This window comes from Syngnathus typhle, linkage group LG4, assembly GCF_033458585.1.
Source record: "Syngnathus typhle isolate RoL2023-S1 ecotype Sweden linkage group LG4, RoL_Styp_1.0, whole genome shotgun sequence".
Lineage (NCBI taxonomy): Eukaryota > Metazoa > Chordata > Actinopteri > Syngnathiformes > Syngnathidae > Syngnathus > Syngnathus typhle.
In genome coordinates, this window is record NC_083741.1 from 8,288,855 (window position 1) to 8,419,977 (window position 131,123).

The 131,123-nt window shown below is 40.2% G+C and overlaps 13 protein-coding genes and 1 long non-coding RNA gene across 22 annotated transcripts in view; 9 read left to right on the plus strand and 5 right to left on the minus strand.

Annotated features, from left to right (window-relative positions):
• Nucleotides 1-2,499, minus strand: part of serinc4 (serine incorporator 4) — an 18,688-nt gene extending 16,189 nt beyond the window's left edge. Inside the window, exon 1 of the mRNA XM_061276807.1 lies at nucleotides 2,049-2,499. Coding sequence (XP_061132791.1) covers nucleotides 2,049-2,168 — 120 coding nt within the window. The 5' untranslated portion in view covers nucleotides 2,169-2,499. The remainder of the gene's footprint in view (nucleotides 1-2,048) is intronic.
• Nucleotides 2,500-8,741: 6,242 nt separating this feature from the next.
• hypk (huntingtin interacting protein K) lies at nucleotides 8,742-10,510 on the plus strand. Its single transcript, XM_061276823.1, has 4 exons — nucleotides 8,742-8,939; nucleotides 9,406-9,461; nucleotides 9,751-9,802; nucleotides 10,299-10,510. The coding sequence occupies exons 1-4, from the start codon at nucleotides 8,778-8,780 to the stop codon at nucleotides 10,392-10,394; spliced, it is 366 nt and encodes a 121-aa protein (XP_061132807.1). The 5' UTR covers nucleotides 8,742-8,777; the 3' UTR covers nucleotides 10,395-10,510.
• Nucleotides 10,511-10,550: 40 nt separating this feature from the next.
• mfap1 (microfibril associated protein 1) lies at nucleotides 10,551-14,144 on the minus strand. The gene is made up of 8 exons (XM_061276808.1): nucleotides 13,926-14,144; nucleotides 13,047-13,263; nucleotides 12,808-12,952; nucleotides 12,337-12,524; nucleotides 11,874-12,143; nucleotides 11,543-11,702; nucleotides 11,303-11,392; nucleotides 10,551-11,099 (listed from the first exon to the last, which is right to left on the minus strand). The coding sequence occupies exons 1-8, from the start codon at nucleotides 14,005-14,007 to the stop codon at nucleotides 10,920-10,922; spliced, it is 1,332 nt and encodes a 443-aa protein (XP_061132792.1). The 5' UTR covers nucleotides 14,008-14,144; the 3' UTR covers nucleotides 10,551-10,919.
• Nucleotides 14,145-14,713: 569 nt separating this feature from the next.
• Nucleotides 14,714-16,302, minus strand: hddc3 (HD domain containing 3). The gene is made up of 4 exons (XM_061276820.1): nucleotides 16,091-16,302; nucleotides 15,475-15,530; nucleotides 15,130-15,370; nucleotides 14,714-14,857 (listed from the first exon to the last, which is right to left on the minus strand). The coding sequence occupies exons 1-4, from the start codon at nucleotides 16,200-16,202 to the stop codon at nucleotides 14,730-14,732; spliced, it is 537 nt and encodes a 178-aa protein (XP_061132804.1). The 5' UTR covers nucleotides 16,203-16,302; the 3' UTR covers nucleotides 14,714-14,729.
• Nucleotides 16,303-22,659: 6,357 nt separating this feature from the next.
• On the plus strand, nucleotides 22,660-31,735 carry vps33b (VPS33B late endosome and lysosome associated). 2 transcript variants are annotated; one of them, XM_061276800.1, is made up of 24 exons: nucleotides 22,660-22,913; nucleotides 23,001-23,130; nucleotides 24,384-24,464; nucleotides 24,556-24,617; nucleotides 24,706-24,755; nucleotides 24,999-25,066; nucleotides 25,156-25,201; nucleotides 25,287-25,381; nucleotides 25,982-26,086; nucleotides 26,193-26,283; nucleotides 26,358-26,435; nucleotides 26,618-26,691; nucleotides 26,760-26,846; nucleotides 26,917-27,007; nucleotides 27,092-27,166; nucleotides 27,312-27,376; nucleotides 27,460-27,514; nucleotides 27,895-27,941; nucleotides 29,026-29,158; nucleotides 29,244-29,317; nucleotides 29,419-29,520; nucleotides 29,607-29,682; nucleotides 30,727-30,834; nucleotides 31,512-31,735. In XM_061276800.1, exons 2-24 carry the CDS (start codon nucleotides 23,035-23,037, stop codon nucleotides 31,586-31,588), a joined length of 1,836 nt encoding a protein of 611 aa, XP_061132784.1. In that variant the 5' UTR covers nucleotides 22,660-22,913; nucleotides 23,001-23,034; the 3' UTR covers nucleotides 31,589-31,735. The 2 variants fall into 2 exon arrangements, with proteins under 2 accessions (XP_061132784.1, XP_061132785.1); XM_061276801.1 differs by having other exon boundaries at nucleotides 23,020-23,130.
• Nucleotides 31,736-32,377: 642 nt separating this feature from the next.
• On the plus strand, nucleotides 32,378-40,375 carry prc1b (protein regulator of cytokinesis 1b). Its single transcript, XM_061276802.1, has 14 exons — nucleotides 32,378-32,536; nucleotides 32,708-32,840; nucleotides 33,743-33,865; nucleotides 34,215-34,448; nucleotides 34,674-34,844; nucleotides 35,579-35,728; nucleotides 35,836-35,983; nucleotides 36,095-36,231; nucleotides 36,414-36,509; nucleotides 36,584-36,730; nucleotides 36,809-36,919; nucleotides 37,026-37,142; nucleotides 38,225-38,398; nucleotides 39,299-40,375. The coding sequence occupies exons 1-14, from the start codon at nucleotides 32,526-32,528 to the stop codon at nucleotides 39,368-39,370; spliced, it is 1,824 nt and encodes a 607-aa protein (XP_061132786.1). The 5' UTR covers nucleotides 32,378-32,525; the 3' UTR covers nucleotides 39,371-40,375.
• A 497-nt stretch (nucleotides 40,376-40,872) lies between these two features.
• On the plus strand, nucleotides 40,873-43,497 carry ptpmt1 (protein tyrosine phosphatase mitochondrial 1). Its single transcript, XM_061276819.1, has 4 exons — nucleotides 40,873-41,113; nucleotides 41,327-41,407; nucleotides 42,118-42,309; nucleotides 42,860-43,497. The coding sequence occupies exons 1-4, from the start codon at nucleotides 40,967-40,969 to the stop codon at nucleotides 42,992-42,994; spliced, it is 555 nt and encodes a 184-aa protein (XP_061132803.1). The 5' UTR covers nucleotides 40,873-40,966; the 3' UTR covers nucleotides 42,995-43,497.
• A 220-nt stretch (nucleotides 43,498-43,717) lies between these two features.
• ndufs3 (NADH:ubiquinone oxidoreductase core subunit S3) lies at nucleotides 43,718-47,263 on the plus strand. The gene is made up of 7 exons (XM_061276817.1): nucleotides 43,718-43,848; nucleotides 44,235-44,297; nucleotides 44,701-44,798; nucleotides 45,904-46,053; nucleotides 46,365-46,490; nucleotides 46,569-46,688; nucleotides 46,986-47,263. The coding sequence occupies exons 1-7, from the start codon at nucleotides 43,794-43,796 to the stop codon at nucleotides 47,154-47,156; spliced, it is 783 nt and encodes a 260-aa protein (XP_061132801.1). The 5' UTR covers nucleotides 43,718-43,793; the 3' UTR covers nucleotides 47,157-47,263.
• A 370-nt stretch (nucleotides 47,264-47,633) lies between these two features.
• Nucleotides 47,634-52,223, minus strand: slc22a18 (solute carrier family 22 member 18). 3 transcript variants are annotated; one of them, XM_061276809.1, is made up of 11 exons: nucleotides 51,621-52,223; nucleotides 50,812-50,909; nucleotides 50,590-50,735; nucleotides 50,370-50,502; nucleotides 49,591-49,703; nucleotides 49,315-49,425; nucleotides 49,142-49,242; nucleotides 48,930-49,031; nucleotides 48,546-48,666; nucleotides 48,245-48,483; nucleotides 47,634-48,155 (listed from the first exon to the last, which is right to left on the minus strand). In XM_061276809.1, exons 1-10 carry the CDS (start codon nucleotides 51,774-51,776, stop codon nucleotides 48,296-48,298), a joined length of 1,269 nt encoding a protein of 422 aa, XP_061132793.1. In that variant the 5' UTR covers nucleotides 51,777-52,223; the 3' UTR covers nucleotides 47,634-48,155; nucleotides 48,245-48,295. The 3 variants fall into 3 exon arrangements, with proteins under 3 accessions (XP_061132793.1, XP_061132795.1, XP_061132794.1); XM_061276811.1 differs by having other exon boundaries at nucleotides 50,590-50,649; nucleotides 51,105-51,763; XM_061276810.1 differs by having other exon boundaries at nucleotides 50,590-50,652; nucleotides 51,105-51,763.
• A 285-nt stretch (nucleotides 52,224-52,508) lies between these two features.
• On the plus strand, nucleotides 52,509-60,385 carry LOC133152865 (very-long-chain (3R)-3-hydroxyacyl-CoA dehydratase-like). The gene is made up of 11 exons (XM_061276812.1): nucleotides 52,509-52,719; nucleotides 53,298-53,340; nucleotides 53,522-53,595; nucleotides 54,916-55,080; nucleotides 55,660-55,711; nucleotides 55,811-55,921; nucleotides 56,892-57,019; nucleotides 57,678-57,790; nucleotides 57,877-57,983; nucleotides 58,073-58,204; nucleotides 58,293-60,385. Exons 1-11 carry the CDS (start codon nucleotides 52,618-52,620, stop codon nucleotides 58,367-58,369), a joined length of 1,104 nt encoding a protein of 367 aa, XP_061132796.1. The 5' UTR covers nucleotides 52,509-52,617; the 3' UTR covers nucleotides 58,370-60,385.
• An 848-nt stretch (nucleotides 60,386-61,233) lies between these two features.
• LOC133152850 (sodium/potassium/calcium exchanger 1-like) lies at nucleotides 61,234-76,632 on the plus strand. 3 transcript variants are annotated; one of them, XM_061276790.1, is made up of 12 exons: nucleotides 61,234-61,362; nucleotides 61,453-61,532; nucleotides 61,881-62,977; nucleotides 64,777-64,935; nucleotides 65,112-65,220; nucleotides 66,340-66,393; nucleotides 66,582-66,632; nucleotides 67,707-67,786; nucleotides 68,721-68,933; nucleotides 72,940-73,029; nucleotides 73,125-73,291; nucleotides 73,964-76,632. In XM_061276790.1, the coding sequence occupies exons 3-12, from the start codon at nucleotides 62,012-62,014 to the stop codon at nucleotides 74,211-74,213; spliced, it is 2,139 nt and encodes a 712-aa protein (XP_061132774.1). In that variant the 5' UTR covers nucleotides 61,234-61,362; nucleotides 61,453-61,532; nucleotides 61,881-62,011; the 3' UTR covers nucleotides 74,214-76,632. The 3 variants fall into 3 exon arrangements, with proteins under 3 accessions (XP_061132774.1, XP_061132773.1, XP_061132775.1); XM_061276789.1 differs by having other exon boundaries at nucleotides 61,238-61,362; nucleotides 67,707-67,825; XM_061276791.1 differs by lacking the exons at nucleotides 61,234-61,362; nucleotides 61,453-61,532 and having other exon boundaries at nucleotides 62,043-62,206; nucleotides 62,299-62,977; nucleotides 67,707-67,825.
• Nucleotides 76,633-76,727: 95 nt separating this feature from the next.
• Nucleotides 76,728-115,784, minus strand: LOC133152842 (C-myc promoter-binding protein-like). 4 transcript variants are annotated; one of them, XM_061276755.1, is made up of 35 exons: nucleotides 115,536-115,784; nucleotides 106,315-106,645; nucleotides 103,199-103,445; nucleotides 101,419-101,488; nucleotides 96,925-97,094; nucleotides 95,443-95,726; nucleotides 94,737-94,803; nucleotides 94,363-94,421; nucleotides 94,081-94,225; nucleotides 93,725-93,900; nucleotides 93,247-93,347; nucleotides 92,836-93,051; nucleotides 92,366-92,511; nucleotides 92,069-92,107; nucleotides 91,283-91,416; nucleotides 91,072-91,204; nucleotides 90,725-90,931; nucleotides 90,473-90,601; nucleotides 90,024-90,165; nucleotides 89,691-89,819; nucleotides 89,336-89,419; nucleotides 88,666-88,782; nucleotides 88,403-88,552; nucleotides 86,987-88,146; nucleotides 86,191-86,410; nucleotides 85,610-85,692; nucleotides 85,147-85,322; nucleotides 84,875-85,042; nucleotides 84,594-84,765; nucleotides 83,805-84,059; nucleotides 83,625-83,742; nucleotides 82,339-82,365; nucleotides 81,685-81,847; nucleotides 80,207-80,271; nucleotides 76,728-79,856 (listed from the first exon to the last, which is right to left on the minus strand). In XM_061276755.1, exons 2-35 carry the CDS (start codon nucleotides 106,620-106,622, stop codon nucleotides 79,720-79,722), a joined length of 5,997 nt encoding a protein of 1,998 aa, XP_061132739.1. In that variant the 5' UTR covers nucleotides 106,623-106,645; nucleotides 115,536-115,784; the 3' UTR covers nucleotides 76,728-79,719. The 4 variants fall into 4 exon arrangements, with proteins under 4 accessions (XP_061132739.1, XP_061132741.1, XP_061132740.1 ...); XM_061276757.1 differs by lacking the exon at nucleotides 89,336-89,419; XM_061276756.1 differs by lacking the exon at nucleotides 82,339-82,365.
• LOC133152875 (uncharacterized) lies at nucleotides 109,158-116,916 on the plus strand. Its single transcript, XR_009714198.1, has 2 exons — nucleotides 109,158-109,480; nucleotides 116,524-116,916. It is a non-coding gene; the product is annotated as an uncharacterized LOC133152875 (long non-coding RNA).
• Nucleotides 116,917-123,705: 6,789 nt separating this feature from the next.
• Nucleotides 123,706-126,638, plus strand: socs4 (suppressor of cytokine signaling 4). The gene is made up of 2 exons (XM_061276814.1): nucleotides 123,706-123,910; nucleotides 124,740-126,638. The coding sequence occupies exon 2, from the start codon at nucleotides 124,760-124,762 to the stop codon at nucleotides 125,915-125,917; it is 1,158 nt and encodes a 385-aa protein (XP_061132798.1). The 5' UTR covers nucleotides 123,706-123,910; nucleotides 124,740-124,759; the 3' UTR covers nucleotides 125,918-126,638.
• Nucleotides 126,639-131,123: the final 4,485 nt, after the last annotated feature.

The window sequence follows — 131,123 nt, forward strand, 5'->3', positions numbered from 1 at the left end:
GCATTAAAGAGGAATCAAACTGTTTTGAAGGCAAGAATACATTGTATGGATTATACTATGCACCATACTACCATTTTAATCAATAACAGCATAGTAGAAAGCAATTGTTTTACCATGTTAAATCAGCAATCAAAAATAATTATGGCTAGTGTTATACGGTGTGCAACAATGTATGATACCAATAAAGTACCAATTTAAATGATGCAATGTATGGAAACTCAAACAAGATGGTGTATTTTGAGTTCCTGAAATGTCAGGATTTTGAGGTTAAGAATTTCATCTGACATGTAGCTTGTCTATTCTTAATATTTACAAACTAACTCTGTATGGTCCTTTTAGTAAATAAAGTTGCATAATAAGGCAGAGCTGGAGAATACACATAATATTCTTACATATTTGCACTCCCACAAGTGAAAAAAAACAAACACGATGGCCGCCCAAAGTAAGTGCACAAAAACAGATGATGAATAAATATTCCACACATGTAAAAATATGATGAAGAAAATACGCACATTTGAAATACAAAGTTTGGACATTTTAGGTTGAGCGCCCGGCAAAGGCTGCTTTACGATGATTAACTTCGTCCTAGGCCACACGTTCATCAAGTAACGGAATTAAAATCCAATTGTGCCTAAACCATTCATCATCTCTGACAGACATGAGTACAATAACGGAATCATTACATTTTTATATATTCAACTTGTTCTTCAACAAAGTACCCGTCATTTTCTATGCTGCCTATCTTATTCAGGGTCACAGATAAGCGGCAACCCTTCCCACAAGGATCAAATGTGAGGTACCCATCCTGGACACATAAAGGCCCGACAAACATGATTGCAATCAAGTTATTTGGCCACTGTACTAAAATTTCCATGTAGTCACTTTCAAATGCTTCAATTGACCATAGATTTGCAGATTGACAGAGTTAAATCAGTCACCCGTGTAGTGGTCTGTTATTGGATTTATATGTCCGTCACGGATTGTCAGTGGTTACGTTTACATGGACAAAATTTCTTTAATCCGTTCGGAGTTTGGATTAAATTTATGAACGGATGCACTGTTTTCATCAAAACTAAAATTACTGATCTGGTTAGGACTAGCGTTTTCATGCAGCACATTTTCATTTGGAATAAATCACTTTGACATGCGCAGATATACCGGAAATAGTGAAAGACGAATATGAGATGCGTGTTAAATACGATTTGTTCCAAAATGTCGCAATAAGTGTTTTCATTTGTGCAGTTTGGATAATCAATCCACATAAACGACGAATAAAATCTCGATCAGAATGGGCTTGATCAGGTCTGAATATTCTGAATGGGGTGTGTACATGAAGCATTTTTATTCCAATCAGGATATTAATCCAATTAAATGCGTCCATGTGAACGGAGCCTGATTTGTTGACAGTGAGAGTTGGACTCCTTCATATATGCCCTTTGTCACTCTTTTTTTCCCTAACCTTTATGGACCAAATTTATAGACGCAGCAAAGATGGATTGGAGGTGTCGATATTGCATTCCTGCTTTTTGAAGATGATGTTATACTGACTTCATCAGACTCATATCCTCTTTTCAAATTATTTATTAACTGCATCGCTCATTATTCGCAAAGTGATTGTTGTCTCTTGTCTACAAGTTTCACATTTTTCCTTCACAGCCTCAAACAGGTGTTTTAAAGTGAGTACTGTATACTATTTGAAAAAGATAAGAAATCTAGAAAAGTATTTGTTGAAAGTCTGTCAAATGTAGCCAACTATGATTAATGGTCATGATAATAAACATTTGTAATAATCCCAATGAAACATCGTCACAAAACAGACTGCCTTTAGTGCTATACATTCTTGGAAACATACTGTAGCGTAAAGATGTAGGGTACTGATGGAAAATATTTAAGTCTTTCACGGATAAGGTAATATACTTGTGTACTGTCAATCAATTAAGAATGTAGTGAGACAATATTTTGAGTGCATCACATTCTGTCTTTGATGAAACTTTCACAGACTCCAGCGATACTCCCTGCCAGCATTGCTGCTTCTCACCAGCTCTCACCTGATAGGCCACCATGTTGAGGAAGTAATTGTAGACGCTGCGACGGTTCATGCTCTGGTTGGCAGACATTGTGCCTCCAAATTGCTTTTGGTCACCCACTACGACTCTGCATTTTGCCATGAATCTCCACCAAAACCTGTTTTGCCCAGAGTGTCTCCAAAGTTCGCACTGTCACATCCTTAAAGTAGGCAGCAGTTAAAACAGGCCTGAAGCTCTTGATGAGAAAAAAATAATAATAAAAAAAAGGAAGAAAGAACAAACATGCAGCTCTGTCCTGCAGCAAGTTTTGCCTGCGCTCTCCTTATGATGGATTAGCAATAAATCTAATTGGGCTACATTCTCTGCAAGTGAAAACCTCAGCATGAGTGCCACTTCAGATCACATCAGCAGCTCTCTCAGGACAGCCCCACTTGGGAAGAAGTCCTCTTTTCCCCCCCACATCCTGCGTGCTTTGGCATTACGGCTCTGTTGGGTGTTGCCAGAAAAGAGAGAGAGATGGTGGCAAATGCCCAGTGCCCTCCCCCATCCTCTCACTCGATTCTATCCAGTCAGATTAAACAGAATCTGCGAGGGGAGGGATCTGAGAAAAGGAGGCTGACAGGGACCATGTGTCAGTACCATCTGTCCCTTGCTTCCCTTCCCCCAGTGTCCACTTCCCCTCCCTTTGACAACCAAACTGAAAGGGTGAATGGAAATACTTTTGTCAAAATAAAATGACACAGCCTCGTTTTAAAATGGTACTGAAGGGCAGCTTTCCAGTCTGTGCGTTTGTTCCACAAGAATGAATGTCACTCAGAGAAAGAGGATGCGCCCGTAATCCCACGTTATCAGGTGCATTACGACCCACGACGCTAAAGCGAACAGCATGTCATCGCAAAATGAACAGTGAATGCATGCATTAAGCAGAATGTTGGCCAATGACTATCTGGGACACTTGTTGATTACACTCGTCAACAAATTTTCATCAGAGATGCCAGTAAACTTTCCTGGATACATTTTTTTACATTGATTCTGACCCTGCCCTCATTGGTAGGTTTTATTATCCGCTTATCCTCACAAGGGTAGGGCAGTAGCGGGGGTACACCCTAATCGGGTTGATAGCCAATCTATATTTAGTAAAATTTATGATTTAAAGGTTAGATTCAGTAAGAGGTGGATTTTTTGCAGAAACTAAGTCACTTGACTTGACTTAACTAGAAACTAACTAAGTTACAATGCATGCTAAAATCCATATTGCGGCAAAATCTTTTATTTGGCAAACCTAATAAGAAAAAAAGAAAATATCCTAAAAACCTGATGTGCTTGGAAAAAAGGGTAAAGACATATTTTTTAAAATTACCAACAAAATAGTTTAGGAACACATAAAGCCTCAATTTTTTTAATCAAAATTTGCTTTGACCAACAGTCAGATTTTACATTGACAATTCAATACAGTTTCGCTTGAGCATTATTGACAATTTTGACTGTATTGTCAATTTCATACTGTGTTATTGTTTGCAGCACACTGCCTTTTATGACGCTAAATTTGTGTACTGCTGTCTACAAGCCGACCACAGTTATGATTTTTCTTTTCTTTTTTTTACTGCTGAGTTAATTTAAAAAGGCACTTTTTATTGTATCTAACTTAATGCACACTTTAGTTTTAATATTGTATGTTTTGTTTGGCATAAAGCATGCTGACAGTAATTTAAAAAAAAAGTATGAAATAATTTCAGTTACGTGTTAAGTTACTCAATGTGCTGAACATAACATGTAAATCGAAAGAGTGTTTCCGCTCGCTGTTTAAAAGGCTGAGTGCAAGAAGAGAGTCAGATTAGATTTGGGTTATTGTGCAGGGTAGAGCGTCTGGATAATCCTGTCGTTGTTCAGTCCTCCTTTCATTGAGGATAACCTTCACCATTGCAGACAGGACTCTTTTGCTATGCTGTGCTGCGCTCAATGAAGGCTCAAAGAAGCAGACTGCTCTGTCAAACAGCTGTGTGATGTATTCATCCCCCCAAAAAAACATTCAAAAAACATTAGCAAACATTCAATATAGTAAGCTTTCCCCACAGGATTTTTTTTAAAGACAATCTGTATATTATGATCGTATGATACTAATACTACTAATAATTATAACAATAATAATCATCATCATGATAATAATAATAAAAAATATTATTACTTTTATTATTATCATTATTATATACATGTGTGGGGGTGTGAGTAACCACAAAGACATTAACAGCAGTTTAACACGCTTTGCACTGTGTGACATGTATGTCGTACATAACCTCACTGGTCATGTCCTGGGCGATATGGGTTGGTTACTACTATGTAAATTATCCCCATTGTTAGATAACAGTAAGGCTCGTTGAAAGAGATGTTTTCTGAAATGGGCAAATGAATGATTTATGTATTTGATTAATTTCACACTTGATGGGCTTTGAGACTTGTCGACTTCATACTTAGGCATGGAAGTTCGATGTACGGACATAGAATTACAATTTCAGTGTCTCAAAGGACAACAAAAGGATTTCTAAAACAAGTGAAAAACCCAAGCCTGATATTGCTGTTAAATATCCGATGGCTTTTAGTTTGGTATTAAGCGAGTCAAAAAAGAGGACAAAATTAATGCAAACATTCACTTTCTTGGAATTGCGGAACAAAGGCTGCACTCAGTTAAGAAGATTAGACTAGCAAACACAGGAGGTTAAAACTCCTACATACGTAATTCCATCAAACTGGGTACTGACAAGGAAATGACACCTCCTCGAGCACCTCAAGAACATCCACTAATTCATGTTTAACTTTGTTATAAATGTATCATTGGGTTCGCAAAATGAGGACTTTCAAAGAACCAGAAGAACTACCGTAATTTTCGGACTATAAGTCGCACCGGAGTATAAATCGCACCAGCCATAAAATGCCCAAAAAAGTGAAAAAAAACCATATATATGTATACAAGTCGCTCCTGAGTATAAGTCGCCCCCCCACCCAAACTATGAAAAAAAACGCGACTTATAGTCCGAAAATTACGGTATTCTTCTTGATTGTTTTCAGAGGCATTTAATCTCATTACATTTCTACAATTTACCTCCATGCCACATTCACTGTAGAAGAACAATCTGCCTATACCAGTGGTTCTTAACCTGGGTTGGATCGAACCCTAGGGGTCCGGTGAGTCGGTCTCAGGGGTTCACTGCAGAGGTCCAAACACACCTGATTTATAAATTCGTGATAACGTATATCTGAACTAGTCTCGCAAAGGCAACAGTAGAAGTCACACTGATTTGCAGGGATGTGATTTCTTGTGCGTTCATGCATTGTTTTGGTTTTGTTCTTTACATGTATACACATATTATATATTATAATAATAAATAAAACATTTTATATAGTATTTTATTTATTATAATTTGATTTTTTGTCTGCATACTTCACTTGCATACTTGTGTCATCCCATCATAAGTGGTTGTAAGCTATTTTATCCCAGTGACTAACACATGTTGCTCAGAAAGATCCAATCACCCGGTCATGGTCCAGCATTCCTGGGGGCCTCTTTCACTGTCAGATAATTACTTCTGCCTTGTGGGAGAAGAGCTAGTGCCAGCGACAAACAAAAGCAAATTAGAGGCAGCAAACCATTGTTCAATCTGTGGTTTCAATAGAATTGGGCAATAACTATTGTCTTAAATCCAATCTTTGGCCAGAAAAACATCTTTTCATCAGCCATCTGTCAGCAGAGTATAACGACGTTTTTACTCTGTGGTTTAAGAGTTACTACTTTACTCCATAGTCCTTTTAGAACTGTGTTAATTGTAACGGTTTCATTGGAGCGGAGTGCAGAGAGTTGATTTGACATAGAAACACAATGTACCCATTTATAAGAGTGCCATGACGGAGTGCAAAGGAATTACACTGATGGGATAGGGATTATTCATAGAAGATAGGACAATGGTTAATCTTTGTGACATTCTACCTGTTGAATGCGTCTGCTTGCTAAGTGTGTATCAGTTTATCAACAATATCGATGCTGTAACACATTAGCAAATTGTGGTGTAATCAATAAAGCAACTCCCGAAAGGCAACCTCAGTAATAATGAATAATGGTAGTGTCTTTGATTTACTAGGCCTTTACACTCCTAAAACTGCTATGTCAAAAGTATCCCAAATTAGTCAAAAACACGGCAAGTGCTGGTCATTGGGTTGAGGATTTCATCCATAACATTGGATCAAGATTTTAATTTGTAATAGCTACACATACTAATGAGTTCAACTTTAACGTTAAACTTTAACTGTTACAGCTACCAAGTTCTCGTAAAGTATGTTTTTTTGTTGAGGAGGTTTTGATTGGTTTTAGTTTGATTGTGTTTTCCTTGTATCTTTTATTATTAGGTTTAAATGTCCACATGTTCTCAGTTGGCTCCCTCAACGACTTGTGTCTTCCTCATTGTCTCATCAGTTGGCTTGTATTTTTTTCCCTGTGTCCTTTCAGTCTTTGTCGGATTATTGCTTCTCCTGAGTCCCTGTCAAATTCAGATTTTTATTTTCAATCATGTGTCTTGGTCTTTGAACTTTTCTTACTTTGATTCTATATATCTTGCTTTGCATTTTGTTTCATTGTTGGGGGACAAATATATTATATTTTTTAGTACATCCTTCACTCGTGCCTAAACCGCCCCCCCTTGCTTCCCTGCTTTTGGGACCTTAACCTTCCCAGATCCTGACCCAAGAAATGGGTTACCAGGTTATCAGTACAGCTATTTTTAAAATAACATTAATTTTCTAAAACCACGAATTCGCCAATTTCCATGTCTGGGGTTGCCACAACAAACCACTTGTAGGATATGTTTGGCACACAAAAGTGGCACAAGTGGCGACCCTGAAGCTGGTCAACCAACCCAAATCCAATCTTCAACCGTGTCTTATTTATAAGTAACAATCTGATCAAAATCCACAACTATCTGGTGAGTTAGTTGGGAGAATAACCAAAGTTGTAGTGTATAGAGTTCAAGCATGGGGATACTTTTGAATGAACACCTGTCTTCACAGTGCAAAACACCATCCAGATATTACACAGATGTTCAATCTCTGAGCTTCATGTAACCTTCCACACCTCATCGAATGACCATGCAGAAAACAAGTCTTACCTGTGCTTCTATAATGTGACCAGACATTGCGTGCCTAACGCCTGGCGTGAGACGACCCTTAAAAATCCACTGTTTGACTCAGTCATAAAGAAGAATAAAAGGGTTGGTGTGGTCAAGGCATTGTTTTACTGGCCACAGTGACATCCTTCCAGTTGTAAACCAAGACACACATTGCCCAAGGACAAAGAATCCCAAGAGTACCGATGTGATTTTTAGTCCTCCTCGGAAGCCGTTTTATTCTTCCGTAATCTGATTATGCTCGGTACACTGAAAAGTCTACACCCACAAAACAGCAGGTAATGTCTGGAGAAAGCTAATGTACCACAGTGGTTGAAAGGTTATTTCGATTCAAGGTCAAGTAAACAGGAGACAGGAAAAGAACAACAGCCATGAGGTGACCGAGTAATCCGGACTATTGAAAAGCTGCATAATCCAATTATTGTTTTTTACTCAACAATTTGTCAATTTGGAGTTTGCATTAATCACAATAAGAGCTGCTCATATATTGTAGTCACATTTCACTTTATAGTCAAATTAATCTTAGTTAAGAAGCTACACCAGCACACAATTTATACAGTACAACCCTTTAATCCCAGAAGGATGGACGGATGGAAGGACAGAGGGAGGAAGGAAGGAAGGAAGGAAGGAAGGAAGGAAGGAAGGAAGGAAGGAAGGAAGGAAGGAAGGAAGGAAGGAAGGAAGGAAGGAAGGAAGGAAGGAAGGAAGGAAGGAAGGAAGGAAGGAAGGAAGGAAGGAAGGAAGGAAGGAAGGAAGGAAGGAAGGAAGGAAGGAAGGAAGGAAGGAAGGAAGGAAGGAAGGAAGGAAGGAAGGAAGGAAGGAAGGAAGGAAGGAAGGAAGGACAGATGTAATTTTGTCAAATTTGATTTCACCCTCTGTGTTGCTGTGTAAATCTAATCTGCAAATAAAACTGAAATATCCATCCATTTTCTATGCCGCTTGTCCCCACGGGGGTCACGGGCGTGCTGGAGTCTATCCCAGCAGTCATCGGGCAGTAGGCGGGGGACACCCTGAACACCGGTTCAGCCAATCGCAGGACACACAGAGAAACACAACCATCTGCACTCACGCCTAGGGCCAATTTGGAGTGCTCAATCAGTCTACCATGCTTGTTTGTGGAATGTGGGAGGAAACCGGAGTGCCCGGAGAAAACCCACGCAGGCACGGGGAGAGCATGCAAACTCCACACAGGGAGGGCTGGAGGTGGAATCGAACCCACACCCTCTAAACTGTGAGGCAGTGCGCTACCTATCCACCCTTAAAATAAGAAATAAAATTTAAAAACTAAACTATAATGAAAAATTTTGATGGACAAACTAAGCTCAATAAAACGCGTAATATTTTATTCCTTTAGAAATACAATATAGTACATTTCCGTTGCACTAGCGTTTATCTTTAAAGAAAGATTACCATCTAGAGGCGTAACAAGTTTGTCACAAGTTTGACAGACTAGTAGGGTACCAACAGACGTGTGGTGGGTAAAGTTGCAATTACAAAAGCCACCTGTAGAGGTCGGTAAATCGCAGCATGGCTAATATACCCGGAAAAGAAGAAGAGTTTCCCAGCGTCACTCCTTGCAAACATGGCGACTGAGGGAGATGTCGATTTGGACCTGGAAGCTGACGAAAACTGCACTGGGAAGCCGGCAGAAAAGCCTCGTAAACATGACAGCGGTGCCGCCGATTTGGAGAGGGTCACTGATTATGCGGAGGAGAAGGAAATATCCAGTTCCGATTTACAAACGGTAAAAGAACCTGCTCCTGTTGACGACTCCTAACAAACATGCGGCTTACTGCTGACTGCATCGTGATTGTCGCGGTCCTGGGACTAAAATGAATATGCTGTCTTAACTGTGGGATAAACATGTCATATACATTGAACATGATAAGATTGTACAAATTAGCTAAGGCACCCATTGAAAATGAACAGGAAACGTGTCTGGGTTTCATAACTATATCTTAAAATTGTACTGCAAAATGTGCTGTATTTTTAATATCACGCTCTCCAAATTTGTGTGCGCGTGTGTGTGTGTGTGTGTGTGTGTGTGTGTGTGTGTGTGTGTGTGTGTGTGTGTGTGTGTGTGTGTGTGTGTGTGTGTGTGTGTGTGTGTGTGTGTGTGTGTGTGTGTGTGTGTGTATGTATATATATATATATATATAATACTTTTTTTTTTTTTAGTCTGCGTATTTAAGACGGTGTTTTTCCCCCAGGCCATGACAGTAATTGGAGACAGAAGATCACGAGAACAGAAAGCTAAAATTGAGAGGTAAGTTCTTAGATATAAAAATGTTTGGAACTTTCAAAGTATAATTTCAGGATTTACAGAAACGGCAACTTTATTATTGTGTAGGTACTGATACACCTCGCAGCTTTTCAGATTCATCATATCAGAAGCCACAGTGTAAAGTTAGATCTGCCGTAAAAGTTGCCATTGAAATAAAATGCTAGTTTCTATCAAAGGACTAATATGGCGTAGGAATAAAGTGAATATAAATGTTTTGTTTTTTACCTGAGTAGGTGATTTTATTGTCTTTTTTAAATTATTATTATTTCAGAGAAAAGGAGTTGGCCAAAGTCACTATCAAGAAAGAGGATGTGGAGTTAATTGTAAGTATGTTGGTATTTCCAGTACGTATTCCAAATTGTCTTTGTGTGCTTGTTAAGATTTACGTATGTAAGATTTGAGATCTTATCTAACACACATGAAACTGCCATGAATTACAGCATTTAACCAGTGTTAATAAAAGGAGCCTAACTGACTTCAGCACTGTTTTTGGTATGAAAGAGTTTGGTGACATGTTCCCTGTAAAAGTAAGAGGGTGAAAAGTTCTTCCAAACACCTTCAGGAATATATACAAATTCCAATCAATTGTAAAGCAATGACGCAAAATTGTTAACCTAATGGATATAAAAATTGACATTTCAAACTCCATCTTAGTACTTGGGTATAAACATCTGAAATGTAGAGAGTGTAAAAATAAATGTGATTTCAAAACAATTTTGGATAGGTGATGTTCTGTGCACTCGTATGTTTGAATTTTCCAAATAGTTGATCCCTTGGTACTAAAGCAGTGTGTTTGGCGATGTTTGTGCTTTGACTCAGATGTCAGAGATGGAAATTTCGAGGGTCTCGGCAGAGCGCAGTCTGAGGGTGCACATGGGCAACGTGGTGGAAGCGCTTGTGGCTCTGACCAGCTGAACACGTGCATGCATGCAGAGAACTCTCATCATTGTTGTTCTGACCAATTTCATTAAAATTAATGTTGAGGTGTCATGAGGGGGCAAACTTTTTACAATAAAGTATTTTGAAAACTTTGTGTGCTTGTTAACATTTAGAGAATACCATACTTTTGCGTTCTTAAAATTCTGAAAATACATGTTTTATTATACAAAAAGAAATCAACCTGTCACAAATATGGAAGAGCAAATCATTTAACTCAGTCATACCATGGCGAATATGTACAAAATTACCTTACATCTTGACAATAACTAGCCCCCAAAGAGCTTTGAGAAACATATTACATCTTTTGTTGTCCCACCGTTTATTTCATCTGGGACAATAAACGTATCATTTGTCAAAATACAAGAGAGAGCAAAGATGACATCCAATTTTAAACCTCTCAAATTAGGTCTGCAGTCTTAAGATGGACTGAAACAATCCAAACCGAATCTGTTTTTTTATTTCAAAGTCCTAGCAAGGGTTGAGTGCATTGATGGCACAAATTTATGTCTTCTTCCTCTTTACCGTGGGTCTGTCAAACACATCTCTTACTCCTGCTGCCTTCTGCTTAAAGAACTTGTTGTTCTGAGCACTTTCCTGAGCCCATGCAGAGTCAAACGACGTGGTGTCCTGATCCACCAGGTGAGTATACTTGGTACGTCCAGACCGCCCAAAGTTTTTAACCTTATTGGGATGAAAAATGTGTCAAAAAAAGGAAACGTTTGACTGCACGTGTGATTGTTAACATCAACACAACATAGTTGTACATTTTTCATAGGCCAAATTTGACTTGGGTGGCGTCTTTGTTTTGGATGCTGCAGTAACATGTTCCCTGCATCACAAACACTTTTCAACTTAACTAAGGAAGTGTACATATTGTTTCTGACCTGCATGACTTTGGGCAGGATAGTTTTATTGAAGTGATCCTCCAGCGTGGGTGCACTGAAGTCTCGCTTGTACACTTCATCCTCCTCATTCTGCAACACAAATCATTACATTTACAGTTACGTATATTACCTGTTATTTATGTGACCAACAAAATGTACACAAATCAAGTCAATGCTCCCATACCAGATTGCAGTGACTATAAACAACGTGCCCAACAGTGTACCGGTGTAGCAACTCACCAAGAAAAAGGCGCCTCTATGGTAGTACTTCTGAAGGAACTTGTATTTGCCTTTAGATGCTTTGTTGGTGATGACTTTGCCATTGTTGCGAAGCTCTGCCCTGCGCTCCTCATCCTTCATGTTACGGAATCTCTCGATATCTGACTTTTCCTTCTCCATGCTGCCAACACAAACCATTTCTATTACCAAATTAGTCAAGGCTGTAGTATTGTTCTTCAAGCGATGTTTCAGAAGTTTAAAAAAAAAAAAAAAAAAAACCTTTATGCAACACCCTTACCTAAATTGCCAAATTCAAACATCTTTACAAATAAAAAGGTCAGCTTCTACTCACGCTTCTCGAGCTTCTCTGTCCTTCTTAATTCGTTTCAGTTCCCGAACTTTCCAGGCTTCGTACTCCTCCTCCTCGTTTTCGCCATCTGTGTCGAGGGCTTCCAGTGCGGCCAGGGAGCGCCGATTCTCCTCAAACTCCTTCTTGGCCTCCTCTTCTACTATCTTCAGTGTGTAGCGTCGGCGCTCCTCCTGCTGCTTCTTGGCTTCAGCCTCTAGCTCTTTTTGCTTTTGCTGCTCGGCTTCCCGCTCTGCCACGGTAACTCTGTCTTTTCTGAGATGCAAAAATATTCAGGGCACAACAAATGAATTGTGAGAAGCTAATAAACCTGATAGAATTGCTTAGATGACAAAATACCACACCAACAAACTAAATAACAAACATTTCTGGCTTGTGAGTCAGCTGCAAATGTTTAAGAAGAGAATGTGGCACAAAGTTGTACACGCATGATCAAAGCAGCTCTTACTTGCGAATGAAGACTGGTTTGAGTCTGGGCTCGGCTTCATCTTCACTATCGGTATATTCTTCATACTCAGACTCTGACTCCGATTCCTCCCCTGATTTGCCTTCCTCCTCCACCTCTAGGACCTCCATCTCTTCAGTCTTGCGTTCCAAAGCCCGTTGACGCATCATTCCTCGACGCCTTTCGATTTCCTGCACACAAAAAAATACAGTGAAAAAGTATAATTACAGGTGATACATGCATGACTAAAACACTTTAAGGCCGTAAATATAAAACAATACAATGTAACTCAGTGTGCCTTCTTCCACTTGATAATGTGCTTTTACATTGTTGGTTGGGCAGAATAGTGCAAGGCAAGCAGTTTATAACATTAACACATCATATTACTGCTGTAAAACGAGAACACCACAATGAAAATTATAATGTATTGATAATATGTCATCGAATTGTATAAAATTCAATTTTGATGCAAACCTCATCATCAATTTCTTCCTCTTCCTCTTCTTCATCCTCGCTGCTTTCCTCACGCTCATGTTGTGGATGCCACGTCCCTTCATCAGAGTCTTCGCTGCTCTCAGCAACAACTTCAGGCTCTACAATTTGTCTATGTCTGGCGAGCCTGATCAACAATAGGAACAAAGGGGTCAAACTTTCAGGCGCAAACTGTCATTCTGAGGAGATCAGATTGTCAAAAGCACGGAGATAGTTCATACCTCTCCTCAACATCCTCAGAGACACGGTTGAGCAAACGCTTTAAACGTGGGTCAGACACATCCTCTTCCTCCTGTTCAATCTCGGGCTCAATTTCTTTTCCCTTTTTAACAAATTGAAAATCCTCCTCTTCCTCATCTGATGACTCCATCGGGGCATAGTCTGGACGTTTGCCTGACACGTATCTCTTCACCTTCACTTTTTCCATTGAGAGCTCACCTGAAAATCAACATACAAATGGATTACAAACTGTACAAAGTCTTCCAAATACATTTTTACAGTACTATCAACTGATAGAAAACAAAAAGGTAGCACCACAATGACAATATGCACTGCTGTAAACGCACAACCTAAATCTTCTTAGTGTACACATTAGTTTAATTAAAGAAATTTTCAGATGAGAATTGATGAGATGCTATTCAAAATTAAAATTGCATTGGTCAACAGCAAATTTTTAATAAGAAGTTTTAATTGTCCCTCAAAGTATTATTGATGGCATGGCAAGGCAGATGCAATAGCATTGGAGAAACAACCAAGGCAAATAGCGCAAAACAACAACAACATATTGAAGACTAAACTTGCAACCTTGATTTTTTCTACTTATGTTAATCTGTGTTTTGTTAATTTCATTTATGAAATTATTTTTAAGTTCACTGTCCAGGGAATGCATTGGTGTAACGATGTAATAGGTTCTTAACAATTTATCTAGATTTTTTTTAACACTAAACCGACAATAAGTAAATTTGTTATCAGATTGAACAAAACTGATAAATTGACAATAAGACAATTGACAATCAGAATGAACACGACTGATGTTTTGCCTTGTCGTTAGCGTTACATTGCTAAGCTAGTAAGCTTTTAGCTAGTCATTTACGTCTAACCTTTCTCATTCCGGACCGGTACGGCTCCAGCCGTGGACTGTATAGGTGGAAGCTTCATGTTGGCTGAATCGTGGTTAGACATGACTGCCTCGTGGACTAACCAAACTCAGAGAATTGTAGTTATTCGTTGAAAAAGGAACGCGCTACTACTTCAAATAATGACCACTGGAGTGCGGCTGCACAAAACAGGCGGAGCCAGGCTCTTCTTCTTCGTCTAATGGTTCTTCTTCGTTTGCTTCTTCTTCTTCTGCTGCAGCTTCAAAAGTTGAACCAGGGTCATACAATCATTTTTTCCAGCCAGATAGTCCATTCATATTTCCTCTTAGTCCTTTTTCGGCCAAGCTGTCAAGTAAGCATAGCATTTTAGTTTTCTTGCTGTATCATAATGTTAAGTAAAACTTAACCCTGGAGTCACAACACAATGTGGCCCCCTTGATAAATACATAATCAAAACCAAATATTACAAACACAGTGAAAAATGTGGTGCACTGCAATGCTATGGAAGCACTGATAGTGATTACATAAAAAGCTTATCTGGAGTGCATGTACTTAATAGGCTTTGCTTTTATATTCTCAATTTCAACTACTATCTCTATACTTAAACATTTAATTATCATTCTTTACTGATGTCCAAGGTGACATTCTATTTAACTGTACAAAACATGTCATTGAGGTGACTTTGAAATTGCCCCCCCCCCCCCCCCCCGAGGAACGTGGGCGATGGTAATGGTTCTTGTTCAGTGGCACTTTAACTAAAAAACATTAATAATAAAGACATACTACACGTATAGGAAATAAATCACTTTATTTCAAACATCTCTGTCTGAACAACTCCTCCAGCTTCCCCTCCAAAACTGAGTTGGTACCTTTCAGGCCTTTTACAACATCACAGGCCCACACAAAATACTGCTGGACCCGCTCTGCCGTCCAACCTGAAAAAAAAATTACAAACACGATGATCGGATTGTATCTAGTGGCTTCTTAAATCTTTGTTTTTGCGTGGTAATGTATCTTTTATTCATACAAAGTCAAGCAAAATCAATTTTTTTTTTGGTATCGTTTTGTTGTGAGAAAAACAATCTACCTAAGACATGCTGGTGATGGGAACAAATTGCCTCAGTTCTGATTGAAATTATATTCAATTCAAATCTATCCTAAATTTAAAAAAAGGACATGAAAAATATATGGACATGAAAATGATTACCGATAGGTGTGCAGCGGTTCAAATCCCTGAGGTTGTATAATTTGTCTGCCAGTTTGACCAGTTTGGCTTGGTGGCTACAGTGGGGCGCATGTTCCACCTGTAGACGCTTCCGGTCTTGTTTGGGCAGACTCTTATCGTCTGTCACCTCCTGAACAATGCGAGTAACAGTCGGTCCAAACTTTGTTTCTAGCTCTTCGGGCTTTGTGTCTGTGTCTTCCAACGTGTCATGAAGAAGAGCAGCCTTCCAAGAAAGAAGGGTACAAACAAACACATATACAAAATAAATTGACAAGTGGGCAGAACAGAGGAGATTTACATGAATGCATCAACTTAAAGTGAACATACTTGTAATACCACAATGTCAGTGATGCCACCTTCATGGCTGAGAATCCTTGCTACTCCTTAAGAGTAGAAACACAGAGCAGAGTGAGTACAGTAATGGGGGAGGGATGTATATGTTGGGTTATCTATGTTTTGTTATTCTAATCAATTTTACTTATGATGGATTTTTTATTTCAATCTACGGATGGTAGCATAACATAACATAAAACATAACAAATGTGTTGGAATAGAAAAATAGAGGCATCAACTGGTAACAGTGAAACAGTCGAGTATATGTTCACCAAGGATAATCACAGAATAAATCGGGCATAGGGAATTAACTGTCAAATTACGGAATTCCAATACAGTGTTTTGCGTGATGTATTTGATTGAGTCGGTATTTTTTTCAAGCTCCAACATTAATTTCAAAAGAATTATTCATTAATGCTGATGCACTGGAAATAACAAAACGTATTATAAAAATGACAAGAAAAAACGTTTTCACTCAACTTGGCCTGTAATATTTAGGCTACTTTACTTTGCTTTCACTTGTCATATAAACATGCAAGTGAGGAACCATGTTTGATTGACATTACAGTATTTATTATTTTTCCTGATTGCAGAGCAAAGCGCAACTTACCGATCGGGTGATTAATATAGGGAGTTTGTTCTGGGTCTTTACGACGCTGGTTTTGATGCTTTTCAGCGGCGAAATTAACCGTCTCTACCAACAACACGGCGTCCACATTCATGGCGTACCGTTTACGCAATGCAAGTCAAGCGCGTCTGGGCACTCCTAAATCTTTGAGTTCGCACCTTCTGTTTGAGTTTGTGCAACAGTGCAACTGTTCGTTTTCATCGGTATCCGATGGGAAACACCCACTAGGAGGATGCGTTCCTTCAGGTTGGTACTTGTTTTTCCATCCTCTGTAATAACACGTTGTGTTCAAGTTATGTGCGGTATGATGTGCGCTCAATTGCGGGCACGGGGAGAACATGCAAACTCCACAAAGGGTGGGTCGGAGGTGGAATCGAACCCGTACCCTCCTAACTGTGAGCCGGACGTGCTGACCAGTATAATAATAATAATAATAATAATAATAATAATAATAATAATAATAATAATAATAATAATAATAATAATAATAATAATAATAATAATAATAATAGTTATTTAATATTTGTGGCACATTGTGCACCGCTGGGAATGTCCGTCAGCAGTTCCCTGTCATAATTCACACAAAACACATGTTTACTCTCAACAACTAGTAAATTAATCATTCTAGCTCAGGGGTGGGCAAACTTTTTGACTCGCGGGCCAAACTGGGTTCTAAATTTGGACCGGAGGGCCGGACCAGGAGCAGATGGTATAGGCGTTGTGTGAAGTCATATAAGCGACCTGTAAAGGTCATTGCATAGAAGATCTTGGCCTTTAGTAGGTAGTAAAGCATGGATATTCCAAACAAGTTTTTTGAAAACAAATGCATTTATTAACAGCATTAAAAAAAATAATAATTCACTAAAAAACTGCTATCAGTGATTCTCATAAAACACGACACTGTTATTATGAATAACAATCTCCATCACTTCAGTGCCTGCAGGTCAGATTAATGAAAGATGTTTATCTTATGGGATCACATCAAACGGCAAACATACTGACCAAATATATCATCTTGAAAAATCGGTGAAAGCATACATCCAAATAAAGTAATCAAAACAGCAACACGGTGAGGGGTATCTGAAAATCGGAGCAGAGTTTTAACTCGCAAACACCTGGTAACAGAGGTGAGGAAACGGGAAACACTTGCTTAAAGTAAGCCTTAAGAACTTTACAGGTTAAGATTAGTCGCAAATAGGTGGTGCATCAATGTCCTTGAGCATCCTGCATTGTTTGAAAATGAGAATGGTCGCTAGTTTCAATCCCTGCTATGTGTACAAATCATATTCAAAATGCATTTTTTTACAATAAACTTGAGAGCCTCCCGTTCATTTTCAGTGGGAACAGTGTTGTTGGTGTCCCTTTTTTGCTAGTGCGTCATAGTCTGGAGTAAAATTTGTTGTGGCAATTCTTAGGCGAGATCCGAGGTGTTGGTCCGTTTACCTTGATCTGTGACGGGTTGATGTTGATGTGGCTGAACGTCACGTCGCGTACGTCGAGCCAAATTGGCCACTCTTTTTTAAACACTCGGCACTCACTTCTTTTTTTCGGGCCACTCATTTTAATGGAAGGATTCCAGGGGAAGGTTTGTGGGTGGCTTTAGCGCAAAACTGCATCTGAAAGCTCAGTGCGCGAATTATAAGAACGCTGTCGTCAAAGCCCACGCTCTAAATTCGGGACTGATACGAATAGAGCGAGAGTGCGCCAAGTCCGTACTACTGAGTACGTACACGCACTTGTGAGTGTGCACCGAGCTTTCTGACACGGCTTCCGGTAGTAAATGCGCAGGCGAGCGCTTCGCCATCTACTGGGAAAACGCAGTCATTGCAGGCAAAATGACCAAAAAAAAAAAAGTTTAATAATACAATTTGTTCAGGGTTGGCGGGCCGGATTAAACGGTCCCGTGGGCCGGATGTGGCCCGCGGGCCGTAGTTTGCCCACCCCTCATTGATTCATTGATTCATTGAAAGGTAGAAAGCAGAGGGAAGAGTCCCTTGTCAGCTCCTTCACTTCCCGGACGTTGAAGGGATGCTACCAAGCCGCGGTTGAAATGTCGGAAAAAAGTCGGTACCGATACCGCGGTCGGCAGTTTCACCATTCAGTCTGTAAACACTGCGTCAATACTTCTCTTGAAACTTTCCTCTGACTGGGCTGTGATACATGATTCGGGTAGGCGGTTCCAGCTATTAACTACACGGGTAGAGAGAGTAGCGTCGCCATGGATGCGTAACCTCCTCGGTTTGTATAGCTTCAAACTGTGACCACGTGTCGAAGTATCATTATTTAAGATGAAATACTCCCTCAGGTCTTCACCAAGTTCGCCTCGGAGAATGCGCCGGGTATATATCAAATCTCCTCGGTGACGACGGTAGGCCAGAGAGAAGAGATTCAACTGTTCCAGTCGATCTTCGTAGGAAAGCTGGTGAAGTTTTGCGACTGTTTTCGTACCGCGACGTTGAACACGCTCCAGCATATCGGTTTCGTACTTGGTCAATGGGAATACTGCAGGCAGTCCGTACTCAAGAATGGGACGCACGTGAGAAATAAACAGGGGTCTGAAAATCGCAGGAGTCATACGGGCAAACGACCGTCGGATGGATCCAAACATCCTGGTGGCAGCGGTGACCTTCTTCGTGGTGTCAAGACTAGTCTTTAGGTCTGACGACACTATGACACCAAGGTCCTTCTCACTTGTGGTGTTTTTAAGGAGATATCCTCCAATATGGTACGCCCTGAGTGGATTCTGAGTTCCCATGGAGAGCACTGAACATTTGGCATGGTTTATTGGAAGCAGCCATTTTTCCGTCCAACAATGGAGCCTATCTAACACGTCTTGGAAACGGTCAGCATCCTCGACGCTAGTAACTTCAGCCCAAAGTTTCAAATCATCCGCGTACAGTAAACACTGAATGTTCAGTTCTTGCGGGAGATCGTTGACGTAGAGTTTGAAGAGTTCGGGTCCAAGGACCGATCCTTGTGGCACTCCACTAGACATAAGCACAGGCGCTGAGTATGCGTCGTTGACTTTCACTCGCATATAACGTCCTTCCAAAAAGTCAGCAATCCAGGATAAGATCTTCCCAGTTACGCCAACCCTTTGGAGTTTAAGCAGGAGACGCATGTGAGGTACTCTGTCAAAGGCTTTGCTGAAGTCCACGAAAATGACATCAAGGCATTTACCAGCGTCGACGGCAGCTACCCACTTCTCTCTGGCTACTAGGAGATTCGATACACAGGAACGTCCTTCCTGGAAACCATGCTGAGCAGCAGTTAGCACGTCAAGCTTGTTCAGGTGATTTTGTAGAGCCCGCTTTAGTAGTTTTTCCATGACCTTACAAACAATCGAGGTCAGGCATATGGGTCTGTAATTTGTCGGATCATGGCGAGCTCCTCCCTTGAAGATTGGTTTGACTGTGCCAATTTTCCAATCGACAGGTAGACGTCCGGTTTCCAATGAAAGCTGGAATATGTGTCGGACGGGTTCTGCAATATGCTCGACAATAGTTCTGAGGAAAGCTGGGTGCATCTCATCTGGTCCAGGAGAGGAGTTCTGCCGTAACTCCAGAAGTGCTTTTATAACAGATTCTCGCTCAAATACAAGGTGATGGAAGCCTGAGTCAGGAACTGGAGTTTGGGAATCCAGGATCTGCGGCTCGACGGTATACACAGAGGCGTATTGTGAGCCGAGTGATTCAGCTTTTTCGGCATCCTGGAGAAGGAGATCCTCAGAACCCGGGGAACGAAGGGGAGGTATGCCACTTCCTGCCTTGGTCCTTCTTTTCAAATAAGCGAACAGGAGCTTTGGGGAAGTCTTGGATGACTCCGCCAGATGCAGTTCATATTCGGTTCGTTTTTCCCGCTTCATTTGTGTGCACCGATTTCGAACTATTTTGTAGCGATCATAGTCCACGGGAGATTGAGACAGTTTGAATCGATCCCATAGTTTACGACGACCTTTCAGCAAGAGTCTTAGTTCACCATCAAACCAAGGAGGACCTTTGGTGAAGGCTCGTTTCCGAGAAATTGGCACATGCTCCTCCACAAGAAGTTCAAGTTTGGAACGAAACATGGTCCAGGCATCTTCGAGTTCGAGATGAGACGGGATACTCCAGTCTGTTTGAGCAGCAGCTTCCTGAAGAGTGGGTTGATTTATACGCCAATAATTTCGATGGGGTCTACCAGAATCGTTAATTGGTGCACACCCGCTCCAGTAAAAGGAAATTGTACAGTGATCACTTCTCCCGATTGGCAGCGAACATTGCAATTTGTCGATGTCAGTTGGGGACGCTGTTAAAACAAGATCAAGGATGTTTGAGGTTTGACCAGAAAACATACGGGTTGGAGACATGACATGCTGGGTCAAATTGCAGTCGAGGATTGTATCAAGCAGTTGGGCATCGAAAGTTCCTTGATCTAGGTTACAGTGGAGGCTGTTCCATTCAATAGCGGGCGCATTAAGGTCACCGACAATCAGACAGTCTCTGCCTCTCCCATGACATCGAAGTTGATCTAGCAGCTCAGTTCCTTGAGCAGACGGGCTTCTATAGATGACGCCAACCGTAACTGATTTGCGTCCATTGTTGACGCGGCACCATAGGGTTTCGATTCCGTTGTCAGCATCGCAGTTGGTTTCTATCGAGTGGACACGAAGTTCCGCTTTCCAGTAAAGGATGACACCGCCACCAGTTCGGTGTTCAGGACGATCGGACCGGGTTAGGAGGTAACCTGGCAGCTGGATCTCAGAATCAGCGATCTCTGGGGTTAACCACGTTTCCGTGAAAGCAAGCAGGTCAGGATGTTGTTCCTCTACAAGGAGTTCAATGTCATCTAGTTTGTTACGAATGCTTCTAACGTTGGCCGTGATCACCCTTAATCCCAAAGGCGATGTTAATGCTTCGGGATAAAGGTAATCGGTCTCCAGGTCTCTCTGGTCCTCTTCTGAACAACGCGAAAATCCACAATGCGTAGGTCAGTTTCACCGGCTGCACGGCGAGTACGAAGTTCAGTGACTGCATCTTTCATTTTGATCCGATCCTCCGGCGATAGGTCACGTAGCACATAGAACTTTTCACCTTTCAGGCGAAAGGTTCTTTTGAGAACGCGGTGGCATTCCGCTTCGTTGTTAAGTACGAGTTTCAGCGGGCGCGTTTTTGAGCAGTCCTCCGATTTGCGTCCAAGCCTGTAAGCTGAGATAACGTGTATCCCTTCTTCACCTTCGTCAAACATGAGTGACACCATACGTTGGAGAAATGTTTGATCGTCAACAATTCTCTCGGCCGAAGATTCTTTCGGGGATTCCGGGGCATTCACAATTATCAAACATCTTTCACGAGGTGGAATAGACGGGTTGGCTCTGCAGTTTTCGGCTGCCTGATGCTTGGAGTAATCAGTCACCTGCTTTTGTAGCGCTGAGAGTCTGTCTAAGACAGTTTGCATCTGAGCGCTGACATTCGGAGCTTTTGGTTTATGTTTCTTGTTCCGTACAAGAATAAAATCATCTTTGGGCGCGTCGGGATCTGGGCTTGCAGCAACAGCGGCGTAGGTTGCCTTTGGAGCAGGCTGTTTTAGGACTGTGGGTGCTGTCAGGGTGGAGATATCGGGCTCTGAGTTACACTTTGTCAATGGCGTTGTCGTAGAGCAGGATGAGGTAGGAAAGGTGACCCGAACCGGGGAGCAGTCTGCAGAGCGCAAAACTTGAGTTACGGGAGCGTTTTGGGGAGTGAGTGGTGGAAGTCCTGACTTTACGCGCATATCGCTAAATACACACTGACAGTGGTCACAGAGGAAGTTCACAGCCGAGGAGGTTACCATCCGTAGGCATTCATATTCCGCCTTCTCAATACCGCAGCAGGCGATGTGAATCCATCCGTCGCACAGACTGCACTGGACGGCCTTCGACTTTGTGGTTACTCCACGAGCACAATTAGCACATTTGGTCTTCATGGTTATTGCACCGGTGGTCCGGAGCAGGTGAGCAGCTGGCTGGCTGGTCGGGTTACGTTCGTCGTCCTGTCTGGGCGTCGTCGAACTCGGCGTCGTCGTCGAACTCGGCGCCGTCGTCGAACTCGGCGCCGTCGTCGAACCCGGCGCCGTCGTCGAACTCGGCGTCGTCGTCGTCGAACTCGGCGTCGTCGAACGCGGCGTCGTCGACCGCGGCGGCGTCGTCGTCGAACGCGGCGGGGGCGTTGGAAAATCTTAGCAAGTCTCGCTTTGCTATGCTCGCTTGTAGCTTGCTAAGATAGCAACGAGAGCTCGCCACAATGCTCGATCGAGATGATGATTCCTATGAGATAGTCCTGTGGAGACAAACAGTAAAAACCCTGTTCTAGCTAGATAACACCAAAATGTTTTCCTCAATGGGATAGGTATCTTTTTAGATAGTCTAAGGTAGAAAGAGAAATGTGATGTTAAATTATCTAATCAAAGGGGCAGGAGTCATTACAGACTGGATTTAGGCTGTTTTTGAAATTTCCAAGTTAAAATAACCCTTTCAGGCAGTGTTGGCACACCTTTATGTCAACAGGTGGCGGTATCGAGTAATTTCCAAACGGTCTTGGCAGCAAGCAACTAAAAAGAAGAAAAAGACCCATCCCTGACGGCTGTCAATATTACAAAATGATCACTGTTGTCATTCCAAACTCTCTCAGATTGTGTTTTTTCAATTTATAATCACAACCTCAGTAGTTGAATACTACCGCGTTGATATCATGATCTTATTGCCCAGTTTGTGTACGATCGAAAGACTGTGTTTTTAGCATTAAGCTGATTAAGCTAGCAAAGAGTGGGGTGAAGCCTCTGCTCAGAGGTTAGTCTACTCTGCGTCTTCATTAAAATCAAAAGATGCGCTTTATATTATTGGTGGGTGTAATGTCTACTATATGTGTATACTAAGTGAGTGGATACGGGTGCAGATTTGGTTCGGCAGCATGGCTTACAGTGCCAGGACAGATTGCCCGGAGCTTCCTGACTTCACTCTGCTCAAGAGACTGGCCAGAGATCAGCTCGTCTACTTGCTGGAACAGGTAATAATTCCTGGCACGGAATCATGATCAAACATTTCCACTATATCATCCTAAAAAAAATTTTTAAGCCTACATTAATGGAAATGATCAGCAATGTTAATGGGTTTCCTCCATCATCAAAACAGGGTTGTGTGTTACATTAATTAAATCTTGCAGGACACTATAAAATATATGCATACTAATCCTATTATGTGGCTTTTCAGTTTCGCCTCCATTTCCGGTTTCACTTCCAAGATTCAGTTTACTGTTGACCTTTTAAGTGCTCCAAAGTTGGTTGCTCATTCTGGTAATAGAGCTGTAAAATGATAATTTCACCGAATAACATATATATTCTTTTTACACAAATTCCCTAACCCCCCAAATACTTTCCCTTCCCAACCACTCCACAAGTGCTCATCAGTCACAAGACAGCCTTCATTCATAAACAGCACTGTATATTGGCTACTGAAAAATAACCCACTAAAATCTGCTGGGTGTACTCAATGTAAGAAAATAAAGTGCATAAACAATTATTCAATGTAAATTTAGTGCACTAAAAATAGGTACAAACTGTACTTAAATAGATGTCTAAAAACAAAATGCATGCAAATATTTTGTACTCGAAAGTTAAATATGACATAAGTGTACTTAACAGAAGTACTGGATTGCTTAAAAAAAATAAAGCATCCAATCATTCTCGCAGTAAGGTTGACAGTTGTTTTCCTCCTGTATTTGTGTAATACATGTGTGACTTGTGTGGAGTTTATCCATCCATCTACTATACCACTTGTCCCCACGGGGGTCACGGACGTGCTGGAGCCTATCCCAGCAGTCATCAGGCAGTAGGCGGGGGACACCCTGAACCGGTTGCCAGCCAATCGCAGGGCACATAGAGACGAACAACCATCCGCACTCACACCTAGAGGCAATTTGGAGCGCTCAATTGCCCTACCATGCAATTTTTTGGGATACGGGAGGAAATCGGAATCCCGGAAAAAACCCACGCAGGCACGGGGAGAACATGCAAACTCCACACAGGGAGGGCCGGAGGTGGAATTGAAGCCGCAGCCTCCTAATTCTGAGGCAGACGTGCTTGTTTGGAGCTTATAATAAGTGAAGAAAGTTCAATATTCTGTTGTGGGTGATCAAATCGACTAACTGAATGGTAAATGTTTCCTGCTGTACGGTTTTGTTATATAACTACGTGGCCCAAGTGTAGTTGTTGAAAGATACTTTCATCATGAAGTGCCAATTTATGTTTTTTTTTCATGCAGCTTCCAGGAAAGAAGGACCTTTTCATTGAGGCAGACTTGATGAGCCCGCTGGATCGTATCGCCAATGTTGCCATTCTAAAGGTGAACTTTACCCACTGTTTCAATTTAACATGATCAAAAATGAATCTCAATTAGTATTTTAAAACCTTATTCATCTCTGCTTTTGTAACAGCAACATGACGTTGACAAACTTTACAAAGTAGAGTATAAACCCATCATTAGCACATCAGATCAGTGAGTAGTATTGATACACATGCCTTGAAAAATACTCCAGCACACTTCAACTTGAAGACGTCTGACAATGTGACTTTACTCTCTTCAGGCTTTGTTTTCTGATCCGGCCAAGAATACAAACAGTGAAGTGGATATGTGGTAAGTTTGTCCACATATTCAATATTTATTCAATGTTTAATAATTTTGTATTTAATTAATCATTCACAATTGCCAGCTTTACAAACAATAAACAGCAGTTTGACCCAAATTGGTGACTGCCTTTTGTTTATGACAGCAATTGTTTTTCTAGATATAAATTGAGATAGGTCAGAATAACATACTGTATGTTTCAGTTAAATGCCAATTAAGACTTTATAACATTATGCCGATTTCCACCTCCAGATGTGGCCAAAACAGACAAAGCTGCCGGAAAATGTAGAAGATACAAAATTATATTTACGCCTCAGAAGGTATTTGGTATCCTGGTGTTCAACCCAAAATAAACCTTATTTGCTCTGAAGTTATGGATAATCATGTGTTGTCCATGTCTGTCTTCCAGTTTTATGCATGTGAGACAGTACTGGAGGAGCAGGGCGTCTTTGGAGGTTCGAGCGCTTGCACCTGTTCTATTTGTTGCCGCTCACCTGGGACATTACAAATGGTGCAGTTATTTTGGCTTTTTTGATCCAGATGTGACAATGGATGAATGGGCCTTCTATCTTCTTCCTTTGGACTATGACATCATCAGTCTGGAGCTCCCAGAGTTTTTTCGGGACAATTATCTGGTAATTAATACACTATATGTCTATGCTAAATATCTGTCATTTTGATTAGAACTAATTAAAAAAAGATTCAGAAAAACTATTGAATGGTGTAAATGACAAATGTAAATTCAAAATATGGAATATCAAAGCAACAGAACATTATGTTTTTCTGGGCCTTCTCCAACTCTCCTTCACAAAAATACACCATGCTGGTATTTAATGTCAGTCATGGGTAAATGAGTAAAATACATTTTTTAAATCACATGTTTGTTTGTTTGTTTGTTTGTTTGTTTATTTATTTATTTATTTATTTATTTATTTATTTATTTATTTATTTATTTATTTATTTATTTATTTATTTATTTATTTATTTATTTATTTATTTATTTATTTATTTATTTATTTATTTATTTATTTATTTATTTTCAGCACTATTATCATTGCTCACACGTCCCTCACTGGTTACAGTATTATGTGTAAGCTGTAGTACGCTCATCTGAAATCATACAGTGTGAACTGATGCTCCACCAGTCCGTCTCATTGTATAGACTTTAATTGTGCATTTGATGCATTTTCTTTCTTGTGTGAATCATACTTACATCCTATGTGTGCGTCACCCAGGCTGGAGATCTGCGTTGGGTGAGGACAGCTGGGAGTGCTCTACATCTTCTTAACTCCATTTACGGACCATTTTCAAAGGTTTATGGTATTGGAAGGTGTTCAAAGGTACACTTGGTCCTTTAACGAAAGTTTATCATGATTTGAGTCGTATGTAGTTACCTTTTGATTTGATGGGCAGCTGACATTGTTTTTGATTTTTGTCTTGTATCAGATGACATATGAGTCTTGGAGAGAGCAAGAGGAAGAGGGAGACCAGAAGGCTCGGAACGCTGAAATAGGAACCGTTTTCTTAATTGATAGGGGTGAGTAGCTGTGATTCTGTTTCTCACTTAAAGTTATCACTTTGCTTTACTAATTTTGTCAAATGTCATTATAGATGTGGACTTTGTCACCCCTATGTGCTCTCAAGTAGTTTATGAAGGACTCGTGGATGATATATTCAGAATCAAATGTGGTGGGTAACAAGCTAGTCACTGTAAGCCTCACTAAATAAAAATACTACATGTAAAATTATTAAGGATATGCATCACTGCATTTTTTTTTTTTTTTTTTATTATACACAGCAGCATGTAATTCAGACTTGTCCCCCCCGTAGATGTTTTCAAATGTAATCACAGACCCATTTTTCTTCCATAGGATGTGTGGAATTTGGACCTGATGTCTCTTCCACAGACAAAAGCATCAAAGTCATGCTGAATTCTCAAGATAAGGTAAGACTGGCTTTTGAAGTGTAAAATGCTTTCACTCAAGCATGTATTTAACATTGTTTGTCTCGTAGGTCTTTAATGAAATCAGAAATGAACATTTCTCCAATGTCTTCAGCTTTCTTAGTCAGAAAGCCAAGAATCTCCAGACTGCGTATGATGTAAGTCAATAAAAATGATGTTCTTCTTTGCACATGGAGTGACCAAAATCTTTCATTTTCAATTTGTTAGAAACGCAGAGGGATGGACATAAAGCAGATGAAAACATTTGTCTCAGAAGAACTTAAAGGCTTGAAACAAGAACATCGCCTCCTGAGCCTGCGTGAGTTTTGAAGCAAAGTAATCTATGCCAGATAGACTCAATTTGCTGAATTATGAACAAACTGGGTGGCTGTTGATCTCACAGACATCGCCGCAAGTGAATCAATGATGAAGAAGAAAACAAAACAGGATTTCCAGGAGCTTTTAAAAACAGAACACTGTAAGTTACTGTAAATGCTTTTTGTGTGTGTGTCGGGATGTTGCCACACACTGATGCCATCTAATTTGTGTGTTTGACTATTCAGTTGCTAATTCATCACATTGATGCAAAATTGTGGTCTTATTTTTTTTTTTCTTCCTTACAGCTTTACTAGAAGGTTTTGAAATCCGTGAATGTATTTCTTTCATTGAGGAGCATATCAACAGGCAGGTGGGTTTTCTTTAAAGAGTCAGTATTATATACAGCATTATGCATGTAGTTAAAAACTAACCTCCTGTGATTGTTTTCTTAAGGTCTCCAGGACTGAAAGTCTTAGACTACTATGCCTTTTGTCTTTAACAGAAAATGGTCAGTTGTTTTTTTTTACATTTACGTTCAAAGTGCTTTCAAAAAATAAATCATAAGCCTGTAGCTCACTGAGCAGCAAAGGTTCGCCCACCTTGCAACGTTTCTTTCCCCAGGAAACTGTTTGCAACCATTAAAAGCGTTTAGGAATGTCTGGCAAACGCCTTTCCAACTGTTTGCAACATTCAATTGAAAAAGTTTTTCTCATCACCATCACATTTTTAACTTTGCAGAAGGAAAAACTGTTTACAACCATTTGCAACCGTTTGTAATCTTTTAGACTGACAGACAAAATATAGACATTCCCTACGCGTGCTAACACCTCAGTGAGATACAGACTTTATTTTATTGTACTTTACCGTAATTTGTTTATCATCATGCAGGACTCCTGCCAAAAGACTACCGGTCTTTAAAAACACAATATTTGCAGGTGAGATTTCCCATCTTCTGCCGTTACTGGCTTTTCATTTTTGTCATAGCATAGCATAGGTACCATGACTAAAACAATTCCAAAAAACAACTTTTGCCGCTTCAACAGCAGCTGAAGTGAAATGTTTGAATCCTCTAAGTCAAGGTTTTACCAACTGGTTTTGTCCAAGGGACCGCCATTATAACCAAGAAGCAACTCGGGGACCACTGCTTTGGCGGAATATTATTTTATTTAGCACCGAAGCAAAATAACTATTACAAAAATTTATTTTTTGTTTTGGGGGGAAAAAGATGCAGGCTATTCATTTGCATCTGTATGTCTATTTTGGGAATCTCAGCTACATTTGACATAATTTGAATGGGTAAATGATTCACAAAATTAGCTGGAAAATGAATCAGGTTAAAATAATAAATCTATTTTAGTTTTAAAAATGTTACAATTATTTTCCATTTCTAATTTTGTTGACCACATGCAATACCGTCACATACCACTTAAGGGCCGCGGACCACCGGTTGACAACCGCTGCTCTAGTTGAATATTTTAAGACTACATAGCTGCATCTCAATATGTTAAATACAGTTACCATAGCTTTTCATTTATTTGAGTAGTTAAATTCAAAAGGTGGAAACTTCAATCATATACATTAATCAAACCAATTTGCAAATATTTTTTATGAAGAAAATATTCCTGCCGAATGTTTTATGATGTTTAGGTTTCTCTGAAATGGTGACTTATTGGCTGTTCTTAGCCCTAAACAATATTGATTAAAAATACAAACAAAATGATCAATTATTTTGCTCCGTGTCGTATATCTTTCCAATTATGGGGTTCCATTTTCCAATCAAACTATTGCAATGAATTGAGGCTGAGTGCAAAGAGCAAAAGTTAATTCAATCAGCATTTGCAGCAAAATTGAAAATGCGGAAATCATAATTGTAATGGCTTTAGAGACATTAGTCATTAAAACTGTAATCTCAATCTGGCAAAGATGTTTTCCTTCATCAGTGTTAACTTATTGCCCACAGTCTTGTGAGTAGCAGTTTAATTTTGTGTTGTGAAGTCATCTCTTCTCTTCTCTGCTTAGAGTTATGGAGTGGACCACCTGCTCACATTTGCAAACCTCAAGCAGTCGGGGCTGCTGGTTGAGCAACAGCAAGGTGAAACACTGGCTGTTATGGAGAGCAAAGTGGGTAAACTGGTCAACGATAAGACAGCAGGCAAGTTTTCTGTTGCAAGATTCAGTATGACATGACAACTGGGGTGAGTTCTTTTATTTTGCTGTTTTTTCTATTCTTTTTCTAGGGAAGCTAACAGATGCATTTTCATCCTTGGCAAAGAAAAGCAATTTCAGGGCCCTAAGCAGAAAACTGAATTTGGTATAACATCAAGTTTTATTTGATGTTATCATATTCAATGATATCATGTTGCTTTTCTTTGGTCATGACCCTGCACGTATACGTTGTTGTTTCACACAAAGGTGCCCAAGTCAGATGAAGGGTATGACCTGCACGTCCCGAGGGACATGGCTTACATCTTCAGTGGCGCCTATATCCCACTGAGCTGCAAGCTCATAGAGCAGGTAAATAAGCAGGATTTCTTTTTTTTTCTTTTTTTTAATTCAACTGTATCAAAGTTGATTAAACCAATTTTGTGCATAATTCACAGGTGTTAGAGCGAGATGGTTGGACTGGGCTTGAAGAAGTTACCAGGTTGCTAAATGGAAATGAGTTTGCTGTCACAGGTAAGATATTGATCGGATTTCATAAAGCTGCGTTTGTCGTCAATTGTTTGCTTTTTTAAGTTGTGTGCTATTCATGGCTATTTATTTTGAAGTGAATTCCCTAAGAATAATATACCTTGAATGTACATATACATTACATATTTTTAGACAATATTATACATGTAATTAATATGTGTCAAATATTAGCCTTGGGCATCATAATATTGTATTACAAAAAAAGTCATTGCATGAGTTTGACTGTTGCAAATTATATTTATTGCCATACAAATACAATGAAAGTAACGTCGGAGGTTTGCGATACTTTATAGTCATCTGTAATTCTACAATGCTGATCTTTTCCTCCTTTGCGTATATAGTCATCTGAATATAATTGTGATAATTAGAGATGGGCATTGCGTTTTCGGGACAGAATGGTCAGTCCGTCCAAGATTTTGCAAACAGCATTCATTTTGCGGACGGAGGATGAGACGTTTTGAATAAAACGACAGTGTTTCTGTTTCCGTGTAATCAGTATGTTCTGACGAAATATAAAGGTGGCAAAAGGAGACTCAAGTGAAGTAAAGGGATTTTTCTAAAATCCTATTTATGACAGGTTAAAAATGACAGAAACGAAATTGACTCCAACCAAATCTTGTAATATATTGTCATCTGGTAAGGGTTATTTATTGGACTAAACAAAAATTTGATAGGCTATGCAAGTTGCCACATTGCCCAATTGGCTTGAAATATTGTACTCAGTTTTCAGGTATCGATCTGGCTCTTGCCAGGTCAGTAACAGTAGCTCTTTTCAATGACAAGGATGGGTGGGGACGAAGGGGCGATTATTTTATGAATAAGGATGGAGGGACGGCGATGACGGAAGGGTGTTCAGGTAGAGGGCGGACCCGCAAAAGGTTAATGTGCCCATCTCTGGTGATAATATCGCTTCTGTGATGTTCTTAATGTCCATGACAGGCTTAATAAAAGTCTCTATCAGTTAGAGTGCCAGTGAATGCACCATGGTTTTGAATGGGCTTGTCCTAAAAGTTTTCTGTCTTGTGTCAGGCAAAAATGGAGCAAAAAATGAGGCGCAACGCATCGTTGTCGTCATGTTCCTTGGGGGATGCACCTACTCTGAGATTTCAGCTTTACGTTTTCTTGGTAGAGAAAGAGGTAATCAATTTAATATCAAATAAATGTTAAACAACTGCCATGAATTTCTTATTGCACCACCTTTTTGCTGCTGTTGAATTTTGTTGTCTTTGAAAGATGATTATTGATCATTAAAAATATAATCTTGAAACTTGATCCTGTATACAGAAATAGAGCTTGTACTGCAACAGGCTCGACATCTACTCTAATCTTAACACACGATTATTATCAGGGGCGCAGATGGGATTTTGGAACTGGGGAGATGTGGACCATGTACACTCAGTGCATAAAATTCTGACAGAAGTAAAAATTCCCACATCTTTGGTGGAACTTAAACACATCAGTTAGTTGCACCGTATGCTATGCAGGCTCCCTGCCCGTCCTGATGGAAGAGGAACATTAGTCCTCTGTTTTACTGGCTGTTTGTTTTTTGTCACCTTACGTGGCGAAGGTTGAAGGGGACTGATCGTGAACCTAATGGAACTGTGCGGGACCCATCCCCCCCGTGTCATCTGCGCCCATGATTATGTAAGAACTAAGAAGTAGATTAGTTTATAAATTTGGCGAAAATAATAGAATAGCTACTAATTGATAGATATAGCTCAGAAAGCATCCTGGCAATTTCTGTTTAATAAGTTCTTGCTGTGATGTGCAATATGCACTAACACAATTTAATACTGATTCCTTTTTGTATACAGGATATAAATTTATCGTGGTAACGACTGCCATTACGAGCAGTTCAAGAATGTTGGAGGCCTTGCTGGACAACCGATGATGATGCCTGTCAGGACAACACGATGGACCTCACAAACATTATTGTCACTTGACAACCAACTCTGATAGTCGCTCACTTATCAGAGATGGGCTGACAAGAATTGATTTAAGATGTGCAACATCAAATAAATGCTTTTTTTTTTTTTTATCTACGGTTGTTTTGTCATTTTGAATGTCTCTCTGTGTTTTTGTCACAGTAAAATATGACTGTTGAAAAGTTAATTTATTCATCATCCGAAACGCTTTTTCTCATGAGGGTCGCCGGAGCCTATCCCAGCCGTCTTTGGGTGGTAGGGGTCAGGGGGAACGCCCTGAACTCCTCGCCAGCTAACAAGCAACCATTCACACTCACCACACGCACACTTACAAATAATATGGAGTGCTCAATCAGCCTACTATGCATGTATTTGGAATGTGGAAGGAAACCAACACAGGCACGGTGAGAACATGCAAACTCCATACAGGAAGGCTGGAGCTGGAATCGAACACACAACCTCTGCACAGTGAGGCTCACGTGCTAACATTTTAAAAGTAAAATCTCATAATTCTCATAATCTTACATCCACACTGATGTAAGATTCCTTAACTTTGTCCAAACCTAGAGGAACAAAAAGTATACATACTATTGACATACAATTTTGTGCGGTTTTTTTGTGTTCTGGTCAAGAATGACTGGTCATTAAAAATGTGTTGTGTGCTTGTTTGAAATCCAGATTAACCCGTGGAAATATTTGGGGTGGGCGGTGCAACGCGTAAAGTGCCATGCGCGTCATAGCTGAACGAGCCAATCGGAGAGCAGAACTCTGCACGGTGCGTGTTTTGAACGACGGAGACAAACGGACGATTGAAGGCGAGTCCCAGAGTTGATCAGTATTTTCCTTTTTTGAAGCATTTTCATCTCTTTTATTCGAACGGACGCAGTCGCAACGCCGTTAACAATGAGGAAAAGGTATGGTTTTAATTTTATATTTTTGTACTGGTATCGAACAATCCGTGACATGTTTATAAAATATGTTAAACGGTTTCGGGCCAATGCACCGAACACAGCATTTGTTTGAATCCCCTTTCAGTGATTTAAAGCTATTGTAGTCTTCGTAACTAAATGCTGTCATTTTTGCAGTGAGGTATTAGCAGCGGAGTCTGTGTCATGCCTCACCAAAGCCTTGGTCTACCTGAAGGACATTTGGGAGGAGATTGGCATACCAGAAGACCAAAGGCTACAGAGAACTAATGCTGTCAAGAAACACATTGAGGTGAGACATATTACAGCCTATCGAAACTGCACCTTGAATGTTATTCAAGGTGCGATGCTGACTCTGACTCTGACTCTGATATTACACTTGCCTAAAATTTGAAGTGCACCTGCAATATTCTAATGGGATGAGTAGATTCGTGTCGGTGCCTACACCACACAATATTTCTTTTTGAATGACACTTTGAGCTTTTTGTTTATGTATTATTTATCTTAGCTGGAATTTAAAAGTTGTAACTGCACCAATGTTTCTTTTTAGAATTCATTACTCTTGACCAGGGGTGTCAAACTAATTTTTTTCGCGGGCCGCATTGTAGTCATAGCTTCTTTTGGAGGGCCATTATGACTGTCAACCCAAATAAATGTATGAGCACCTCGTATTATACAGGGTAAAAGCTACAAAACAAGCTGACAAATAACTCGTTTTCAAATCAGACGAGTAGAAACTGGTAAAATATATTTTTTTAAAAAGGTATTATTGAAAGTGAAGACAATTTGCAATTCTAGTAATGACACACGAATTTGATGCACAATTTGTCATCGCGGGCCACATAAAATGATGAGGCGGGCCGTATCTGGCCCCCGGGCCTTGAGTTTGACACCTGTGATTTAGGACTATATATCACTTTCATCATAATTTCATAATTTTGGTGTTCAAGGCCAAGAAATAGACGGGTTTTGAGCCAGCTATTCAAAATGTAAGTATGCTTGTCTAGAATAGGGTGAACTCCCTTATTGGAGTGTCTCACTTTTTTTTTGTTTTTTTTTTTGATCTTACTATGTTTGCAATACAGTGTACATTTTGTCATACTATTGAAAGTTATTCTTTAGCAAATAATTTGTTGTTTGGCTCAAGTGTATTGATTTCAATTCGGTTAACTAAATGATAATTCTGTCCTCCAGGACTTACTCAAGATGATGATCAAAGAAGAAGAATCCCTGAGGAACAGAGTTATAAGCAGCATTCAGAACTGCAAAACTGAAGTGGAGAAGCTCTGTCATGAACTTCAGATTCCAATGTGTCAAGTCGGTGTCAACTGTCAATGTCTTAAAAATGTTCACTAATACATACTGTGTTACAGTCAGCAAATTGTCCATACCAAACTGAAGACATCGCTATGTAATATTTCACTACAGGCGGTTTGTTGTACAGTACAGTACGAACCTTAAGCTCAAACACAATTCATTCCAAGAAGCTGGACCCTAATTTAGAAGATTTACAGTGCTAAGTTAGTTTTGTTTCAGGTTCTATGTAGGTGTGTGTGGTTTAGTCTGAAAACGGAAATCTCTCAAAAAAGTAAACTCACGATAATTTGAGGAAACTTCACATTTTGTACAATGAACATGTTCTTGTGATTTCTCTGTATTGATTCAGGATCAGGCTGGTCTCAGCATGCTCCTTCAGGAGAAGACCCTTCGTACGCGAGTCGAGGACCTGCTAAAGGAGAAGACTCGCCGCATGCAACAGCTGAAGGCTCTGCTTGAGGAGGACCAGGAGCTTTGTGACATCCTGTGCTCCATTCCATTTGATATCTCCCCACATTCTGTTCCAACAATGGACCAACTAGAGAGCTTTCAACAACATATTACGAACCAGAATGCAGAGAAGGTAGGTGCTCTGTTGCACTATTTCCAGCCATCATTTCCTGAAATCTTCAATTAAAGACGGCACGCACACACAGACCTGACAAACCTACTCAGCTTGACAGACAGAGTAGCTTCTGTATAGTATCACGTAATGCTTGAAGAAAACGACGAGAATGAGAATTAAATGAATACACTCACCAAATCAAATGTCATTTCTTCAGCGTTTGCCCCTTTTCTCTATGGACAGACAAACCGGTACGCTGAGTTTGTGGGCCTCAAGAAGCAGATCATCTTGTGCATGAACGATCTGGATCACATTCCAGAGACCAGCTTTGAGAAGGATGTTGTCTGCGAGGATGAGGAAACTTTTTGCCTGTCTCGTGATAATATTACCTCACTCAAACTGCTTCTTTGTCAGGTAAGATGGGTTTTCCTGGTCTCCTTTACACGTGCCTATGCTCAAGACTGAGCCGGAAAATGCAAATCCAATTCCTTCATCAAATTCAAAACACTTGACCTTACTTCAATTGAATCGTGTCAAAAAACACCTGATTACTATTGTGTGTTGTATGGCATTACTACTACACTACCACACAGAGCCCCTATAAAGGCATTTAAATCAATTTACCCTGATCACTTCATTTTAAATTCAAGGACATAAATTCTCATTGAACGTGTCATTGATGGGACTGTTTTATGCCTCGTATAGGCATTGCCTTTAGTTTGAATCTTGCGCAATGTTTTGCAAATGAGCTCCCTGAATGCTGTCCAACCTGTTAATAATAAGCTGCCGCCACCATGTCTGCATTGCAAATTGATGTGGACAATTCACTAAGCCCTTTCAGACGGCACTCACCAAAGCGAGAGCTTGCCCTGTCCAAACTGCTTGTTTGCACATCTGTTGCCCGTTGCAACTTAAATGGCGTCAGATATTTAGGCTCTTGGTGACCTCAGCGCTGACACACTGGCAGTGTCTCGCCACTAATACTGTCGCAGGGGTTGTGAAAACCTTCCTACACCGGACGGGGAGCTGAGAAAAGGTTTGTGAGAATGCCTGCTTCTGGATGGCCCTCAATCACTTCAAAACAGATTGGAATTTAGAAACTACCCAAAACAAGCTGAGCGACGGCTGATGTAACGGATGGGTTGCAGCTGGAGCAGCACAAGGCAGAGAACGAGGCAGCGTGTGAAGCTCTTCGAGAGAAGATCCAGAAGCTGTGGGACAGATTGCAGGTGTCCCAGGAGGAGAGACAACCTTTCGATGAACACATGGTCATGTCCAAGAAGCGCAACCTGAAGGCGGTAAGATGTCATTCTTACTATCCATTTATATTTTTGTTGTCTGATGTTATTACTGCATTAGTTTTTGCCTTTTTCTTTTTTTTTAATGCATTTGTTTGCCATTTCAGTTGCAAGCGGAGATAAATCATCTGGAAGAACTAAAACTACATAACATTCACAGAGTCACAGATGTCATCCGCTCTGAGATTGCTGTGTTTTGGGAGAAGTGCTTCTTAAGTAATGAGCAACGGCAGTCGTTTTCCCCGTATTTCAGCGGTGAGTTGACTTTTTCCCAGTCAGTAAAAAATATTAGTCTTTGGTACAAGTTGTTCTTTGTTGTTGTTGTTGTTGTTTTTTTTGTGCTAAATGTAAAACTTGATACGTTAGAGGATTTCTCTGAGGAGCTTCTGAGTGTGCATGATGCTGAGATTCAGCGTTTGAAGAAGTATTACGAGGATCACAAAGAGCTTTTTGATGGTGTTCAGCAGTGGGAAGAAAGCTGGAGACTCTTCCTGGAGTTAGAAGTGAGTCTTCTTGAATGTTGAAAAATGAGGAAAAAAAGTAATTGTGAGTGCAGCTAAAACTGTTGCTTTGCTCTGAACCACACTAGTTCATTTCAGTTTAAAAATCGTTTTATTTCACTCAAAAGTTGTAGAAACACAATGGTTGCAAGGCATTTACATAAAAAGTTGAATTTTTATTTCAGAAAAAAGCATCAGATCCATCGAGATTTACTAACAGGGGTGGGAATCTGCTCAAAGAGGAGAAACAGAGGGCTGAGTTGCATAAAATGCTGCCAAAGGTAAGAACTACCAGCGCAGAAATTTTGAACACTTGGTGATAATAATAATAACAAACCAAGTTTGTTTTATTAAGTTGGAAAAGAAACTCAAAGCCCAGATTGATGCATGGGAAAGTGAGCAGGGCAGTGAGTTTTTGGTCAATGGCCAAAAGTTTCTTCAGTATGTGGAGGAACAGTGGGAGATGCATCACGCAGAGAAGGAAAGAGAAAAACTAGAAAGGGTAAGCATGTTAACTACTATATGCAAAACTGATTTGCTTCTGCATGATTTGACATTCTTCTTTTCAAATTCGGAACAGCAACTGAAGAAAAGCAAGCAGACTGAGGAGGATATGTTGTATGGAACAGCCGTACAAACCACCAAGCGCAGAATGCTGGGCCACCTTAAACCTTACAAATCACGAGGGATGGTAAAAACAAAAAAGCATAGGTTTTCCTCCAGTGCTTCTGTTGTGGTATTAGCTTAGTGGTCATTTGTTTTTTTAATCAGTAATATTTTTTCCCTCTCATTCTCAGAATGCCACTTCCAGTACTTCTATGGCCACACCCAACAGCACGATGCGTTCTGCCTATGGTGGAACTGTCTGTCGTTCACCAATGGCACGGCCAAGGACGCCTTTAACTCCTAACAAGGTTGGTGGAAAGAATTGAGTTTTTTTTTTCTTTTTTTGTTTTTTTCTTTCTTCAAATACAGGTGCTGGAAAACAATCTGTTCACACTGCACCTCAGTTCTTTTTTTCGCCCAAATGCAACCTGTATCTGATATTTAGTTACAATAACCCCTCGCCACTTTGCGCTTCACCTATAGCGGATTCCATAATTTGCAAATTTATGAGTGATTTTTTAAATTTATTTCCTTTACTGTAAAGGTACAATACATACACAGAACAGTGTGGGAATGGTTATTAAGGCAAAGGTTTATGTAGCGTTAAAGTATTGGGTAGGGTTTACAAAACTTTAGTATTGTGTACTAGACCACAATGCAACAGGAGATTCATGCGCAATTGCGATTAACTTTGGTTTGGCTCGGCATGATCTCCTCCTGGTTAGTATAGTGCATGGTTGTCCAAATCTTTTGCAAGGAGGGGCAGATTTGATAAAGTGAAGGGGCCTCGGGGGCCAATAGTTTTTTCGGACATTTTTTAAGTACAAAAATTTCTATTCTGATTTTTGTTTTGTTTCTAAATCCGAAATGGGCCACTTTTATATTTTTTGCAATGCAAGCGCAGTCTGAGCAGCCAGGTTGGGAGGGAGAGTGACTGCCGTGAAGCTGCAGTTATTTTGAGAAACAGTATTGACAATAATTTAATCGCGCTCGAAACATGAAGCATAAAGTGTGGAAAATATGTTGAACATAATTAAAATCACAGTCTCTACGTCTGAAATGGATGTATTTTTTGCCTATGAGGCACCAATTGGATTTGGCTTTGCTTCCTTTGGGATTTATGCGATATTGACAGTGGTATGAATACTGCTGGGGCCTGGATTTCCCCACCCCTGGGGATCAATAAATATTCAATAACAATAAATAGAATGGCATTGTTGAAAAGAGTTAAAACTACAATTTTCTAAAATGTGATCAGTTTTTCTTTTCTAAAACTAGACTAGAACGGAGAATTCAGTGGTGTGTGTAGTAGTGTTTCAGTGATTGAGATTTAATCCTGACATGCAATATGTCCCAAACGGTGACTGACTGGTGAATGTGTCTCTTTCAGGGTCCTGCACTAAGGATTGGTGGTAAACCTCCCCATCCACTTGTGAAGAACTGTAACAAAGAGAATGACACCCATTTAAGGGGAACCCCTGTAGGTGGTGTGTTGGTGGCTTCTCCTCATCGGCAGTGTGACATCAGCCTTAACTCTGTTGCCAGCACGTATTCGGAGTTTGTGGTAATTGACTGTTGTCTTAATGTTTTTTTTTCTTCTTTCCCCTAACTCTCGTCATTCCTTGAGTGACTCCAACAAATCCCTTTGAGTATGTACATCTCATGTCTGTCAATTAACGCATGCGCTTTTGTCTGAAAAATATCTTTCATCTGGCATCCTGTAGTAATACCATGTCTTGGAAAACGACATACGGTTCTTACACTATACCAAATGATATTGTTAAAATAGTGTTTTATTTTGCGGCAAGTGTATAGAGATTGTGTGAAGCTTTTTAACATTCTCAACAGTCAGTGTAAAAACAATGCAGTAGTTCACTTAACTAGAACAATCAGACATAAAAAAAAAAATAATTCCTAACTTAATTAACCTTAATGCACTGTGATGACATCTCAGTATGCCAGATTGTGGCTGAGTGATATCAGTGACTAGGTGAAAGCAGCTTAAAGGAGGATATTGATTTATTTGTGTTTTGAGGTCAAGAAACTTGGCAAAGGTTGTCTCTCATGGCTTTGCTCAAATGCTCCAACAGGCTATCGAAATGTTTCTTGCCCATTCCGTTAAGTGCCCTGCCTCCAAACCAAGTGCAATGTGTAAAATGTCTCACAAGTGAGGATGTACAATTATAAAGGGTTAGTTTTTAATGTTTGGACTATGAGTCCACTTTAACTTACCCTCCAGTGTTTATTATTCTATCTCACTTTGTTTCGGGATGTGTGGCAATAAATGCTGCCTCCAGATTAACGCATCAGTCATCCAGCAAATACATAAAGACCTTTTTTCCACAAAGAGAAAGTGAATATTTTAAGATCACACTGTACATTCCTTGCAACAGAAAAAGGGGCATGACAAGGGACTTGTTTCTTTCTTGGTTCTAAATATTGTCCTGTTTTGCCTTTTTGACAGCGAGACTTGTCCAAGGCTTCTAACCCAAAGATCCAGCAGCACATCCTGAACTCTACCATCACCAAACTTTGACCTCTCACCTTTGGACACGATACCTCCACTATAAATACCCAATTCTGTTTTACTTTGCTGAGCTCAACCAGTGTTTAGTGTTTTTTCCGTTATACGTTCCACCGATTTTAAAAATGTTTGGTTTTGTTTCGTCTTATTTTTTTTTAATTTTATGCACATTTCTCAATATATTGTGGCACTATTTCATTAAGTGAAGTTAATGTGGTTATTAGTAGCCCTGCTATCATACACGTTTGCCTAGTCTGTCACTGTCAACAGAGAAACATAAGTTATAGTAACGCTACCTTGTCTTTTTACTGTTGGTGTTATTTTCTTTTACAAACTGAAGTTTAAGCAATGAACTTTGAAATTGTGCAATGTAAAGGTTACAAATCAAATGTATAAATATTCGCACTTTTTTGTAAAGAAATTCCCAATTCATTCTGGAGTTGTACACACTGTTCCATTTGAATTTTTCCCAACTGTTTGCAATCTATGAATGAATGTGTGTACATGTATTAATATTTTTTCACCTACTGTTTTGTTTCTTTTCCTAATGTCGTTTTTTGGACAAGCTGAATAGCCTATTTAAATGTAAATATGTCCTATAACAGTGCTTTTACAAAAGACAGAATCGTTAAAGTAACCTGTAAACCATCGTCTAAATATAAAAGACGTGTCTCACTTTGTATACATGAACTAACAGTATTTCACGTCATTCGTTTGTCTTCCATACAGCTTATGCTCACAAGGGTTGTGGGCGTACTGGGGCCTATCCCCACAGTCTTTGCCAGAAGGTAGGGTCACCCTGAACTGGCCGCCAGTCACACCTATGGCCAATTTGAAGTGGGCAACCGGCCAACCATGCATGGTTTGGGAATGTGGGGGGAAACCTGAGTACCCAGAGGAAATCCAAGCAGGGATAGGGAGAACATGCAAACTCCGCACAGGAGGGCCCTAACCCTGCACCTCTGAAATGTGAGGTGGATGTGGTGTAAATAAATTACGGAGCAAATGACAATAGAACACTTCCTCGTGTATGACTATTTATTTTCTCTCTGCTACATCTTTTTTTTTTTTAATCATAAACAAAGTGGGACTCGAGTGCACTTAACTGTACAAGCCTCTGGGGGTGTTTTATTCGTGCTCCATGATAGTTTTTATAATTTAGCTTTGTCAGCAACCAAATGCATGAGCAAAAACAAATTATTTTTCGTAACATTATCTTTACGCCATTTCTTTGTGGTTAAATTCTGTGTCAATTTATCAAGCGTTCTCATCTGACCTAATTTCTTTCTAAATAATGTTAAAACCCATTGCAACTTAAACACTAATGATAACCGGTTTAAAATGTCAGACTTCACTTATAAATCACGAAGTTTCCCTTTTTCTGACAAGCTATCATGAAAAGAATTTTAGATTTTTAATTAAATAGGAAAAATAAGACCAAATGATCTTTATTTTGCGGGGGGTGCCCGGAAGTTCAACTACAACCGGAACAACAAAGTGGGGGCGGGCCACCGTCTCAACTTTAGTGCGTCACTCAAACGTGTCACGTGTGTGCTGCCGAAATACACCGGGTTAAAGGAAATCACGTTCAGACCGAGTAATTTAATCATGTCTGCAGTTTTAGCAAGACTGTTCTTTTACCCTACACTCGCCTACAATGTCATCATGGAGAAGGTGTCTTCACGGAGGTGGTTTGACCGTGTGGATGAAACGGTCCTGCTTGGAGCACTGCCCTTCAGATCCATGACCAAACAGGTATGGCTTCTCTTTTTCTGTAAAGTAATTAATCCTCTATTTTTCTGTAACTGGACCTCACCATATTTCTATTCAACTCTTGGCTTTAAGGGCAAGTATTTAGTCTAAAAGAGTCTGTACGGTTTTAATGTATTTGCATACATTTAGAAGTTATCACAAATTTGCAACAATAGAAATATCTTTCTGAACAAGGGAATTTTCTTTGTCTTTCAGTTGGTGGACTCTGAAAACGTCCGAGGAGTTATAACAATGAATGAAAACTATGAGACCAAATACTTTTGTAACTCTGCGGAGGTGAGTTCATCAAAAAGTCTTATTTGTTAGTTGAAGGAACACAAATGGCACTCAAAAGGACTGTGTTTATCTTGGAGCATGTCGGAGGTTGACACAAGGGCTGTTCTGCCTGAATGCAAAGTTTAACAGTCCCTGTGTTTATTTTGTGAGTTGCGAACCAGAATGCGGGTTATGTGAAAACTCTGAGTAAGTTAACCCTAAAATGAGGGAAATTCTGAGTTATCCATTCCAGGAAGCGAGGCAACTTAGACTCTGGGTCAGTTACTGCGGTAACTTGCTCGCTGGCAGGTTTACTACAAGAGACTCAGAGTTTCTACCCGTCTCCTCCCAGAAATGGATTGGCCCTTCATTCAAAATCCGATCGACATCGAAGCTGTAATAATTCGAAACGCTTTACGTCGTGAGAGAATTTTCCGACCCAGAGACTTCTTTCCCACCTGTATTGTAGCAGCTAAACACTGAAAAGCAAGTCGTCGTTCTTTTTATGCTTTTCATCTATTCAAGCACTCAATCAACCTTCAGCACGGAGGCCAAGGCCTTGTCCTTTGTGACCTCAATGTAGAGTCATTACACAGAATGTGAAATATTTCAACCCATTAGCAGCATAGAATATGTAGTTTCACTATTTGAAATAAGTGATGGTGTAGTATTGAACCATTCCATGATAGTCAAAATAATTGTTTAGATGTAAATGTATACTTGTGTGGCAGGAGTGGCAGGCTGCTGGGGTGGAGCAACTGAGGCTGAGCACGGTGGATCTTATCGGTGTTCCCACTTTAGAGAATCTGCACCGAGGAGTCGAGTTTGCTTTGAGACACAGAGAGAAGGGAAACAGCGTTTATGTTCACTGCAAGGCCGGACGATCCCGCAGTGCCACACTAGCTGCTGCATACCTCATACGGGTCAGTTCAGAATTTCTTATGAATCTGAGAAAACATGAAGTTTACATGTTTGCGTTCATATTTTTCTTTTTGCATTTTTGTTTACAAATTGAAGATTTCTAAGGTAATACATGTTTCTGCTCAAATTACAAAAAAGGGGTAATAGGGACACTCAAAAACAAATAGTTTGTGCCCCCACCAGTATGGATGACTGACTAAACACAGGAATAATGGTGAGGATTTTTTCTCAGTTTTTAATTTGATTATTTTGTGCTTATGGCCTCTATATTTGGACACAAACAATAATCAAAAACACAACTTTGATGTAAACCGCACACTTGAGGATTTCATTTAAAAAGATAACATGAACTTTTTGAAACCTTGTTGAAGACCACAGGCAGCAGACTAGCATCTTACCAACAACTACTGTTGAAAGTATGGTAGTCAAATAGTGACATTTCATTTCCAAAACTCAGGGCGTATGATGGAAGTCTATCTATTCTTGAAGTCTAATTGTTTTTTTTTTTCTTTCTGTTAGCTGTTTGATTTTGATTGTTTTGTTTGCTGACAGCTCCACTGTTGGACCCCTGAGGAAGCATGTCTGAAATTGGCGTCTATCCGGCCCCACATTATGGTGCATACGGCCCAGTTGGAGATGCTGAGGAAATACCATCTGCAGGTGTGTGCGCCTTCCCAACAGAGGTGAAGCACCGACTGCTGGACAGTTTGACTCGGCCATACTTAATATTGGCCTTTTGGTGTTGGTCTCCTCTTGGTACCGTTTTGTACGTTCTGTGGCAAGAGAACATAATTATTTTGAACTTTTTTTTTTTTTTTTTTTTTTAAATTACCATTTTCAAAGTTTTACTGCGTTGGTCATATTTTTAGTTGTTAATCCAATACTGTACAGCAAAAAATGAACATGTATTGAAAGATTCTTATCCTGGTAGTTTTTGCTTGGCAGTCTGAAAAATATATTTTGTTTTGAGGGGTGCAGTAATTCAAGTTATTAAATGGAACATCAATCATATATACCTTTCAAAATGTCTCAAGTGAAAGGGAGTCAAAAGGGATTTTCTTTAATATTTTATACACAACAGTTTTACGCGCAACAGTGCGTTTTTTTTAAAAATGTTTTCACATTTCCTATTGTTTAGTGTGTAGTTTGAAATACTGCCATTGTTTCATGAATAAAATATTGAAATGCTGCCTAATTGTGTTCATTTAACTGCAGTAGTGTTATCAGATACATTAGTATGCCTTTAATGTATCTGATAATGTAATATATCTGATCATGGATGTTTAATGTAGCTTTTTACATGAGTCAGTAGAAGTAGCTTTTAATTTAAAAAGTGTGTGCGTGCGCGTGTGTTTTATTTGTTGTTTTTGTTTTGTTTGACACCACTGTAACTTGGGACTCGCAAGACTATTACTCATTCGTCACCTAGTCCACTAGGTGGCGATAGAGGTTAAACTCACAAGAGAAGAGCGACTACTGAGTCAACATGGCTACGTCCCTGTTTCGCTTTGTCCGTGGAGGTCTCGGACGCAGTTACAACAGTAAGTTAACAGCACACAATGATGGGCTCTTGAAGACGAAACGCCAGTAAAGGATTTTTGTTTGAGTGTGCTACTGGTAAATGTTAGTCAGGTTTTACTGCCACATGTCACGAGATTTGACCTTCGAGCTAGCTAATGCTAGCAACCCAGTTTCATATGGTTTTCGTCTGCACGCTGCATTTTGACTAAACATGACGCGTTAAGTCATCGATTTTGGGGGCGATTTTGAATTCGCTTATGATTCTGTTGTTAGTGTTAGGGCGCTCCTGTCCTATTCAATTCTAGTGAACACAGGATGTCAAAGTTCATTGCGTCTTGCTGGTGCTACAGTCTAGGAGAATAATGTGTACAATACATGTATTTACTTTGCCTTCTAATGTGTCCAGTTGCAAGGTCGTCATGTCAACTGCAGCAGAGTAGATTGCAGAGTTCCACTGCTGAGACGAAACGTAAGTACTGCTGGAACGCACTGTTCTTGACAGCGCGTTAGGAAATCACTTAAAATGCTGTGATTTCGAGATGGGCAGCAGTTTGTGGTTGTCCCAGCATATGACATTTGGAGATTGTTAATGCTGTCATGTAGCAGAAGAAGGCCGGGGCAGTATTTATCTTGCTTCAGTAGAAACAGAACTTGGTTGTAAACAGATAACTGCAGCGTATTGTTAGGGGTTATGCAATTAGTTATATAATACAAACGACGTAAATATTCGTTCAAATTATGCATTTAAAGCAGAACTAATTTGAAATATTCCGTTAGTGTTTAATTAAAAGAGCAAGTTCTGTCTGTGAAGTTGGAGGACGATGTGTGAACCCTTGTGAACATTTTGCAACTTCTTTGCATTTTCTCTACAGCCACTGTCCGGCCTAAGGATGCAGTCACTCATAACCAACTGACAGCGTTTGGGGAGTATGTGGCTGAGATGATGCCCAAATATGTTCAGCAGGTTCAGGTCTGTTCAATGCAACAGTAAATGCACTCTGATCCAAGAGTATGGTTACATGGGACAAAACTGTATGGCAGGGGTGTCCAAACTTTTTGCAAGGAGGGCCAGATTTAGTAACGTGAAGGGGCCCGGGTGCCAAACGCTGCGTGTTCGCTTCTCTTCCGGGGTGGGGTGGGGTTGGGAGGGGGGGGTGCTAATGGGACGTCAAACGCTGCGTGTTCGCTTCTCTTCCGGGGGGCAATGCAGCCATTTCTGGGGACTCGCGGTAAAAGTTTTTCTTCGCTTGATTTCATTTGTGTGGCGGGCTCCATCTAGTGTTGAAACTGAGAAGTGCAACAGAGTTGAGCTCAAGCTTCTTGTGCGGGGCCATATTCAATTATGTTTTCAGAATTTGCTGCGGGCCATTAAAAACTGGACCACGGGCCGTAGTTTGGACACCCCTGCTGTATGGAGACCATATGGGCAAATGTAATGAGACATCGATGAAGTCTTAGTATTTTACACATATGGCCACAATTATTAATGACATCCCTGACCTCCAGAAGAGCAAGGAAAAACTCCAAAAACCCTGACTGGGGAAAGATGAGAACCCTTAAGAAGGGACCGCAGATAGGACCAGGCTGCAACATTGGGTTGCGAGTGGGCAACATTTAGCTCTCAATGTAATACGAAACGATATGGAATAAAGAAGTGTAGAAGTCTATTTAATCAGAAGAAGCGCTCCAGGAAGACGCCGTCAGTCATCATGGCAGCGCTAGCGAGGAACTGGTCCACTTCAGAGCTTCCCGGACAGCAACTTTTAGTTCGGTCATCATCTCACCCCTTCCCCAAGCTGCAAAGGAGAGGGCAGCAGATAGAGTAGAAGCAATAGTAAAATTGTAGTTTAACTAATTGCAAGCGTGTATAAATAAGTATTTAATCCTTTCTTGAATATTTCTGCTGAGCTTGTTGCTCTGATGTCAGTGGGCAGGGCATTCCAGAGCCTGAATAAATAACACTCCCGAACATGCAGACTTCTTTTTGGCTCTCAGATTAAGACATCTGTTCAATTGTACGACTGAACAGCCCAGCCCAGTTCAGTAGTGTTCTGATTGCAAAAGTGTGTGTTTAGGTGACGTCTTTTAATGAGCTGGAGGTGATGATCCATCCTGATGGCGTGATCCCTGTGCTGACATTCCTGAAGGACCACACCAACGCTCAGTTCAGAAACATGATCGACCTAACAGCTGTCGACATTCCTTCAAGGCAGAACCGCTTTGAGGTACAGCAGTTTTTATTTTGCTTTTTGCGTAAAGAACCTTTTTTTTTTTTTCTCCAAACAAAGATCTCATAATAATGTCAGTGATACGGCAAATATTGCAAGGAGTAGGACTGAGCAGTACAATGCATATTGCTGAATATGCTTGACAATTGATTGCTTTGACAATTGTCAATACAAATTGCACTTCGAAAATCAGGAAGCAAGCAAACCACACCCTCCCAATCTGCATGCTGTAGGGCAGGCAGTATGACTTTAGATATGTGCCACAACTAGAAGAAAACACTTTTTTTGTGTTGTGTGTTGGTTTTCAGATTGTGTACAATTTTCTGTCACTGCGCTACAACTCCCGTATTCGAGTTAAAACATACACGGATGAACTCACGCCAGTGGATTCTGCTGTTCCAGTCTTCTTAGCTTCCAACTGGTATGAGCGGGAGGTGAGTCAAAAACTACTCAATGCCAAACGTACTCATCACCGATTTACCAAACTGCACGTTTGTGGTTGTCACGTGAAGGTTTGGGACATGTATGGTGTATTTTTTGCCAACCACCCTGACCTGCGACGCATTCTGACCGACTACGGCTTTGAGGGACATCCTTTCAGGAAAGATTTCCCTCTATCAGGATATGTTGAGGTGACTTCCTTTTAATACAATGGAATCTCCCAAGTACTCAGAGGAAATGATGTGAAGTAAAACTGTTGCCATCATAAAACCTTTGCACGCAAGAGAGAAACAAAATGGTTTGTATTTAAAAAAATAATAATTTTGTAAAATCTTATTCATTTGCATTCTTTATAAGCAGTGGAAGATTGAAATTTAAAAACTAAAATATAGCTACTTTAGCCTCAAAGATCTAGCAGTATAATAGAGAGGACAAAGACACATTTTTATTTCACAATTGTCCAATAATCGATCCTGTCTTTCTGCCAGGTGCGCTACGACGACGAACTGAAGCGTGTAGTAGCGGAGCCGGTGGAGCTCGCACAGGAGTTTAGAAAGTTTGACCTGAACACACCATGGGAGGTGTTTCCCGCTCATCGAGAGGCCAAGGAGGCTCCGCCCACACTGGAAGCTGGAGCTGAGGCTCCTGAGAAGAAGTGATGAACTCACCACCCTCTTTAGTGTATACAAAAAAACAAGAGTTTCTGACTCTTGTCAAAGCAACAGAAATATTTATGTAAATAAAAGTGCTGATACAGAAGAAATAATGCTGTGCTATTTACACGCCACAACAATGTCACCCATTGTGGTTGAAAATTCACAAGGTATCGTTTCAAAAAATAGGTTGGGAAAATGTTTGAGTTTGTGATATCTCCCCTCAAATACCCTCCTTGAGTCATTTCTTTTCTCATCCGCCCACAAGTTAAAATGTTTTGTTTAAATTGCCTTTAGCGAATGCGTTAGCTAATTTGTAGTGATCATATCTTGGGAACCCACAAGATTGCTCTCAAAACTAACCTCAATAAATCTCAAATTCCTTGCCTTTAATGTAATCTCACAAATATTTACATAAATGGACATAGCAACCATTAAGTTGACGATAGGTCCTTCTATATTACAATGAATGCACAAAAACTGTTGAACCATTTAAAGGTTTAATGCAAAACCAAATGCATAAAATATAGGATTGTGTAAATGTTTCTTTTAGGAGTTGAATTCAAAATTATTTGAATAAAACACAAAGGTCCATTTCCTACCATATGTATATATTTAGAAGACAGAAAAGTTGCAAAACTCCACACCAGTCATTTTAAAAAAAGAATGCCGTTGGGAATCAGTATAATTTCCGTATAAGTATATAATGCTAGTTTATACTACATGATCGCTAAAACGCTTATACTGTCAATCAAAAAGAGATTCCGCCTCAGGTCATTCATCATGCAGAAGCCGAGCAGGCCCAGCCCACTGTCCTGAAGACCTCCTGAGACACCGAGCGTCCGATGGAGCCCAGAATTCTTCCAATGAGTGTCCAGTTTTGCGCAGTGGAAGAATCCACTCCATGTTTCCTCATCGAAGCAGTAGATGCTTAGCATCCAAATGTTCAATAAAGCACTTGTTGAGGTGAATGAGAAATTCCCACTAATTTAAAGCTTCTCTGCCCTATGTGGAAAAAGTAGAATATTTAGAAATGTGTATAATAAGCTGACATTATACACTGGAATAGTTCAATTACAGTTGAAACAGCCCACCTGATTTTTTTTATCAGCTAGTTGGGAGATTATAAAAGGTGATAAAAAGTATCATTGTTTGTATTCGGCTTTCCTGTTGAGTCGACGCCGCAGCAGATACAAAAACACAGCACTATTTACAATAAACTGAAGAAATCCTATGGAGAAAATGCCATAGTTCACATAGAGAAAGCCACCAATGGTCGGTCCAACTGTACGAAGTAGAGACTGGACTGATGCACACAGTCCTAGCATTGTGCCTGGAAAAGGAAGCAGAAGAGGTCTCACCTTGCAGAAATAACACATTTGAGCAGGATCTCACCTGTGTCAGAAGAAGGTACACTCTTGGTGAGTAAACTGTCTGTGATGACATTAAACACACTGAGAGAAAACATCATGGGAACCACAGTCAGGCAGAAATGGAACACATTCTGCATGTACGCCTGCAGGAAGAAGACATTTTCAGACGGCATTTATTTGAAGGATGCATTTAGACTGCACTTTTAGTCCGAGGTACAAGATGTGCCTCACATGAATACAAAGTAATTTGTCTTTTTCAATGTGTGATTGTGTATTCATAAAAGAAGATAAAAAAAAAAAACCAGGACAAGTACATCCTGAGACATTTAATGTCAGCAGACCAGTTCAACATGGTACATTATGTGATGTGCTTTGCGTTTTTTCAAAGTGTGAGTACTGTGTGTACCTGAGCAAGGCCAACAAAAGCGGAAATTCCGATAGACAGAAGTAGCAGTGAACGCTCATTGTATCTTGCTGTAAGTCGCCCGATCACTCCTCCCTGAATCACCTGAATAAATGTTTGGGATTTTATGACGCCGCGGTATAGTCAGTGCAGTAAAATAATACTAACTCTACATTCAAAATATTTGTACTTTTTTTTTTTTTTTATTGACTTACCATCTGGGCTATTCCAAAATATGCCATTATATATCCATTTTGCTCAGGTGTCAACTTGAAAAATTCCAATGCAATTATGGAGAACATCACTTGGAAAATGCCTTAACAAAGACAACCACAAACTGTCACTGGAATGTTTACAATTTTGTTAGAAAAAAAAAAAAAATCATCACCTGATGGTAAACCTGTAACAATCTTCACAAGAAAGGTTGCCGTCACGCCTGGAAACTTCATGAGTCTTGTGATCTCGCCCAGGCTGAATATGGACTTCCTTTTGGTTTTGGCTTCATTGGATTAAAAGCATATTATAAATATGAGAGACATAACTAAAAGTGATGAGAAACATTCTCATGGCTGACAACGCTCAAACATATCACCCGACGAACTCTGACATGGTAGTGTGTGTGTGTGTGTGCGTGCGCGTGTGTGCGTGTGTGCGTGAGTCTTACAATCTGTTTTAGTTGCTGGACTTTGAACTTTAGTGCTTTGAGGGATAAAGCTTAATACCAGCAGCAAACTGAATGCGCTGCCTGCAGCACCACCATACGCAGCAAATCTCTCCCTGGGAAATACAAGGAAAACTTAGCGTTAGCCAGACAACATAAAAATCCCCACATCTGCTAAAAAAAAACATTCAAAATCAAATGTAATCACTTCCTATTCATTGAGACACTTTATTCATGGTCTGCTGTTTTTTTGTCCATTCATTCAAGATGAAGAGATACAAATTGATTACTGTATTTTCCGGACTATAAGGCGCACTTAAAAACCTAAAATTTTCTTAAAAGCCGACAGTGCGCCTTATAGTCTGGTGCGCCTTATATATGGACTAAATTCCTAAATCTAAACTGGCCCGAAGCATTGTGTCATGAAATCAATCATAAGTGGCCCGCTGAAGACTATGAATCATGAATCAAAACGACTATAGATCATTATTTTGTGATTATAAATTAATTTGTTGCGTCTGAAGTTGAAATAGAAATGATAAATAGAGAATGATTTGATTTGGATTAAAAATCCGACATGATGCATTAATGGTGCGCCTTATAGTCCGGTGCGCCTTATATAAGGACAAAGTTTGAAAATGGGCCATTCATTGAAGGTGCGCCTTATAGTCCGATGCGCCTTATAGTCGGGAAAATACGGTAATACAATAAATACACTTAGTGGTGGTGCGTGGAGAAACAAACGAGCAACAGTGCGAATTAGGTGACAGCGTGACATTCACCCATAGCTTGTGACGAGATGGCCACCTAAAGTGGAGCCAGCTATCATTCCAATTCCAAAACAAAGACCAAGTTTGGAAAGTGCGTCGGCGCGTTTTTCAGGTTCCGAAAGATCTGCTACAACCATCTGAGAAGCTGCAGACAGAAAATGAGAAAAAATGTAGGCTCGTTTGGTGATGAACACTTATAAAAATAAGTGGATGTTGAGTGTCAGAGGCTCACCTGGTAGGACATGCATGACAACTGTGGGAAGCTTGTGGAGAAAAAGCATGGCCGGAGAATCTGCTATAGCCAGTAGAATGAAGAAAACAATATTTGCAGCGCACGCCAATGAGAGGGCCGCTCGGGCCCCGATAATATCTGCAAACCTAACAAACAATAAATGAAGCACAACAACACATTGATCACGGCATCTAAATGACGCCGGTGTCTGTATTTACGTACCTTCCAAACAAAGGACCCCCAAACAACTGGATGACACCAACTGTGGTTTGTAGATAGCCAAACCACAAAGTGTCAAATCCCAGTTTCTTCGCCAAATACTGTTAGAAGCATAGAACAGACATTTTAACACATCTATGGCCAAAAATGAGAAACACTGTGATTATTTGAGCTAGGATGGAAAGTTTTCAGCTTTTTTCAACTCTGTAGGCCATTATTTAAAACAAATTAAATAATCTGTATGAGATATTCAACCAATGGGGCCGTTTCTTTAACTGATCCAATTTCAAATTCACCTCAGTGGCCTTGCAGGTAGCTGCATTTTTCTATCTTGATGTTCTGTCAGAGCAAGCCAAGTTCAAACAGCAAAACATGCATTTGATAAATGCATAACCTTCTGTATCATCCAAGGTGCCTGAGGATGAGCCTCAGAACTGTGAGACCAGCATTTGGGAGGCTCATTAGTTCACCAAACTAAACCAGCACCTCTAGTGTGATGTATTAATAAAATTAAGAGGTAGATTAAGTCAGGTGCCTCCACTGCATTATTAATCTTTTCCTAACGAGCATAACAGTGATTTAATCTTAGAATGCACAGGGAAATTCGTGAAAATCAACAGTGCTTTATCCACAGATTGAAAATATCACGATAAACTGTCACCGATATTAACTTTGCAGCGTATGGTGGATTCTAGTTTGCTCAAAATGAATGCGGTTATGAAATATGGACGTCGGTCACTTCCGGAAGAGCGTCTACTTTACGGCAATCAGGAAAAAATCACTTTCTTGTCCAACGTTACAGAAACACTCACAGGCGTTATTGAGAACTGTATAAACATCCATGTTATGTCCAGAGCGGCGATTAGATAAACGATGTAAATAGTGGTTTTCTTCTTCAAATGAGTCGCCGCGTCAGCCTTAAAGCTAACTGAAGCAGTTTCGTCGCTGGTTTCAACTCTTGTTGTCATGTTTGCATAAAGCTTAAAAAAAATAAAGAACGTATTGTATTATTATCCCACGGATAGGTTGCTGAGTCAAATTCAACTTCAGACAAGAGTTGCGTTAGTTCGGTCTTTTGCCAGAGACAGCAACCTTAAACTCGTTAATAGCTGAACTTTGGAACGGAAACTGAAAGTATATGGATTTGGATTTGCAAAGGAAATGAACGTGAAGCAAAAGCGCTACGAAAAACATTTCATAAACCGTTAAGTCATCTTTTTATCCGTCAAAACAGCAGCGAAAAAAACAAGAACAGATTTCTCACGGAATCCTAAAACTGGTAGTAATCAAAGATCGAGGATGAGCATCTCCCAAGGACCTGAACGTTTCGGTCAAGACGCATTCAGTTGCTTCTCGAGAAAACGTACACTTGTGTTTCCACCTCAACTATTTTAATTCGGTTTATTTGAGATGTTTAGAAATATTCAAACGCGGGTTCTGAAATAGTCTGAAAAATGAGAATGACCCAGTGTTCTTCCAGGTGTTTATCATAATGATGTTTGGAAACAGAATGATGATACTATCAATCTATACTAATCACGTACATTGCTTATCACCACTGTAAACCACGAACACAATGAGACACATATTACAGGATTTTTTAACGATATAATTGCAGAAATACTTGGAACCTTTTGTGTTTCCGTTTTATTTTTTAAACTCTAACTCTAAACACTGCTTTTATTTTTGAAGTAGATGAGCGGGCCACATCCCGGAAGTACGATCCGTCCTCATGTCTATGTAGCGTTTATTGTGCGGTGTTTTGGTGGGTCAGTATTCGGTTCATATTTTCGGCGATATTGTCGTGGCATGCAAGAGAACTCGGTTGCAATGCAAGTCCTCACGCCTCGAGTTTACTGGGCTCAGCGGCATGCAGAGATTTATCTCCGAGTGGAGCTGAGCGATACCAAGGTAAAGTAGTCCATCTGCTTAGCACCTTCCAACCTTAACTTGTACATACTGTACAGAACATAATGTATAGATCATTATTTTCTTTGATATTTGTTCTCTATACAAATTACATCTTTTAAGGTATCGCGTTAATTGCCCTTGTGCGGGGTAGGGCAAATTAGCTCAAATTACCAGTGCTTATTTGCTTATTAATAATTAATGCTATTCGTATATTTTAATTTAGTGGTCGTTTTAACAATTGCTTACAAATATGTAGACATTTCCAAATGATCACTTTTACAACATTCCTTGGAAATGACAATGTCCACTCGTGACATTCAACACTCATTGTACAGCATCTGTTAAGTCAATGCCTAATAAAAGATGCATGATTTAATTAATGGAAGTGCTTGCTTTTGTTCAAGCTCTTCAGTGAAGACCTGAAACAGAACAGCAGTATTTTTTTTTTATTTGTTCTATTTGTTCAATGCGATGGATTCTTCTTTTTTTTTAAAGACGATACAAGTGTCTTTAATCTTTAATTCTCATTGTATTTTCTTAAGTTTTCATCTTGGTCAATTTTAATACATGTCTTTCAGAATCTTGAAATCAACACGCAAGACAACACAATTCACTTTCGAGGTTTGTATGTGTATTTTCGTACTTTTGCAAATGTCTATCTGAAGAAGGAAAGTGCAGTGTGGCTGGTTAAAGAATGTTACTCTTCATTCAATTTCCTTATTTAGTCAGTTTAGTTGAGCCCAACTGCAGCACAATTTTTTGTCAAATATTGTTCTCTTCATAATGTTCTTATCCTTCACAGCACAAGGTCATGGGGCTAAAGGAGACAATGAATACAAGTTTATTTTGGACCTTTTGGAACCTATCCGACCTGAGGTATTAATTATGTTATTCATTTCATTTTTCAGTTCCACATCATTGTACTTCACAAACTCAGTCTTTCAGTCTACTTGACAATTCTGACGCTCAAATGACGTATCTATCCCTAACATGATATACCTTGTCAGTATCACTAACATGTACGCAATGAACGAAATTTTTATGTGATCTGCACGCCCCACTCGCTGTTTTCTAACGGTGCGGGCAGGAGCGCTGTTTTGCTGTATCAAAGTCAAAAGGCAAGCAGCATTCATGTCAACAGCTTTTTTATAATCATCTAACTTTGACAAATGGTAGGGAATTTCCATACCACTTTTTCCTGACCTTTCTTGAAGTACTCGACTCAAAATATAACTGACAACTCCTTGAGTTTTTATCTTGGTGATCAAAATGATGAAGTGTGTCACTATGAAGTTTAAAGAAAGGGCTGTTTCCCAAAGTATTTTTATGTCAGCTTTTTTTTCTTTTTTTTTTTTTACCATTCAAAGAAAAAGAAAAAAATTAGTACAGGATGTTCCAGAAGTCTTGGGCACATTTCAAATCCTCATTTCAGTCAAAGTATGAACGGTTGTTGGATAAAACTGGTAACATTCTAAAACTAAATTCTTTCAACTTTTTTTGTCATGCCAATGATTTTCTTTCTTTTTCATTTTTGATCCAGTTAGGATGTTTTGCCATTTGCTCAACTAGAAAAAGAGATTGCCTCCATGAATAAGCAAAACCTAAACCTCGAAAAAAGCAGCCAGTGACAAGTTACCGTCACATTTATAACTAGATTCAAAGTCAAAGTCAAAGTCAGCTTTATTGTCAATCTCTCCACATGTCACAACACACAAAGAGACCGAAATTACGTTTTTCTCTATCCCACGGTGACGAGACACATAACACGATAGACGTACATGTACGCGACACAATATAAAAACAAGAAGGCAAAAATTCAAACAATCAATAGTAAGAGTGATGAATAAATAATAAATAAACAGATAACACAATAAATAACGGAGCCAGCAAGCATAGCGCAAAAGTAAAAAACATCATAAACAAAAAGGCACAAACAATAAATAAGAGTAATAACAAATAATAAATAATAAGAGCCAGTGTGCATTCAGACAGTTCAGACAGTAAAAGTACAGGACGCTACGCAGAACGGGGGAGCGAGTTCAGGATCCTAACAGCCTGGAGTATGAAGCTGTTTGAGAGTCTGGAGGTGCGGGAGCGCAGGCTTCTGTACCTCTTCCCAGAGGGCAGAAGCTCGAACAAACTCGCTCGTGTTTTACGCGTGTGTACTACGTTGTTTTATCTCTGTGTACCTTTCAGATTGAATATAAGTCAATCGAGCGTCAGGTCGACATCAAAATCAAGAAGCAAAAAGCGCGCTGGTGGGACCGTCTGACGCTGCAGGAGAAGAAGCCCGTGTTTCTGGCTCATGACTTCAACCGCTGGCTGGATGAATCTGATGCTGAGACAGAGCTTCAGGCAAGGGTATCAAACTCACAGCCGGGCTCTTTTTCAATCTCCAATATAGCTTTAAAAATCCCTCGCTTTCTTTGACAAAGTTGCTATACTCTTCAGTTACTGAAATATTGTTATTTGCGTAGTAAAACCATAAATCAACATCTCTCCACTTCAGCATCCTTGAGTTGTTTGGACAACAAGAGTCTCTCAGAGTAATAAAGATGACGGATTTGCGAAACTATTTGGCAACACCCATTACCTTATTTGGTTTGTCCCGGCCGAACGAATGTGATGTAATACATAAAAATACGTAATAGAAAACAGAGAAAAATGAACAGAGTAAAAAATAGCCCCCCAAACAGATCATAAAAGTATCTCTGCAGCATCCGGAGGGATAGATTACACTCTTCTACACTTTTGGAGACTCCAAATACACAAGAAAATGAAATTAAACAAAAAAAGTGGATTTTCCATGATATGTCTCCACTCAGTTCGGCCTTTATTGCTAGCTTGACAGAAAGACTCTTGTAGTTTGACAGAATTGTGAATTTTGGGAATAATAAAATGGGAACGTGTAACGTTTAATGTTTTTTTTTTTTTTTGGAGGAATTAGCAAAGTTCATTAGGATAACAGTGGATTCAAGAGATCGTAGAGATCGTGAGTTCTGTTTGAATCCTCATCTGCATACAAATCAAAAACGATCAAAGACACTACGTGTCACCATTGCTTTCTTTTGACTTGATTTTTCTTCGATAGCAAACCTGGGTCTGAAGAGAGGCTACTTATTTATGTACAATCTGGTGCAGTTCCTTGGATTCTCCTGGATCTTCGTCAACTTGTCCGTTCGACTCTTCATTCTTGGTCAAGGTTTGTTAGTGTTGCAGGGGTGTGCCACGGCCCCCCACGTTGCACTTACATGTCACACATGTTGGTGACCTTGAGGGAAAAAAAAATGTCTTAGTGTGCCATGCGACTGGCTAGCAATCAGTCTTCACCTTCTGCCTTAAGACAGCAAGAATAAGCTGCAGCACCCCTGCCAATCTCGTGAGGATAAGCAATTCATAAAATGGATGGATATTAAAATTAGAATTCATGTTTATTTAACAGGAATGATTCAACATTGCCTTTAAAACAGATGACAAAATGAGATGCAAGATATGCACGATTCAGCAAATTTGCTGTATTAGTCTTTGGTCAGGCTGTAGATAAAATGAAAGATTACTAAATACAATAAAAATAATATTAAATACTGATATAACTACTAAAGAACATCAATAAATACGTACAGCGAAGTAATGTAGACAATAGAATATGGTCTCCGGTTTGGACTGCTGACTAAAGACAATGGAGAGGAGGACAAAGCCAGCAATATTTAATGTTGATTGCCCTTGGGCCCCCCCCCAAAAAAAATAAAAAATAAAAACTGAGCTGACTTGCAGTCCTGAAAGTAGAGTCTTAGCGTTACAATAAGACTGCTTTCATGTTGCTTTGAACATCTTTTAGTTCACTTGAACCAACCACCAATTTGACCTTTTCCAAACAACTCTCACTTCTGTAACGCTAACTAGTTGAAGCCAATTTCGAATCCGAGACAATAATTTTGGCTGGATTATAATTGTGAGCGTAATTAGCATTAGTGCGTTGTACATGATTAGCACAGCGCGAACAAAAAGGTCAAGGAAACAGTGAAGGGCTGCCGTTTGAGGAGAACCAAATCACCGGGAGACGGCGACAATTTGTTTTGCAAATGCCAATGATTATTAATGATGATTATGCTCAGTGTCGCAAACAATACACTGTTTTATGATAGCATTTTGTTCCCCACCCTTCTCCACAGATTCATTTAAAGATACCTTCCACTCCACAGCTGATGTGATGTACTTTTGCCAGATGATGGCCGTTCTGGAGGTGATCAACCCCTTGTTAGGCCTGGTAAAGACGGGCTTTTTTCCTGCCATGATTCAGGTAAAGAAAACCTGTTCCTATACTCGTGTGTCGATACACCTTTAAAACTGATGGATTAAAAAATTGGCCAACTCTAGAGTTTGGGTCAATTTGAGCTTTAAAAAAAAAAATATTGGGTGTTCTGTACAAAAATGGGTTGTTTGGGGCGTTTTAACCTGCATTGTGTTGTTTTAAACCCACCAATTTTAGAGCTGTAGCATGTTCTTCATATGCTCACTTGGTGAAGTCAACGCAAAATTTTCTTGACAATATGTTTTATGTGCCCCCACTAGTCTAAACACAGCATTTTGAGCCATATTGCGTTTGTGGAATGAGTTAAGCAGCAAAATTGACCCATTCTTATCCGTCTCGGGGCGGCCATTTTGCCACTTACTATTGACTAAAAATGACATCACAGTTGCCAGGTCTCGGGTAACAACCAATCACGACTCACCATTTTCCCGAAGCTGAGCCGTGATTGGTTGTGATGTGAAATGTGATGTAATTTTTAGTCAAAAGCAAGTGGCAAAATGGCCGCCCCCTGAAATGGATAAAACCAGGTGAGTTTTGCCTCTTTATTTTCATCTTCTTAATCAAATCACTGACTCGTTGGGCTGCACAGAACTTATTACAAAGAAAATTTGGGGGTTGACTTCCCCTTTAACGTCTCCTCTCACAGGTCGCAGGGAGGAATGTCATTTTATTTGTCATCTTCGGCTGCTTGGAAGAGATGCAGAGCAAACCTATTGTCTTTTTGGTGTTTTACCTGTGGAGCACCATTGAAGTCTTCAGGTAAGATATCAACACACTTATATGCTGCTGCTGACGATGAAGATGATGACGATGCCTTGCTGGCCGGTGGGGCTTCTCATTCTCAGGTACCTTTTCCACATGCTGGCCTGCATAGGCACTAAGTGGAAGCTGTTGACGTGGCTCAGGTACAGCCTTTGGATCCCACTGTACCCACTTGGGGTTATCGCGGAAGGTAATTGCCCCCTTGTGGCTGTTTTGAGAAAAGCTCATAAACAAATGTCATTTGTTGGTGACAACTTGTATTTTTCTGGATTTGTGCAGCGGTGGCTGTGATCCAGTCACTCCCCATCTTTGAGGAAACACGTTTGTTCAGCCTCCACCTGCCTCCGCTTTTGGGACACTACTTAAGCTTTTCATACACTCTGCAGCTCTACTTGGTTCTCATGTTTCTGGGTAAGGCAGCAGTCACACACTAGCATCCTCACCAGTGTGGATTGTGTATGTGATCTTTAATCCATGGAGTAAATATTGCCTTCCTCAGGACTCTTCATCAATTTCCGATATCTATACAAACAGAGGAGGAGACGCTTTCGATCAAGGAAAAGGAAAGTTCACTAATCGAGCAGGATGCGAGACATACTCTGAGACGCAACGCAATGTTTGTTTTACTCATTGCCTTTTCAGTGGAATTCATACTGGTTCATTTCATCCTTGTTTGCCTGGATTAGATTTCCTTCATTTGCCCTCTCTTAAATTTAGAGTTCCACCCCACAGGTGGTTTGACTGGATCACGTTTTGTTTGTTTTAAGACGGGTAAACACAAATTTAAAGTATTAATACATGTCCTGGTTTTTTTTCCCCCTATATAGTGTACATGCAGTGAGGCAAAATGTATTTAATCAGTCAGTGAATCCAACTCAAAATGATGAGAAATGAAAAAGTTGTCATTTTCAGCAAAGGTAGATTTCAATTGCGAGGGACAGAATTTGGATTAAAAAACCTACTGAAATCACATTTTAAGATTGAAGATTTTTTTTTTTTTAAACTAGGGTGAAAATATGTATTTGGTCAATAACAGAAATTCAATTCAATGCAAATATTTTCTGTGATTTTCCACATTTGCACACACTGTTGGTGGTATTTTGGTTCATTCCTCCATGCGGGTCCTTTCTAGAGCTGTGATATTTTGGGCTTTTGCTAGGCAACGCATGCTTGCAATTCGCTCCACAGAAACTGGCTAGGCCACTCCATGTCTTTGAAATGGAACCACTCCTTCATTGCCCGGATGGGCTTTGTGTTTGGAAACATTGTCATGCTGGAAGACCCGTCCACATTTTGTCTTGAATGCTCTCATTGAAGCAATGAGGTGTTTGCTCAAAATCTCACACTGCATGGCTCAATCATTACTGTCTTGAATACAGATCAATAGTCCCAGTCCCTCTTCTGGGTCATACATATGCTTTGTGGCAAACTTCAAGTGGGCTTGGATATGAACTGGCTTGAGCTTGATTCCCTGTGAATGAAGTGTGTTATTGATGGTAAATTTGAGAACCATAGTTACTTTGGGCTCAGCTCTCTGCAGGTCATTCAGCAGTGTAGTTCTGGAATTTTTCATCACTGTTCCCAAATCAGCCCTTGTGTATCTGTTATTGTTCAAATACTTCATTTCCACCATCATTTACAAATAAATTCTCTAAAAATGTTAATTGTGATTTTCAGGAACTTCTATTTACATCCTGTCCCTCTTACAGTTAGTGTACCTATGGTTTACATTAAAAACCTGTCATCATTTCAAAGGGAAGTCAAGCCCCAAATGTTCTTTGTAATTTGTTCTATACAGCGTAGCTAGTCGGAAACACGTGTGTTTTAAATTGTTTTTTTGTTTTAATCCATCAGTTGCCATGACAACTGTGACGTCATTCTCAATCAACAGCTAGTGGCAAAATGGCCAACCCCCGTGATGGATGAATATGAGTGAATTTTGCAGCTTAACTCGTATTCCACAAACACAATATTGGGGCCACATACAACATATTATTGTAAAGAACATTTTGGGGTTGACTTCCCCTTTAAGTGGCAGAAATTGCACATGCATCAGTGGTTGACTATGTAAATACTTTTTAGCCCCAGTGTATGTGAATAGTTTACATCTGTTCTGTGTTTGAGGGTGAAAAAAAGAATACTTCTGTCGTCTTGCAAAATGTTGCTGGCAGGTTGAACCTGCCATCATTGACAAATCACAGAGATTTTATGTACTGAGATTGGCTGAAAGGCAGTCTGCCTTTTGCCCAACGTCAACTGCATTATGCTTCAGCGTGCAGTGCAGAAGAGAGGATGGGCATATAGATTATAAGTACAGATTCCACCAAATGACAATGTGTTATGTTCTTGCTAAATATTCATACGTTTAAATAGTAAACTTTTGTATTTTTTGTTTGTGGCCTGTTCAGAACGCCTCTAGTTGAGCTAATTGTGTACTCTTGGTGGCAAGATTTCCGTAACAGCTAAATCCAAATGACTGCTGTTTGTCAACACAGCAGTTCCCTGACGACACGCTCAAATCTCATTTGTGAGAAATTTTGAAAGTTGTATGCTTCATATACATTATATATTAAAAAATGTATTCATACTAAAGGAGAGTGTGTGTGTGTGAGAGACACGGATTAACATGACGTCAGTTTTGGTTGTGAATGCTTTCTATATATTATATTTTATTTCATGAAATGTTTTGGAGAAACTAAATTTAGAAAATCTTGTGTTTAGGAAGCAGATGTGTTTTTAGTGTCAAATAGAGTAAACGAGAGGTTAGATGATAGGAAATGGATGTGAATGACACGTCTGTTCTTTCTCATAAGGATGCTCTTATTTTTAATGTTAATGTTTCAAAGTAGGTATACATAATTTGATTCTGTACTTAAGTAGATTTTTCAGGTAACTGTTCAGTACTTGAATATTTCTTTTTCTGATGACTTATTTTTACTCCTTTACATTTGAAAATATATCAGTATTTCTATGCCTTTGTCAAAATAGGCTTGTTACATTTCAATCTATGCGGATGATGATACGGTGTAAAAAGGAGGTAAAGTCAACTGCAATTGAAATCTTGATTAATTGATTGATAGCGCTTTTGGGGATTTCTAAGGCAGGAAAAAAGGGTAGGCAGTAATTACCACTGAACAGATTTGGGCAAGTAAGGCATTCCCCATTGAATGACCTTATTGAATGACAAGTTATTGATGTCAGCTACAAAAATAATTCGTGATGAATGCATTCCCTTGTTCCAGCCAAAGAAACCCATCAAATTCGAAAGCTTTAAAAAAAAAAAAAAATCTTACATGATTACGCACGCACGCACGCACGCAAACAGCTAATTAAATAGGGAAATTAATTTGTGAGTTGCAGATTTCTTACCATTGTTCCGAGGTTGTTTGGGATGATTGATGATTGCTCAAAGAATAAATACTTTAAAATAAGAAGAAAAAGTCTTGGCCACACCCAACACATACCACACCCCTTATTGCAATGAGCGTGACTACCGTCACGATAATTGCCTGCGGTGTCACTGATATGAATGTTGGCTGATTGATACAGCCATATTTCTGGATGGGAAGGTGAGAGGTGGCTCCGAATCCTCTTAGTAGCATTATGCTGAGCCTTGTTCAATCCTTAACATTGTTGCCTCCCCCCAAAAACATACTCAGCGTCTCTGATAGTGGCTCAGGTGGCGTCGAGTGAAGCTCGCTCACGGGAGAAAGAAGCAGGCAGAGCAGCCGACGTGCAGGTAAGAGACCGTTCGCTGTACTACATCTAAGTGGGATATGATTAACTTTATTTATTTTTCGATTATCAGCCATTCTAAACTGCATTTAAAAAGAAGTCGCATTTAAATGTGTGTTTTTTTAATTGTGGGAGTTTGGGGATCTATAGCCGATTAACCTAACATATCGGTATCCTTTCCTGCCGTGCATGATTGTACTTAACATACACGAAATGAAAGATGTTTAATGCGTGCGAAACGGTACCAAATCATCTGTGTAGTCATAGTAACAGGTGGCTGTTGGGATCTACAGCTGTGCACTAAAAATGAGCTACAGTACTTTTTCTCTTGCTGTTTTTCTTTGGTTTGCAGCTCTGCCACAGGTGGAAGTCAAACACTATAAGATGAAACTTTTTGGACTACTGCCATGTGTGTCTTTTGGCCACATAGAAGCAGTACACTAACCATGAAGGACTGCATCTGACACAATTTGCTGTTTTGACATGAGGACAATAAATGCGGCCCCTCGTCAGAGGAGACTCCGACGCAGTCGTGTCTTCTTCTTCATCTCAGGTGTGCTCTTGTGTTTCTTCTACACGCTGACACTGAAAGCCAGGCTGTCAAACCTCAGAGTGTCACTCTCCATCCATACGCGGGACATTGTGGAAAAAAAAGGAGGAGATGAAGCTGTTGAGGAGGTCAGCGTTCCAGAATTAACAGCACCTAATGTAACACAGGAACAAGTCCGGTCACCCAAGAGTACCCAAGCAACTGTGGTTATTGTTAACAGGACAGATATTGAGCAGTGCATCTATGTGGAACCCCAAACTCCCAAACCTCCACCGCCCACCGTAGCAAGCCCCCCTCACCAACCGCCGACCAGGAAGGGCGAGTACCCGGCGGATATCTTCTCGGTGGAACAGCGACGTCAAGGCTGGGTGGTTCTCCATACCGTTGGGATGATTTATATGTTTGTGGCCCTCGCTATCGTTTGCGATGAATTTTTTGTCCCTACTCTGGAGGTCATCACGAACAAGCTGGACATCTCTGATGATGTGGCCGGTGCCACCTTCATGGCAGCCGGTGGCTCAGCTCCGGAGCTTTTCACTTCCCTGATTGGCGTTTTTGTCTCCCACAGCAACGTGGGTATCAGCACAATCGTAGGCTCGGCGGTCTTCAATATCCTCTTCGTGATAGGCATGTGTGCCATCTTCTCTCGGGAGATGTTGCACCTAACCTGGTGGCCGCTCTTCCGGGACGTGTCCTTTTACATTTTGGACCTCATGATGCTCATCATCTTCTTCCTGGATAACACAATTCTGTGGTGGGAGAGCACCATGTTGGTACTGGGCTACTTAAGCTACGTGTGCTGCATGAAATTCAACAGCCAGATTGAGCGCGTGGTAAAGACACAGCTCAACAAACATGTGAGCATCGTACAAGCCTGGACCACTGATGAGCCTGACAAGGTTAGTCACAAAGACAAGAAACCCTTCTTTCTGTGTCTATTGAACTTAATACCATGTGTTCCTAACAGCAGTGCAACTTTAGTCATCTTTGTTTGGGATGGAGATCAATATTTTATCAATAACATCAGATCCAGCAATTTCTCTATTCTCCCGCACTTCTCGTGAAGTTCAAGGGTGAGCTGGAGCCTATCCCAGCAGACTTGGGGTGAGTAGCAGCGTACAGCAGTTGCTAGCCGATCGCAGGGCACAGATAGACGCGCCCATTCGCACTAATGGGCAATTACGAGTCACCCATGGACCCTTTACAATGTAGATATTTCCATGATTCACTAACTGGTTTGGTCTCCGTAACATCATGTAGCCAAAGTTTTCCAGAGTAAAAGCATATGTTTGTTAATGTCTTGTTTTGATTCAACGCAACAATAATACTGGTTAACAAGTTGCAAGTAAATATTTCCAGATTATATTTTTGCACTGAATGGAAATCGTACCTCGGTTTTTCTCCAGCATATCATGTTTTCATAATCATTTTAGATCACGAAACAACAAACTGATTATTACAAATATTTATCGTTGAATTTAGTCGATTAGTTGTTGACAATCGATTAATCGTTGCACCCTTTTTATTCAGAAGAGAACAAAATGGAAGATGTGTGGAATTATCACGATATTAAATTCTGCCAAAAATAGGATTAGGGTAGCAAAAAAAGGGAATGTGGTAGAGACGAGACTAAAAGAAACATGACATGACTCGGGGTCCGGGACAGCAACGTTACCAAGCAATAATCTGACAAAGACAAAAGGGAACCAATAAACGAATTAACAAATCGATGAGACAACAAGGAACAGCAGATAAAACATGAGTGACTGAGGGAACTGATTGGATGACACGATGGAACCGGTTGACAAAAACAGATGGACACAAAAACGGACTGACATGAAAAAAAAGGACACAGGTAAAACTAAACTAAATCCAACCAAACACAAAATCAACAAAAATACACAATTATTATGGGCAGGGCCCATATTATGCAACGCCCATCATCAACACTGGATATCTTTGTTGACCTCATGTTTGCTCTGTCATCATTCTCCCCACATTTCTGTCCCTTTTGGATCCTGTGTAAGAAGGATTTGCAGTATGAGCAGCCTGTGTTTGTGTAAAAGCCTTTGATGCTGAGCAAAAAGGAGTCCAGGTGTCCGGCTGCGTCCGAAAATACCGCTAGTGGACATGGATGCAGCGACCAACGTAAATGCATCATGGATCGTTGCTATGTTTTGATCAAAGGTGTTGTTGGCAAGACAATTGGACGCATTCATAAGCACCCCCACTGCACATTGTGCCATTAGCATCAAGCACATTCACAGATTGCATTTGCTTCTCTACTCAAGTATGCAGGACGCGTGAGCCCACATCAACGGGTCGTCATTTTTGGAATATGGGGTCCTTTTATGCATACTCAAGCCCTCTTATCTTACATCTCCATAAACCAACTTGAGCGTTCAAAACTCCTTTCGTAACAAGTAGGACACAATTTTTTAGTATACATGTTTTTATTTTTGAATTTATTTATTCCAAAGTACAATTGCGCCTTGAATTGATATCCAAAGAGATGCTACCCCTCAACATTTTCTATTGATTGGAAAATGTATGCAGATTTATGTGCACAGTCGAGCTATGCTTCACAACCACTGTCTTTATACGGTTGTAGTGGATTTTACATGCATTGGTGTTCTCCTCGCTTGTTATTGGACTTTCATGTATTTTTCAATATCAATCACAAACTCTGCCCTCACAGGAGGGTGAAACGTTGCCGCCTTCTCCTCGTCCCCCTCCACCTACCGCTCCTGCTGCTATGTCCATCGACGAGGGTAAATCTGGAGAACAACCAGAGCCAACTCAGAGCGCTCTAGTGAGCAAACCGACAGATCTCCAAGGAGACAAAGCCAAACTCAAGGTACAAATAAGACATTTGTCATTTCTATTTATTATAGTATTTTGGTTTCGGTGCTAGTGACTCTTGTTTGGTGTATTGGATGATTGCGTTTTGACGATACAAAACTTTAAAACAGCACATGTTGCAAGTCAGCCAACGTGGTTGAGATGTCATGCCTTTTCTTTTCATGTTTGCAGGTGCGTCCTGCCCTGCAGCGAGGCGGGAGCTCAGCCTCCCTCCACAACACCTCGTTGAGGAGCACCATCTTCCAACTGATGATCCACACCCTGGACCCTCTGGGGGAAGGTAACAACAAACATAATTTTATTTTATACAACACGTGATGTCAGCTTGTTTAAAAATGTTTACGATTGCAACCACCAACTGCCCCTCGCCTCGGTTATGGTTTAACTCCCATAACAGTCCTTTGAGTGAAATTGTGACTACAAAGTGTCCTGCGACAAAATGAATTTGACACCCCGGATAATAAAACAACGATTATGGCTCGATAGCAAATATTTGTGTAATGCTGTACAATAAATGCAGAGAAGTAGTTCTCTGCATTCATCTAACTGGATTTTGATCAAAAAAGAGTTGAAACATAATTAGCGCAGTTAAGTCATACGGTCTACTTTGTCCTACCTGTGGGTCAGTGTATCTTATTGAGGCCCGTCGTCAAAATTGCAACGGGTTCTTTACTCTAGCAGCACTCAGTCACAGTCAATCCTTAATCAGCTTTCCAATACACGCTCATACAAGCTGGATAAAAGCCAGCATGCTAGCACACCAAGCTCTTTATCACTAATGAAATAGTACAGCGATCGCCACGGCAACCTGCATCATCAGCATCTTTTAGATCACACTAAGACTAAGTTAGCTGGTTTGTCAGTTTTACAGTTTATTCAAATAAGAAATTTGAATGTGCAGTACGTCTGTGTGCCTGAGCCTGCCCGATTAATCAGATATTAGCTCTATTAGAACTGGCAATTGTTCCTTTGTTTTGTTTGTCTCTACGCATTACCGTAGTAAAGGATTTAAGTGTTAATAAATTAACCATTAAAGAATAATTAATTGGTTATCGAAATTTGATTCTCCTAAATATCTGAATCGGCCTACAAAATCCATATTGGTTGAGCCTGAGTACACATTCAGGTATGCAGCTCTAAAAAGCATGCTGAAATCGAATCCTGTTGTGTTCTTCCCGGTCCCCAAAAAATGAAAAAGCGAAGGCGTGGTTAGGGTCAGTGTGAATTTGTCTCTGTGGCTATGCTGTGATTGGCAGGCTATCAATCCCGAGCCTAACCGGTCTCTCACCTTTTCCAGGTACAACTGATGCGCACTCTGACCAATTCAGTACATAAACAGAAACATTCTGTGCAAAATATGATAAAGATCCGAAATAGACCATTGTGGTTTCTCTTCTAGACTCAACCCTTGGAGGGGCACACATACCCCCTGGCGCGAGAAGAACTAGGGGAGGTAAGCTTAGGATCAGAACTTTCTTGGTCTGAGTTTGTGCTGCTCTTGAAGTGGCTCGTTAGTGTGTAAGAAATGTTAAAGCGGCATTATTGTTTTAGCTTCTTAAATGAGGAACTAATTAAGGATTATTCTACAAACAGTAGTGGCCTGTGACTGAAGAGTCACATATTGTGGTGTATTTTTCTCAGAGACGTCTTTTAACGGTGACATCAAAGCAGAGGGGTTCATGCAGAAAAAAGGTAACCTGTGCATGTGCTGTTCTTTTTTTACCTGTCTTGCTCCAGAGATGTGTGTTTTCAAAGTGTTTCTAGCAGTACGCATGCACTCTAACTGCATGACCGCCCGCCCATGATCATTTGCTAAAAATAGATGATGATGATGGCTTGACGCTTTCACTGTAAACACAGCAAGTCACATTCTGTTCTGCTCAGCATCCTGCTTGGTACATCTGGGCTGTAATGGTCCCTGCTTGATACTCCCCCCACCCACTTCCACATGTGCTAGTCTGTGTCATGTATTGATGTGTGACTGTTTGCTGATATATATATATATATATTTTTGGAAGGGTTGTCTGTTTCTTTTCATTGCACCTTGCGGCATTGAACCTATTCTAATTGAGATTCAATAATTGTCTTAACTGCGGCAAATAACAAAGTAAAGCCTCAGGATGTTTCTAACACAGGTTTTACAGGGTTTACTCATCTACTAGTTTTGCATAAAAGGGATTGTAAGGACCTAAGTGTCTTTTTTAAGTGACCAGTGTGATCGTCATCATTTGCTTACCTTCACTGAAGAGCCGAGTCATGATTTTTGGTTATCTATTGTGTTTAAGCAGGTTGAACTGATTGAGACAAATATTTGAATCAAAACTGGTCAGGAATTTCTGTTCACCTTTGTTGACAGCTTGCTTTTGTTACAGGTCTGTGCTCCTTGATTTAAAGCCCCTTTTTTTTTTGCCCTCTCAAGGTTTTTACTGAACATTACTGATGGTGTAGGCTTGAAAGAGGTTGATCTCAGCAATCAAACCTGTGTGTGTCCATACATTGCATTTGGACTAATGAGGTGCTTCAGAGTCTGAAGTGTTTTTGCAGGGAACTTGAAGGGGTCTCAATGAGTCCAAATCAGTTCGCCAGAGGACCAGCATGCTGATTGTTGCCCCTGTGTGTGTGCGTGTGTGCGTGTGTGTGTGCATATTTACATTTGAACATTGTGACATCTTCCTTTGTGAATTCATCAAAATGTTACTGAACGTTGGAAACATCTGTGATAATGAAAACATGATTTTTTTTCTATTATCCCTGTTCTACGTCCAGATGACGATCACGAGCCAAAATGTGAGAAGTGTCCGCCTGGTACAGAGGAGCCGTCGACCTCCCAGCCTCCAGCTGAGCAGGTGCCAAAGAACATGACAGACAAACAGGATGGGTCAAAGGTGTGCAGGTTGTTTTTGACCCACATTTAATAATTGCTCACCAAATAATAGATGTACCTTTAGATTGAGCTTTTGTGTGCATTTGCGATATAGATCATTTTCCCCATTTGTTCCATTTGTCCTGTAATATTGTTGCTGATTTTGAGATCTGTCTTTGTCAGTTTCTTTGGCAGGAAAGGCAAAATACGTACAAGAGCTTGTATTATTCTGTACACATTGCGTGTGTACCATAGACCTTTGTATACCGCATGTCCTCATTATAAGCTGAAGCCTCTCCCAGCTGACTTTGCGCTGATTCATGGGGATTATACGGTGCATAGCATTAGCTGAAGTAATGATTACATTAGTCAACACAGTAAACAGGCGAGCATCACATCTGCCTCAAAGTTCGGATAAAAATTAACATTCAAGAATGGCACAAAATGGCTTAACAGCTAACAGACAGTACGCGTAAGAATTCAATTTTTCATTTTTCTCTCTCACAAAAACACCAAAAATTATACAACACCAAAAATTTTATTTAGCGAATTTTACAACGGCTGAAGCCGGGGAAAAAAAGCGTCCACATATAGCAATAGGATAAGGAATAGAACTCGGGTGCCTTGTGAATAAATGTATAAATGTATAGTAAATGACAACGTGCGGTAAAATATGTATTGTGCAAGCTTTTATACTGGAGGCCAAACTTAAAACCAAAAAAATGAAAACACATCAAAAATCTAATGTGGGAGAAGAGAGATTCTCTTTTTTTTAAAGCAGCATAAAAAATCTGCTAAGGGACACATCAGGCCATCTCTGATTTAAAATTTGCTGTTGACCAATGTAATCAGCAACCCTCGATGAATCAATCCCCTTTGCATGAGTCACTGACGGTCACAATGTGTCTTGCTTGCAGGAAAGCTCAGGTGGCGGAAGTGGAGATGAGAGCACTGACGCAGATAGCAATGCATCGAGTGAAAGTGAGGATGATGATGGAGACAAAGAGGAAGAGGAGAACGAGCCCTTGTCTTTAGATTGGCCCGAAAGCAGACGAAAGCAGGTCACTTACCTGCTCCTGCTGCCCATCGTGTTCCCGCTGTGGCTCACGCTGCCTGACGTCCGCAACCCGGTGTGTATATGCACGAGTGATTCGTCACATAAGAAATTCAGGTGTGCTGAGGGAAAATATTATTACTATAATCACTCGTGTAGGCACTAGTTCATACATCAGCTTAAAAACAAGTGAATTTGGAAAAAAACTTTGTATATCACAATTACAAATTGCAACCTACTCACCCATTTCTGTTTTATCACTCCCCCTTTTGACACATTCACCCAATGTGTCATTACGTATCAAAAGGAACCTGCAAGGTGTACCCCTCATCACCACACTCATTGTAGCCAGGCCCGCGGAACCTTTAGCTCCCATCTGGGCCCCGGGACCGTCACCCCAAGTCCCTGAAACTTGACTGTCCACCACACACTCGGCAACACAAACAAAAATCATCACAGTCCTGTCAGTGAGCTTATAGCCCTGCTGACAGCGGACATTTGTACACACAAAAACAGACATCGAGTATCAAAATAAAAACAGTCATAAAATGAATCCTGGCGCTCGCGGATCCTGTCCTCAAAACCATGTACCGTATTTGCCGGACTATAAGGCGCACCTAAAAACCTAAAATTTTCTCAAAAACCAACAGTGCGCCTTATAGTCCGGTGCGCCTTATATATGGACCAAATCCCTAAATTTAAACTGGCCCAAAGCATTGTGTCATGAAATCAATCATAAGTGGCCCGCTGAAGACTATGAATCATGAACCAAAAAGACTATGGATCATTATTTTATGATTATAAAGTCATTTGTTGCGTCTGAAGTTGAAATAAAAAAGATAAAATGGAGAATGATTTGATTTGGATTAAAAATCTGACATGATGCATTAATGGTGCGCCTTATAGTCCGGTGCGCCTTATATAAGGACAAAGTTTTAAAATGGGCCATTCATTGAAGGTGCGCCTTATAGTCCGGAAAATACGGTAATCAACAAGCTCATCATATAAACCAAAACGGCAAGGGTTAACATATTCCTGTAAATTCAACACAAACTTTCTACGAACGCAATCGACAACCTGTAAGAACGAAAACAAGTTACGCAAGCAACGCGCAATCCGCTCCTTGGCTGGTGGCTGTTGCTGCTGCAAAAAAAATCAAGTCACACAGAAAACCAAAGCAGAGCTCGCTCATGTCGCAAGCAAGCTCAAGCGTCAAACATTTGGTCACTGTCCACCTAGTCCGTCACCCCGTCGGGTGAGCTCAAAGTCGTCACACGTCAAATCGTCCAAAGTCTTGATGTTCGATACTAGTTCTGTCTTGTCTGACCATATCACTGAGATGGGCCTTCTCCATCGAACCGTTTTGTTGTCGATGGTGCCCCTGATTGATCATTGAACCACGGTTCCGGTCAGAACTCATCACTTACCAGTTCCAGTCCCTCCGATCTGTACCACCCCTTCAGGTGAGAGGAATTTTATCCTCAAACACATCACCCCAACTTCAGACCTCTCTGGCCAATCATACTGCGCACACACAGTCATAGACGATCACAGGTGCACTCACCCATCCACACACTCACAGACACACGCATCCGTCTCTATCACTCAGCTCTCCCCCCAAACCAAGCAAAGTTAGTATGTTAGTGTGCAGGCAAACATTGACTCCTAATCGTAACTCTTCACATTCGGACATACTCGTCAACATGAGCTATTGTAAAATCTCCAATTCAATTTTCCATAAACTCGCCCATTGGATTCATCGCAAATTGTCATATATGTCTATCTGAGGGGCTAACTGTGAGAACGGCGTTTTGGGGGAGCCTCCGTAACCTCAGATTGCTCCTACAAACTGGATCTCTATTACTTATCCTAATTAAACTAAATAAAGATGGGTCAGACTATTCCCTCCCCCTTTTTCCTGTTGTCTTGCTCAAATATGTTTCTCAGTCTGCTTCTCTTTATTGTCCCTCTTGGCGAGTCTCACTCCCCCCCCCCCTTTTTTTGTTTTTCTTCTTAAAAATCCTGCCTGTCACACCATCCAGCATTTCTCCCTGCTGCCTTAAATCGTCGCCTACTACCACTCCTTTGTTCCACTCACTTGCGCGGTCTGCCCCCCTTCTGCAAAGCTGCAGTTCCACACAGGGAGCGCCAAGCCTTCTTCCTCGAATGAGCAGTTTTAATGTAATTTACGCCATTGCTGTCCAGATCTTCCATCCTCAATCTCCCTTGCTGTCAATCCCTGTTAAAATGCCAAAATACCCCCGTTCTTACTTGCTCTAATCCTATCTTTGACAATGGAGTTTGCCTTTATCAAACCTTCGTATACCGTTTTTTCCCATGTATAATGCGCAAAATTTAACTAATTTATTGTCCTAAAATCTGGGGTGCGCATTATACATGGGTACAATTTATTTTATTTTATTTTTTGAAGAAAATCATGGTACAACAATTCTTGAAGAAAATCTTGTTACGGGTGGAGTGTGGAAAGGAGCGGGGCGACCAAGTGCAGCTTGGACCAGGGTTTATTGGAGGAACTCAAAACACAGACTTGGTAAACTAATTGTGATAAATAACTGGAACATCACTCAAATATTGGTGATCCCGTTGAGAGTCTCACATATCTTCACTATCGAGTTTGCTACTGCATGCGCAGTGATACTGACCGGCAGAATAACATCCGGTTGTTCCCAAAGATGATCTTTTTTCCGAAATAATTTTACGTCTACGGACTTAAGTAACCCGGCCGGGTCATACCAAAGACTATAAAAATGCGACCCATTGCCTCCCTGCTTGGCACTCAGCATTAAGGGTTGGAGTTGGGAGGTTAGATCACCAAATGATTCCCGAGCGCGGCGCCGCTGATGCTCACTGCTCCCCTCTCACCCAGGGGATGGATCAAAATCTGACCTGACCCGAACATGACCCGGTCACACTTAGGCTTACTAGTGAGATATACATTGCATGATACCAGAATAAAAATACACAACACTATATACGTATATATGACGACGTATGAACAATTCTTACATAAAGCCTCTCGGAACACATCGTGTTTGCGTATGTTGGTGACTGGTGAAAGGAAATAGACAGACGTGACTGGGCACTTGACCTACAGGGAGGTTGCTCAATTTTTGCTCTTTTAAATCAGCCACGGAAAGGCAAATAGTTTTTTAAGAGGTTGCAGTGGGAGGTGTCGACATACACTGGTTGATCCTCATTACTTTGACATCTTAAGCAATGTCTGCAATGATTTCCAATGGACAAATGGTGATTCCTCCCTCAAGTGGTTCATGGTGAGTCATGACATGAAGGGTGAGGAGGGAGTGTGGCCATATTCTTCAATAAAAGTGGGTGATTCTGAAGCCATTGTTTTTTTCTCCAAAATGAATGAAAAAAAAATAGAAATTGGAAACTTTTAATCTCCCCAAAATTACATATAAGCTTGTTAATGAAAATTAGCCCATCACAACTGGACTGTCCTTAGAAGCCTTTTTGGGTGGTGGAAAAATAAATAAATATCAGATTATTTCACAGTTTCATTCATGCCTTGGCAATGCCAACTTCACAAAGATCAAGGCATTGCATTTGGACACATTAATATCATCCACCCATTTATCCCACCGTATTCTATACCGCTTGCTCCCACTGGGTTCGCGGGCGTATAAATGATACTAATTATAACTCTGTGACAAAAGTATTAGAATATTTACATTGCACTGGCATTCCGACAATGCACAAGCACAAATGATATATTTGTTGTTTACTTAATTGCCACTATACCCCAAAAATGCTACTGACCGTTAAGACCGTATGCAAAACCTGTATAGAAACTTTTTTTTTTTTTTTTTTTAAATCACTCAATTAGCATCTCCTCAACTTAACTGTACAGAAAAAGTGGAATACCACAAACCTTGACCCGGCCTGTACTCGCAAATTTACTTGGTCTGACAAAAAATGATAAGTTGTTTAATTTTACTCAATGTTGAGGCTGACACATCATCGGCCAAAGGAGCCATTCAAGTCACATTTCAACAAATAATGCTTTTCTTTCTCTGTCAAATGTCCACCTTTGTAATTCCCAGACATCCAAGAAATACTTTGCCTTTACATTTATTGGCACAATCTTGTGGATTGCAGTTTTCTCCTACCTGATGGTGTGGTGGGCACATCAGGTCAGTTCATATTCACTTGTACTCACTTTAGAGTTCCGAAGTCTCAAACCAAATCAAATTCAGCACACAGTATTCGTCTATTTTCTCTGACCCAGGTGGGTGAGACGATAGGTATCTCGGAGGAAATCATGGGTCTCACCATCTTGGCAGCCGGTACGTCCATCCCTGACCTCATTACCAGTGTCATCGTGGCTCGCAAAGGTCTGGGTGACATGGCTGTGTCCAGCTCAGTTGGCAGCAACATCTTTGATATCACTATCGGGTAAGTCTGCTTAGCCTACGGTGTCTTGTGCATGTATTACTTTATTCACGCAGCAATCCACATTTCACAACTATCCATTTTCTATTGAGGTTCAGGCATGCAGATAACTGGTTTTGCCATATTGTCTAGACAGTGGTGTCAATTAAAAAAAAATATATATATATAATTCATTCCCTGATGAGTTTAATGTTATTCTCATTGAAAAAAATAGCCATTTTATTTTAAAAATAAGGACACTTCCAAGTGACACCGAACCTTTGAACAACCATTTACAGATACTTTGGCACCTGAATAACACTTTTTAAAATATTGCTGAATAAATCCTTTATAATAAAATCAAGTAAAAAAAAAAAAAAAAGGAATATTTTGAATTAAGTATTAATGTACTTAAATTACAGTAACGGGGGCTGCAAATTAATACTGCTATCGTTTCTGCTCATAAGATTACATGCTATGTTAACTGATATGCTAGCTGGTCAAAAAGAAAAAAAATATAATGTGAAAAATAAAAATGCAGACTTATTTTTGTTCTACTCATGGTCTGAGAATGAAACAAAGAAACGTGCAATAAAACTACATGTAGTATGTTTTGAAAATTTCATGGGGAAGAGAGAAAATGTCCGCCAATTCTAAACTGAATCCTCTCGTACTAATTTTGCTTTGCACTTGTAGTCTGCCAGTCCCATGGCTCTTGTACTCGCTGATGCACAACGGTCAGCCAGTGACTGTCAGCTCCAACGGCCTGTTCTGCGCCATTGTGCTCCTCTTTCTTATGCTACTCTTCGTCATCATCTCCATCGCCACGTGTCACTGGAAGATGAGCAGAACGCTGGGCCTCACCATGTTCGCCCTCTACTTTGTGTTCCTCGTCCTCAGTGTCCTACTGGAGGACCGCGTCCTTGTTTGCCCCGTCTCCATATAACATGATTATGTCAAAACTGCATTAGGTCCTTTTTCATACTAATTAAGCTACGACCCAATTTAACATTGGGTGCAAAGGTGACTCTGAAGGAAACAAATGTACAGTGGTACCTTGACAATGAGTTTAAAAGTTACAAGGCTAGCCATTTAGGAAGGAGATGAAGGCAGCAAGCTTCACAACATCTGGCCACAATCAGTTCACACTGATTACTTTGCAGTGGAAGTACAAATGCAATTGTGGTTTGTGCCAGCAGTTTCTGATTTTTGTGCAGGTATTTCACAACATTTCTTTCTTCTAACAATGGAATGGAAAAAATATACGTTGGATTAAAGAACAGGTGTCTAACTCACGGCCCCGGGGACAGATCCTGCCCGCCACATCAGGTTTTGGGTCCCTCAAAAGCAAACAGTCAGGTTTCTTGCTAAAAATACAAAAATCGCAAATTGTCTTCAATTTCACAAAGATTTGTCTCTAATTTGTCTTTAAATGAGAGCATGTATGAGATGATAGCCTTCCAAGGGTCTTTTTTCAAAGTCTGAAGATGCAATGGATGGTAGCATTGGGTGCTTTGTTTCCCATGATGCAATCTTACCAATCAGGCTCTTGTAGAAACCTACAAACTGTAGAAGCAGAAGTTCTAGGCAACAGCAGTCCCAAGAAAGAATCCCACGAAGCAGCACTAAAAGAAATAATAATACCAACACCAAAAAAAGAGAATGCTGCAGAATGTGGCTATGATCCTGCTTATACATTATACACGATGTACCAAAATCTACCCCCCCCCCCCCCCCATTCATTGAGAAGCTAGAATGGATTAATACCATTTGTGTTGACTTCTCGTATTCAAGGTACCACTGAACAATGAAAGTAAAATTGCCACACAATCTGTGCATTGATTGTTCAAATATTCAACAATTCCGAGGGGGTAGTTACAAGACTAAAAACCAAAACTTTGGTTTGCCCTAAAGTGAAGAACTTTTTTTTCTCAAGTGATAATTGCACATAATCCAATTGATTCCAATACCCAACGTTATTAAGGCATTCACCTAGTGCAGGGGTGTCAAACTCATTTTTGTCGCAGGCCGCATCATAGCCCTAGTTTCCTTTGGCGGGCCAATATAATTGTAAACTGATACACAGTACAGACGACACAACAAACTAACGAATGAGTAGTTTTGATATCAGACTAATAAAAATGCATCAAATATTTTAAAAAGATTGCTAGCAATATCTATTTTTTTAATTGAGGACCATTTGTACTCGATGCACAATTTGTCTTGGCGGGCCACACCAAACGATGTGGCTGGCCATATCTGGCCCGCGGGCCTTGAGTTTGACACAGATGACCTAGTGAGTATTCTCCAGTGGTTTAATGCAAGCAAAAAAACAACAGAAATAGCTCCACAAAATCATAAGGTTGTACCTCAGCTGAAGTTCACAAAACGTCTCTGCAAAGAAAACAAATATTTTAGCCTTGAACCACTATGAATGAGTCTGCCCGTGGGGTGGTAACGCATTGCTCCCGCCCTGCCAAGCAGTGTCCCCCACCTTGTCCCTCTGAAACATACCCCTTGGGCTGATCAGCAGGTGGTCACCCTAGTTATTTTGGCGAACTTATTGACAAGTATCAGCTTGGTTAAACTAAGTTCCCACTGAGCTATTAGATTTTCTCTGCTGCTCGCGTCCGCCTCCCTCTTAAAATGGGCAGTTAAGGCTTTTTTGTAACTGACCGATACATCTTCTCAAGGTGCAATTTACATATTACATACACGTGGACAAAATTGTTGGTACCCCTTAGTTCATGAAAGAAAAAGTAAAGTAAAAATTCTGTAAAAATTAACCAGTGAAAGTCAGGCATTGTTTTTAAACCATGCTTCCACAGAATTATTTTTAAAAAAGGAACTCATGAAACAGGTCTGGACAAAAATGATGGTACCCCTGAAAATGATATGACCAAAGGGACATGTTAAATCAAGGTTTCCACTAATTACAACACTGGTGTCAATTACAATCAGTCAGTGGGCCTATATATTGGGATACTGGTAGTCACTGTGCTATTGGGTGACATGGTATGTACGACAGTTATTTCTGTGATTATTCTGGGGTTTCATTGTATTAATTGAGGGGTACTAACAATATTTTCCAAATGCAGCATTGTTAGAGTTGACAGCCTAAAGGTATTGTGCTACTGTATATAACTTGTGCCAGTGTGGGAATACAGATGTAGTTTTGTTGATAGAAGCTCACAGTTTTGCTGAAAATTGATTTTTGTGTCTGTCATATGGTGTCTAAAGTATGGTGTCATATTGTCTCGTTAAACAGTTGTTGAACTGAAATGGATGCAAATAGAAAGAAAACATTTTTTTTTTTAAAACATTCTGCAATAAAAATATTTTTAACAGCCTCATCTTTGTTAACTTGTTGTCTTGAACAAATATGGAGATAAAAATACATATATATATTTAAAATGTTTTTAGTCTGATGTTTAAAAAAAAGAGGGGAGGTGGACAAATGTGAGATTATATAACTTTATTTAAATTCAAAGAGCCCTGAACGTGTGGTCCTTCACAGAACCATCACCACACTCGGCACAAGTGTGAATAACTCTTACTTACATACTGTATATATATGTTTTTCAAACAAAACATCAAAATGTAGCTTGTTGAGTCATTCCTTTACACATTTTCCATTTTACAGATGAACAATGTCAGCTTTTCCAAACTGTTGCCATCAGTGAGCTAGTTCAAGTTAAAATCAGCCTACTTTTTTATGGGCAAAAGTGCAGCACTTTAAACAACGTGTTCTTCCATGTGGTTGACTTTCATAAGACCTTCTTGACATAAGGGCTTCCTTCAACCACCACAACACTAAAGACATGCATAATAAGTGGTTACTTTCATTATGCAAGATTTACCAGCTACTTATAATTCATATTGCCAGACTTTAACCGAATGCGAGTCATTTGGTTCTCTGTGAAGTTTTAGGACCACTGGTGGTGGCTCACTGGTGCATTTCTTTTTTTTTTAATTCAGTCATTCCCTTTTTAAAATACATTTTAGAGGGATATGCACATGGGTGTGAAACTAACACTATATACAAAGTCTTGACCAGCTTGGCCTGTTGCGCCAATGCGTCAGCTCATTCACCCTTTCACACAGTAAAAACACATAGACAACATACTAAAGTTGAAGCTGATGATTATTAATGGACATGATAGAAGTCAGCCCCAAACCAACATACCGGTACCATATGTGCGGTAAAAATTTGACAGCTACCAATATATAACACTGTTATGGTGATTACAAATGTTGTAGTATTTTTGCTTTCTCATTTCTTTACCTTTAAGAAAGCCACAGTCTTAGAAACGTTAAGGTAGGTAACTCACAACAGAGCAGTTACCTTGGGGCAATTTCATTTAATAGGCCAGATGTGGGAATTCAGTTTTATTCCTGTAAATGTATTTATTCCGAGTATTAAGTCAGCAAATTGTATTTGTTTTGCCAATACAATCAAAAGTCAGCGTTAACTGTCTAAGTCTAAGATCTTGCTAGGAGTGTAGAACAGTTGGTACATTTCCAAGCAGCAAAACAATATGGCATCTTTACTGCCTGCTCTATTTTGCCCCATCTAATATGGCAGCGACATTTGTGGATACACTGTAAGTTGATTCTTGGGTGTCATGTCATATACTATTGGCTTGCACATGTCAATCAATGTGTGCAAATAACGCCGCTGTGCATAAATGCAGGCAAAATGAGAGGCCATTGGGACAAATTCTGGAACTTTTGAGTGATTGAGAAGGCTGACTTCAGGCCATTCACAAGGAGTCATGCCGTATCACCTATGACAAAAAAAATGAATCTTTCATCAACAACCCCACCCCTTAAAAAGACACGACCGTTACGGAAACCTCTACAAACTATACTACCATGGACCTCACAGTAGGCTCTAGCCAACCTATTGGCAGTATGACCGCCCCTAATGAAAGCCTTTAACAGGAAGTCAGCAGCATGCTAGGCAGCCTACAGGGACCCAAAACTACGATCCACCTGGGTGCATGGAATGTCCGTACCATGTTCTACACATCCAAAACAGCTCAGGTCCCGAGTGGAATGAGAAGAAACAGGTTGGACATCCTGGGAATATGTGAATGCTGATAGACCGGTTCTGGACACCAGGGGATGAGCGATGGCACAGTTATCCTGCACTCTGGGCACTCCGATCAACACATGCGCGGCGTGGCCCTCATAGTCTCAAAGGAGAAGGTCAACACCTTGCTGGACTGGGAACCCCTCAGCGAAAGGCTGATCAGAGCCCGCTTCAACTCCATGCACTGTAAGCTCGCCATCATTGTATGTACCACGGAGTCAACGTAGGAAACATCTTGATGTAGCCAATCTAAGATGCCCTAAGATCAACAAAGAGTTCAGCCTTGAACTGAAGAAGCGTTTCACTGATCTCGCCAAACCTACAGACAAAGAGTTGGACACCCAAGGCAGGTGGGAGAACATCAAAAAGTCTTACGTAGGGGCAGGCACCAAAGTCTTGGGTTATAGAAAGAGAGGGAACAAAGAATGGTTAACACCTGGCAAAGAATTGAAGAAAGATCAAAATCTGCATAGACCAGATCTTCTCTCTGAGGAACATTATCGAACAGTGTGTAGAATGGAACACTCCTCTGCACATCATTGACTTTCATAAAGCCTTTGGCAACCTACACCATTGACACCCTATGGAAGACCGTTAGGGCCTATGGAGTCTCTCCAAAGCTGATCACTCTCATAGGAATGTTCTACTGTCACTTTGAATGCAGCGGCATTGTGAGCTATCTACATGGTTCACTGTGAAGTCAGGTGTGCGGCAAGGTTGTACTATTTCCCCCATTCTCGTGGTCATGCAGAATACAACTGACAGACCCAGGGGTATTCAGTGGACTTTGTTCTCTCAACTTGAAGATCTAGATCTTGATGTCCTTGCACCAAAGCACATCCATCTGCAGGACAAAACTGACAGATTGAACAAATTCACCCAACAGGTAGGGCTGAACATAAATGCGTCCAAAACCCAAGTGATGTGCATTAATCCCACTCCAGATGTACCGATCAACCGAAGCTACAAAAGGTAAACAAATTGTTATCTTGGGTGCTCAGATCAGAATTGTGGCTGAGTGGTCATTTCTATTCAAGTCACACTCCCATCAATATGTCAGAAACTAACTGTAACAAACTTACAACCACAGTAGAATCAACAGATGACTTTAGAATAAATACATCTGACTTTGTATAAATAGAATTCATTTGAAAATATCATTCCTTTTAGATTTGCATGCCATGTTTTCGTGAAAAATATTGCCTTGAAAAATAGTCTTCTGGTGCGTAGTAACAGTCTTTCTTTGAGGAGGCTCAGTGGAGATGATCCCTGTACAAATGAGAGGATGGCTACATGGTGAATATTTTTTTTATTCACAAACAGGACGGCAGGTTTCCTGAGCTCATCTTGATGAACTTTAGAGGTAAGGTTCGCCAAACGTCCTACGACACTCCATGACGCCCGTGCTGGGCGGGCGGTCGCAGTTGCGCGTGAGCTTCACCAGGCTTGGTGACAGGCGGTCGTACGCCAGCTTGTATTCTCGATCGAAGGCATCTGCGTAAAGAGCACCATGTACCGAGTTATCCCACGAAATCCCTTTTGAAACTTTCCCACCACTCAATTCTCCTGATGAACCAGTCTATCTGTTTAGTACATCAAGTAGTGAAAGCATGCAGACCTGATGCACAGTTGCAACACAATTTAGAGAAACATATGACTTCAAGTCTTGACACTATGTCTTAAACCTGAAGATGATTTGGAGTGGACAGGAAAGGTTTTTAGTTATTTTGTAAACTGGAGTTTACTTTTGCTGGCAGGTTGCTTGTCTAGTGTAGTAGTGCCAGTTCAGATGCAGAAGTCACAAACATTTAGCATTTTCTTTCAAACCCAAATTAAGTACTGACCGATATCAATGTTGTCTTTACCCAGAGCCACCAGGGACAGGAAGAGGAGGTCTCTGTACAAACTCCTAAGGAGGAAAAAGTCAAAGGGCAGGTCAACTTCCAAATGTTCCTAACAATACTGTGTTGAATATAACTTAAGCAGCAAACTCCACTAATTTTTATCTATCTCAGGGGGCAGCTATTTTGCCACTTGCTGTCGACAGAAAACATATCAGTTTCCAGGTCTCGGTCACAACCAATCACGGCTCAGCTTAAAAAAACTGATGATTGGTTGTGATGTGAGACCTGGCAACTGTGATGTCATTTTCAGTCAACAGCAAGTGGCCAAATGGCCACCTTATGAGATAAAAATATATATATATATATATATAGGTGAATTTTACCTTTCATACTCCACAAACAAAACATTAAACAGTTTCAAAGAATTGGGCAGAACAGAACATATCACAAAGAACATTTACTTCCTCCTCTTCCTCTTTAAGGTCAACAAGCAACAGTCATAGCAGTCAACTGGTTGAGCATGTTTTAGAGCAATGGTTCTTAACCTGGGTTCGGTCGAACCTTAGGGGTTCGGTGAGTCGGTTTCAGGGGTTCGGCAGAGCCTCCACTGCGGAGGTCCAAACACACCTGATTTATAAATTCGCCTATCTGAACTGGTCTCGCAAAGGCAACAGCAGAAGTCCCACTGATTTGCTGGTATGTCATTTGTTGTGAATTCATGCATTGTGTTGGTTTTATTCTTTGAACAAGGTGATGTTTATGCACGGCTCATTTTGTGCACCAGTAAAAACATCTCTTGTCTTGAATTTGAAAAAAATAAATATATATTCACAAAAGAGGGGTTCGGTGAATGTGCATATGAAACTGGAGGGGTTCAGTGCCTCCAACAAGGTTAAGAATAACTGTTTTAGAGCGACAGCGTGTGGTATTTAATGACATCTAGTGGTAAACTAGTAGAAAGCATGGTTACACTTGGCAAGCTTACAACAATGTCTTCAGCAGAGGTGCAAACAAAATTTCATCACAAATAACTTCTAGTGTTCCCATAAGTGTATTGCATTTGTTTAGATTCATTGATCCAGCAAATATGCAATTCGCTATGTTTGCCCCTTTCAGGAATCCTGAGCAGAATGGCAAGACATGTCAGCTTCCTGCACGTGGAGGACGTCGCGACCCATATAATTACAGATGACTAGACCTTCCATTACATTAAAAAAATGTACATTGACGTGATAGAACATTTTTTTGCTGAAATTGATAGTGGGTTTTTAAAATGAGGTTTAATTTGAGGATATTTACACCCAAATCAGGGGAACAGTTTGAGGAAGTACACGTTTACATATATGCCTCCCGCTTTTCAAGGGACCAAAAGTAAAAGGATAATTGGCTGAACCCCGCAAACTATGCAAGGCTAATGAATTGTATGGTGGCGTTTATTTGCATCGCTGTAGTCCAAACAGAACCATTTCGAGACTAACCTTTGCCTTTTGAGACCGAGAGTGTGGTTCTGTAGCTCAAGTAGATGAGTCATTGGCCGGCTGACATCATTCCTCTGGATGCTCTTTACCACACTGTGCAGCAGCTCCTCTGTGAACACCTTCTCCTCTTTTGGAACGGTCCGGGACACAGCGTAGCCCACATCTACCAAACCACACACAAGCAGGTAAGTACCCCTTTTTTTTCTTAATCATAGATTTATGTCGGGACCGTTTGTTTTTGTGACATTTTGTGAAAACGGCCCAATTATCAGAAGTTAACCACAGTATGCTGCTAGCCTACGTCAGTTTAAATAAAGACAATAGTGGCACAACTGATGGTGGTAGTTACAATACGGAATCAGTTTTAGTACACTGGTTTTGTATTTCTTTGTTTTTTTTTTAATTGAAATTCGAATGGCGTTTAAGTAAACATTCACAGAACTAACACCCACAATCAAATCAAGTGCAGGGATGTACTGTCGTTGGTACAGACGCCCACATACACATCGGGTAATTTCACTCACGAAAACAAAACCCATGATAAGTAAGAAATGACTTTTCACAGACACAGATGTGATCACAGCGAGCACACACAGGAGAGCAAAGACAACCCAAGAAATACGTAGGAGTCTACAGCCAGATGACAACACTCACTTTCTAACAACAGAGTACATTTAAGCCCTGAAAAACAGAGAGCAGACAAAGCCTGTTAGCAAAAGAAGACAGCTGGCTTGACCAGCAGCACGTTCTGTATAAAATCTTCAAAACAGAGCCCATGGCGGCGCTCTATTTACGACTGTCAGTCAAATAACAGGAAATGCAGATTAAAAAAAACGTTGAAACAGAGTCATCGCATATGGACACTTGGGTTTTGTGAAAACTTCCTTCATGAAATAACTCTATATTTTATGTTTCATTTAGAAAACTGAAAAATACGAAAAGCGAGGAAGCAAAACGGTAAATATATTCAATCAATTTGGGTGGTAGCTTGTTCAGGTTTTGACTGAATACTTGCCAACTCTTCTTTGCAAAAGCAAGCTAAATGTGGTCTTCTGATTTATGAGTGGATGACTGACAGTTTTTATGCCTAAACTGAATCGTATTTTGATAATACAGTAATACCTCGCTACATTGGGGTTAATTTATTGCGGCTTCGTGGATACCCCCCCAAAAAAATAAAAAATTCAAATTAAAAGTTCTAAATTGAGGAATTAAGGCACGAAAGTTGCCCGCACGCCAGCAGAAGGCAGGGAGTGCCCACACAATTGCAGTACGTACACTTTGCTATAGTAAGAGTTCTAAAAACATATTTACAGTATTGTACCTTGTTATAATTTTTTTTATATAATAATAAGAGTTCTAAAAACATGTTTACAGTATGTACACCTATACCTTGTTATAAAAAAGCTGTTATAATAAAAGAGTTCTAAATACATATTTACATTATGTATACTTTAGCTACATCGACATGTGTTACACACACATCATATTTATATTATTTATACATTATTTTCTGTATGTTATTTATGCTATTAATATTGTATTTACATGTTTGAAACTATTTTTTACTTGTTCTAATGATAACATATGCACTTATATGGTTTAATATACATTTATTGCCACACAAAAAATTTATGTATGTTAAAAATGAGAGAGTGACTACTTCGCGGATTTTCACTTATTGCGGGTGGTCTTGGAATCAATTATCCGCGCTAAACGAGGGATTACTGCACTGCGATTCTCCCCACATTCACATTTTATCGCATCATGGCCTGCTTTGAGAAGTAGTATAATGCATTACACATTATATTGACAAATGTTTTTTCTGACAAAATGGTTTCAGTTGTTTCTTGTTTAAGCTGTTGTATGATTTATTTGATTTGGATATAACCTGTCTGACAAAGTCCGGATGTCCACTCCAGTAAAGAAGTATGACTTACTGTACGTGTTCCAGAGAATGTAAAAAGGCTGTACGGGGTCCTGCTGCAGCTTCAAGTTATCCCACAGTATCTGGATCAACACATGTTTACTGTCCTCTAACATCCACTGACGAGGGACCTGAAGAAAGACGAGAACTTAACTTCTTGTCTTGGCTTTCCTTGTGAGTAGGAGTTTCTTACCTGGGACCCCTTATTGCAGTGTTCAGAGGTGAGAATGAGTCCTGGCAGGTTGCTGGGCAAGTCCAGCCGCCTAAAGTACCACACGAGGTTCCAAAAGATGATAGGATGATGGTCCACCATGTCAGCCTCTGTAATCACTTGGTCACCCTCATTCTCCAGAAGGCTCTCCAACTCCTTCCACAGCACCAGTGGGCTCAAGTAGGGAACCGTCACTGGCTCAGGGTTGTGGAGACGCCAGTCCATACTCAAAGGGTCCTGGACATAAATGATAGAGATACAATTTTTGGTGGTTCCACTAATATTTCTCACAACTGTGAAGGACCAGATTAGCCTTAGAGGTTTGTGGCTGAGCCTTTGAAAAATGTCAGAAGTGATGTGGGAGGAAGCCAGGTCAATAGAGCGAAAACCCATGCAAGTACGAAAAGAACATGCAAAGAACAGAGGTAGGACCACACCAATACACACCCAAGTAGCACTACAAAGTTAATGAGTATTACTTTATCCGATACCCCGTCTACTTAATTCAGACTCAAACGTTTCAATAATTTGACAAATCTATGCAATTGATAGTGACATATTGTCTGAGGTAAGCACTTTTTTAATAGTTAATGACAGTCGTATTTTTTTTTTCACAATGTGAAAAATACAGAAGCCCTGACAATGACATGGACCAAGTTTATTCGTCTCAACACTATTTTTCATTATGACCTAAGATCAATCAAATAAGAGTACAAATGGTAGGGGCCAAAATAAATTTGACAATAATGGTATCAGTGGCGTGGGACATACAGTGGTCTCGTTCAGCCGGCTGGGTAAACTGCCAGAGATCGGCAAGAAATGGTTGCATTGGGATGTTTCCTCTCCAGGAGCGAAGGCACTGACGCTTCGGGCCATTGCCATTCCAGAACAAAGGCGCCACTCTGAGGGGATGTATAGACCGTGAGATCTGGTGGATAGAGTTCTGTGGAGAAATAACCTCCTTCCAATCAAAACTGCACTATTCTGAAGACACACGGTAAAACAATCATACATAAGCAAGTCAAATGTTATGTATGGCGACATCTTTGTACCTTGATTTTGCGGAACGGTCATGAATAGATATTACAGGGGAGGGTGGAGAGATAGCAGTGTTGGGACAAGGGGTGGACAATGTGGATGTCCCTGTGTCAAAGCCTGTTGAGGCAGAATATGAAGAGCTCATCGCCTCATCCATTGACGCGCTTTCCTTTAAGAACATCCTAACAAAAGAACACAGTGATCAAATCACATTGACAAATGTAACATGCCTTGTCATATGAAGTAATGGCATCCAGATTTACAGTGTAGAAATCTGTCGAATTACCTGCCGGGTCCTCTCGTGTCCCTAATCTCCACGTTTAGAAAAGGCAGGAAGGGGTTTCCACAGAAGGGGCAGATGGTGTTTAGATTGGAGTCATCAGCTGTCCAACCAGCCATGATTTCCTCGTCGTAGACCAGACAATCGCAGGTCTTACAGCGTGAACAGCTTGAGATCAACAGCTGGAAAAAGCAAAAATGTAAAAACAATTTGCAAAAAAATATAGATACATTTATATGACTGAAAAACTAGCACCATTCTACTTATTAAAAAGGAGTGCAAATAAATTACTTCATAGAAAATTAAAGTCTGCAGTTAACACAAAAAACAGTACATAACTCAGCCAAGTTTTTCTATGAAGTGACAAGATTTCACAAAAAGTCAAAATAATAGCTCTGTCATTAAATTTATTTTTAAAAACAACAACAATTTTGTTGAGTATTTAAACAGGTGAGTTAAGAGTCTTCACCTCCATTGCGTAGTTATTGAAGATGCTGGTGTTGCTGGTGTAGCGCGAGGAACCCACATCTGACAAAGGAGGTGAGAGGTCACCTGGTAAGATTATGAAAGCTCGTATGAGTATGTGGTGGTGATACATCAACTTCATGTATCGACGGCATCGGGCAGAATCAGAGTATCTCCAAAATCATCACTTTTCAGGAGACCCTCAAAATAGCAAGTTTGTCCATCATTTGCAAGAGTGACCAATAGTAAAACATTTTGGAAAAGAAATATCTCACAAAAAAATGACAAACGTTTGGCCTAATGCCAGCGATATATTGCTGTGGAGACAAAGCATACTGATACATCAAATTGGCAAATTTCAAGCAAAAATGAGGGTCTTTTCTGGAAGATAAAGGCTGTTCTCAGCATTTAAGAAATGGAGTGGCGGTGGATAGTCGCCGGGCATCACATACAGATCCCCAGGCAGTATTTTAAATAAAATTCCAGGCATCAGGCAGGCAAGCTTTCCCTGTCAGATCTAATTTCACTAATTATCAAGTGCCATTAAATATGATAAAATGTATCAATTAATACAGAAGGATTTACCAGGAACCAGAGTTGTTGGTCTTTTGAGGCTTGATGATGCAGTGGGACTGTTTAGTCCCCTGTGGAAAGGGCTCCTTCCAGATCCCTTTGGGCCAAGAGGCCCATTCTTTTGTGGGGAAACCATATAGCTCCTTGACTCTCTTTTGTGCTCCTCATCTTGAACAGGGAAGCAATCGGGATCCTCAACATCGAGTGAGCAAACACTGAGACGGTGTGTGTCCTGCGTAAGCACAGATTGGAACATTAATGACCAAACAGCAAACAAGTCACGCTAAGACAGTGAATCAGAGCTCACACAAATACACTTAAGTGAATCACGCAAACATTTAACAAGTTTAGAAGGAACTCCAGCAATTTAGCACACACAATTAGCTCTATTAGACATTAAAACACATAATACATGCATGTATCATAGTTAGTTTTAGTCAAGTTATAAGTACCCAGAAGCACTGTCTCTTCAAATAGTAAATACACTTGCCCACTTTACTGGAGTGTTAAACTTGGGCACTGCACTATTCCAAAATATTGCAGGTATTCGGATTCCAGTTAACTTACTACATAAAAAACGGCATACGTATAAATAAGATGCGTGCGATTTATTCACATTCACTGCTACTGTAGTAGAAGATATTAGTAAATAGTCAGTCGACATTATTTTCTTGTATTAGTAACTCCATAAAATAAGAACACAAAGTTGCAATGTTTTTTTTTTTCTTGTCAAAACCTTACATTGCCTTTATTTTGAGTTCATAGTATTGCTGTAAAGGCCTTCAAAGACCATTTTTATGGGGTGTACCTTGGTTGGTGTGTTGTATGTAGTCAAAAGCGAGTACCAACGGCTAGCCTTCTCTGCCACACCTTTCCCAGCAGAGAACACACTGGTTTTGAAAACATCCAGTGTTGGTGTCAGCAGTGTGTCAAGAGCAAAAGAGGAGGAGGATGGTGAGGGAGTGGCAACTTGCATCCTATTTGTCTGCTTCCTATAAGTCCTTGGGCTAGGACAAGGGCTAGGGGTGGTGCTAGCGCTGTGACAAGGAGGTGATGACCACAGATGATGATGTAATACAGGCTGGGGCGGCGAGGGAGGATAGAAGGTGCGAGACCGTGCCACTGCTGTAGTCCTGAAGGGAGAGCTATGGGGTAAGCTAGCTCTCCGGGTAACATGGCGTGAAGTAGGGTGAAAGATGAGGGGGCTGGCCGGGTCCTGCAGGTCCAAGCTTGGTGTGCGACTGCTGAGTGGGCTCCCCATGTGCTTCATATAAAGCTCTATTTCCCTTGCCAAATGTCGGTTGGCAGTGGGTGTGGTGTCGTCATCTGTGCACGGATGCTCCTTTTGCTGCTCCGACTGTGAAGCTGCAGCTAGCAGGGATAAAGGGTCATAGCCAGTCTCTATGTCTGTGCGGTTCACAGTTGCACTTGATGCCATGTTGCTCATGCCACAGCAACCTGGGTTGCATTCAGCATGATTCTTATTAGATCTGCAGGTTTTGTGAGAAGTCATTCCAGTTCTTGTGGTAGTTTTATCCAAATCCAAGTCTTCCAAATCAAAAATAGCCTCTGTGTTATTTGTGTCTTCATCACTGGAGTCAGCTTTACAAGTTCTTGTGACAGCAGTTTCCTCGAAACCACTCAATGTCAATGACGGAGGCCTCTTGCTCTTACCAAGTTTGGTATTAGACAGAATTTTGGCATCAGCGCCAAGATGTTCTAGATGTGCAATTTTAACCGGGTCGATTTCACCCTGCCTCATACTCAGACCAAGGACGGTGGTGCTGCGACTATAGCAGTTAACTTTGTCACTACTCATATAAGGCCCGCTTACAACCCGCCAGTCAAGAGCCGAGCCACAGTCGACAACTTCTTCCAGAGTACTTTTGTGTCTCCTGAGCAAGGTATTCGACTGAATCTCACCGATTTCTTCCAAAGAAGAAGTGAAGAGAAGACCTGCAACGTGGCCTAAAAAAGGAAGGCAGGAAATAGCTTAAAGTTTGTAGTGGGTTTCATTCTATTCATATATAGACTTTACTGATCAGCTATGTTGTTTCAGCCCACATTTTGTATTTTTTGCACATTTTGTGAACGACTTTAACCTTACTTCTCTTATTGTCCGTAAACCTGCAAATTTGTTTTGCGTAACAGTATCTACTTAACAGCTGACTTTAACTTAATCATGACGCATGAAGTGGACATTTGTGATGATGCAATGATTTACCTGTGCTTGCGGAGGTCTTAGGTCTAGATTTTGAATTGTCATATTGAGAGCTTCTTCTAACAATGCAGTGGGAATGTAAGGATGAATTCATCTCCATGTCCAGCTGAGGAAGACAGTCTTTACTTCCCTTGGCACTCTCTGTTTCCGATACTGCAAATACAGAAAACAATTGAAAATCTCACAACAGAATATGTACATGGACAAGTTATTTTACCCAAATGATACAAAATATCAGCAGACAGGAAATAAATTAGACTACTGACAAGAGCTGCAGTCACTCTCTTTCTTATCATCCTTGTCAGGCACGGAGCCCAACTGTGTGTCTCCTCTGCGAACCTCCTCTTTGGACAGTGAATCATATCCCAAATCTGATTGATCTCCTAGTTGACAGACATAAAAAGCACAATTGAATTGTGAAATGGAAGGAAATAAGAAACAAAGAAGCAATTAAATTACCTGAGGCTAAACTATACAATCACCGATTCCATAATAGAGTACGAAACGCTTAAGATTAAAATCACACTGTTTGATGGGAGATCCCAGTTGCTTATTTCACACTACACTCTTCCAAAAAATTAACTTGTAGTGGTTATGTGATGCCCCTCTTCCTACTATCTTTTGTTAATTCCTTCTAATGCTGCAGTGAGCCGTGGCTCCCTTCCCTGCCTTTCGGAGAAAGTCAAAACAACCCAAAAATAACATTCGTCTAGATAACTACTTGCAATAATCAATCATAAGTCAGTTATTGGGTGACCATGCAGGGAATACCAGAGGGACACACACAAGACTAATGTGCCACAAGAAAATGACTTGACTTGAAGGTCAGAGATCTGGGGGGATGCTAGACAAATAATATGGAAATGAAAGGGCTGAAAGAAAATAAGAGTTCAATTTAAGGAAGGAGAGATCGTCAGAAGGATATAATAGTTTTACCTGGATTGGGGGTGGGTTTTCTGTGCTCAGAGCGCCCCCAGCGTGAGCGGGCACTGGCGCCCACGCTGCTGCCCACATGGCCGACTGCATGCAAGAAGCAACACAGGCAGGGCCAAAGTGAGGGGCAGCGTTAGCAACAGAGCATAGCAGAAATCACTGCCACAAAACCATGAAGAGATGCGAAATGATATGAATGAAGAAGAACAGTCAAGGTGGAGAGAAATGAAGATGTGGCCAGCGGGTGAGTAGGATAGGACAAATGAGGGAGGAGAGTTGTCATAAAAAAAAATTGAAAAAAATTCTGTCAAATAACGTCTCTGTCAGTAAAATGTTGAACCATCGATCTGAAGAATACCTGTACTAGATCTATCATCAGTCGGATCGACTTTGATGGCATCAGCGTTGTAAGGGACCTGCTCGTTCAGGGTCGTGTCAGCAGCGCTATCGAGGCTGCCATGACTGACAGCATCAATATCGCTGCCATCTGTTAAAAAAACAACACAGAAGAGGGAAAAACTGTTTTTGTGCATCGCTGCATGTTTTATTTTCAGTTAGCATGAGGATAAGCGGTGCAGATAATGCATGAATGGATTTAAACATTAACATAGGCAGAATTTAAGAAACTTTTGATGATTTTCACTAAACCAATAACCAATAACTCTGAAGAATTTCCTCTCAGCAAAATTACCTGACAGCGGACTCTGAGTAAGAGGGGCATGTTTCCGTAGTGACTGTTTAAACTGAGCCACACCCAGAACAACATTTCGTAACTTCATCCATAAGAAGTAGCCTCCTCTAGTGCTGGTTGGCCATGTGCTCTCCAACACTGCCTGAAAATAGAGGAATGTAGTTATTTTTACTATTAATTGGTGCATGGGACAAAGCAAGTTGATGTCAGATGATTTCCCTAGCCCCAGAGTTGTTGTTGTTTATGCATGTTTTATGTCTACCTTTTCACAATAGGATCAGGGATAATAAGCCAAAAATGACAACAGTCCATCTAATAAATAAAGTCTTGCTACACATTCTATTGTTTTAAAGTTTTACTAATACCTACAAGACAATTAAGTATGGTAAAATTTGAATTAAAACTCCTATAATATTAATACACTAATTCTGGGGGGCATATGTGGCTACCTTATTGTAGTAGCCGTATGTGATTGCATTGGGGTGGACTCCAGCTTTCTTCATCTCAAAGAGGACCCTGACAGCAAGGACAGGCTGACCATATTGTCCACAAAGCTGCATCAGCACTCTGTAGCACACCTATATAACAATGAATAATGAATACAATTGTTAAGCTAAGATGACGACCTTTTAAAAACGAGACTTGACTGAGGAGCCAACAGTTAAATTACGTTACAGTTTGGCTGTCTTGGGAAACATTACCTCATCGGGTGACTGCAACTTTTTGGACTGCATTTTACGGAGGACATCATAGGCAGTATGAAGCGCTCGCACCTTAGAATGGCAAGCCTTCACATATGCAGGCAGGGAGATGAACCAAAGGCCGTAACAATGGCGGAGGAGGCACATAGACCATAGCTGGGGGATGGATGAGTACTTTTTGGCTATTTTCTGAGCTGATTTAATCTCCTGTGGACAAAACGGGAATCCAGGATGAAGAGATGCTATGTAGTTGAAATTTACAGTTTGAACTGTACGGTTAAATTAAGAACCTGGTACACATACAGGAACTGCCAGTAAAAAATTTTAACAGCTACTGTGATATTCACCTGCTTGCTGCGCCTAAACATGGGTGCAGGGCTGGTGGGACAGCTGTGCCTGGCATTGAGGCGGGAAGCTGGGGTCTGGAGCCCCTCGACTGGGTCAAACAGGTCAAGACTTAGCACTGGGAAGCCATCATATCTAATGAACAACATGCATTCAGATGTTATGAGACAAATCATTTTTACAAAGATAGAATTCTTCTCTCTTTTGTTCTACCTGTAGCATAGTGGATGCTCTTTGTCTTCAGGCAGAGGAGGCAACTCTGGAGGTGTGATGAAGACCGTGTGCTCACTTCGGTGGGAATCATCCGTCTCTATCAACCTGGTTTCTTCTGGCCTGTCAGCATCTCCCTGCAGAAAAGAGAGCAACATGATGGTACAATGACATTATTTCCCTTGGAGTACATCTTTTAGGTTGAAACCCTAAAGACAGTGATCCGATTAGACAGATGACCTGAACATTCTGACAAATGGTAATACGTACCATGTCACACACATATTTAAAAAGTGCTATGTAGTTTCCCCAAATTACCCTTTGAAATCTGTTTAGTTCCGGTTAAGCCCCTCAGTATTGTAGAATACAATTTTAAAAAATATTTCCGATTCATTTAATAATGTTTAAAAACATTAAGAGATTCCACAGCTATTTTGTTTCAATTCAATCTCGGCTTCTGTGTTTTTGCTGCACCTGCTATCCCAATGTGCTTCTAAAGAGCCTTTCACGGCAAGCCGTAGGAGGAGGATCACTTGAGCCACACCATGTGACTCAAGGCATAGCACAACAATGCACATTTTACAGTGCCTGCAGACAACCTTTGGTAGTTTAAAGTAAGCGAATTGGTACTGCTGCTGAAAATAAAATGGAACACAACCTCAAAATGCCATTTAGGCAAAACTGGTTTAATTATATCTTTTGTTGGCTTGCTTGAATGGGCAATTAAGTGGAAGACAAGGCAATATAAAGACAAAATACCCATAACAAACAAGAACAGACATACTGTACCTTGACCCCCTTTTCGGCACTCCGATCAGAGCTGTACAGCTGCTCACAAAGAGAGGCAAAAAGAATAGACAGAATAGAAAAATCAAATGAAAGTAAACAATATTAAAACAAAAGACAATTTCACGTAACACCAGACACATTACATAGTTATTACATAAAATAGGTTTTGTACATGTGTGTTCAACTGTTCCCTTTAAGCGCAATATGTTCAAGTCTGTTTTATTACTGTGCGTTTCTGATCTCAAATGTCCCCATTGGGTATCATTAAAGGACCATTTTATTAATGAAGGCACTCACTTTTTCCACACAGTCATCGAAGAAGGCCAGACTGGCATCTTTGTCGCTAACAAAAGAGCATTCCTCAATAAAGCGGATGAACATCTGGGTTCTGGTCATCAGCGAGTAGAATTTCTGGTGGGAGCGGTCACGGCTTTTCAAGAACCCTGAAGGGATAGATGTTAATATTTTGTTATAATTGCCACGTATTGCTTATAAGCTCAAGCTAAATTCAACTCTGCACAATATGTTTTATGGGTGTGAGTAAGGTTGGATTTCCAACATTTCAAGCAATCAACCTTTAATATCAACAGTTGGAGGATGTCTGGCTGTCAGGTTTAGTCTTTTGGTGCATTATTCTCAGTGTATTTGTCTAATACTGACACAGGGCATGTTTTATAGAGAAAAAAGACACGCCAGTTGATGTAATTCTGATACAATAGGAGTGTGTGTACAAGTAATCTGTGTTCCAACTAAATGATTTCCCATACCGTTCAAGTCAAAGAGTGAGCTGGCATCTGTGGCTTTCTCAGATGGTGCCTGGGTAATAGGTCGCAGGAAGGAACGGTATCCCTTTAAAATTGCTGCCATGAAGCGCAGAAAGGTTTCCTGGATCTCAAGCTCCACAGTATGGAGACTTTTTCCACAACTTAATTCTGATAAATCACTGATGCTGAGCTCTAGCAAGCTATCAGACTGATACTGACCTGCAGACAAACATAGCTAATTACACTCCTGATATCGGAATTAAGAACAGAACAAAAAAACACAGAACCATAAAATTAGGATATATTAACACCATGAGCTTCTTGAAGTTTTCCTTATGTCTGATGGGAAAGCACAGTCGACGGATAGTGTGGGGGCGGGGGGAGCAATGCATATTAGTCACAATTAGTACTCACCATCAACTAGTTGCTGGTAAAGATTGTTCAGCACATTCATTAAGTTTTTACAGGCTTTCTTGGGCAAGATCTTCCACGTGAGGTTCCGTTTATCTTCATTACTAGAAAAAGAGACACTCTTAGTTCTGGAGGGGCTACGTACACCACGTGCGCTTCATCAGCAACTCAAATATTGCATGAAATAAACAAGAAAGCCAACTGCTATGTGAAGTCAGATAATCAGAACGTTATTGGTCGAGAAATGCTAAATGTTCACATACAAGACTTTTAAATTGTATAACAAATATATTTGTACACAAATATATTTATGAAATTTTAAAATTTTGTCAAAAATCATTTGGCAAATTTCCCAAATGAGTACACAATTAGTCTGGCAAAGCTAAATGAACTACAGAATTATCCAAACAAATTGAAGAAAATTGCTCTTGTTCACTTTTTAAAGAAGATTTACAAAGTAAAACGTGTAGAGTGCACTTACTGGAATATGGTGTTTGTGTCCAGGTCAACACAGTTCACATCTGGTGGAGGGTCATAAAGTTCAAAATACCGAGAGTCCACTCCTACGATAAACGGGCATGGGGCACTTAACACATCAGCCAGTGCCAGGGGGCAAAGAGGAATATATGGGCAAGGCCAATGGAAGGGGAAGATTATCTGAAAGACAATAAATATTTCAATCCAAACTTGTCAAATCACTTTCATTTCTGGTTCATAAATTATTTTTGTTGATAAGTGCATCATTTCTATATAATGGATTTTTACAAAAAATATACTGAGGGATAGAATTGCAAATCAAACAACGATAAATCAGTACAGCTGAATAGATCAACTTACAGACACCAAAGCTTCGGTTACACTGGTCAGTACTGCGGGTCGTAATGAGTGAACTAAAATCTTTTGTTCAGTGACAGCAAACACCAGCAGGGTGATGGCATTCTCTGGACCAAGGTTCTGGAGCAACGTGGAAAAACGTCCACCACTACAAAAAGACAAATGGACAAAACAATAATCTAATTCATGTTATATGAATGGCAGGCCTTGGAAAACAGTCGTAGTATTTTTTCACAAACTCAGTAAGACGACAAAACCGACATCACAGAAACTTCAGATACTTACCTGAGTTGTAATGGAGATGATACTGGCTGGCTCAACATCAGACTGTCATGAGGTGAAAGCTGTGAAAATAACCAAACAAATATTTATTAAAATGATTGGGGGGAAAAGAATGCACTTGCCCTCTAGTGGTGAATTAGTAGAATGCAATGACCTATTTTTGAAGCGCGCATATAGAAGCAGGTGCACTACGGTTTGTAGGTTGTAGGATTGAAACGTTTTTTTCTTTTGGGCTGCAACAACAAATATATTTGCAGTATCACATATTTAAGTTAGCAGGTATTAGTTTGGAGAAGTTGGAAGTGATCGGTTATCAGTACTGGTGGAAATTTTCATTTTAAATTTATTGTGTATCCCTACTTGAAATCAATGTTTACCTGCACCAGGATGCGAGGCCTCTGAGAAGAAGGGAAGGGAACTTTGTGCATGAAATGAGAAATGTGCCTGTAGAAAGAAAGAAAGAAAGAAAGAAAGAAAGAAAGAAAGAAAGAAAGAAAGAAAGAAAGAAAGAAAGAAAGAAAGAAAGAAAGAAAGAAAGAAAGAAAGAAAGAAAGAAAGAAAGAAAGAAAGAAAGAAAGAAAGAAAGAAAGAAAGAAAGAAAGAAAGAAAGAAAGAAAGAAAGAAAGAAAGAAAGAAAGAAAGAAAGAAAGAAAGAAAAAGAAAGAAAGAAAAAGAAAGAAAGAAAAAGAAAGAAAGAAAAAGAAAGAAAGAAAAAGAAGGAAAGACGGAAAGAAGGAAAAAGAGAGAAAGAAAGAGAGAAAGAAAGAAAGAAAGAAAGAGAGAAAGAAAGAAAGAAAGAAAGAAAGAAAGAAAGAAAGAAAGAAAGAAAGAAAGAAAGAAAGAAAGAAAGAAAGAAAGAAAGAAAGAAAGAAAGAAAGAAAGAAAGAAAGAAAGAAAGAAAGAAAGAAAGAAAGAAAGAAAGAAAGAAAGAAAGAAAGAAAGAAAGAAAGAAAGAAAGAAACATGAGGCAACATATTAAAACATCCAACAGACATCTGAAATTTGATCAAAAGTCAAATTAATACAAATAGCAAAAAATAAGATTTAAATTTTTTTAAAAAAGACAAAACATGGGGAACTCACTTCTCAATTGGCAAGGCATGAGGGCCAGAGATGGAATACCGATACAGGAAGGTAAGGAACTTGCGAAAAGCATCGAAGAAGGGCCAGTGAGAAAGCAAGCAGATACATTTGTTGGTGTAGACGGAGCAGGTGTGGGAAGTGGTATGGTTGGTGACATCAGTTGGGCTGTCGCAGGGGGAGGCTTTGGGTGTATCTGTGTTAAGTAGACCCAGCTGGGACCTCTGTTGATCAGTCAGACACTCTTGCGGGTAGGGCTCATAGAACTGTATGGCAGCACCGTATACCTGAACACAAGATGTGTGTTAGTTTAATAGCTCGCCATCTATTAGTCACAGAATAATGTCACACCTCAATCTATATTATCTAGACTAGCATGCCTCAATCAATACGTTTGTGTGACACTGCCATGCAACTGAAAACATCTCCACAGGCAACGTGAGAATGTTCTGAGAGATTGTCCTCCAGGTGCCACAGGCTTTTTATACAGGTCATCCGGAGGGGTCACTAATGATGTTTGCTTTTGCAAGCATTCTCAACCTGCACTTGCACTAAGGGATAGATAGTCTGTGCTTGAAGCAATGCCTCTGGAAGTCATCCGGGACTCATAGAACAGTAGTTATATGCGTAACCATTGTTTTATTCTATTGAAAAAGCCGAGTGAGGTCATCCTGATTTAAAACGATTTTGCAAATATTCTAAAATCAACAAAAAGACAAAAAACACATGAACAAATAGTTACGTACATAAGTCCTAAAGCATTACTCTAAATACTTCTTACATTCCAATGTAAATAAAATAAGCAAAATAAACTAAGCACACCAATCTTTTACTGAACATCAACACAAGGGTCAAAAAAACAAATGTAAGTAAGTGGTGCTGGTGATTAAATTTTCCCCAAAAACATTTGGACTGATCAAAGAAAAAAAAGACCTAATCAGCACACAAACTTGGTTGTTTGCTGATGAAGACAGAGCTAAGGACAACTGAGTGTCTCTATGTCCTGTGTGTTATTATGAGGACTTTGACAATAAATTACTCAGAACGTGGCCCAAAAAAAAGCAATTTAAATATTAAAGAAATGAAAAGTGTTTTGTGTATAGTGTATTGTTATGTGGATGCATGGAATGGTGAGTAACGGTAGTATGCAAGTGGGTGATAGGGTTGGAGTAGGATACACACTTTAACTTGAAAAATGTCAATAAGCCAGATAAGCATGTCTCGGCTTAAATGGTCAAATGAAAACAGCCCGGATAGGTGTACACATTAACCATGAAAAAATACTCCATGTCCTGTTCAGTCTTTTGATCCTAGAAAGTCAGATCTTCAAGTTATCAGATAAATACCCCCACAATAAGTGCATCGATGAAAGTTTTCATTTCTGTTACTGGGATCTACGTAACAGTTTGTTGCTTCTGATGATGATGCACAGATGTTTGGATAGTCGATTGGTTGGATAAGAACCCATCAAGTAATCCAGCCTACCTTCTCTCCAGAGGCTCCAGTCAAGACAAATGTAGAGAAAACAGGGAGTGAGTATTTGGTGTTCATGGGCCAACACTCAATTGTGGCCCCCATGGGAAGGCAGAAGAGAGGAACAGATACTGGCAGTGGGAATGACTCATAGTCCTCTTCTGGATATCTGCTGAATAGTCCTAAATGAAACATTTTTTAAACAACCATGTGAGAACAATTTAAGCGCAGGAGAGTAGATCTGTAACTCAACTAAACAGAGTTACCGTATTTTCCGCCCTAAAAGGCGCACCTAAAAACCTAAATTTTTATCAAAAGTCAACAGTGCGCCTTATAGCCCGGTGCGCCTTATATATGGATCAAGTGATGAATTTGTTGATCCATACTGGTTGTACACAGAGCTCTGCCAAAATGTTTTAGTACGTTTTAGTACGACTAGTAAATTACAAGGTCGCATCGCTTCCCAGCATTACGGTAACTGTAGTCAGGGGGCGTTACCGAATAGCTGTTGTACCCGTGAGGCTATTTCATTTCAAAATAGGCTGCTCCGTTAATGTTTCGAGTAAATCTACGGATCGATATGGAAGGGAAACATAGGTAAGTAGTACCAATGCGTTAGATCGAACTTTAGTCAGTTCTGATCATTTTATAGGAGCTCGTTTTAGAGACGCGATTGTTTGTTTACACTTTGCTGAGGCTCATGGGAGATTGCGAGCTGAGGGTCATGGGTTTTTGTGGATGGCTAATGCTATAACGATAGCTGCTATACGCGCGAGGCTATTTCATGTCAAAATAGGCTGCTCTGTTAATGTTTCGAGTAAATCTACGGATCGATATGGAAGGGAAACATAGGTAAGTAGTACCAATGCGTTAGATCGAACTTTAGTCAGTTCTGATCATTTTATAGGAGCTCGTTTTAGAGACGCGATTGTTTGTTTACACTTTGCTGAGGCTCATGGGAGATTGCGAGCTGAGGGTCATGGGTTTTTGTGGATGGCTAATGCTATAACGATAGCTGCTATACGCGCGAGGCTATTTCATGTCAAAATAGGCTGCTCTGTTAATGTTTCGAGTAAATCTACGGATCGATATGGAAGGGAAACATAGGTAAGTAGTACCAATGCGTTAGATCGAACTTTAGTCAGTTCTGATCATTTTATAGGAGCTCGTTTTAGAGACGCGATTGTTTGTTTACACTTTGCTGAGGCTCATGGGAGATTGCGAGCTGAGGGTCATGGGTTTTTGTGGATGGCTAATGCTATAACGATAGCTGCTATACGCGCGAGGCTATTTCATGTCAAAATAGGCTGCTCTGTTAATGTTTCGAGTAAATCTACGTATCGATATGGAAGGGAAACATAGGTAAGTAGTACCAATGCGTTAGATCAAACTTTAGTCAGTTCTGATCATTTTATAGGAGCTCGTTTTAGAGACACGATTGTTTGTTTACACTTTGCTGAGGCTTATGGGAGATTGCGAGCTGAGGGTCATGGGTTTTTGCGGATGGCTAATGCTATAACGATAGCTGCTATACGCGCGAGGCTATTTCATGTCAAAATAGGCTGCTCTGTTAATGTTTCGAGTAAATCTACGGATCGATATGGAAGGGAAACATAGGTAAGTAGTACTAATGCAGTGCTTCTCAATTATTTTCTGTTACGCCCCCCCCTAGCAAGAAGAAATCTATTCGCGCCCCCCCTCCCCACCGTGACTATCCTAACGTGTCTTGTAAGTCGTAAAATGTTGCACTGTCGCAAACATGACAGAAGTAACAATGCAGGGCTCGAAACTAACGATTGCCCGATTGCCCGGGGCAAGTAGCGATGGCAGACGGGCAAGTAGAATTTTTTCCTCACTTGCCCGAACTTGCCCTGCCATAATACCATGTTTTCAAGCTGTAAAAACACGATTTTGTGCATAATTTCTCGCAACTTCTGCCGGTTCTGGTCCGACATTTTGTTTTCTAGGGAGCGGTTAGTTTCTCGTGTAAGTCTGCAATACATTGATAACGGCAAAGCGCTTCGTAATTAAATGCATGCTCCCTCACTCGTCCCTGGCTCTTCTGCGCCTGCGCACCAGCAGAGCTTGTTTCCGGTTGGCGGATACGAAGGCATATGAAGGCAAAACTTATAGTGTTGTCTTTTTTATTGCAAAAATGTGTCGGGCAAGTAAAAATCCACTCCAAAAAAATTCGGGCAAGTAAAATTTTGTTTCGGGCAAGTAAGATTTTCTCCAACTTGCCCGAGGGCAACTTGGGCAAAAAATAAGCTTCGAGCCCTGCAATGAGAGCGCCACTGCCCCCTGCTGTAGTAAACGCGCAATTACACTTTATTCTAGTACTGCCAAAAAAAAGCCTGTTCCCCAGGGTCACACGCGCCCCCCCAGGAATAGCACCGCGCCCCCCCCCCACTATTTGAGAAGCACTGTACTAATGCGTTAGATCGAACTTTAGTCAGTTCTGATCATTTTATAGGAGCTCGTTTGAGAGACGCGATTGTTTGTTTACACTTTGCTGAGGCTCATGGGAGATTGCGAGCTGAGGCTCATGGGTTTTTGCGGATGGCTAATGCTATAACGATAGCTGCTATACGCGCGAGGCTATTTCATGTCAAAATAGGCTGCTCTGTTAATGTTTCGAGTAATTCTACGGATCGATATGGAAGGGAAACATAGGTAAGTAGTACCAATGCGTTAGATTGAACTTTAGTCAGTTCCAATCATTTTATAGGAGATTGTTTGAGTAACGCGATTGTTTACAGAGGGCTCGTTGGTTATTGGCTAGTGGGTGCATACCGCAACCCTAGTCAACCTCAGTTTGTTGCAGTAAAGCTTCTATTTTATGCGCCTTATAGGCCGGTGCGCCTTATATATGGACAAAGTTTTAAAATGGGCCGTTCATTGAAGGTGCGCCTTATACCCCGGTGCGCCTAATAGGGCGGAAAATACGGTAATTCAACCAACAACAATAACAAAAGGTTAAACTGCTGTCAATGAGCTGAATCCTTTTCGGTATGATTATATACTTTAGTGAAAGCGGAACTTAAATAAAGATGTTAACATACAGTTGAACTGAAAAATGACAGTTCATGTGTCGCAAATAAACAGCTGAATCATGTCAACTTTCTGCTTAACTTGGATTTCAATCAAATTGGTGGAAATGGTACTCCATTTCCACCAAGAGATATGAATCAATAAACATAGCACATGGGGGTAACAAGTGTGACCAACCAGTTGTAGTTACCCAGGCGGATTAGTTATTTAAGCAATTCAACTACATAGCCCGCATTTTAGTTAGTTAGTTTAGTTAGTTTATTGTTTAGCACATATTATTATATCAATAACTGTGCAAGGAGGGAGACGAAGCCTAGGGCTTGTAAAGAGCTCCACTCCTTCTACAACATTTAAATACAACATCCAATAAAGCGATGCAACAGTTAAAGTTCGTGGGAGATTTGTTTGCTCAGTCTGCAAAATGAAGACAGATGTTGAATAAGCATGTTTGTTTCCAAGCTTAAATATTGCCTGATCTGACCGACAACACTGGAGATAAACATTGAGAAAAATATTATATCAATTTACTGTCTTATTCACTGGCAAGACAGAAAAACATTCCTCTCTTTACTTTTAAAATTCAAGACAGATTTAAAAAGCTGTCATGGCATTTTTTCCAAACGACTTCAATCAATATGAAACCATTTGGAGAGACAGATAACTTACCAAGCGTTAAATCTTGGATTGTATTTCAAAGGCACATTTCTTCTGACAACATGATGCAAAAATCAAAGAAGTTTGTTTCATTAAGTATAACGTAATAAATATTTATTACTATGATGTAAATCTTTGCAAGAGATGCAAATTATCCATGAAAAACAACTTTACACTGCACATACCGTTAAATGTTAAATACCATTTTCAAAACCATGTTCAAAACACAAATGTGTACACCACCAGGTGAAAGTTAGCTTATGAATTTCTTAATGAACACAATCACACATTTATGGTGATTAACTGACAGTTATTCTGTAGTTTTTAGAGATTCTCTGCTAAACTTTCAGCAGTGTTTATTCATTTTTGCAACAGCATTCTAAAAAATTGACTTTACTCACAGGATGAATACTGTATATTATTTATCCATCCAGTCTAACTAAATGAGTCTCCCCAGGAATCAGAGAAAGAGCAGAGAAAAAGTGTTGATTCCACAATACAAATAAGTGAAAGCACACACCAAACACAATTCTTTTCTTAACTTTAAGTAACCACAGCTTACTCACTGAAAAATATTCTTCTTCCATAATATTGGATTTTTTAAAATTATCTCTGCCTTTTCTATCAACGTCATTGATTGATTTTAGCATATCAGTCCCGGGAAGCCTGCCTTTTTCTACATTCTATATTTTTTTCTATTTAATTGCTCAGATTATTTCAGCTATTCAGTTCACAATACAAGACATTTTCATTGAGCATGAGTATTTAAACATACAGTATATGCCCTATGGCAAGTTTTACCTGCTTTGTATGCTATCGAGTTGGTTTTGGTCACGGACTTCTTATAACATAGGTAGACAGAGGAGCCCCACTGAAACAAGAACATCAGAGGAAAAAACAACATATTATTTCATGTCAAATACCTGGATGTAATTGGATTCTACTCATGTTTTCAACGAAACACAGACTTTTGAACTTTTTGGATTGAGAAAAAGATCCAGTTGTCTGAATGGGTGCGAGACAGACATTATGGCTCATAGTTTATGTGACAAATTAGTGCAAAATCATGAATACTTTATAGGGCATTTTATAGATACGCACCAACTTTTTTTCATCAGCATATCAGCCCAACATTTCTTTGCCAGCTTTCAAAGTTTTTTGCCTTGTATTTACCACTTGGAATGAAAATCACGCATAAAAAGCTGTTTCTTTTATACTCAATATATCGAGCTGTTTTATGTTATGAAATGTCTACCAAATAAGACAAACTAATGAGGTACAATGCAATATTTCTTGCACATTCAATTAAAATCAATCAATCAATCAATCAATCAATCAATCAATCAATCAATCAATCAAAATGTGTGCCACTGACTATCCCACAGTTTACTGAAAATTTTGAACAAAGTGCAAATCAGCTGCTTGGTGACGACCACACCCGGTTCTCAAAATTTGACGTTTTTACTCTGTTGTTCCTGGCCTTGTGAATTTTTCTGTCACTGAGTATGTATCATTCCCAGGCTGCAATTTAATGGTGACCTGAACTTTCTATACTTTAAGCATCCCAGTTGTGTAGTTACCATGTCGTAGGAAGTAATAAGTTTGGGTGGCTCCTATGTTTGCTTTACGCTAAGACTGTGCAACCTCTTTACACAAAATGGGACCAACTTTACTGATATGCCTCAGAGCATTTGAGATTGCTCATTGCCATGTTTCAAGCAACAGAGTTCGGAAAGTAGTTGAACATGTGTCATCGCTATCATACCTCCATACATTAGAAGAAGCGGAAATGTTTTCTGTTAAAAGCTGCAACAGCTGGCTTTCCCATATTGTTAAAGTCTGTAACTGTCATAGAAAGTGGACTCACGTAGCATGTGAACAAAACGCAGGTTCTCAAGTTTCACAACTAATTCATATAAAGGCTTATGGGGCATAGCAACAAGGTGGACTAAACAATATACAAGATATTTTTGAGTCATTATTCCTTCAACTATAACAATCAGATTAATGGCTCTATTCATTTCATTGTAAAACTTCTGCACCGCTAGGACAGCGCTGGTGAGTTTCCTTAGGAACCAGCAAAGGCATTGGTCTTTGAGACAATCTACCAGTCACCGTGGTCTATTAAAAAAATAACATAGTAGGCCTGACATCACAATCAAATTATTGACGAGGCTCGGTTTGAGGAATCGAACCGACAACTTTTGCATTGTGGACCGGGCGTGCTAACCATTGTGCATCGTGCCACCTGCAAATGATGATGAATTTATTCGTTTCAATGATATAAGTGATATAATTAAACTATTATCGCAGCAGGGAAAACATTAACAGGCCAACTTTTGTTTCAATTTCATGCTGTCACTTTTACATTTGCACTTGGCATACATTTCAATTGGGGGGGGAAAAAAAAGGTTGGTCTGAATATTGTGTGCAATAAAAATCCCGTTACAAACCTTAAATCACAAATATATTGTTTGTATTTCCCATATTCTCAAAAATATCACCACAGCAAATGTGATGATATAATTTTAAAGCTATATTGCCCACCCCTATGTCAAACATCTCTTTAGCCCAGTCTTACCATACTGCTGTTAAGATTCTTCTCCACCTTGCAGAAGGTGTGGGGAGGAGTCTCTCCTTTGCTTGGGATAATGATACAGATGTCGGTAACAGCAAGAGCAGCATGTGATTGGCTTTCAGGTGCCCTCCGGTAGGTGACATAGATGCGTTGGGAAGAGTTTCCACTGATGTTGGCTGGGCGACCAGAGGGGGTTGTCTGGATAAGGTGGCAGCCTTGCTTTAGTCTCTCTTTCCACTCATAGAGGACGCTGTGGGAGCAAGACCAATGCAGTAATCAGTCACACAAAAGGAATATATGTTAACCTATTAAGAAGAGACTATCATTGTGTGGTACAGGTAGACTTCTAAATTTAGATACAAAGCTTGAATCAGTTGAGATAAACGACAGGAAGAATAGCATCTTTGGTGTACAGCAGTATGAATGTTGAAGCATTATTGAAAAGAACATTAATAACGAAAACCCTTTTGATTTCCCTCTTCTGCACCTATTAATTTCTCTCTTGTGCATTTATCCTCCATTAATTGATCTATTAAAACTATAGAGAATTTGTGGTGCTGATACGCCTAAATCGTAGCTTAGAATTTTAACAACAGAATTTTGTCTGGAGTGGTTTTGGGAGGTCATTGCTAGAAAATGCTACACAGGGTAAGTCGAACACATACAATAGATCAATAAATCCTCTGCAAGAACTTCACCACATCGTTCTTGATTAGTACGGGATGTGTCACTTCCAGACAGTGTAATGTGGACATTTTGCACTGCTTGACGAGATAAACTACACTTCAAATAAACCTAAACACTATGTGTTGTAAATTTCAATACAATTTCTAAATAATACATATAGCGTTTCTAAGCTGCGGATTTTGTTTTTTGCGGGTGGTTCTGGGATGCAGTCTTTGATAATTAATCATTCATTAATATGAATTTTTATTTTTAAATATTATTTCTTAAATTGTCAAGGTGTGACAAAACTGGCCAATCAGAGACTGTGAACACATAACCGAAGAATGTCAATCAGTTTTCTGTGCACGTCACGTACACACATTCTCAGTCTGTCACTACTGGCCGCAGCACACAGACCTGTCTCACTGTTAGTGTTGACAAGCGGGTTATTGAACTTTGGCAAGCAACAAAGCAGGAGGTAAAACAAGTTATCATTTCGTGTCTGTTTACTTTCCAACATGACAACCCATGCTAACAAGGTAGCATGGGTTTTTATGTTGGAAATTAAAGAGTCACAAAATGATACGTAACTTGGTGTGAAGTATCTCATTTGCATTTAAAGACACCGCACCAAAACAGCTTGCTCTGAGCCGCACCTCAAAACAAGTAGAAAAGAGGGACCTGTGATGCTATCAAAAACGTGGAATTCAAATGCAAAAGCATGGCCGTTCCACTTTATATAGACCACAACTTAATGAGTAAAACTTAAAACGGAAGAATTTATAAATGTGATACGTAAGCTTTAAAGCAGGGGTGTCAAACTATTTTTTTTCGCGGGCCGCATAGTAGTCATAGCTTCTTTCGGAGGGCCATTAAAATTTAGGATTTTCTTAGAAATGTCACAAATCAAAAATACCGTTTTTTTCCATGTATAATGCGCCCCCATGTATAATACGCACCCTAAAAATGGCATGTTGATGCTGGAAAAAAGCCTGTACCCATGTATAATACGCACCCAAATTTTGACTCCAATTTAAGTCCGTGAACGTAAAATTATTTCAGAAAAAAGATCATCTTTGGGAACAACCGGATGTTATTCTGCCGGTCAGTATCACTGTGCATGCGCTAGCAACCTCAATAGCGAAGAAATGTTTCGGATTTGTGTAGGGTACATTGTGACAGCAAACAAGCAGGTGATCGAGCAAGCGTCTGATACGAGAGCATTGTGTTCGTATGGAGCGTGTTTGAAGTGAACAGAGAAGAAAGCGCATCTGTAATGGCGGCCTCCGTATCATATCCGGATTTTAAAAAAAAAAAAAAAAAAATTTTTTTTTTTTTTGTACCCATGTATAATGCGCACCCCAGATTTTAGGACAATAAATTAGTTAAATTTTGCGCATTATACATGGAAAAAAAACGGTAATATATACATTTGCCCACACAGAGGACTGTCCAGTTCTCATTAGTCCTACTCGTGCAAACAAAATTGAATCCCCTCACAACTATCAGCACACAAAGGCTGCTGACAGTCTCAACAGAGCCTCTTTGTCAGTGCCTGATAAGAACAAGTCCTTTGTAGTCTGAGATTCGTCCGCTGTCGGTTGTCACAATTTGCAAGATATGAAAGAGCAGGAGAACTTAGTAAACAAATGAAATTCCCAGTACTCTATTTCAAAACATGTTGCTGAAAACGACACTTGTAGCTGTAGTTCTTCACGCTTTTTTTTAGCAACATTCTGACGACAGCTGCAAGGCAGGCAGAAAGAGACTGCCACTGTAGTATTGTTCAACGTGAATACATTAACAGAGCTGTTTTCTCTCTCGGTCCTCCTCAGACGAGCCTTCCAAGCCTGCAGACCCAAATTTAGACATTTAGTTAAGTAAAATGCTACTGAAATTCGTCGTTACTTTCACTCGGGGTTGCAAATCATATTTGATATTCATCATTTCAACTGTGTTTCATTGTCTTTGAAAGACAGAGAAAATCTAGGCTCTTTTGTTTTTGGTCGACCCAACGAAATATTTGTTGCCCTGGAAGAAAGAAACGCACCATTTTGTAACATTCATCCAGTTAAGATTTGCTTCAGTGACTGTGTGAATTTGAGTATCAGTGGTTGTTTTTCTCTATATTTGCCCCGTGATTGGCTGGATTAATAAATATTCCTAACAAAGTAGTTCTCAATTATTTTATGTTATGCACCCCCCTACACCCAGGAAGAAATTTTTTTTCACACCTTCCTAACTCTCCTTGGTGACTATAAACAGTATAATTTGTCAATAAAATTGGAATAAGACACCTGCATATCATTGTATCCTACTAATTAACATTTTTGCTGGGGTCACACACGACCCACTGGCATCACCCTGCCGCCCCCCCCCCCACACACACACTATTTGAGAAGGATTAAACCTACAATAATCAAGAATGATCAAAGCTAGATCAAGACTCTTACCCCAGGTCAATGAGTGGTGGCTTGTCACAACCTCGCCTGAAGCATAGGAAAATCTGGGGTGCCATCAGCCCTCCATTATTGAGATCAGCAGAATGTCCACTTGGTGTCGTCTCTATGCATGTAAATCCTGGTGGCACCTCGTCACCGATTGAGCGAATCACCACAGCCACATCAGTGATGGGCGACTTGGGCTTGGCAGTTTTGTGGCAGGCATCGTCAAAGTGGATTTCCTGGTCCAAAGGCTTGGATGAGTCCGTCAGTCCAGCCACCACAAAATAGTCAGCTACACGAGGGCCTTTATCCTCCATCGTTTCCCATTACCACCAAGTGCCTGTCATAAACAGATTAAATACATAATTAAAGTTAATTGTACTGTAGGAAAAGAAAAAAGTTTTAAGATCCACATAAAACAGACATTTTTAAAAACAGTGACTTTTCTGTGTGTGGTGGCTTTTTGTCTCCACACACTTTTTCCATGGCCTAAAAACACCCAGTGCAGTACAAAATTGTTGCAACTATAAACTTGTTTGAAACTATTTCATCTGTTTAAAATTTATCCAAATTGATCCTGCTCATGCTTGGCTGAGTTCGGGTAGGGGTTAATAATGGTGGGCAACTGGTCGCTTTCAAAAACCGCGGGGTTAGCGGATTTTGTTTTTAACTCTGCTATAATTTGATTCTAGAGAGAAGGGCTTGGTGCAAAAAAACCTGTAAACTGCACCAAAATCAGTACCATAAGATTTTTTAAGAGTTGTGTACATGACCACGCTTGAGTAAATAACATCCATAAATTTGAAATTAGTAGATTTGCAACACACAAATAAAAATAAATAAATAAATAAAAAGAAGAAAATCACAATCCACACTAATTTTGATTGCTATTAAAATCCCAGGGCAGCACGGTGGGGCACTGGGTAACACGTCCGCCTCACAGTTAGGAGGGTGCGGGTTCGATTCCACCTCCGGCCCTCCCTGTGTGGAGTTTGCATGTTCTCCCCGGGCCCGCGTGGGTTTTCTCCGGGCACTCCGGTTTCCTCCCGCATCCCAAAAACATGCTTGGTAGGCCGATTGGAGACTCCAAATTGTCCCTAGGTGTGAGTGTGAGTGCAGATGGTTGTTTGTCTCTGTGTGCCCTGCGATCGGCTGGCAACCGGTTCAGGGTGTCCCCCGCCTACTGACTGATGACGGCTGGGATAGGCTCCAGCACGCCCGTGACCCCCGTGGGGACTAAGCGGTTCAGAAAATGGATGGATGGATGCAACACACACCTTTGGAGCTTCTTGCCTACAGCGATACTAAGCTAATTTCAGTTCTTTCAATCACAGCTCTGAACGGTAGATATAAATGATCATAGATTAAAAATGAGAATAACAGTACTCATCATATTGAGCAAAATAGTTACAAATTAGCTAAATATGAATTATTATTTATTATGGATTTAATATTGTTCAATAAAGTTAAATATTTATATTCACTTTTTTTACTGAAGAACTTGGTTCAGTAAGCTGGGCATGTCTCAAAGGTTTTTATAAAAAAATATAACACACAAATGGTAAAGAAAATCAGACCGATTTCTGTAGAAACATTCCATAACCACCCAAAGCCATTTCATTGAAAACAGATTTGGTAATTCATGTCCGTCTCCCCAATTGAAATCGTAATCCAGAGGACATTTATTAAGAGTGTGGGAACTTCATTTTATTAGCAGGGTGTGTTGGTTGATCTGCCTTAAAAGTTGAGAAATGTGAAGCAAAGACACAAAGATTTGTATTTTGAAGCCCTGTGGCAATGATGTCCACAAACTGCAATGTTTGAGCATGCAGCTTTGTAAGCTTTATTCTATTGTTTTTTTATTTTGATTTATTACTGCACCACATTCCAAATTATTCGGCAAATGATGTATTCCTCTGATTTTTATTAATAGTCTCTGCAAATGACACTCTGATTGATTGAAATGATTTTCAAGTTGCCAAGTGAATCAACAACTACATTTGAAGTGCAACTTTCTAACTTTTGAATTTATTCTTTCTTTTTTGGGAGGTTAATCCCTTGGATCTAAAGCAAGATATTAAACAATAAAAATATGACAAATTCTCAGGTTAGCTTTGCGCAAACTAGCAAATAGGGATCTTGGAGATGCAAGTACATTATTTTAATCTTAAATTTGCCTTGCAGTATTACCACATTGTTGTTGTTTTTTGGTTGTTTTTTTAAATATGTTTAGAATACTGACACACAACACGTATAATTTAGGCAGGCGGCCATCGGCATAGATTGTTCTACCTTTCTTTGCCAGAAATCCTTTGTGTTAATAAGCAGCCCGCAAACGTTTTACGTAGCATAGTCTGTACTTAGTAGTGCCTTTCGTGTTGCTTCACTTAGTTTCAGGTCCATCATTATGTTTCGTTGTTCAGGAATCTGCTCTTCTGTTGTACCTCTAAACAGGGAAGCTAAAAAAAAATATTGGTGGCATCCAAACAGAATGATGCTAACTGCTCTGAAATTGTATGCAAGTTCCTGTGGTGGAAAGTTTTTTTGGGGATATCTGTTTCCCACAGCCAAAGGCCCACTGATGAACGCTATAATTGCCGAAACCTCACATTGTTCTTATGGTCGTTATGTGGTGGGCTGGATTCATGCAGAATAACGATGATTCTTGGTCGGACCAAAAAAAAAAGTGCATCCACCATTGAGGGGTAAAGACATTACGTCAAAACCTAAGTCAAAAAGTCACACTTGAATAAGATACAAATAAACCATATGCTAGTTTGGTTCTTGACTGGTTTTCTATTTAGTTTTTACATTGTTTAATTTTGGTTTAATTCTTGCATAAGTTAATTGAAGATGTGATGGTTGTGTGTGCAAAAACATTAATTATGCACATGTTGAAACGTTAATAACCTTAATTTAATTCATTTCCATTTCATCTGTCCTCATAGATTAGTTATATGACCTAATGTCATTAAGTTTCAGAATCCTAAAGCCAGCCCTTCTGGTCTAACTAAAAGCAGATGTTGGGTTAACTTGTGTTTATGTTCTTGAGCACATTCCTTTTTACCTCCTCCATGTGTCTGCCCTGCTGTGGCTGTACCTCGGCTCAGTGTCTACACAGCTGGAGCCCAGAGCAGTGACTTGGCTGTTAGAACCTCAACAGAGATCCATTTCGGTGAGTTTTCACCAGCCCTGCTGCTTTTAAGTCAAGACAGCCACGCTATCACATTGTCTCGGACAAACCTCTTGTGGATGAGTGCTTGGGGTTTGGACATCTCAGTGAGCTCGTTTGAACTCTGCAGTGATATTAAGTCAGCAAGTTCAGGCCGGTCAGCTTTGCACCCAGGCTCTCACTCAGCTGAGTCTCAGGTTTCTTGACCTCTGGTGTTTTCACATTAGAGACTTGAGTTTTCGCTCATTTCTACACATCTTAAGTATTGTTTGACTTGGCAAAGCTCATAGTGTCATTTAAATACAGAATTAAAGGCAATTTTTTACCTAATATAAAAATAAATTCTAAATACGACAGCAACTCGCATTCATTCTTTCTCTAGCGCTCCAGCGCTGGTGCAAATATTTCGCTTATACACCGGTGTCAGAAATACAGGCCAGAGGTCAGATCCAGCATGCCACTCATTGTGGCATATCACATTTTCTGCTTTGAAATTCATTTTCTTGCGTATTTGGAGTCTCCAGGGGCGTAAAAAAGTGTAATCTATCCCTCCAGGTGCTGCAGAGATACTTTAGTGATATTTTTGTGGGGCTACTTTTTACTCTATTCATTTTTCTCAGTTTTTTATAACGTATTTTTATCTATTAAATCACATAAGTTGGGGCAGGACAAACTAAACAAGATAATGGGTGTTGCAAAACGTTTGCACAAATCCGCCATCTTTATTACCGTCTTTTTCCATGTATAATGCGCAAAATTTAACTAATTTATTGCCCTAAAATCTGGGGTGCGCATTATACATGGGTACAATTTTATTCTTTTTTTTTTTTGAAAATCTCCCTCGAAATAAAACTTGAAATCACCTTTCTTTTTGTTTGTTGTCAATCGCGCATCGCATTCAGCCATCCTGCCCAACACACTTAGTAAAATTCATAATTGACGACACATCGTTTGATGCGATGGTGCAATCCGTGATGGTGTGTTATTGTCAAATATTGTTTGTTTTTTAATCTCCATCGCAAACCGGATATCATACGGAGGCCGCCATTACAGATGCACAGAACGGATGCGCAAGACACGTCAGCTATATACTAAAGAGCGAGAGTTCAGTTCTAAACCTAAATGCGTATTACAGGTAATATTTTATTTCACAACCCTTTGCCTTGTTCCTTTCTTCTCTGCTGTTCACTTCAAACACGCTCCATACGAACACAATGCTCTCGTATCAGACGCTTGCTCGATCACCTGCCCGTTTGCTGTCACAATGTACCCTACACAAATCCGAAACATTTCTTCGCTATCGAGTTTGCTAGCGCATGCGCAGTGATACTGACCGGCAGAATAACATCCGGTTGTTCCCAAAGATGATATTTTTTCTGAAATAATTTTACGTTTACGGACTTAAGTAGGAGTCAAAATTTGGGTGCGTATTATACATGGGTACAGGCTTTTTTCCAGCATCGACATGCCATTTTTAGGGTGCGTATTATACATGGGGGCGTATTATACATGGAAAATTACGGTACTCGGAAAGACCTTTGTAGTCCAAACAACTCAAGGATGGCGAAATAGAAAGATCAAAATGTTCCGTTGTTGGATGCATCAACAGCAAATAAGTTTTTCATTGTCCGAACAAAATATTCTGTTTATAACTATGTTGTGTTGTGTACCAAAAGACCAAGCTGAGGCTTTCTTTCAGGTCAATCAGTGTTTCCCCCTGTGCTTTGTAACAATGATTGCCAACCAGTGTGATGTGGCTCTTAAGTGCACCATGAATAAAAATGATTCAACGTCAATGATTTGGGCAAAAATCTACTTTCTATTTTGATTATTATTGTTGTTCTTAATTGATCTGTGCCGACCACATATAATAACAGGTAGAACAATCAATGTTCTTCCATTAGATGACAGAAAGTACATAGAGGGTACGGCAAAATGATCTGACACATTTGTAGGTTTAATAAAATGCAAATAAATTAAAGAAAGAAAACATTTTGAATTTTTTTTTTCGAAAGGTACATATAATGCCATTTTGTTTTGTTTCATTTTGTTTCATTTCATTTCCATGTCACTTTTACGTGACATATCACGGAAAAATGGTAAAAAAAAAGTATATATATACTATATATCCAACACTTTTTTCCCAAAGTATGCGTAGCACTGGAGAAGATGATGAACCCGTTGTTCACACTCTGCGGTACTTTGATGAGGCAGAGCCAGTGCGAGTTACCACAGGTCTTAGCACGTCCTCTGAGTAGCCTTCTGTGAGTCGTCACGGTAAACCTGTGCAAGCGTGCGGATTCATAGGGGGGGAATGATTTTTGAAACTCGTTTAAACGGTTCAGTTCGACTGTACACCCATAAAAAATGCTTTTAACCCAATCTGGGTTACAAATTGGGTCAATTTGACCCAACTTCCTGGGTTGTTTTGCACATAAACCATTTTTTGCAGGTCAAATTGAGTTATTATTTTTTTTGCAAAACAACCAGAGGTAAATCATGTGATATTATAATGTTATGATGGTATAATGTTGCAGCTTTGGTCTGCATTGTATTTTTAGCTGATTCAGACGCATGGTGAGCATGATCGTCATTCTTCCACCCGTCATGTGGCACTTGCGCAGGGAGGTGTTGCCTTTAATTTGCATTTATGACACGGCAGTATTTCAGCAGAGAATTTAGCATGTTCATGATCTTATGCTTACACTTTCAATCCACAGACATAGTTGTAATTCTGTGATTTTTTTTACTAAATACTAACAGAAACAACTGAAAATAACAATCCAACATATTGCATGGGGAGCCTGGTTTGCACGATTCACATCACAGCGAGTCCACCCATTATTGATGACTTAACTTGTGATGGTTGAAGAAGAATAAATTCTGAAAATCATTTTGTCTGTCAATTTATAGAAAAATGAATCCAAACTAACCAGGTGAAGCTTTATCATGCAACAAAACAATCAGGGGGATAAAGTGTCCAGTCTTAGACTAGCCGGCTCTTAACACAATACAGCCTGCGGTTCACATCCGGAAGAGGAGACTGAAAGGAGAGACCCCCAGAAGTGGGTGGGAGACCACAATCACAATTCAAACCATTATTCATTGATTTATCGTCTATTATAAATTGAATTAACTTTACTATTACTACTATACAATGTGAATTGTAAATTCCAGGTGTCTTTAAAAGGAGACCTAAAATATTTTGGAGGTAGGGTTCTGCCTCACAACTGAGATTTACTAACACAACATACAATCAGCCAGGTAGACTGTTTCAGATAACAAGGCTCCATAGTTGGTTTGGATGCAGAATGTACAATAGAGATTAGCGCAGATTAGCAATTGCACGACATGCCACCAGTCAGATAATTGGATTGTAGAACCCAAACGAGATTGGCCTGAAACCAAAGGAACAACTGGTGGAATTTTTAATGCAGAGTATTATCTTTTTGTATGGTAGGGAAAGCTGTTCTTTGTACCAAAATGAGGAAAAAGAGGCCTTTGAGATGTGGAGTTGCAGCAGAATGCTGCAGGTCAAGGAAGGACAAGATGACAAATGCTTAACAGGCTTTTTGGAACAAAAGGAAGACATTTGAGGTGTATTCAGACTTGACTGGTCCACATTAATTGAACCAGGGTTCGATTGTAACGCTGGTCCGGACCTTTTGTGCATGTGTGAATACACCCAAACAAATCGTGGTGCGGATTAAAGCAACGGACCGAGCCCCACTTTTTCAAGTGGTCTCGGTTTGCTTTCAAACAACTCTGGTGCGCTTCGCTTCAGGTGTGAATACAAATACCGTAGATCTGAACCAACAGCACAAATATGCAGAGCAGGAACGCAGCACATAGGACTCGCATGTTTTTCTCCATTTCCTGGTCTGCTTTGTGTGCCGCCCTGGTCATTGCTGTCCAATGGGAGCAAAGATCGCCACAAGAGTGGATGTGTATTCTTCACTTGCAAAATGTACAGTCTGAATAGGAACCGCACTTAACGAAAAAAATTAAGTCCGGTTTTGGTCCGGACCAAACAAGCGAACTGAAGGACTTTTCTGGTCTGAATACACCCTTAGTATTTTGTAAATTAAGTATTGGAACATCAAATTTATTTACTTTTGTCATATACTGATGGCATTTGGCTGTGAAAACAAAGAACGAATAAAACCCACAAATTAAATGTTTGTTAAGACGTTTGCAAAATGGTTACAAACTGTTTTTCTTGACACCAAGACATTTTCAACATTAGCCCGAATGAAAACCCAACATTTGAACAGTAAAAAAGGAAAGACTTTCAAGAGGTACTTGTTTAATTTTTACACCAAAAACTTCTACTCAGCTCTACCACACTTTGATTGACAGCACAGCAGCCTAAGTACACCTAATTGAGCTCTGTGGCCAATACTGATCCCGGTGGTCCATCAATAGTCGGTCTCATTTTATCAGTCCATAAAATCTTTGAAAAGTCTGTCTTCTGATATTTCCTGGGCCAGTCTTGGCGTTTCAACATGTATGTTTTGTTCAGTAGTGGTCAGCTGTCAGCCTTCCATCCCTTGGCCATGTCTCTGAGCACTAAAAACCGAGTACTTTGGTAGATTGAAGTTCCAGAATATGGTAGCACTGAAGGCTAATGGGTTCCTAGTAGCTTCATGTTTGAGTCTTCTCAAATCTTTAGCAGTTCATTTGCGTCTTTTTTTCCTGAGCACGTTTCTTGCAACATTGTTGACAATTTACAACAGGGGTGTCAAACTTATTTTTGGCGCGGGCCGCATCATTGTCATGGTTTCCTTCGAAAGGCCATTGAACTTGCCAACCCAAATAAATGTCTGAATGTCTCAAATTATATATAGTGTAAAAAACTCAACAAACTAGTGAGTGACTCGATGAATAACTAGTTTTCAAAACAGAGACTAAGAAAAACTGTTAACATATTTTAAAAATATGAATGGTAATAAAAATTGCTAGCAATAGATCCATTTTTTAAAAGTGAAAACAATTAGTAATTTTAATATTGACATGAATTTGATGCACAATTTGTCTTCGCGGGCCACATAAAATGATGTGGCGGGCCGTATCTGGCCCCTGGGCCTTGAGTTTGACACCTGTGATTTACAGTGAAACATTTGATGGTTCTGTGGTCATGCCCTAATTATCTTAGCAAGAGTGCTGCATCCCTCTGAAAGACTTTTTTACTACAATTTTTGTTTTTTCAGAGTCACTTACCGTATTTTCTGGACTATAAGGCGCACCGGACTATAAGGCGCACCTTCAATGAATGAACAAATAGTTTTACAATATCATAACAATCATGAAAAATCCATAGATGGGCCGCACCAGACTATAAGTCGCAGGGTTCAAAACCTGTGCAAGTAGTCGGACTTATAGTCTGGAAATTACGGTAGTATTTATATATACAAGACCTAAGGTAATATCAAAGCCAAGTTCCAAAACAACTACAGTACTCAACAACAAGGCTCCTTTATTACTGCATTATCAAGGGACGCTGTCTAAGACAAGTTTATGTCTATGAAGAATGAAAGTTTTTTAGCCCCACAGGCAGCCTTTACACTAAATGACGACACAGGACTCCTTGCTCACTGATTCTTCTAACAGAACAAGAGATGGGTTTCTAACACCGTCACCCCAAAATAACCTGAAGCTAAGGGGGTTTACACAGTGTTTTGATGTATTTATAGCAAAATACCACAACGTACTCGGGGGGTTAAATAACACATCGGCGATGGAGCCATATGGGTTGACGGCAATGTTACTTAAATTCACCGCTAGCAGCTCAGGTGATCTCAGCAATCGACAACTGGCGTGGGTTGCAACAACCTGTGGCGCACATTGTAGGAAGGTAGCGTGGAAGGAGAACACGACACGCGTAACATCCTCCGCGAGAATGACAAAATTCAGTCTCGAGCCGTGACAGACAAATGGGAGAAGGCAACGATGGTGACAGTGTGAGCGACAGCTCGGTCCTACGCTTTAAAGCAATTCTGTTAAAGAAAACGGGCAGCAGCTGCACTTCGACTAACTACGTTCATCATTCCCTACTTACCCCAGTTGGAAACGTTATTTTTAGTCTTCCGGGCGCAGCTTCGTCGGTTGTCATCTACCGGTGCTACTGCATTCATGTGGTAGCCATCGTTCCGTGCGTTTATCCAGTCGCCTCACAACGTGACTGTTTTGAGTCTGGTCGAGTGAAACGTATTGCCTCCCCTGTCAGTCACCGCGCCGAGCCGGGTCGGCTGTCCGCTCAGTCGCCATTTTGCTTGTGATGGGGAAGATCCGCTACCCGGCGCGTGCGCGCGCACGTACACAGCCGCGGCACATATGCGCACGCAGACACACCTGCGATGGCCTAATTCCGTCAGCATTGAATTTGGAAATTCATCTCTAATTCCAGCACAAATTGTTTCATTTATATGCAAGTGAAGAACAAACAACAACCCACTGTTGACAATGTATTTCACAGAACAACAACAACAAAAAACGCAAATAGAGATGAAGTTTAAAGCTCTTGATTGGTTGAGAGCTTCAACCTGGTGAATTATCAGGTGGGGGGAAAAATTGGGACATAGCGTTAGAAGTGAGATATTCCCATGGTCGAATTTGACAGAATTGTTTGATGATGTTGGTTGCAAAAATAAGCGTGGTGAATGAGTGTTGGATTTTGTGCCAGTCTAACAACTAGCAACTAACAACTTCTTTGAATTACTTCAGATAGTGATTAACATTTGTAGTTGAAAATACTAAGTGTTGTCAAGTTAAGTTTGTGTACATGAGCAAAATGAAATAAAACTATAAAGTACATGACTGTTAGGTAGTTTATTTCGTCACTAGGGGTGTTGAGTTGACATATAGTGTTCCCACACAGTCCACTCTAAGTCCATATCACTGTGTGAGAACACTATCCGCTACAATAGTAGTTGTCGTCTTCATTCGACAAAAATCTTTCTGAAACTCATTCAAATGTTGTCTGTTTCAAAGTGTACACAAATTATGCAGTATGACAAATAAAACATTTTTGTTTGTTTTTCCGTCAGCTAGTCCCCACGGGGGTCACGGACGTGCTGGAGCCTATCCCAGCAGTCATCGGGCAGTAGACGGGGGACACCCTGAACTGGTTCCCAGCCAATCGCAGGGCACACCGAGACAAACAACCATCCGCACTCGCACTTAGGGGCAATTGTACAATTTAGAGTGCTCAGTCAATATACCATGCTTGTTTTTTAGGATGTGAGAGGAAACCGGAGTGCCCGGAGAAAACCCACGCAGGCACGGGTAGAACATGCAAACTCCGCACAGGAAGGTCCGGAGGTGGAATCGAATCTGCACCCTCCTAACTGTGAGGCAGACGTTCTAACCAGTGTTCCTCCATGTTACCTTATATATATGTAGGCATTTTCATAAAATAAATGACTATCTAAACATTTGAAGTCAGTAATAATTAGTCTCCTAGATAAAACGGAATATATGATCATGTACGGTTCTTTGGTGCTATCTGGTGGTGGGCAAACGCAAATGCTCTCAAATGGAAGGTAAAATGATTACTGGAAAAGTGTACTGTAGCACATAGCGAAGGATTCAGTTATTGTTGATTATGGCGGCGCCTAGCAGCAGCTGATAGAAATTCTCACCAACAGAGTAGAAGATATCGACCAACAATATGAAATTAATTACAACAAAAAAGATATTGCTGGACAAGGCAAATGTGGATTTCTACTGACTCCTGCCCAAAAGGGGGGCAACTGGAGGTAGGGTGGGGGGCAACTGGAGGTAGGGTGAGTGAAAACCGTGTGGTAGGTACTACTGAGATTTATAAGCATTAAGCACAAAGTTGCTCGACTGAAACAGGATCAAATGTTGGCATTAACGAAAATCTCAACAAGCAAATTGCAACCATTGCACGGAGAGCTTGCCAACTGAAAAGGAAGGGAAAATACAAAGCACTTGGACGACAAATTGTAAAATGTTCGGAAAGCCGGAAGAATCATCCCCAGAAAACACCAAACCAATACCGATCAAAACGATGGATGAACTGGAGAAATACGCAAACTGAGACAAATGTGGGTACTACTTGGAATATCAATTTAATAACTTCACAATAAGGAAAGAAAACTGTCCATAATCCACTTCGAAAGCAGGAATTAAATGCCAACTTTGAAAAATACAGGACCATGTTAACACATTAGACAAACTTCTCAACGTCACTGCAATATCGAAAACGTGGATCAAATGTGGCTTAAAAAAAGATGCAGAAGCAATAAAATAGGTGGCGGAGTTGAAATCTATATTGAAAACAATATTGTTTTTGAAACACTACTATGTAAATGATGATTGAGACTATTTGTGAATATGTCAAATCAGTCTTTCTTTCTATCTGTAACTATGAAAACAAATGGCACATGCACCCACAGAACACAGAAGTTCTGTATTGAAGAAGAGAAATGAAAAACCAAAGTGGGGATATACTTGACATGCACCTAACATACAAAATCTATTCAAACTGAGACAAAATAACCTTGGGCTCAGAAAACTGTTGATAATTGAAGACCTGCAAATTAGCAGAAGTCATACGCGGTATACCAGTGGCTGGGGTCAAATACTGGAACAGAAATCTTTTGGATTGTGTCTACAATACAGGCGGGTGCCTGTGATGCTGATATGAGCAAATGTTGTTACAAAAACTCTTCAACACTGTTGTCACACGCTGATACCAAAATACATAAACAATATTGTGGCTCAAATATACAACAGCGTTTTTCTTGGTGGCCAGGGCAGGCGGAGAGCAGAGCGTGGTCAATGACGGGCGGATGAACCTGTGAATCTAGAAAGTAGTAAACATTGAAAGAGCCACGTGCAATTGAATGTGAAAAGTAGGATGTCGTCGTGATGTTGACAAGATCAATGATGACGATTCCTTTTATATGTTGAGTTGGCAGTCATGGAATGTTCTCATAGCACATCAGAGCAAACCCACAATCATGTACTTCAATGATTTTATCCATTGCTAGTCTCCAACATCAGTACAAAGTCACCGGAAGTACGATTGGGCTCTCCATATCCGACATCAAAGTGAAGAAAATCCTCAACCGTGCCATCAGTCCAAACGTAGTCATCATCCTGGAAGGCAAAGTGACATTTCAATGAGTTAAACACGACGATAACATCTGCTACAAAACATAGTGAAGTGAGGTGACATAAATCTGCCGCTAAAAGCGATCTGTTGTTTGACATACGGAAGTTGCCTATTGAGTGCACACACTCACGCAGTTACTGGAATTTTCTTCTCTCCAGTCTCCGCTATTGATTTTTTTATTCAGCTTCGTGAATGTTCACACAGCTCGTCTGAAGAAATACAAAATCATCATAGACACCCCACCTAGTATTTTTGCATGCATTAGAGGTCAGCAAACACACAGGATGTGATCAGACCAATAAAGTAGTGTAATGGGAGACTGAAAGGCTGCCAAGGATTGTATGTCAGCAAAGAGATGCAAGGCAAAACTGAAGTCACGTTAAGATCATGAATATTTGGGTTGCAATCTGTAATACATGAAAAATAGAAAACATGAATCTAGAGTTCATAATTAAAGCTTGAGGTTTGCAGCACTGACGCGTCCAACAACGGAACATTTTGATTTCTTCACTTTGGCATCCTTGAGTTGTTTGGACTACAAAAGTCTCACCAAGTAATATACAAAGCGGATTCGTCTTAAACATGGCGGATTCGCCATGTTTGTTACTCGCATTTCCGTTTGGCAACACCCATTACCTTGTTTGGTTTGTCCCGCCGCAACGGATGTAATAAATGAAAAAACAGCGCATTTGCAAAAAGTGTAGCGCGAAGTGGCGAGGGGTCACTTTATATATGTATATATGAATACAATTTGTAATTCTTCACTAATACATACCGTGAACAATGCTGGACTGCACATCAGCTATCTTGAGGGCTAAAAAGGTCCCAGATAGACTGAAATGTAACACTATGCCACACCCTATCAGTCACCGAAGTATTCTCTATATCTAAGGGAGTATAGAGTATAAGGGTTTTCCATTTGAGTGACTGGCCTTGGCTTGGGTTACAGTCTTTAATGTGACGGAGGGGAATGATTGCTCTGGATACTTACGGGCAGCACAAAAGATGGAGACATGAATAATACCACAAAAGTCAATACAGCAGCTCACATGTCCTTGTCGGATGATTATTCCGCAGTTTGATTATTTTACACGCATCTTTGAACGGTCGGGTACAATTGAAGACAACTATAAAAATGAGCGTCTTGGTAAATTCATACATATGCCTTTGCCTGTCTGACACACCTTAACGCTAGTTTTTATATACGACACAATATAGAATACAAATTAATACAATTATAATGTTAAATGTTTAAAAGGAAGATTGTTAGGCTTGATAGATTAGTTTGATCCTCTGATTATGTTGGAATGTAACCTGTAATAATTTACCTAGCTTGTCCTGTCTTAACAAAAGTAGTAGAACAAAGTGCTAAGATCTTTTCAACTGATTGACTAGCAGAGGACGCAATCAAAGTTGTACTGTTTACACAACATCGTAAAATACTCCCTGCTATGATTTGACCAGAGGCCAGGGGTTTCACCCTCATCCTGTCCACTCTCACCCCCACCTCTCTCTCTCTCTCTCTCTCTCTCTCTCTCTCTCTCTCTCTCTCTTCTCTCTCTCTCTCTCTCTCTCCTCTCTCTCTCTCTCTCTCTCTCCTCTCTCTCTCTCTCTCTCTCTCTCTCTCTCTCTCTCTCTCTCTCTCTCTCTCTCTCTCTCTCTCTCTCTCTCTCTCCATGCCTTCTTGAACCTAACAATACGTTAAAAACTAAAAATGTTTTTTTATTTCCTCAGCAACCATACTTACTCATTCCACTGTTGATTTGTTCTTGACTTTAATATGAGTATTTTGTTTAAAGTTAAAGTTAGTCCCAATGATCGTCACACACACATCTGGGTGTGGTGAAATTTGCCCTCTGTTTTTAACACCATCCCCATGTGATTTTAATCCATCCCCTGGGGGGAGAGGGGAGCAGTGAGCAGCAGCGATGCTGCGCTCGGGAATCATTTGGGGATCTAACCCCCCAATTCCAACCATTAATGCTGAGTGCCATGCAGGGAGGCAATGGGTCCCATTTTTTTTTTTATAGTGTTTGGTGTGACCCAGCCGGGGTTTGAACCCACAACCTTCCAGTCCCGGGGCGGACACTCTACCACTAAGCCACCGAGCTGGTTTACCAGATTGAACGATATCAAGCAGTGATCAAATTGAGATGTGTGATAAATTAACGAACAATCACATTTGGACCACAGTCAGCCTTAAAGTATAATTAAATTGAAACCAAACAGAACCCACATAGGATGAGCAACTATTATGATGGAACCAAAAAACAAACCATAATCATAATTGACGCCATGATGCTCGACAAAGCAAGACATTTTTATGAAGAGACTACAATGAGTTTACACTATGACACACGTCTCAGGTTTCTACATTGATGAATAAAGGTGGAATACTTCTCTTGGTGCATGTAATGTGACCCCCGTTGCTGTACAGTGAGAGGTGCAGCACTGCCTGTTTTGTCAGTGGAGTCTTCGGATAAAGATCAATGGAAATAAATGAGATCCGTGGAGCCAGACTCTGTACTGATTCAATTTACCATCCACACAATTCACATTAGAATTCTGCATCTCTCTCTCTCTCTCTCTCTCTTCTCTCTCTCTCTCTCTCTCTCTCTCTCTCTCTCTTCTCTCTCTCTCTCTCTCTCTCTCTCTCTCTCTACCTCTCTCTCTCTCTCTCTCTCTTCTCTCTCATCTCTCTCTCTCTCTCTCTCTCTCTCTCTCTCTCTCCTCTCTCTCTCTCTCTCTCTCATCTCTCTCTCTCTCTCTCTCTCTCTCTCTCTCTCTCTCTCTCTCTCTCTCTCTCTCTCTCTCTCTCTCTCTCTCTCTCTCTCTCTCTCTCTCTCTCTCTCTCTCTCTCTCTCTCTCTCTCTCTCTCTCTCTCTCTCTCTCTCACTCTCTCTCTCTCTCTCTCTCTCTCTCCTCTCTTCTCTCTCTCTGCTCTGTCTCTCTCGTCTCTGTCTCTGTCTCTGTCTCTGTCTCTTCTGTCTCTGTCTCTGTCTCTCTCTCTCTCTCTCTCTCTCTCTCTCTCTCTCTCTCTCTCTCTCTCTCTCTCTCTCTCTCTCTCTCTCTCTCTCTCTCTCTCTCTCTCTGTCTGTCTGTCTGTCTGTCTCTCTCTCTCTCTCTCTCTCTCTCTCTCTCTCAAGCACACTTTGTAACAGTAACAAATTGAACATAAATTTGAGTATAGTAGTGACAACAACTACTGTATTAGTGATATAGTACTGTTACAACAGAAATTATAAACCTGGTGACCTCAGTTAACAGAAAAGAAACTAAAGGGAGAGTCACTGCTTGACTGGATTTGAAGGGATGAAATCACCAAACATCATTAACTAAATCCAGATGTTGTCAAGCGACATGAAGGGATATTAACATAGTATTTTTTTTTTCATTTACGGTTAAACTAAAGTATCACTCAGAACCTGCAAATGCATGATCATTTGTTAAAAATTATTTTGAATGACCCTACTGGGAAGTTTGTTTAAAATGGTATATAATACAACATATGCTATTACATAACAAGGATTCTGGCCGACTGGCCAAATCAAACGGAATTCATGTAACCTGTCTTCCAAAAATGCCTGACAAATGTCCTGTAAATGACAAACCAAATATGAGTTGAGATTAGAAAACAATTGACTTGAGATACAAAATGAAAACTATCTGCCATAATGTATTTTGTAGATACACCCCCTACAAGCCCATTATCAATGTAATCTGAAATAGAGTTCATGTAAAAAAAAAAAAAAGAAGAGTAGTCTCCATTCAGTCGGATTTGCATCTATTATTCATGAAAGATAATATCATCCATGCTGCACATGAGATCGATGCCTCTGTAATGTGGATCAATATGACCCCCCCGGTCGAGTCCTGGCTGCAGCAGGTTAATGGGCCGAACGATATCACTAACTGGTTCTTCAACTGGACTGAACTTTACACTATGATCTTTGGACACTGACTGAGACTACATTGTGAGGAGGAGAGTCTATTTCCAATCTGTGGACTGTAGGTTGCAGTTTTGTGCAAGATGGAATTGTATTCTGTGACTGGCAGCACAAAGCGTGCTAATAATGGGATGATATGTTTAGGGAACAAGTCACACTTGACCTGTATTGACTGACCGGATGTAATTCTAGTTCCTGAAGGTATCATAGATTCTGTATGGAATTGATTAGGTTGATTGCAAGAACAAATACAGTTGTCATCTGTGGCCACTGTGATAATGCAAAGCACATTAAATATTCAGTTAAGAGGAAGTTGAGTGTCACGACATAATCAGATATATCAGACTTTGTATAGATTTATTGATGGGTTTCTTTTACGCGCGCACATACACACAAAACCAAGAGCAGTGATATTTTGTGTCTTACAGATTTGTTCCATGAATTATATTCACCCGAAAGTCATTCCGTGTTTGTAGATGGTTCACCATGAATGACACGTGTTCTGTCAGTAGCACTTGCTTGGCATTTTAAATGAGAACCCAAATGATAATTCAGTCACTAAGTGAAGCCTGTTAGAAGCTATTTTGTTTCCTCTATCCAACTAAATAATTAATTGAACTTCTAAGCAGGTAATAAGTCCAAACAGGCTGCTGGTAAATCTGATTAATAACCTACAGTTGGGACTCTCCTGCAGATAGACTAGCCCTGTCTGCTCTGGGGCATTAAGTTCAACTACCATCATGACCACAAAAAAAAAATATATATATATACGTATATATATAAAATTAAATATAAAAAATTGGAATGTATATAGTAATAATAATATAAATAATAGAAATTATATATATATATATGTAATTTTTATTGTGTATATATATATATATATATATATGTACTATATATATATATATATATATAGTATATGTGTGTGTGTATATATATATATATAGTATATGTGTGTGTGTATATATATATATATATACATTTACTTTACAAATCAGATAGATGTATCCCATCAGCATCTGCTCTTTGTGAGTAATTGAAAAAAGAAAGAAAGAGAAATAGAAGACAACTAGTATCAACCTGAGGTCATTATCTCACCTTCTCCTAACACTCCGCCCATCTCTCCTCCAGCTTGACACCGCTCCACCTCTTCACTTCAGACATCACAATGGAGCGGAGGAAACTGCTGCCCCCAGTGGGATTTGACACAGTGATGTTATAGGATGTACAACAATCTGCCATCTGTCAGAAGGGGTGAGGTTGCAAGCTGGTCACACATGTCCGTTAATGTGTAGACAACTAGCATGGGTGAAGAGCTGGATTTGTGACACTGTTTCTAAGGTATGTTGATCTTTTGGAGACTTTAACTGGTGCTTACGGCCTGATCAGAGATATTGCTAACCAAATAAATCACAGTGGTTCTTCTTATGAAGCTTTTAGCAATGAACAAAAAGTATTAGAAGCAAGTGCTATATTACATTGTGTAATAAGAGATGATGTTTTTATCAGCATTTGTTGATTTGATTTGATCACAGGGCACCAGATAGGAAGTGAATTCTGACACCCAGAGGAGTGATTTTAAAAAGTTCATTAAAAACCTTTTAAAGAGTTTGAATTATTAAGAGAGTGATAAGCTTATGCATTGCTATATTTGTGCTGTACTTTATCAGTTAATGATCTTCCAAGCAAGATTGCTATCCTTTAGAGACTAGCCTCTTCCAGATTTAGGGTCACAAGCAGAAGTCACCAACTGTAGTTTTCTAAAATGCTGTAAGTTGTTATATTGTCCATTTAGCAGGCACACTTAGTATTCTTTTGTTATTGTGGAAACTCTGTCGTTTTTTAATTAGCCGCCCTGTGATTGACTGGCAACCAAGTCATTAGGCTCCAGCTCATCCTTGATAAATGAATGGATGTGTTAACTTGTATGAATGCATGTCGATATCATGGCAGTACGATTGCTATTTTTAAGTCAGGGTGAAATAGTAATGAGCTGATAAAGTTTAAGTTTGGACGAATAATGGGATTTTGTAACAAAAGTGCAGTTCGGTTGCGTAAGCAATTTAATTGTACAGTACAGGAAAACGAATTGAATAGAAAATGAATTGTTGACACTTAAATGATCATTCATTTTTCCGAAATGTGTTTTCTAATTTCAATTATATGACAGCGAGAGAAGAGGGAGCAGCCATGTCTGAGAAGAAGCCCCGATGCTCGGACACTCGTCCCAAATCTGGCCTTCGCAGTTGGAGTGCCGATAGTTACATTTGGCGAGGAAAGAAGCGGTCGAGGAACTCTCGCAAGGGTTCCAGTCCTGGAGGGTTTGAGGCGGAGGGGTCAGAGGAACTTGGGGTACGGTCCACTTCCTGTCCGAGGAGGCGAAGAGAGAGAAAGTGTAGCTGCAGCAGTCTTGGGGAAGACATCGATGCTGTGTGCCGAAAGGCAATGTCCAGGCGCTCTCTGCGGCAGAAGTTCCAGGATGCTGTGGGACAGTGTTTACCCTTGCGCTCGCATAATCCCCACCATCATCACCACCATCTAGCGGGAGCCTCACGTCCATTCTCTGTGTTATTCTGGTCCAAACGCAAGATTCACGTATCAGAGCTCATGCAAGACAAGTGCCCCTTCTCCCCCAAATCTGAACTGGCTCACAGTTGGGACCTTTTTCAAAACCATGCCACCCACTCAGGTGTCCACATGGACCTGGAGGCTAACCTGAAAGCTAACAACTCCCCACCACATCCCCCATCCCCCCCACACATCTCCTGGGAGGAGATCTGCTGCTCCCCTGATCCTAGAAGCCTCATTCAAGAGGACTGGGACACTATTTGTCCACACGAGCAAATAGAGGACAGCAACGGCCACATACTGGTCCCTGATCTCCTGCAGATAAACAACAGCTCCTGCTATTGGGGGGTTCTGAACCGTTTTGAGGCGGAGGAACTCCTGGAAGGCCAGCCGGAAGGAACCTTCCTTCTCAGAGATTCCGCTCAGGATGAATTCCTTTTCTCCGTCAGCTTTCGACGGTACAGCCGGTCCCTGCACGCACGCATTGAGGAGAACGGCAAGCGCTTCAGTTTTGATGTACGCGACCCGTGCATGTACCGGGATAGCAGTGTGACGGGGTTGCTGAGACACTACAGTGACCCGGCCACCTGTCTCTTCTTTGAACCCCTCCTTTCCCAGCCACTACCCAGAACATTTCCCTTCTCCCTGCAGCACTTGTGCAGGGCTGTGATCTGCAGCTGCACCACCTACCAGGGGATAAAGAACCTTCCACTGCCCTCTCAGCTCAGGAACTACCTCGGCCAGTATCACATCAAGTGTCAAGGGGCTTGTGCTGTGTGACTAGCAAAAGAGACATTGGTCCTACATGTACTATATGTTGTTGTTTTTTTTCCATTGAAGCGTTTTGTTTCAGGCCTGGATGTATTTTTCAAATTTTCAAATATTCACAGTAATTATACCTTGACAACTGCCTTAGTGTAGTGTTTGACAGAGGAGCAAAGAGGATCGGAGTAAAAATATACATTTTATTTGGAAAATGCAGTTGAGTAATTGTGTGTAAGTCGACAGAAATATTTGAAATACGTATACTTAAAAATGTACTGCTCAACCCAGTAGGAGCACAACACAAGCCCACTGTAATCAACTGCTTCAACTCTTTTATGTACATTACGCTTAATTAATAGAAAAACTAATTATGCTGCAAATCCCGACGAGCCAGTGACATCTTGCAAGTTTCAACTGGAAAGATGCAGATTCCCTCTGGCCAACAAATGGTCAGAAGATAAAAGTACTATTCTGATGTTAATTGGCATTATTTATCAGCTTGAACGTGGTACTCCTCTACACGGTAGTACTCAGCAGAAGTACTTTTGAATCTTAATCATTCTCAAAACCCAAACCAAATCTCTCTCCCGGGGCTTGAGTGGAAACTGTGGTTATAGATCGAGTGTGCCTAGTAGATTTTTCGGCATATTTCATAAGCAAATTCAGGGCAACATTATAATGATTTAAACCTCTATCTGTATCGGACTATTTTGACTGATTGATAAATTGATTTTTTTTTAATCACTCGCAAAGGAAAAAAGGGAATGCATTCTCCTTTACAGCCACTAGATGACATTATACATCATCCAATTTTTGGCTATCTAGATCAGGGGTGGGCAAACTTTTTGACTCGCGGGCCGAACTGGGTTCTAAATTTGGACCGGCGGGCCGGACAAGGAGCAGATGGACGTAGGCGTTGTGTGAAGTCATATAAGCGACCTGTAAAGGTCATTGCATAAAAGATCTTGGCCTTTAGTAGGTAGTAAAGCATGGATATTCCAAACAATTTTTTTTGAAAACAAATGCATTTATTAACAGCATTAAAAAAATAATTCACTAAAAAACTGCTATCAGTGATTCTCATAAAATACGACACTGTTATTATGAAGAACAATCTCCATCACTTCAGTGCCTGCAGGTCAGATTAATGCAGTGCTTCTCAAATAGTGGGGCGCCCCCCTTGGGGGGCGCCGTGCTATACCTGGGGGGGCGCGTGTGACCCTGGGGAACAGGCTTTTTTTTTGCAGTACTAGAATAAAGTGTAATTGCGCATCTTCCCAGCAGGGAGCAGTGGCGCTCTCATTGTTACTTCTGTGACGTTTGCGACAGTGCAACATTTTACGACTTACAAGACAAGTTAGGATAGTCACGGTGGGGAGGGGGGGGCGCGAATAGTTTTCTTCTTGCTAGGGGGGGGGGGCGTAACAGAAAATAATTGAGAAGCACTGGATTAATGAAAGATGTTTATCTTATGAGATCACATCAAACGGCAAACATTCTGACCAAATATATCATCTTGAAGAATCGGTGAAAGCATACATCCAAATAAAGTAATCAAAACAGCAACACGGTGAGGGGTATCTGAAAATCAGAGCAGAGTTTTAACTCGCAAACACCTGGTAACAGAGGTGAGGAAACGGGAAACACCTCCTTAAAGTAAGCCTTAAGAACTTTACAGGTTAAGATTAGTCGCAAATAGGTGGTGCATCAATGTCCTTGAGCATCCAGCATTGTTTGAAAATGAGAATGGTCGCTAGTTTCAATCCCTGCTATGTGTACAAATCATATTCAAAATGCATTTTTTTACAATAAACTTGAGAGCCTCCCGTTCATTTTCAGTGGGAACAGTGTTGTTGGTCTCCCTTTTTTGCTAGTGCGTCATAGTCTGGAGTAAAATTTGTTGTGGCAATTCTTAGGCGAGATCCGAGGTGTTGGTCCGTTTACCTTGATCTGTGACGGGTTGATGTTGATGTGGCTGAACGTCACGTCGCGTACGTCGAGCCAAATTGTCCACTCTTTTTTAACATTCGGCACTCACTTCTTTTTTTCGGGCCACTCATTTTAATGGAAGGATTCCAGGGGAAGGTTTGTGGGTGGCTTTAGCGCAAAACTGCATCTGAAAGCTCAGCGCGCGAATTATAAGAATGCTGTCGTCAAAACCCACGCTCTAAATTCGGGACTGATACGAATAGAGCGAGAGTGCGCCAAGTCCGTACTACGGAGTACGTACACGCACTTGTGAGTGTGCACCGAGCTTTCTGACACGGCTTCCGGTAGTAAATGCGCAGGCGAGCGCTTCGCCATCTACTGGGAAAACGCAGTCATTGCAGGCAAAATGACCAAAAAAAAAACGTTTAATACAATTTGTTCAGGGTTGGCGGGCCGGATTAAACGGTCCCGTGGGCCGGATGTGGCCCGCGGGCCGTAGTTTGCCCACCACTGATCTAGATGAAGGTTCGATCACGTTTTTTAAATTGGTATTCAAACATGCTTCGGGCCTGTTGAGTTATAAATTAGTTTAATACATGTACATGGTGGACATATCTACTCTTCAAATACTCTGGAATCAATGTCATGCTCCCTCACATCTAGAACAATATCCACCGTATTAATACGCAAAACAAATAAATGCAATTTACGATGCTCCTGTGGTATTACTGTTTCTGAGCTTTGTGCCGTAAAAGACGTACAATTTTGTTCATGTGACAACTGCTAGGCATTGCCAGAGATCGACAGGCTAATGATTTGGAAAATTCTGCTTTCAAACAATTCAACTTGCTCTCCTGCAAAGGACATTCAGGGCTTCAGTGGAGCAAATACAGAAACAAGGACATGAAAAATAGAATTTCCTACCCAAATGGTGGGACTGTAATTCACGAGTCATTCAGCTCATCTCTCATCTAAACAGCTGTTAAAAGGGAAAAATATAAATCCAAAAGATTAATAAATTTGCAATAGTGAAATAGAGTGCTTAATTTGGCAATGCACATTTTACAATGTTCATATCATATAGTTTTTAATGCCTTCTCATACTGTGACTAAACTTTCCATTTGTCCCTCTCTTTCCAAATGTGCTTGTTAAAAAAATTGTAACTGGGGAAATGTGTACGGTAGTATCCAGTGCTATTGATTTTCTTAAATGTACGTATGTATTTTACATTTTGTTAACACATCGAGGACTGATTAATCCAATATGTTTTACCTAAAACACTCAGCAGTCAGACATTTATGCATACAGCATAAATGTCCTCTGTTGGTTCCTGTATGCTATTAGATTTTACTGATGTACTTTTTAGACATGCCAGCTGTCTGCCAACGGAGGACTTCCTGTTGAACAGATCAAATTCTCCCCTGAGGTCCAGCACAATGAGATGAGTGGGTGGAGAGTCAACACATGGTGTTATCTTTTCCCAGCACAGGAAAGAGTCAATATTGTATCGTACCATATAGTACAGTGGTTCTTTACCTTGTTGGAGGTACCAAACCCCACCAGTTTCATATGCACATTCACCGAACCCCTCGTTAGTGAATTATTATTTTTTCAATTCGAGACATAGATGTTTTTACCAGTGTACAAAATGAGCCGTACATGAATATCACGTTGTTCAACGAACAAAACCAACACAATGCATGAACTCACAACAAATTACATACTGGCAAATCAGAATTTACACAATAAATCAGGTTTGTTCGGACCTCCTCAGTGGAGTCTCTGTCGAACCCCTGAGACCGACTCACCGAACCCCTAGGGTTCGATCGAAACCAGGTTAAGAACCACTGATATGGTACCGTAATTTTCGGACTATAAGTCGCACCGGAGTATAAATTGCACCAGCCACAAAATACCCAAAAAGGTGAAAAAAAACATATATAAGTCGCTCCGGAGTACAAGTCGCATTTTGGGGGGCAATTTATTCGATAAAATCCAACACCAAGAACAGACATGAACGAGCAACAACAGGCTAAACGATACGGTATGCTAACGTGACAAACACAAACGAGGAGCTGAGAATGGGCCTGACGTAACATTCAGTTATTTAAAAAAACTATTACATAAATCACACGTTTATAAAAACATCTGTGTCACTCCAATTCATTAAATCCATCAATCGTCCTTTGTCAACAATGCCGTGTGCCGCGCCGCAGTTCAAATTATTCCACAGGCCCATACAATGATATATAAACTATATTTTAAATAACTATCACATAAACAACAATATTATCAAACCATTTGTGTTACTCCAAATCATTAAATCCATCGATGAAATTTTTCGTCCTTTATGTCATCCTGGTGACAGAGGACATGTCCAGAGGATATGGCGCTTTAAAGTGTTAATTACTTTATTTGATTTTTTCTCTCTATTTTTCAGGTTTTGAATATGTTCAAGATAAAGATATCAAAGCATGTGAAGTGATCAACTATACTAAAAATAACATGTGAAGTGGTCAACTATACTTGTAAGTAAGAAATGTGTTGATGACCAAGTAAAAATTTGTGAAAAAAAAACATATACCGTTTTTTTCCGTGTATAGTGCGCAAAATTTAACTAATTTATTGTCCTAAAATCTGGGGTGCGCATTATACATGGGTACAAAATTTTTCGACACTTTGCCTTGTTCCTTTCGTCTCTGCTGTTCACTTCAAACACGCTCCATGCGACCGCAATGCTCTCGTATCAGACGCTTGCTCGATCACCTGCTCGTTTGCTGTCTGTCACAATGTACCCTACACAAATCCGAAACATTTGTTGCGGCTCCGAGTCACGACGAGGGGCAAGTTTTGGTTTCCAAGGGTGTTTTTATTCCTCTTCACCGTCTCTCCCATACAGAGCCGCCTCTTTCCCGTGCGCGCACGGAGCGCGGTGGTGCGTTTACGGGCAGTCGGAGAAATCAACGCCAACAAAAAAAATTACATCCAGCCTAGTTAAGACCATACCAAAGACTATAAAAATGGGACCCATTGTCTCCCTGCGTGTGTGACAATCATTGGGACTTAAAAAAAAATAAAAAAAAATGTAAAAACATTCATAAAAATTGGGTGCGTATTATACATGGGTACAAGCTTTTTTCCAGCATCAGCATGCCATTTTTAGGGTGCGTATTATACATGGGGGCGCACTATACACGGAAAAAAACGGTATATATAAGTCGCTCCTGAGTATAAGTCGACCCCCCCCACCCAAACTATGAAGAAAAAAACGCGACTTATAGTCCAAAAATT

What these genes read in the sequence shown, in the direction of transcription:
- hypk (XM_061276823.1), top strand. Translation starts at nt 8,778, where the DNA reads ATGGCGACTGAGGGAGATGTCGATTTGGACCTGGAAGCTGACGAAAAC. An exon ending in CAGAAAGCTAAAATTGAGAG is followed by an intron (nt 9,462 to 9,750) that starts GTAAGTTCTTAG and finishes TTATTATTTCAG; the next exon opens with AGAAAAGGAGTTGGCCAAAG. An exon ending in AAGAGGATGTGGAGTTAATT is followed by an intron (nt 9,803 to 10,298) that starts GTAAGTATGTTG and finishes GCTTTGACTCAG; the next exon opens with ATGTCAGAGATGGAAATTTC.
- mfap1 (XM_061276808.1), bottom strand. Translation starts at nt 14,007, where the DNA reads ATGTCTAACCACGATTCAGCCAACATGAAGCTTCCACCTATACAGTCC. An exon ending in AAACCAGTCTTCATTCGCAA is followed by an intron (nt 12,144 to 12,336) that starts GTAAGAGCTGCT and finishes TTTGCATCTCAG; the next exon opens with AAAAGACAGAGTTACCGTGG. An exon ending in GACAGAGAAGCTCGAGAAGC is followed by an intron (nt 11,703 to 11,873) that starts GTGAGTAGAAGC and finishes TTGTGTTGGCAG; the next exon opens with CATGGAGAAGGAAAAGTCAG.
- hddc3 (XM_061276820.1), bottom strand. Translation starts at nt 16,202, where the DNA reads ATGAATGTGGACGCCGTGTTGTTGGTAGAGACGGTTAATTTCGCCGCT. An exon ending in CTATATTAATCACCCGATCG is followed by an intron (nt 15,531 to 16,090) that starts GTAAGTTGCGCT and finishes TCTACTCTTAAG; the next exon opens with GAGTAGCAAGGATTCTCAGC. An exon ending in CTGACATTGTGGTATTACAA is followed by an intron (nt 15,371 to 15,474) that starts GTATGTTCACTT and finishes CTTTCTTGGAAG; the next exon opens with GCTGCTCTTCTTCATGACAC.
- vps33b (XM_061276800.1), top strand. Translation starts at nt 23,035, where the DNA reads ATGGCTTACAGTGCCAGGACAGATTGCCCGGAGCTTCCTGACTTCACT. An exon ending in TATATTCAGAATCAAATGTG is followed by an intron (nt 26,436 to 26,617) that starts GTGGGTAACAAG and finishes TTTCTTCCATAG; the next exon opens with GATGTGTGGAATTTGGACCT. An exon ending in TTTTCTTGGTAGAGAAAGAG is followed by an intron (nt 30,835 to 31,511) that starts GTAATCAATTTA and finishes TTTTGTATACAG; the next exon opens with GATATAAATTTATCGTGGTA.
- prc1b (XM_061276802.1), top strand. An exon ending in CTGTCAAGAAACACATTGAG is followed by an intron (nt 32,841 to 33,742) that starts GTGAGACATATT and finishes TCTGTCCTCCAG; the next exon opens with GACTTACTCAAGATGATGAT. An exon ending in GTTTTCCCCGTATTTCAGCG is followed by an intron (nt 35,984 to 36,094) that starts GTGAGTTGACTT and finishes TTGATACGTTAG; the next exon opens with AGGATTTCTCTGAGGAGCTT.
- ptpmt1 (XM_061276819.1), top strand. Translation starts at nt 40,967, where the DNA reads ATGTCTGCAGTTTTAGCAAGACTGTTCTTTTACCCTACACTCGCCTAC. An exon ending in ACTTTTGTAACTCTGCGGAG is followed by an intron (nt 41,408 to 42,117) that starts GTGAGTTCATCA and finishes CTTGTGTGGCAG; the next exon opens with GAGTGGCAGGCTGCTGGGGT. An exon ending in CTGCTGCATACCTCATACGG is followed by an intron (nt 42,310 to 42,859) that starts GTCAGTTCAGAA and finishes GTTTGCTGACAG; the next exon opens with CTCCACTGTTGGACCCCTGA.
- ndufs3 (XM_061276817.1), top strand. Translation starts at nt 43,794, where the DNA reads ATGGCTACGTCCCTGTTTCGCTTTGTCCGTGGAGGTCTCGGACGCAGT. An exon ending in TCTCGGACGCAGTTACAACA is followed by an intron (nt 43,849 to 44,234) that starts GTAAGTTAACAG and finishes TAATGTGTCCAG; the next exon opens with TTGCAAGGTCGTCATGTCAA. An exon ending in CTCTATCAGGATATGTTGAG is followed by an intron (nt 46,689 to 46,985) that starts GTGACTTCCTTT and finishes TCTTTCTGCCAG; the next exon opens with GTGCGCTACGACGACGAACT.
- slc22a18 (XM_061276809.1), bottom strand. Translation starts at nt 51,776, where the DNA reads ATGACAACAAGAGTTGAAACCAGCGACGAAACTGCTTCAGTTAGCTTT. An exon ending in TACAGTTCTCAATAACGCCT is followed by an intron (nt 50,910 to 51,620) that starts GTGAGTGTTTCT and finishes TGCTTCTAACAG; the next exon opens with TATTTGGCGAAGAAACTGGG. An exon ending in TGTACCTTCTTCTGACACAG is followed by an intron (nt 48,484 to 48,545) that starts GTGAGATCCTGC and finishes TTCCTTTTCCAG; the next exon opens with GCACAATGCTAGGACTGTGT.
- LOC133152865 (XM_061276812.1), top strand. Translation starts at nt 52,618, where the DNA reads ATGCAAGAGAACTCGGTTGCAATGCAAGTCCTCACGCCTCGAGTTTAC. An exon ending in TTCAAGAGATCGTAGAGATC is followed by an intron (nt 55,712 to 55,810) that starts GTGAGTTCTGTT and finishes TTTCTTCGATAG; the next exon opens with CAAACCTGGGTCTGAAGAGA. An exon ending in ACTTGGGGTTATCGCGGAAG is followed by an intron (nt 57,984 to 58,072) that starts GTAATTGCCCCC and finishes GGATTTGTGCAG; the next exon opens with CGGTGGCTGTGATCCAGTCA.
- LOC133152850 (XM_061276789.1), top strand. Translation starts at nt 62,012, where the DNA reads ATGAGGACAATAAATGCGGCCCCTCGTCAGAGGAGACTCCGACGCAGT. An exon ending in GAGACAAAGCCAAACTCAAG is followed by an intron (nt 64,936 to 65,111) that starts GTACAAATAAGA and finishes TCATGTTTGCAG; the next exon opens with GTGCGTCCTGCCCTGCAGCG. An exon ending in TGCCTGACGTCCGCAACCCG is followed by an intron (nt 68,934 to 72,939) that starts GTGTGTATATGC and finishes TGTAATTCCCAG; the next exon opens with ACATCCAAGAAATACTTTGC.
- LOC133152842 (XM_061276755.1), bottom strand. Translation starts at nt 106,622, where the DNA reads ATGGAGGATAAAGGCCCTCGTGTAGCTGACTATTTTGTGGTGGCTGGA. An exon ending in TCATCTCCATTACAACTCAG is followed by an intron (nt 94,226 to 94,362) that starts GTAAGTATCTGA and finishes GTCTTTTTGTAG; the next exon opens with TGGTGGACGTTTTTCCACGT. An exon ending in GACACAAACACCATATTCCA is followed by an intron (nt 93,348 to 93,724) that starts GTAAGTGCACTC and finishes CTCTTTTTCTAG; the next exon opens with TAATGAAGATAAACGGAACC.
- socs4 (XM_061276814.1), top strand. Translation starts at nt 124,760, where the DNA reads ATGTCTGAGAAGAAGCCCCGATGCTCGGACACTCGTCCCAAATCTGGC.